Raw genomic sequence first — 144,179 nt, forward strand, 5'->3', positions numbered from 1 at the left:
AATTGGGGGAAATATTCTTATATAAAATATTGCCCCCCCCCCCCCCTTTCAATCATGTCAAATTCTTTCAGGCTGCCTGGATAAATCCCTGTAGCTTTTATTAGTAAAGTTTTTCAGAAGTGATCTGCCATTGCTTCCTTAGGGTGGAGATAAAGATCACCTAGCTGCTTTGTGCCTAAAGCAGACTACAACTTGGTTTCCTCCCAGTACCTTGGAAATTGGATCTCAAAATGTAAATAGATATTGATATGAAGCAGGTTAAGGGAGTTAATTGTAGTTAACCATTAGAACTTAAATACTGAAATTAAATGCTTAATTTTAAGTAAAATAAAATGATCATCCCAGATAATTATTTAAATCTTATTTGTTTGTTGCTGAAAATGATTTCTGCATATTTCATACCACAAATCCTATGAAATAAAATAGGGACATCATGGTGGTGGTGAATTTTGGCAAAGCTCAGTGTTAACAGCAGGAATTACTTAAATTTAAGTACATAGTTACAGCACAATAAGTGCTAATGGCATCAGTGTTGAATACATTTCCTGTACAAATAACAGAGTTGGTGAAGTTGTTACTAGAAATACAAGTTAAATAATCACATTATCTGAGATATTTCTCTTTGTAGTTTCAAATTACATAACAGGAAAGATCCGTTTACTGTCATAATGAACTAGCTTTCAGAAATGGCTTTATTGCTAAACTTTAAATATACAATATATATACTGCTGGTGTTTTTAGTCATTGTACACCATGAGAACAAAGCTTAAAGTAAAATTTCCTATATTGTATTTTCAGTTAAATCAATTTAAAGAAGCAGTCAATATCCACGAAAAGCAGCCAGTAATAATAGAACAGGAGCTGAAGAGAAGACAACTATTATTTTGAGGCTTCCCCATTAATCTTCATTCAGGATCATTATCATTATGTAACAAATATCAAATTTGGTATATGTATTCTTCAAGACTTCAAAAATTGCACAATAGAATATTTACAGAGGCTTCGCCTATTTTAATCCATAGATTTAGTACACCAAATGCCTAATCTAGTATGGAAGCCAAGTTAACTTTTTCCTATGCTTAAGTTTCCACTGAATCTTCATATAAACAGAGTTTGTTTTGGTCTTATAATTACACTATTCTACAAGGTGGAATTGGTAATTCCCCAAACATTGTTAATGCTATGGCAGCAAAATAATACTAGAGGTGAGGTTTTATAAAAGGAAGGGTTCTCTTGACATTTAAAACTTCTCTAGAGAACAGCTTTCCAGTGTCAGCTCATTTGTACCCTTCTGAATGCAGACTCTGTGAACATGAATGCAATTCACAATAAATGCAATGAACATGCTAATATGTGGAATCTTACTTTGCCAACCTTTATTTTCACATCCTGAAATACTGCTGTATTATCCTCAAATTAATGAGGTAGTCTTATCTAGGACTATTATATTAGATTTCTTTAATCCTATCTTCATTACTTTACAAATAACTTAAAGCCACAACATACTGTTGGAAGAAATATCCTTCTGGGTTCAGTTCCAAGTGGGGAAAAAGACACTGGAAACATGGAGGCTGTTTGGAAGGTTTAATGGTGGACAGGACCACATGGCCTGGAGCCTAGAGTGAAAAGGAAGGATGATCACATGCTTCAAGGTGAAGGAAGAGAAGGGGAGTGGGCTGAGGTACTGAGAGTGCCTGGGTTTTATAACCTTTTTTGGGATTTGAATCGGAGCTTGTTTCTAATTGGTTGTCAGACTCCCACGGGGCCATGCAGGGACAACTCTGTAGGTTGTCCTGAGTTCCAGGTTTGGTTGAGCCTTGCTGGATGATGATGCACTGAAAAGGGCTTTTGGCAATTGCTATAGCTTTACCTGGATATCTTTGTTATGTAAAGTATTCTGGCCCAGACCTTAATGGCCCACCCATTAACAAAGATGGGGGAGAGTTTCTACTTCTGAGGTGAGTTTTTGCTTCTGAGTTTCTACTCTTTTTAGAAGAAATTGTCTTTTAAATATTTCAATTTTCTAGGATATTTCAATTTTCTAGGAGAGGGGTGGGTACTAACTTCCTATAATACCTAACACTTTCTCCTCCTATTTTCCTCACAAAAATCACCCTGTGTATTGGGCTGAGATTGAGTGACTGGTGCAGTCACACAACTAACTTTCAGGGTTAAGACAGGAGTAGAAGACTTCTGGTTTCTAGCCTGGTTAACTATATACAATCAACATTTCATATGATACCATGGATACATAAAACCAGCATGTAAGTATGACCTCTTCAGCTTTCCATTCATTTATCCTATTAAAAGGGTTCCTTTGTTTTAAGGTGTTTCAAAGGGTCAAAAACAGGAATAAATGTCACTGGCTGCTTTGGAAGCTGAAGTAAGTCTGAATTAGGGACACATAAACTTCTGCAGTATTGTTTGAGGTAGTAGATACATGTTGGAATGTATGCTTGCAGACTTCTTTCCTATTTTTGTTTTTTCCTTTGTTTTCAGTAGCAGCCTCAGGATGTTAGAGTTGCTTTTTGATTATGTGACTATTAATATAGATTGCCTCTCTCAGAACATTTTATAATCTGATCATACCTGAAGTACATTTTACATTTTAGCAATTTTTCTTTGCACTTTTTAAAACTATAATAGAATTCTCCATTGGCCAAGTGTGATTGGACACACAAGGAATTTGTCTTTGGTGCATATTCTCTCAGGTGTTCATAAAAGGAAAAAATACATTCATCAAGAATCATAAGATACAAAAATTAGTGATAAGTTACTAATAAGCAATAAAATCATACTAGGAAACAAATAAAATATAAATTGTAAAGATACAAGCAACAGAGTTATAGTCATGTGGGAAGAGATAGGTAATAGGAAGGATGAGAAGAATAGCAATACAGTCTTAATAAGTAGTTTGACAGTGTTGTGGGAATTAGTTGTTTAGCAGAATAATGGCATTCAGGAAAAAACTATCCTTGTGTCTAGTTGTTCTGGTGTGCAGTGCCCTATAGCGTCGTTTTGAGGGTAGAAGTTGAAACAATTTATGTCCAGGATGTGAGGGGTCTTGTAGATATTTTCAAAGCCCTTTTTGACTCATGCAGTATACAGGTCCTCAATAGAACGCAGGTTTGTAGCAATTGTTTTTTCTGCAGTTCTAATTATCCCTTGAAGTCTGTGTCTGTCTTGATTGGTTGCAGAGCTAAACCAGACAATTATAGAGATGCAGATGACAGACTCAATAATTCCTCTGTAGAACTGAATCAGTAGCTCTTTGGGCAATTTGAGCTTTCTAAGTTGGTGCAGAAAAAACATTATTTGTTGTGCTTTTTTGATGAAATTTTTGATGTTAGATGTCCATTTTAAATCTTGAGATATGATAGAAACTAGAAACTTGAACATCTCTACTACTGATCTGTGTTGTCTACTATTGTAAGAGGTGGTAGTTGGCAGGGTTTTCCCTAAAATGTACTATCACTTCTACAGTTTTGAGTGTATTTAGTTCAAGATTGTTCTGGTTGCATAAGGCTAGTTGTTCAACCTCCTGTCTGTATGCAGATTCATCATTGTCTCGAATGAAACCAATCACTGTTGTATCATCTGCAAACTTCAGTACTATAACAGAGGGATCTTTTGAGATGCAGTCATTGGTATAGAGAAGTGGAAAGAGCACACAGCCCTGAGGAGTCCTGTGCGAATTGTATAGATATCCGATGTGATTTTGCCTAGCTTCACCTGCTGCTTCCTGTCTGTTAGGAAGCTTATGATCCATTTACAAGTGTCAAGCTAGCTGATTTAGTTTACTTAGAAGAATATCTGAAATGATGGTATTGAATGCTGAACTAAAGTCAACAAAGAGGACCCTTGCATACGTCTTTGGAGATTCAAGAAGTTATAGGATGTAGTGCAGAGTCATATTAACATCTGTCAATCTATTGCTCGGTAGGCAAATTGCAAGGATCCATGATGGTTTTCAGGTGGGCCAGCACTAGCCTTTCAAAGGTTTTCATAACTACAGATGTTAGAGCAACCGGTCTGAAGTCATTCATTTCCTTGATCAAAGATTTCTTTGGCACTGGGACAATAGAAGAGCATTTGAAGCAAGAAGGAACATATCACATCTCTAGTGATTTATTAAAGATGCAGGTAAAGATGGGGGGCCAGTTGATCAGCACACAAGCTTTTAAGCAAGGAATTATCTTGTCTGGGCCTGGTGCTTTTCCTGGCTTTTTTCTGTGAAATAGACCTTGTACCTCATTCTCTGTAATCCCCAGAGGTGGTGGACCCAATGGGATGGGGTAGGTTGTAGGAGGCTTGGTTGTTGTTGTTGTGTCTGAGATGGGCATTGTGGAGATGGGTACAATCTTGACAAAGATTGTAAAACAGAGGAATTTTATAATGAACTTACAGAACTGGATGAAATTTTAACAGGTACTGATGAGAAAATGATTAAAAAAAATTATGGTTACTTACTTGGAATTAAATTGGAGGAAGAACAAGTTAAAGAAACAATGATTGCCTGGGGGAGGAATTTTGGACATGGGATAGATTTAGATAAATGGCAAAAACTATGGTCTTGAAATTATAAATTGACAATTTCAGTAGGGTATAAAGAGAATTTGTATAAGATGTTTTACAGATGGCATTTACCCCGAGCACGAATAGCAAGGATGTTCAAGAACAAATCGGAGAGATGTTGGAAGTGTCATCAGATACCTGGATCATATTATCATATGTGGTGGACGTGTGTGAAAGCTAAGAGATACTGGACTAAGATTCATACATGGCTTTAAAAAAAATGATAAAACAGTATATAGACTTGAAACCAGAGATATTTTTATTGGGTATCTTGCCTGAAGCATACAGTAGAGAATTGACGTATTTGATTATAAATGTGTTAACGGCAGCTAGAATTGTATTTGCTAGAAATTGGAAGAGTGAAAAAAATCCAATAGAGGAAGAGGTGATTAAGAAAATGATGGAATGTGCAGAAATGAGTAAATTGACATTAGCAATCAGAGAGCAAGAAGATAAAGAATATTATAAAATTTGGGATTTATTTTATCAATGGAAAATAAGAAAATAGAGAAGTAAACTTATGGAAAGGAATAGTATAATATGTAAGATAATATGATGTAATTATGTTATATAATTGAATATAAGGAAATGAATCGTATGATCCCAGGTTTGTTAAAAGAGAGATTTGTTCGATAAGAAATATAAACATTTTTAGTTGGGTTTAACGACGATACAATAACAACACAATATAACATATGTATAGTTGACTTATGTAATATGAATGCATGTTTGGAAGGGAAGACTGTTGATATTGTGACATTGCACGAAAGAAATGTACCAACCAACACACTTTTTTTTATAAAAAAAAGTTTAGCTGTAAACCAAGGTTCATTGTTACTGTATATTCTCAGGTTTCTGGTTGGCACACATAGGTCTTCACAAAAACTGACATATGATGTTACAATATCTGTGAGTTCATCCAAGTCTGCAGAGATGCCTTCGAACACATTCCAATCAGTGCAGTCAAGGCAAGCCTGTAGCTTTAGCTTTGCCACCTCAGTCCAAGTTTTTACTGATTTGTTGCTTTCTTGGTTTTCAGTCTTTGTCTGTAAGCAGGTACAAGGTGAATCATACAATGATCAGAGTGTCCCACAGCTGCTCGTGGTAAGACCGATAAGCATCTTTTAATGTTGTGTAGCGATGGTCTAAAGTATTCTTGCCTCTAGTGAGACAATTGACATGCTGAAAATAGTTCAGTAGCTCTTAAAGTTTGCTTTATTAAAATCTCCTAAAATAATTTGAAATGAATCTGGGTATTTAACTTCAGCCCACATAATCTGATCAGCTAGAGTTCGTAATGCATTGTTTACACAAACTTGTGGAGGAACATACACAGCAATTAGGAGAAATGAGAACTCTTGTGGAGAATAGAATGGCTTGCAGTTTATAATTAATGTCTCTAAATCCACATCACAGAATTTCTTTAGTTATATCTCTGGACCAGCGGCTGTTAATATAAAAACATAAGCCTCCTCCCTTCTTTTTACCAGATGTTTCTGCAATTCTGTCTGCTCTATATATCTGAAATCTTTGGATATGCAAGGTACTATCATCAATTCACTCATTTAGCTAAGTTTCAGTGAAGCAGAGAGCTGCTGAGTTGTAAAAATCAAAATTGCATTTATTTAAAAGAAGTATTTCATCCAACTTATTAGTGAGTGAACGTAAATTAGTCAGAAAAAGTGAAGGGATAGGGGTCATTTTTCCTTAGTCTATTCAAAATTCCCGCTTGCTTACTCCTTCGCCTCCGGCTTCTTCTTCGCTTTCATCTCCATTTGTTTTTGTTTATCCATTGTTCAGAGGAAGTTGCTTCTTCCTGTTAGAAACTCTTCTGCATTTGTAAAGACAGTGTGTGGGGGGAGTGAAGTCACATAAAGTTGCCCATCAAAGAAACATTGCTTGATACTTAGTAGTTGGTCTCTTGAATATGAAATCCATAGAGAATCATAGAATTATAAAAAACAGAAAAACTATCAGAGAACATTTCACCAAGGCTGCTGTTGGTGGCACCATCTTGGCTAAAAGATAATCAACGTTTCAAATTTCAGCTATTTGCGATAATAATAACTGCATTGTCAAATGTATTTCATCCTAAACTTTGGTTTATGTGCACTCCTTCCTCCTACATATTTGTGGCTATTGCAAAATGATGGGCTTTGGATATGGTTTGTTAATAAACTGAACAAAGGTGCATCACAAAAGGAATAGTCTTTTGAGCAGTTTTAAACTTGCTATTTTGTACTGTTAAAGATATGCAGCAGTTGAAGAGATAAAACAAACTTCACAAGAGGAACATTTTGCTTTGTATTTTCAGTTCTACTAAGATATGAATAAATCTCAAAATACAACGTAATTTAAAGAGTGTAGGACTCCTAAATATTTTTACCTTCATAGTGGATAACTGTACTGAGATGACAAGCAACAGAGGGAAGAAGGAAAGCTTAATGCTGCACATGCCTGCATAATAGGCAGAAAGGAAATGTAGACAATCACTCATAAAGTAATAGTTACAGACAAATATTATCATAGTTTACCTATTACAGCAGGGCCAATATGTCAGCTTTTCAGTGCTGAAACAGAAATCATACTAGTGAATATATATAAAGTTGTCATGGAAGTCTTTTTTGCACTGATCAAGAGATCATTTTTATTAATTGGATTTTTGTCACACACCATGAATAGTTACATAGTGAAAAAAGCCAAACATTGCTGGAAGCAACTGACAAAGATCAACTGATATTTCTGTATCCTCTCTTAAAACACTTAAGTTTTCTGCATTCAATTCTGCTTAATTTAATTGCTACTTGCAAAATTAATTCTTCTGTCAAGATTGTCACATCTTAAATACAGATAAATTGCTAGAGGTACATTATATATTCATACAGAAAAATACAAGACTAGTTGTTTTCACAATATTTATATGCTACAGTAACTATAAGCAATTTGTCAAGATAAAATTGAGGAGTACAGAAAACTGTTACTTGTTCTATATAGTTTGGTCCAATATATTTTCATGTAGTGGTTATTCTCTCCCTCCTTTAACAGAACATAATACAACATATAATACATGCACAGTCATTCACTTGTGAGCAGATGAATAAAAGACAACATTCAGGCTAACATTTGTACACCCAAGTAGTTCACCCAACCATACATAACTAAAGGCTATTTTACAGCTACGCAGCATAATGGTCAACACCGCTGATCTAAAGTGAGCACCATATATATATTTACACATGTACATATATACAATTGTATATAAAATGGAAGAAACAAAAATTCCTGGGGTTGGTCAAAAAGATGCCATTCCTAGGCTGTACATAATGTGTGATATTTACAGCAACTTGAAAATAAAAGCTGCAACAAAATTTATTGCCAATGCCCTTTATAAATTTCTCCTACTTTTTGTATAGATGCCCTATTTAATGATACCTATGAACTGTCCATATTTCTGGCCCTTTATAAGATCCCTGCCCGAGGAAATTTCAAGCAAATATTTTCTATGGCTTCACTCATATATCAGTTCTTTCAGCTTTGTGCATATATATACACACATTCTTGCACAGAGTACTTATGTCAGACTGGTAAAGCATTCAAGCATTTAAAACTAGATTGCAACAAGAGCCTGAAAAACAAAAGGGAAATTTATACCTTGCTACAAGTGGGAAATAAAAATTATAAATCCCAAAATAGGCTAGATATTAAAATACACTTGTATGATTCAGAATTATAGATTCCATATTTACTTGGAAGGAAGCCACAATGAATTCAAATGGCTTTCTAATAAAAATGTTTTAGATTGTACCTTCAGACAGATTTACCATACTAAAAAGGAAGCATAAAATCATAATCCAATGTAACAATTCTTTGGTGCTCTACAATCCATAATATAAATGAAATGCATTTTACTTGACTATTTTGCTAGCATTACAATACTGAACTACAGAGTATTCAGACACCTTCACTTTTGTCAATTTTGTTATGCTGCAGCCTGATTCTAGTTATTGAAATTCATTTTTTTTTCCTCATTAATCTACACTCAATATCCCATAATGACAAAAACAGAATGTTAGAAATATCTGTAAATTTATTAAAAAGAAAAAACTGAAATATCACATTGGTTTAATTATTCAGACCCTTTGCAACGATACTTGAAATTTAGTTCAGGTGCCTCCCTTGATTGCTGCTAACATGTTTCTACACCTTGGAGTCTACCTGTGGTAAATTTAATTGGTTGGACATGATTTGGAAAGGAGCACACCTCACAGCTAACAATACATACTGTAGCAGAGCAAAAGCCATGAGGTCAAAGGAACTGCCTGAAGAGGGAAGAGCCTTAGTAACAGAGGTGACCAAGAACCTCTGAGCTTGATCTTGTGTGGAGATGGGAGAGTTCCCAAAAGACAACCATCACTGCAACCCTCCATCAATCTGGCCTTTATAGCAGAATTGCTAGACGGAAGCCTTTCTTTAGTGCAAAACACATGAAAGCCTGCTTGGAGTTTGCAAAAAAGCACCTTAAGGAGTCTCAGACAATGAGGAACAAAATTCTCTGGTCTGATGAAACCAAGATTGAACTGTTTGGCCTCAATTTTAAACGTTATGTTTGGAGGAAATCAGCCACCTGCTCAATATCATCCCAGCAGTAAAGCATGGTAGTGGCAGCATCATGCAGTGAGGGTGTTTTTCAGCAGCAAGGACTAGGAGACTGGTCTAGGTTGAGGGAAAGCTGAATGGAACAAAGTACTCAATAAATCTGTATAACAGCACCCAGGATCTCATACTGGGCTGAAGATCATTTTCCAATATGACAATGATCCTAAGCACACAGGAATGGCTTAGAGACAACTCTGTAAATATCCTAGAGTGGCCCTGCCAGAGCCCCGACTTGAACCCTATTGAACATCTCTGGAAGGACCTGAAAATGGATGTCCACCAACAGTTGCCATCTAGCTGACAGCTTGAAAGGATTTGCAAGGCAGAATGGTAGAAAATCACCCAATCCAGATGTGCAAAGCTTGATGCTTCATACTCCAAAAGATTTGAGGCTGTAATTGATGCCAAAGATGCTTCAATAAATACTGACTGAAGGGTCTGAATACTTATGCCAATGTGATATTTGAGTTTTTTCTTTTTAATAAATTTACAGAGATTTGTAAACTTTTGTTTTCACTTTATGGGATATTGAGTGTAGATTGAGAAAAAATGAATTTCAACAACTGTAGAATCAGGCTGCAGCATAACAAAATTGACAAAAGATAGTGTGAATACTTTCTGAACACATCTTATGTAAACTCTCTCAGACAACTGTCTGGGTTGCTGCTACAAAATACCATCAGTTTTTTTTTTACCAGCATTGCTTTGAAGACTCAAGTGCACAGAGCAAGAAAATAACACTCTTATATTTCCCCAAATTGGGGATATTTTATTCTAGATACATATTCAGAAAAGTTAATTCATCTAGTCAAAAGTATTTTAACAGGAAAAAGTGCCAAAACATTCATTTGCTGGCATTTCAGTAGCAAGGGATTTTAAAAAAGCAAATACTCAAGAATGAAAGAAAATGCTCCATACCAACTTGTGTTATTGATTTGGAAAATTATCAAAGCAAATTATATATCACATTCCAAACTAAATGTCTAATTAAAATAATTTGTTTTCCAGTAAGATAATCCATGCTGCATTTTGAATCCATGGAGAGAACTTGGGATATGTTATTATCAAATTTATTTGCCACCTATCTTGCCATGGGGCATATTAAAGTATTCCAATTAGGCTCTGATAATCTGAACAGACTCTTCTTTTGTTCAGATTCCAGCAATTATTCCTACTCTCTCTCCTTTACTAGAAATGTCTAGCTGAATTTTCTGTATGCATTTCGGTATTCTGAAGCATTTAACTTCAGAATATAATTAACACTATACAAAAGTGACAATTACCCATCTTGTCTCATTTATCTGCATGCTCAAATTACTTTATTATATCTTTAATCAACTCTCTATGACAATTCCATTAATAATGAAAATATTAAATGGCATAGTGGAAAGTAAATTTGGAAAAAATGTTTTTTCAATATCTTTATCAACAGTTACTATATATGAAATGATTTATTGGAATAGATATCAACTAGAGATCTATTTGAATAAACCACAAATTGGTCCATTTTACATATTTTGCACAATACTTACAACCAATTATATTTAATAGTAATGAATGCTTTCCCTTGGATGGGGAATTTTTTTTAAATTACACTATTCCTTTGTTAGATTACTCTTTTTTAAAAAGATTATTTGCATTTAATTATGGGGAAAGCTGCCTTGGAGATTTTTTTTTATCTTGTCTGTATCAAATCAAAATCTTCATTTTAGCCATCACTCATGCATTTAAGACAAAGATGTCGGATTAAAAATCAAGAGTTGAAGATAACTTTTCAGTGCACTTTTGCTTTGTACAAGGCTTGAAATTCTAAAACCTCCAGAAGAGATTTCAGTATCAACATTTTATTGCTTTGGTTCTGTTGCAAACACAGATAATTATGCCACATCTCATATATTTTAACACAGAAGATCTGAACATAATTTGACGTCTTACAAAGAAACAAAAATGATGTTTCTAATTTAAGTGCAGAATGTGAAACTACTAAGTGCTTACTTTATACTGGATTTGGACACAAGTCTTACTATAATCCAGATTTTCTACAGTAAAATTAGAAAGATAGAAAAATAACAACAGCACTTAGACTTATATACCACTTCACAGTGCTTTACAGCTTTGTCTAAGCAGTTTACCAAATCAGAGCAGACCCCAACTATCTGGGCCCTCATTTTACCGACCTCAGAAGGATGGAAAGCTGAGTCAACCTTGAGCCGGTGACTCAAACTGCCAAACTGCAGGCAGCTGGGAGTCAGCAGAAGTAGCCTGCAGTACTGCATTCTAACCACTATTATCACCGCGGCTCTTGGGTTTGTTTGGAACAAAAGAAATTACTGGCTAGCAACATGCACAGTATCATGCTTTGTCATAACAAGCAAAACTAAATTAAACTCTAATAAATTACTGCTTAAAGCCTATGTTAACATAGTAAGACAAAGTAACAAAAGTTCAGTGAAATAAAGTATTCACAGCTCTGAACAGGAAGATTGGTGATGTCAAGTAGAATGGGTTAAATATGATTATTGTCAAACAACATGACAACAAGTTGTCTGACTTGATGTACATAACAGTCCCTCCTTCGGGTTTCGCTGAATGTTCACAGATATTGTTTTTTCACACAGAGGTAGTTGTAGCACATTATTTTTCAAGTTCTTGTTCTTTATTTGTTCTAACTCATTTGCCGCACCTGACATTTGGTCAGAAAACAATTTTATGCTGCTCAAAGATGAAACTGGATTTACATTCCCAGAACTTATGCACATTTTCCATGTTGATTTCTCCTGCACCTTCACACTGGAAAACGAAATATTTTGGGGATCAATTATGTATTTAGTGCTACTGTGAATCTGAGAACCTAAACAAATGCTCATCAACTTGAGACTTTCAACCAGATCACCCGCACTTCTTGATGACAACTGCATGGCATTACCAGATCCTGCACATCTGCGAGTAGAACCTGAATTATTATTCGTGCTTCCGTTAGAGCTACTGGAAGGACTTCCACCCTCTTTATGATTATCACCAGGACTTGTTTTGTCAATCCCTCCATTTCCATTGCTTGGTTTTCCTTGTCCACTTCCATCTCCTTGATTTCCTGGAGGACCTTCACTACTATCTCTTCTATGCCAGGAATAAGTAAATCCACTGTCTTTATCTAAACGCCGCCTACTTTCTGAGTCATCATCACTTGTTTCTGAGCTACTGCAACTAGATCCACGACCCTGACTTTTCCTTCTGTGGTAACGTTTATGCACAGTGCTGGGTGAAGCAATATTCATTTTTAGGCGACTTAATTTAGGGGGCAAATTCTCATCCATATCAAATTCATCATCAGATTCCCCTTCCTCAAAAATCTGATTTAGAACGGGGGCACTTTTTCGAGAAGTAAGACGATTTGTAACAGAAGGCTTACGACGCAGAACAACTTGATTTGACAGAGAAACAATTTTTTTATCTTCTTCATCCTCCTCTTCATCTTCTTCTACTCTAAACAAGCACTTCCGACTACTAGTTGTAGGTTTTAAATTCACTGAGGGAACAACTGAAAGTGCTGGTCCAGCTAATTCAGGAACATCCTCTTTCTTGACCGACTCAAGTGCCTTACTTCTATGTCCATTAAGAACATTTTCAGCATTACGAGCAGGAGATTGGGGAACAGCTGCATGGGATAATGGAGAAGCTGTAAGGTCATCATCTAAATCTTGGGGAACATCTATTTTTGTTGGCCATGATTGCCTAAAATAAACAAAACGGAGGAATCAAGAAAATGCAAATTTGGTTAAAAATAAAAAGGAAAAATACTCCAAAGCAAGAGATTCCATGTTGTTTCTCATTTTAATACAATATATTATTGCTGCAAATATTAAAAATAAATAATATGTATTTTAAAATTAATAACATTTTTATCCATTAAATTGAGTTCAAACATTTGAATAATTAATTCTGTGTGGCTACACCTTAAACTTTAATTTCTTAAATCATTCCAGGCTGTCTTTTGAAAACAAAGAGACAAATTAAGGCATATCAACATATAAACAAAATGGAAATTTCACTATGTCTCAAATATTTGGATCAATTTTTTCTCTTAATGGAATTAATTATTTAATTTTTTTTTAAATAACTAAAGTGATACTAACGTACTGATATGTAGTGCAACTTATTAGCAATTTAAAAATGCCACAGTAATAGTAATAATGGAAGAGGCAAGTCCAATAGATATTATGGTCCTCCAGAACAATCTTTTATAATCTAGCCAACATTGATTCCCATTTCTGTGTATTCCTGTGGCTCTCAAAAGAACTGCTGGAACCTTCCCATATGTAAGTGGGACAGGTAACTGATATCCCAGCTTGGAGGCATGCAAATAAAAGAGAAAAAATTTAGACTCAGAGAGCCAACTGTTCACTTTCTCAAAGAAAAAGTAGTGTGGACCATTTTAAAACAAATAGGTGAAAGAAAAACAATTGTATTGGTTTTCATGGAACCAGTGGGTAACCCACAGTGCCTTCTGAAAAAAAATTTCATCAATGAGGAATCAGACCAATTTGGACTTGATTGAGAATGAGACTTCAGATATCAACTAATTTTTATTAGTAGATTTCTAGCCCAAATTTCAGGTATGGATTTTTTTTTTTAAATGTTAATATTTTTACTTCTTTTGTCCTCATGTTTGATATCTATTACAACTCTGACAGATTTTAACTGCTTCAGAGCTACTTAAAAAACTAAATGTAGATAGTTTAGGCCTGTTTCTATTGATTGCCTTGGTGCTAATCTTAAATTTGAGCTTTTAAGAAATCCATTCAACCAGTCTTATGCCAATATTTCAGAAGTTCAATCCTGCTTAGATTAAACAAATTTCCAAGTGTATGCAGATTTTCACTCTTAAAATACTCATAACTTTAAGCTGTAATCCTATTCTCATTCTGGGCACCACCCCATTCCTAATTTTCCCTGTAAAAATCACACTCTCCAAAACCACTAAACCTTTTTCTTTAAAAAAAATCTTACAAACAAACAAGAACAGTGACACTGTAAGAAAATATAAGTATTGGAAATGTTATCCTTCTCCCACCTTTATTTCAACTGCAGTCAAACCAGTCACCCAGTTGCTACTTTGAAAATATAAACTGAAACTAACATCAAGTATTGGATTCAATCATATAAAACAAGAAGTATTTAACTTATGCTTTTTTTTTCATTTACTAAAATAAGATTTCTTGATTCATATAGTCTGTTTGGTGGAACTTTTTAAATACAGTGCCATTTTCCTGAACTTGTTTGGGCTCTTTCTATATTATAATATATAATTTATTTTAGCTTCTATTTATAGTGATTTTAAATAGTCTTCCTGAAGAAACCCTCCTAATTATATATTCAAGTTGTTTATTCCATTTCTACATTTAAATTAGTTTGATATTTTTAGAGAGTTTATTTTTCTATCTTTGGCTTTTTCATGCAACTATTCTTTAGAAAAGGTTGCAATAAGATTTAAGCATTATCATTTTTAATTGCTTTGTCTTTCTGTATCTCAAAATTAACACCACAATTGGGTTTTTTTTAATATTAGAGAATACAAATACTCTCTTATTATTATGCATATATCTTAGACTTAAAGCCTCTATCAATAAATTTGAGCACCGATTATTTCTTAGCCTTGAAATTCATGTAATATCCTGCAATTTATTCAGATGCAGACTGAAAGAGAGACCTTTGTCCAGGCTTCAAAAAAATTTAGCAACCAGTTCTCTGCTCAGTTGCTGGTTGGGCGTGGCCATGGTGGGTGTGGCCTAATCAGCCTGCCGCACGTGGGTGGGGGGCGTTTTCGCCCTCCTTGGACTCCGGAGGCTTTCCTCAAGCCTCTGGGAGGGCGAAAACAGCCTCCCTGGGCTCTGGAGGCTCTCCAGAGGCTGGAAATTGACCTGTTTCCAGACTTCCGGAGTCTCTGGGAGGCCCATTTTTTGCCTCCCTGAGCTTCCCACACGAGCCCTGCACTTACCTGGGATCAACTGACCGTGTGGAGACTCCTGGGAGGAGTGGAGCAGGCGGGCAGTGCCAGCCAGTTGTTATAACTACCGGTTTGGTGAACAGATGTAAAATTAACCGGCAGCAGCCCACCCCTGCCTTTGTCTAAAAATCTACACATCATCATATTTACTATGAGAAAGAAATGTATTATTGCTGAATGAGAACACACAATACTAAAGCAATTTACCATTTTCTATAGCTAACACTCTTACAAATATGTACTTCTCATATTTCAGAAGGGTTATACTTGTTATACAGATAACTGCATTCATTCTACAATATTTTCAAAATATACATTTAAAATAAAGTTGTGAGCCCCCTTAAAGGATTTAGATACAAATAATAAAAGTTGGGAGGGATGGATGGATGGATAGATGTGCACACACATACATAATAGGTAGAATCTAAAATCTTACCTAAATTGTGCTTTTATATTGCTTGGACTTGCTGATCTGGTTTGTATTTCTTTTTCTTGTTTCTCTCTTAAAATCCGCTCTGCTAGTAAAAAGTAGGTAGCAGTGATGTGATTGTATTTGTTAGTTTCCAGAGCCCTGAAGAAATGAAATATGTATTAATGGGTTTCCTCAAACTGGACATATTGCCAACAAGTTGAAGAGTATCTCATTACAGAAATTTATACTTTAGACATCTTTATAAATGACCACTGCATTACTAAAAACTGGGAAATTAATGCAGCAAGTTCAGTAATTAGACAGCAATACCTGTAGTAGTACAGTGGTTAGAATGCATTATTGCAGGTTGACTACTAATTGTGAGGAGTTTCAATCTTGATTGGCTCAAGGTTGACTCAGCCTTCCATCCTTCCAAAGTTGTTAAAATAAGGACCCAGATTGTTGGAGACAATATACATACTCTGGAAAACGTTTACAGAGTGCTTTAAAGCAGTGGTCCCCAACCTTTTTTGTACCAGGGACCGGTTTCAAGCAGAAAATTTTTGCAAGGACCGGGGGGAGGGGAGAGAAGGAGGCTTTTCCTGTCGCGCAGCTATTCCGAAGCGCCCGTTCACCCCCACCCCCACCCCGCCCGCCAGCCTTCAATCCACAGTGTCCCGTTCTGCCTGCCTGCCTGCCTGCCTTAGTTTCTGGTTGTTTGGGAGCAGCTTCGGCTGAGAATAATAACTATTCGCCTCTTTTACTCAGCCGAAGCTGTTCCGATTCAACCATTAACGAAGGCAGGCAGGCAGGCAGAATGGAGCACTGGGTTGAACTCCGCGTGCGCGCGGGCGGACGGGTGGGGAGAAACGGGCGCTTCGGCGACAGGAAAAGCCCCCCACTTCTTTGAAGCAGTTTCTTCCTGGGCTGGTGGAGGAGCGAGAGAGCGACTGAGAGAGCTGACCCAGAGAGAAGGACAGGCTTCAGTTGCTTCCTCCCTCCCCTTCTTTCATTTGTGTCCTTGATCCCTGATCCCAGCAGCATTCACCGAAGGTGAAGAAAGCCATTTTTTTTTAAAAAAAATTCTTTGCGGCCCGGTAGAGAGTGCTCCGCGGCCCGGTACCGGTCCACAGCCCGGTGGTTGGGGACCCCTGCTGTAAAGCACTATGAAGCAGTATATAAGTCTAAGTGGTATTGCTAGTCCTTGACTTATGACCTATTGCTTATCAACCGTTTGAAGTTACACTGTTCCCTCCTCCCAGGGTACTTACTTACAACTCGGTTATGAAGTTCAGAAGGGCGTCTTCCCCCCTCCCCCCACAATCACTTGACTGTATGTCGGGTGTTCAGCAACCAGCTTGCATTTAGGGCTGTTTGCAGAAGGTGACCACATTTATTGACATTTTTGCCTAAAACCAGCATTTACTTTTTTTTTCTTTTTGGCAAACTAGCCATTAGCAAACTGATTCACTTAATATCTGTGGCATTTGCTTAACAACCTCCAGAACAAAGATTGGTTTGGTCAAGTGGATGACAGCTGCCATAATGGACGACCAGTACAGTCATAGGTTGAGGAGTACCTGTATATGAAAAAAAAATCTTAGTAGCTGAAAAAATGTTCTGGATTACAATAATTTATTGAATGTGAGTCCCACAGTATTTGCAATTGCCAGATATAGCATACAATCACTTTCTTATATTTCACCATGCAGCTCTACAACAGAATTACTGCCATATATGGCTAGACTACTGTCACAAATCTAGTTGTAACTGAGATTACTGAGAACTAGTTTATTTTCAATGACTTTTAGCCTAAAAGAAGCAACCTCAGGAACACATTCCCTCTTTGGAGAAGTGACACTTCAAGTGCCATGGATGGCTTTTTCTTCCACATTCCTTCAGAGTTTGGGTGATTATCACTACTTAGTGGATACCAGGAAGCAAATTAAAGGAAGAAGTCAGTCAAGAAATATACTTTATATTATCTTTAAACATTCAATACTAAGACCTCTTGTTCACTTGGCAGGAACAAAAACAGAATTGATAGTCGGAAAAGCGGAGTTATTCTATTTAGAATTTTTTAGAGGAAAGGAGGAAGAAGAAAGAAAAGAAGAGTCACATTGAACTTCAAGAGGAGTGTATAGCAGTAATTGAAAAGGAAAAAGAAGAAGGTGCAGTAGGTGGTGGTGTACCCATACAGCAACGAGAATTAAGATCTATTAGAGCAATAAAACCCTCTGATAAAGCTTAACATGGATGAAAGGAAATTATGATTAACATAAACGGACTTAATTTGGCTACTAAAAGAAGGAAAGTATTTCACAAATTAGAGAAATTAAAATTTGATATAATTTGTTTACAAGTACATAGTAAAAAATAACATGAATATATATTGAAGCAAAAAAAAAATAGGGAAATTATTCATGTCACTGACACAATCAAAGAAAAGAGGCGTGGTCTTATATATCAGAGATACAATTGTGGCAGAATTAATTTATACAGATGATGACGGAAGGATTTTGATGGTGGAAATAATGGACAATAATGTTAAAACACTTTTAATTGCAATTTATGCTCCAAATGATAATCAAGAAGAATTCTACAGGAAATCACATATGAAAATAATTGAATTGGACTATGTTAATATTTGTATGATGGGAGACCTTAATGGAATAATTAATGATCGGTTGGACTATAAAACACAGAAATCAACAAAGAAAGCTAGAAAGATATTACCAAAACCTTTATTTTGAATGATAGAAGAATTAAACTTAAAAGATGCATGGAGAGAGAGAAATGTAGAAAGTAAGCAATATACTTTTTACTAGACATGCATCATGGCCTAGAATAAATATGATATGGATGTCAGCAGAACTACTTACTAAGATACGAGAAATTGAAATAGAACCAAGCACTTGGGCAGACCACAATCCAATGACAGTTATTTGGAAAGGATATGAGATCTAGATGGACTTTAAATAATACGATATTAAAGGAAAAAGATTTTAAACAGAAAATAGAGAAAGAATTGGCTTTCTTTTTTAAAGAGAAAAGAGGATACTTCTTTACAGAATCTCTTGGACACGATGAAGGCCTGCACAAGAAGTTTGATAATTGACTATACAAGGAAAAGAAATATAAAACAGAAAAAGACTTTTAGGTCTTTGGAGGATGACTATGAAAGACTGGAAAAAGAGTTACAGAAGTTCCCGCAAAAAAAGACATTAAGAATAAAATGGATATAATTAAACATAAAATGGGACTAATGGAAAAAGAGGAACTAGCACAAAAAATTTAAAATGCTAAACAGAATTACTTTGAAGATGCAAACAAACCAGGCAGATGGCTAGCCTATAAACTGAGAAAGGAAAGAGAATCAAGAAGGATTAATCAATTAATAAACAAAGGACATGCTTGCTATGGAAATGAGTAGAAGAAAAAAATATACTATGGAAAACTGTATTTTCAAGAGAATATTCAAGAAGAAAAAGTTAAGCAATACTTACAGAAAGCAAATTTACCTCAGATACCTAAAGACATTGAAATAATGCTAGAAGGGAACATAATGATGATGGAACTAACAGAAGCTTTAAAAAAACAGAATGTTGGAAAAGCACCAGGTCCAGATGGATTGCCAGCAGAATTTTACAAGACTTTCCAGGAAATACTGAATTTCCATCTGTTAGAAGTTATGAATGAAGTTATGTTAAAGAAAAGAATACCCAAAACATGGTCAGAAGCATATATTACACTTATACTGAAGGAGGATACAGACCTGCAACAAGTTATAGACCTATATCCCTATTAAATTCATATTATAAAATCCTCGCTTCAATTTTGGCAGAAAGACTGAAAAGATACTTAATGATCAACATGTATAAAGTTATACATGTTGATCAAAATGAATTCCTGCCAAAGAGACAAATTAAAAACAACGTGAGAATAATCCTGGACACTTTGGAATATTATGAGGCACATCCAGAAAAGCAAAGGCTTTCATGTTTCTGGATGCACAAAAAGCCTTTGACCAACGTGAGTTGGCGATTTGTTATTGCAATTGGAACAAATGGGCTTTGGTAAAAAAATTATTCAAGCCATTGAAATGATATGTCATAAACAAACTGCAAAGGATAAATTTAAATAAATAAATAAATAAAGGATAAATGGAGAATTAACAGAATCTATAGATATAAGAAAAGGGACAAGACAAGGTTGTCCACTGTCGCTTCTGCTGTTTGTGTTAACTTTGGAAGTGTTGAATAAGAATATTAGAGAAGATAAAGAAATAAAAGGAATGAAAATTAAAAAGGAAGAGTATAAATTGCAAGCTTTTGTAGATGATCTGGCATTCCATACTAGAGGATCCATTGGAAACAGCACCTAAAAGATAGGAGAATATGGAAAAGTAGCAGGTTTGAAAATAAATAAAGATAAAACAAAAGTATTAACAAAAAATATGTTAGCAAGACAAAAGAAAGTTGGAAGCAGTTTTAGAAATACAGATCACAAATAAGGTTAAGTATTTAGGGATACACATTACACCAAGATGTAGCACACTGAAGGAGGACAATTATATTGTTTAATTATATTAAACTCAAACAGCAGATTGCAACAGATTTGGCAAAATGGGAAAATTTACAAATATCATTGATTGGGAGAATATCTACAATTAAGATGAATGTATTGCCTAGAATTCTGTATTTATTCCAGACAATTCTAGTCCGACTAGGTAAAGAGTTTTTTGAAGACTTAAACAGAACTGTGTTGAAATATATTTGGCAGGGAAAGAAAGGAAGAATAAAACTTAAACTGCTACAAGATGCAAGATACAAGATTGCCTAACTGGGAGCTATATTACCAGGTGACAAGTTTGATGTGGGTAAAGGAATGGATAACATTAAGAAACACTAGACTATTGACTTTAGAAGGACATGACTTGCTGCTAGGATGGCATGCTTTCCTTTGATATAAGGGAACTAAAACACGGGGTACTTTAGAACAGGGGTCCCCAACCGCCGGTCCGCGGACCGGTACCGGGCCGCGGAACAAGCCTTACCGGGCCGCTGGTTGCTGGGCGCCGCTATCATTTTTTGGTAAAAAAGTGCTTCTGGTGAGCTTTTCCGGGTAGAAAGCTCACCGAAGCGCCGTCAAAAAAGATGGCGGGCGCTTAGCGCTCGGTGAGCTTTTCCAGGTAGAAAGCTCACCGGAAGCGCTTTCGTCAAAAAGATGGCGGCGCCCAGTTGACGCCGGGTACAGCGGGCGCCCAGCTGATGCCGGAACCGGGCCGCGGCGTCGAAAAGGTTGGGGATCCCTGCTTTAGAAGACATCAAGAGGCACTGTTTTTGAACTGGAAGAAGACAAAAAGACAATATTATTTAAAAATTCCATTATGGATATCTAGTTTAATGTGTGGCTAAAGGAGTGGTGTAAAAGGGAAGGCTTTGGTTTTATTAGTCATGATGTCTGCAGCTGGTCCAATGAAAAAATGTACAAAAGAGATGGTTTGCATCCATCAAAGAAAGGGACTGAGTTACTTGGCATTACATTCACAGATTTCCTGGATAAACATTTAAACTGAACAGCGGGGACAGAGAATTAATGGATTCAGAACATTTCTGTCCCCAGCAACCTAAAACTAATAAGGATACCAGTGCACGCAAAATAGATGTCCGTGCAGGTAAGATTATCAACCTTGATGCCAACCAAAACCAAGCATTTAATAGTGAGTACCATACCATGTGCACTAATCAAACAGGTAGCAAGAAAGTAGGGGCAGGCAGGCACAACACAGGTTATGTAGACAGTAAACACAGGGTAAGACATAAAGATCTCAAGTGCCCAAATGCACAAAGTCTGAGTAACAAACAGGGTGAACTCGAACTACAAATACATGAAGGTAAATATGATATAGTTGGAATAACAGAAATTTGGTGGGATAAAACCCATGACTGGAACATACTGATAGAAGGATACAAATTATTCAAAAAACCCAGGCCCCATAAAAGAGGAGGTGGAGTTGCACTGTATGTAAAGGACTACTATATTGCTACAGAAATGCATGAAACCAAAGATGAAAACCTCCTAGAATGCATATGGGTCAATATAAAAGACAAAAAAAATGACATGGCCATAGGTGTATATTATAGGCCACCCAATCAAGCAGAAAAAATAGATGTCCTTTTTGCCAGCCAACTAACAAACACACATCAATAGTAATGGGAGACTTCAATTATCCTGATATCAATTGGAAAACAAATTCTGCACCAAGTGAGAAATCAAACAAGTTCCTAACCAACCTAGCTGACAACTTTGTTGTCCAAAAGGTAGAGGGTAAAACTAGAAGCCATACTGGACTTAATTCTTACAAACAGAAAAAGTGATAGAGGGAGTTGAAACTGCAGGAACCTTGGGTGAGAGTGACTATGTCATACTAGAATTCAACATAACACAAACACAAGCAATAGAACATAATAACACCAGAATCTTGGATTTTAAAAGAGCTGATTTTAATAAACTCAGAATTTGGGAAAGATTCCGTGGATGAAAACCTTAAAGGGGAAAACAACTCAAGAATCTTGGGAAACTGAAAAGTAAGATCATAGAAGCCCAGACCAGCACAATGCCACTGAGAAAGAAAAACAAGAAATCCAAGAAGAAACCAGCATGGCTGCATAGAGATCTCTCTGGCAAATTGAAAGAAAAAAAGGACAAGTACAAAAAATGGAAAGAAGGACATACAACTAAGGCAGAATATCAGCAGATAGCCAGAATCTGCAAAGACGAAGTCACGAAAGCAAAGGCTCAGAGCAAACAAAGACTTGCAACAAAAGTCAAAGATAATTAAAAACATTATTTCCAATATATAAATAACAAAAAAAAAATCAAGGAAACAGTCGGTCCGCTAAAGAAAGAAGACAGCAAGGAAGTAACAGGCAATAGAGAGAAAGCAGAACTGCTTAACTCATTCTTTGCAACCGTCTTCACGCAAAAAGAAACTATAGCTCAACCCACCAAAAACATAACTATAAAAGACATACCAGAAATAAAAGTTAAAATAAGCAAAAAAAATAGTAAGAGAAAACCTGTCTGATCTTGATAAAAACAAATCATCGGGGCCTGATGGATTACATCCCAGAGTTTTAAAAGAGCTGGCAGAAGTCATCTCAGAACCACTGCACCATATCTTTCAAAAATCCTGGAGCACCAGGGAACTACCAGAGGACTGGAAAAGAGCTGATGTGGTTCCCATCTTCAAAAAAGGAAAAAAACAGACCCAGGAAACTATAGACCAATCAGCCTTAACATCAATACCTGGGAAGATACTGGAAAAGATAATAAAAAACAGATCTGCCAACATCTAGAAACAAGTAAAGTAATAACTAGCAGTCAGCACGGGTTTGTTAAAAACAGATCATGCCAAACCAATCTTAGTTCATTCTTCAACACAGTAACTAAATTAGTTGACCAGCAAAATACTGTGGACATATTTAGATTTCACCAAGGCATTTGACAAAGTAGACTACCACCTACTTCTTAGTAAGCGAGAAAAAAGTGGAATAGATAGCACCACTACTAGATGGACTCGCAACTGGCTGGCAAACCGTACTCAACAAGTAGTCCTTAATTGGGTCTAAGTCTACATAGAAGGAAGTAAGCAGTGGGGTGCCACAAGGTTCCATCTCAGGCTCAGTACTCTTCAATATTTTCATTAACGACTTAGATGAGGGAATAGAAGGGGAACTTACTAAATTTGCAGATGATACTAAGCTGGCAGGAATAGCTAACACCCAAGAAGATAGGCTCAAGATTCAGATAGATCTTGACAGACTAGAACACTGGGCTGTATCTAACAAAATGAAATTCAATGTAGAGAAAAGTAAAGTCCTACACTTAGGCAAGAAAAACCAAAAGTACACATATAGACTGGGTGAAACCAGGCAAAGTAGCAGTAACTGTGAGAGAGATCTTGGAGTCTTCGTGGACAACCAGCTAAATATGAGCCAGCAGTGTGCAGCAGCAGCCAAAAAGCTAATGCAATCCTAAATTGTATTAACAGAGGGATACAATCAAGATCAAGGGAAGTACTAATACCACTCTATAAAGCCTTAGTAAGACTACACCTAGAGTACTGCATCCAGTTTTGGTCACCACATTATAAAAAAGATGTTGAGACTCTTGAAAAAGTACAGAGAAGAGCAACCAGGATGATTAGGGGACTGGAGGCTAAAACATACAACGAATGGTTGCAGGAACCGGGCTTGGCTAGTCTAGTAAAGAGAAGGACCAGGGGAGACATGATAGCGGTCTTCCAATATTAGAGGGGCTGCCACAGGGAGGAAAGGGTCAAGCTATTTTCTAAAGCGCCTGTAGGCCAGACAAGGAATAATGGATGGAAACTGAACAAGGAGAGATTTAACCTGGAAATAAGGAGAAACTTTCTGACAGTGAGAACAATCAACCAATGGAACAGCTTGCGAAAGTTGTGGGAGCGCCATCACTTGAGACTTTCAAAAAGAGATTGGACTGCCATTTGTCAGAAATAGTGTAGGGTCTTCCGCTTGGGCAGGGGGTTGGACTAGATGACCTACAAGGTCCCTTCCAACTCTGATTATCTGTTAAATGGAAACTTTTTCCTATCCGGTAATATATAAAAAGGAACAAACAGTTAGATATGGTGAAAAGGGTGAACTGAATGAAAAGGGTGAACTTAAATCTATGCAAGCACTGGAAGAACAAGGTGTAAAAATGAATTGGTTTTCATATTTGCAAGTACAATCTAGATTTAATAAAGATTTTAAAACAGAAAGTATTTATGATAAGTTGACTGATTTAGATAAAATTTTGATGGGTACTGATGAAAAAGTAATTAAAAAACTTTATGGACATTTATTTATTAGAATTTAAACTGGAAGAAGAACAAGTTAAAGAAACGATGATTGCTTGGGGGAAAAATTTTGGATATGGGATTGATTTAGAGAAGTGGCAAAAATTGTGGTCTCAAAATTATAAAATGACATTGTCAACTGCATATAAAGAAAATTTGTGTAAGATGTTTTAGAGGTGGCATCTACCCCCCGACAAGACTTGTGAGAATGTTTAAGAATAAATCAGATAAATGTTGGAAATGTCATCAGACACCTGGTTCATATTACCATATGTGGTGGACGTGCTTGGATGCAAAAAAATATTGAACTAAAATCCATACATGGTTGGAAAAAATGATAAAACAACACAAAGACTTTAAACAGATTTTTTAATTGGGAATTATACTGGAAATAAACAATAAAGAATTGAGGTATTTGACTGTAAATCTTTTAACAGCAGCTAGAATTGTGTTTGCTAAGAATTGGAAAAATAATAAAATACCTATGCAGGAGGAAGTTATTAAGAAAATCATGGACTGTGCTGAAATGAGTAGATTGACTTTTGAAATTAGAGAACAAGAAGATAAACAATTTTATATGATATGTGATTTGTTTTATCAATGGACAAAAAGACATGGTAATGTAATAGATTTGATGACTTTGTAATAGGTTTAATAGAGAGATATAAAATATAATATAGACATTTATAACCATTGGATGAAAGTATAATATACATTTTGGAATAAAATTTGAAGTATCTCATATAAAGTGATAGAATAAATAATTTGGTCATGGATGATTAATAATTGATAAATATATAAGCATGTGTTTGCTTGATAATGTGGAAATTTATATATATTAAGAAATGATTACAAAAGGATAGCACAAAAGATTTGTAACAAACTGACACACTGTTTGTATATAAGATGGAAGATGGTTTTTATGTTTTGTTTGTATGTTTGTCTTAAAAAATAAAAACTTAAAAAAAAACATTCAATACTAATGACCTCTGCCATCAAATAAAATCAAGATAATTTAAAACAAATAAGTACAGGTAGTTCTTGAATTACGACCACAACTGAGCCCAACATTTATGTTGCTAAGTGAAACATTTGTTAAGCAAGTTTGCCCCATTTTATGACTTTTCTTGCCACAATTGTTAAGGGAATCCTTGCATTAGTAACATGTTAAATAAATATGGATTCCCCATTGACTTTGTTGGTCAGAAGGTCGCAAAAGGGGATTCACATGACCATAGGACACTGCAATAGTCATAAAAGCCAAACTGCCAAGCTGAATTTTGGTCATGTGGCCATGCAGCAACTGTTGTGTGAAAGAAAATCACACTTTTCAGTGCCGTTGTAACTTTGAATGGGCACTAAATGGACTGTTGTAAGTTGAGGACTACCTGTAATACTTTACCTCATATTGCTTCAACCAACTTAAAGCGAATGTTCTCACTTTACAGCCTTCTTTGTAATTTTTCATACAAATATAAAAGTCACACTAGCAGCAAATCACTGTCAATACCTGATAGATTACTATTAGACATCAAATTCAAGCAACTTACTGTTCAAATGCTCAAAGGGATTTAGCACAGATTCACAACACTTATTATATCAAATGAGAAATCAGATGTTTGTTTCATTTGCTCATTTCAACTGATATTTTTAATCAAAATAAATGTGCATTTATTAAACTTAACAGATTTTATATAGAAAGTGAGTTAATTCAGTACTGGTCTTTCATTATTTGAAGATCTAAATATGCTGAAAAGCTTTTAAATAGATTAGAAGCAGATACATAATATACATGCAGGTATTATTTACATATGGGAAAGAATTAGGAAGTCAAATGATAGAACTACCTGCCTTCATAACCAACCCACAAACACACATGCACAGAATGGGAGTGAAGAAGGTGTACTACAATATCAGGATATTTTACATGTCTTATAGTAATTTCGGCTACAGCATCTTGCTTTTGCCATCTATCTAATTACAGTTAGAAGAGAATATTAATATAATCACTATCCCATAGAGTACAGAAACATTTTTTAAAAATAAGAAAACTGAACGGAAAAGATTACAATTGGTTATATAGTTGTGTTTTCTGTTTAGAACAAAAGTAATTGTCAATATTTTCCTTAAATTGTAGAAGTCTTACTATGGAATTGTTTTAAGGACAAAATAAAAATAAAAATTATTGTTCTAAACAACTTCAAATTAAAGTAGAAAAGTGTGAAACAAACATCTAACATTTCTCTAGATACTAAGGACATACTGAGGAGACATTATATAACCCAATTATGATGCCACAGAAGTTCTTGTGCTTTTGCATATTCCTTTCCAATTTCATATTCTGGACTAAATATTTATAATGATCACATGAAATGGCTGTTGACCATGATAGCTGTTAATTCTGGACTGAAATCTAAATACCTATGGAGGGCACCAGATTGAGAAAGAATGTTCTATTATACTCGTGTAACAGAATAAGAACAGCTACATACTGAATTATAAAAGTGTATAAAATGTTACTTACTCAACAATAGTATCTCGATCTGCAATATCTCCAAGAACCATGCGTTGTATGATGCTATTGTGCTCTTCCTCTGAAAGATTTTTATATGAAACCAAAGGAATATTATATTTTGTCGCAGGTGAAGGATCAACTCCTTGTAGCCAAGGGTGATTTTCAATTTCTTCCAAAGATGCCCTTCGTTTGGGATCTCTTTGCAACATTCGTGTAATTAAACTAGCAAGAAAAATACAAGCATATATTAGCATGATTACATAAGAGCATATTTCACAAAGCTGTTTTTCTTTTATAATACAACTTGTTCTTACTCAACATATAATTGGTTATTTGATTTGTACAATTCTTCCTATTAAGCATTATTTTACTGAGATACTAGATCTCCATATTTTTTTCAGAATTAGAATTGGAACACAGGCCTATATGAGATACTTCCTAAATCTATCAGCATATAAATTCATTTGAGATTAAAATCTAGTCTTTTTTTTTATCTTGATAGGTAAGATAGCTCTGACTTGGTAAGGGTTTCTAAAAACAACCAGGAAAACCTCACCGTAACTAAACTAGGAAGTACATAAACAAATTTTGTTTAATGCTGTGTTTTGATTTGCTTTCCACTATGTTTTAGAAAGTTTTACACATATATAACACTAGCAGGGTATCCGTGCTTCCCTATGAACCTATGTGATCGGGCAAGTTTTTTGGGAGGAAAATAAGAGGAGAAAATTGTGCCTCTACATACCAGCATGCTTCGGTATTCATCTGGTTAGTGTCCTGTCAGTGTGAGAGTGTTCAGGGCTGTATTTGCTGTGTGAGCAAGGAGACAGCAAGGAGCCTGGGCATGGATTAGCTCAACTGCAGTTGGAACAAATTTTTCAGGTGGGGAGAGAGTTGAGGGCAGTTTGGAAACTTAAACAGTATTTGCTGTGTGAGCAAGGAGACAGCAAGGAGCCTGGGTGTGGCTTAGCTGAACTGCAGTTGTAAGATATTTCTTTTCAGGTGGGGAGGGGGAGTAGAAGTCCTTTGCATCAGTGTTAATAATAATATAGGAAATACTAATGGTCTGATAGTCATTTCAAAAAAATCCTTTGTTAGCGAGCATGTAGAAGTCAAGAGGAACATACATGCCAAATTTCAAGTTTGTAGGCTTTATGGTTCTGGAGATTTTGTGATGACGTATGAGTGCTTTTTCGCTTTTATATATATAGATAAGTATAAAAGTAGCTTGAAAACTGAAAATCACAGCATTAAGCTCACTCTATAGCATTATCTGGGCAAATTACAATGTTAGCATATTTCCCAACAATCTGGGTCATTTTACCAAGCTCAGATGAATGGAAGACTCAGTCAACCTTGAGTCCCATAAGGATTGAACTTGAGACTGTGGGCAAAGTTTGCCTGCAATATTGCATTCAAATCACTGTGCAACCAAGGCTCCCTTTATATAAATGGAAGGTTTGCAATATACAAGTTCTGATCATATTTGTGTTTATAATATATATATGGGCAGTATCAGTTCTGGTTAGCTTCTGGGTTTAATTCAAGGTGTTGGTTATCAACTTTAAAACCCTTCATGGCATGGGACCAGATTCTCTGAGGAACTGTCTCATTTCAATGATTCACCAGCCGGCCCGGGGTTGCCATTCGGGCAGGGGACTGGGATGTGCCTACCGACAATACCAGCTGAACACTGGCCTAGCTCACAGCTGCAGAAAAGACTGGCACATCATGGGGACTCTGCAGAATGCCTGCCGCATCTACGGTACCATCGGACAGCCAGCTGAGCTGCAGGCTTCGCCAACAGCTGATTCACGGCAGAACAGCTGAGTGGCAAAGCGCGAGCAGATGCAGGGAGCATGGCATGCTGGGTGAGGAAGAGAAACTGGTACGCTGCAAGAACGCGGCAGGCATATTGGCAGCACGTGTTAGGTAGGAGGTAGAGCCGTGGGGTGGGGTGGGGTAGAGCACATTTAAGAGGTGGAGGAGTAAACCACAGTAGTACTGACTTTGATTACTTTGTTGTTTGTCACTCTGTGCCGGGTTTCACGTTTGCAAGATAAAAAGTATCGCACTGAACTGTGTTGTCTCCATTTCTAGATGCTGGACACTGGAACATGACAATTGGCTTGTTTCACTCAATCCAACAAAATGGGCACCCTTTCTATCTACGCTGCAAGAGAGTCCGGGAATGGGTTAAGCTCCTCCTTCTGACATCATAGAGCTGAGTCTGCCACTATAAAAAAGCCAGCAACTGGCTGGTCCGCCCATCTTTTAGGCAGGATACTTGACAGACGTAATGTGTCTCTGGAAGATAAGCAAGAAATTAATTTCACTCCTTCCAACCATCAAATCCAGACGTATAGGGTGGGGCTGGACTCTCTTGCAATGTAGATAGAAAGGGTGTTCTCAGGCAATTATACCAACACCCATTCTCATCCACGCTGCCTCGAGAATCCAGGAATGGGACATACCAAAGCCTGCATGTCCACAGGAGGGCCAACATTTAGGCCAATCACTCCAACTGAGGAGCCACATTTTGAAGCACCCTCCAACCAAACGATGCCTGGGTTGAGGCAAATGAATCCAGGAGATAATGTTGTATAAATGGCAAAGGCGAAGCTCAGGTAGCCGCTCTGCAGATCTCCTCCAGCGACGTTTGAGTAGACCAGGAGGCTGATGTAGCCACACTCCTACTGGAGTGGGCCGTGACGTGTCTGGAGACTGGCATGGACAAAGTTTGGTACACCTTGGATATACAAGCTCTAATCCACCTACCAATTGTCGATGAAGTTACCTTGTTCCCCAGGGTAGAGTGATGAAATGACACAAACATGGCTTCAGATTTTCAAAAGGCCGCCATCTGTTCGATGTAAATTCGGAGGGCCCGCCTCACACCCAGTGTATGCTACCTGTGTTCCAATTTGTGTTGTGGTCTGGGGCAAAAGTCTGGTAACAGAACATCTTGCACCCGGTGAAACCAAGTGTTTATCTTAGGGACAAACGTGGCGTCTAACCGAAGAACTACCCTGTTCTGATGGAAAAGACACAGGTCCTGTTGTAGTGAAAGTGCCGCTAATTCAGACACTCTCCTGGCCTAGGTAATGGCCACTAAAAATACTACCTTGAGGGACAGCATTTGTAGAGATACAGATCTGAGGGGCTCAAAAGGGTTCCTCGTTAGAGCTTGTAAAATTTTAGGTAAATCCCAAGTGGGAAACCTATGTACAATAGGAGATTGAAGGTTAGATGCCCCCCTTAGGAACCTGTGCACCGAAGGGTGATGGGACAGAGAAGCATATTCCTCCCAGGATAGAACAGAAGAGAGAGCCACTACCTGGTGGCGAAGCATGTTAGGGGCCAGTCCCTTGTCTAAGCCATCTTGTAGGAACATTGGCATCTCTGCCACAGAAGCAGAAGTGGGGTCTCTGGCCAAAGGAATGCATCAGGAGCAGAAGGCCCTCCAAGTCTCATCGTAGATTGTATGGTGTCAATCACCCTGCCAGGAAAGTTGGAAGCCCTCATAGATTGCTGCTCAAGTGCCAAACGGTTAAGCTGAACCACTGGGGGTTTGGGTGAAGGAAGTAATGCCCCCTGATGCAGGGAGATCCTGGAAGCTGGGATCTTTCATGATTGGGCCACAGACAGGTTCACTAGGTCTCTGAACCAGGGTCTCCTGGGCCAATGAGGCACCAGGAGAATTAGCTCCGCCTTTTCCTCCAACAACTTCTGAATTACAGCCGGAATAATGGGAAGAGGGGAAAAGGAGTAGAGGAGACCCGGAGGCCAGGCGCTCCGAAGCGCATTGGTCCCCTCCACTCCCTGGGTTGGAAACCTGGTGAGGAACCTGTCCACCTGGGCATTCGGAGGGGTGGCAAAGAGGTCTACGGTCAGAGGACCAAATCGGCGTGACAAGTCCCAAAACAGAGAGGGGTGGAGACTCCACTCTGCCTGGTCTCCTGTGGACCGACTCAACCAGTCAGCCAGGACATTGTCGACCCCCGATATATGGTCCACCCTGATGGAAAGCAGATGTCTCTCCGCCCATCTCCCCAAGCTCTCTGCCTCTCTCATCAAGGCCCTGGACCTGGTCCCCACTTGCCTGTTGACATGGGCCTTTGCAGCCACATTGTCTGTCATGACTAACACATGGTGACTAGTCACCCTGTTCCAGAAGTGTTTCAGGGCTAGGGAAATAGCCCTGAGCTCCAGCCAATTTATGGGACACGTGCTTTCTGCCTGTGACCAACACCCCTGGGCTATTTCTCCCTCCAGATGGGATCCCCAACCATGGAGACTGGCATCTGTGGTGAGCCAGATTCTGTCTGGTTCCTTGAATGGAAGACCCCTCTCTAGGGCCTGGGATTTCCACCATGCGAAGGACCAAAGGACCTGTACCCTTACAGTAGAATGGCTGGTTCCTGCCCGTTGAAAGGGAAAGAAGAACCATTGGAGTTCCTGGGCATGGAGACAGGCCCACGGGACAATTTCAATGCTGGAGATCATCTTTCCCAGGATCTGGGACAGTAGAGACAACGGCACAGTGCTCTGACTCCGAATCTGAAGGATGCAACTGTGGAGCTTATCCCCTCTATCTGGGGAGAGAAACACCTTGCAGAGTGATGTATCTATAATCACTCCGAGGTAAAGCAACCTGGTCGTCGGGGAAAGGTGACTTTTCCTTAGTTGATCGAGAACCCATGGTCTCGTAGGCTCTGCAATGTGGTGTGAAGGTCGCAATGAGCTGACTGGGTCAACTGCCAAGACTTTCGTGAAGACCCTTGGGGCTGACGAGAGACCGAAGGGTAATGCCCGGTACTGGAAATGGTTGTTCTGGTAACAAAAACGGAGAAACTGACGATGATGAGGCCAGATAGGAATATGGAAGTAAGCCTCCGTGAGATCTATGGAGGAGAGGAGGTTGCCCTCTCGAATGCTCTTAAGGATAGAATGCAAGGTCTGCATCTTAAAACACCTGTATGGGATAAATTTGTTTAAGAATTTAAGATCCAAATGGCTCGCCACCCCCCAGAGGCCTTTGGGATCACGAAGAGGCAAGAATAGAAGCCTTGCCCTCGTTGATCCTCAGGAACCAGTTGAATGGCTCGTATGTCGACGAGATGTTGGATTGCCGATTCCACAAGGGCCCGTTTACAGCGGTCCATGGAGGTGGGGCAGTGAACAAACCATCATGGAGGTGGGAAGAGAAACTCCAGTTGGAGGCCTGACCTCACTGTCTCAAGAACCCAGGCGTCCAATGTAGACTCCTCCCCTCTGGAGGAGAAGAAAGTCAAACAGCCTCCAATGGGGAGGGGAGATGGGGCATTCATTTCGAGCGTCTGAATGAGCGACCTCCTCCCCCTCGAAAGGGCCGTTTACCGGGGGCCTGTTGCTGTCTGCTGGAAGCTTCAGGATGCTGTTCTTGGTGAGCAAGAAAGTAGCTCTGACCTCTTAGAGAACTGAGAGCTGGTTTCGGGTCTGAAAGACGAGGGGTGAAAATATGGCCCGGGGGGATACTCGGACCTCTTCCCTGCTGAAGAGAGGACCTTCCCTCTTGTCCTTGGTCTCCATCAAGTATGGTTCAAGGACATCGCCAAATAGCTTATCGCCCGTGCACAGAGCTGATGCCAACTTCCATTTACAGTGGGAGTTGATTGTCAGTTTGCAGCCAAAATAGCGACTTGGCTGCCACTGAAGAAGCCATGGTCCTGGAAGAGAACTTGGCCAAGTTCAGAGTGGTGTCTGCTGTAAACTCCGCCACCGTAATTATCTTGAGATCTTGGTGTGCTCTGAATTCAGTGGCCAGGAGCCTCTCCTGAAGCTGGTGAAGCCAGCGCAGTGAAGATCTCATAAAAAATGAGGCTGTCGTTGATGCTCTAATCGCCCGAGGAAGAAAACAATGCCACCACCGAGCATCCACCGAAGGCACTAGCAGGGCATTGGCCAGGGATGGGCCCACATTATAGAATCGTCTGTCGTGAGCAGACGGGAGAGACCTTTCCCCTGGAGAGGTGCACTGTTCCTTCACTAAATCAAGGAAAATTAGTGGGGGAGAACCTCCACATGCACCACTGGCTTGGAGAGCAACAAATCGGTGGCCAGATGTGGTTGCCTGTGGTTCTGAGGCCACTTCTCAGGGCTTAGCTATGCTTGTGTAACAACGGCTTGAATAAGGAAACTCTAAAAACCCTGCTAATGGAGGTTGATCAACTCTGAAGTCCTCTTCCTCAGACATATTGGGGTCTATGAGTTCCCCTTCCTCTTCCTCAGAATGACTACAGCCACTATGGTCAGAGGCCTGGAATAGTCTTCCTCTTTTTCCTCCCCCCCCACTCCAAATGGGAGGGCTGGAAACAGAACTGCTGTCTGGAAACACCCTTTTGAGAGAGGGGGACCCCTTGGGAGAGAGGGGGACCCCTTTGAGAGAGGGGGACCCCTGTTGTAACAAGGGCCAGCCTTGTTTAAATCCTTCTGCTAGGCCCTGCCTTATGGCTACAGAGACCATTTCCCTAAGGTTCTTGGGCCTATTCTCCTCAGGATGTAGGCCCGCAGCTGTGGGGGTGTAGGTTGCTTCAGGCCTAGTCCTATGCCCCCCTTGGGCTCCCTGACCACCGGGGAAGGGCCAGGCCCCCTGGTAGCCTGTCTAGAGGAAGGCCCTGATCTCCTTAGGTCCTGGGGAAACTGTTCTTCCTCCACTCTCTCTGGGGACCAAGCTAACAGGTGACTAGGAGCAGATTCACCCCCCTTGGAAGAAACTTCAGTGCTAATGTGAACCTCCCCAGAGTGAGAAACCTGTTGAATCTGGGCCTGCATCTGTGCCAAAGTCTCTGCAAACTGCTTCTCAAGTGCACCATGCCTTCTCTTCTCAGCCCTAAGCTCCAATTTTGAAGTTTTTCTGGGAGCTAGGGTCTTGGCTCTGATTTTTGCAGTAGCCTGTTAGCAGAAAGGCCTCTTTGTCTTTTCTTCTTCCTCAAAGGGGCTTGGGAGTCTTGGGTGTCTTCCAAACCTTTGGGGCCAGCTTAGGGGGCTTCCCTCTCCATCTTGCTAACAGAGCAGAATCAAGGGTGCTATGAGCTTCCCCCACATTGGTGCTACTTGTTGCTAAGGCCAGGTGAGTGAGGAGACTGTGAGGCCTTGGGGAAGCACATTCCCCCGAAACAAAATGGCCACCCGCCACTTTCAAAATGGTTACCTGTCACGTGGAGTGCCCCTGGGATGGCCTCACCACCTTCTTTGCTCTTTAGGCTCTTACCAGGCACCAAGAGATTGAATTAAGGTGGAACAGCTGAGAAGCGGCAGGAACAGGGCTCCAGAGTCAGCTGTGAAGTGGCTTTGCAACAACCAGGTTTGCGATTGGTGGAGCTGTGTGGGAGGTTCTTCTGAACATTCCCTGGGTCCACAGCCCGTGTACGGCAATGCCGAAGCCTCGCCGCTGCAGTAGAGCAGATTCCCGCTTTCCTGGAGACAGAGCTCTACCGGAGCCCTGGGAGCTGGATTTTAAAGTTATTTGCTGTCTCCTTAGTTCGAACTTTCTTTTAGCTGGCTTAAAGCACTTCTTCCAGAGACTATGCTCTCAGACAAAAAGCTGAGCCAAAAGATGGGCGGGCCAGCCAGGGGCTGACTTTTTTACAGTGGCAGACTCAGCTCTATGACATCAGGAGGAGGAGATTAACCCATTCCTGGACTCTTGAGGCAGCGTGGATGAGAAAGAATATGCTATGGGCCCCATTGATCAAAGAATTGTAGATGTCTAAGGAGAGCCTGCCCCTCCTCTTTGGAATATCTTGGCACCTGGAGTAAGGTCTGCCTCCATTCTTTTTGCCTTCCCAAAAAGCTGGCTGTACTGATTGGTTTGGGATCCTGATAAGGGAACTCCACAATGAAAGTGGCTGATGGAGGGAGAAGATGCCACCACTGTACAGATTATTCCTTTTATTTCTTATCTTTGTATCTAATATTTTAAATATTTTGATATTTATAGTTTTAATTGTAAAGCCACTTTCAAAAGTGAGGTGGGCAGCATATAAATATAATAAATAAATAGTATTTTTGAAAAATTCTCATTCGTTAATTTTTCAAAGCATTCTTAAAAAGATAGGCATGGAAATGTAATATATCATACTATGTCATTAAAATCACCCTCTTGTACAAAAGAATAGTTATAATTTTAAAGCTTAGTATTTTATCCTATGACAAAATTTTAATCTGTAATGTCTAGTAAAACCAATCATAGAATAGCGAATGCAAATTAAGGAGGGAAAACAATAAAGGACTTGTGCACAATTATTAACTAGAAAAAAAGGATGTTCAAAAATAAATATGTGGATATCTTGAAGAATGAAGATAAATTACTTCATTCTTCAACATGTGTTTCATTTATATCCTGCCTCTCCTCTATGGAATTCAATATAGCATACATGATTCTTCCATTTGATCCTTGAAGAAATCTTAAGGATATAGATTAGATTGAAAAAAAATGAGGTGGGGATTTGTGACCTTTTCATTGTGATGAAATGAAAATATGAACTGGGTTCCCTCAATCTTCACCACTACCTATACTGCCCATATATTAAATTACTGCCATAATGCATTTTATAAAATCATTTACTTACTCTTTACATTCTTTGGACACCCGGGATGGTACTGTGTATTTGCAATCCATTATCATGGTCAAAGTTTCACTATCATTTGCTTCTTGAAAAGGTGGTTGTCCACATACCAACATGTAAAGAATAACTCCCAGACTCCATATATCTGAGAAAACATAGACTTTTAAATTTCAACGCAGTAAATATTTATTTACCATTTGAACAAACGTATTAATTAGTCATAATTTACAAGATAACTAGATAAGGAATGTTTTCTATACATTTCAATGAAATATCATTTTAATTTTTGTTTCATACTTTTTTTATAATTTTCAACACCTAACATCAAAAACTTCATCAAAAAAGCACAACAAAGAATGTTCTTTCTGTGCCAACTCAGAAAACTCAAACTGCCCAAGGAGCTGCTGATCCAGTTCTACAGAGAAATTATTGAGTCTGTCATCTGCACCTCTATAACTGTCTGGTTTGGTTCTGCAACCCAACAAGACAGACACAGACTTCAGAGAGTAATTAGGACTGCAGAAAAAACAATTACTACCAACCTGCCTTCAATCGAGGACCTGTATACTGCACGAATCAAAAAGAGGGCTGTGAAAATATTTACAGACCCCTCACATCCCAGACATAAACTGTTTCAACTCCTACCCTCAAAATGATGCTATAGAGCAGCGGTCGCCAACTGGTGGGCTGCAAGCCCACTGGTGGTCCACGAGAAAATTTTGGTGGTCCACAGAGAAATGTCACCCCCAGAGTACCCCCTAAAGCAATAAATCCAGGCTGCACAGGAACACAAGGCTGCATTGCCCACATGGCCCACCCTCCCCGCCCACTCACTTCTTACCTGGCAAACTTGCCTGCTAAATTGCCATTTTTCCTTTTTCCCACCATCAGCTGTTCTGCTGTGCTGGGAAATTTAGATTAGCTAGAAAGCAGGAAATCGTTGGATTTCTTGCTTTCTAGCTAATCTTTAGATCTTCGGCTCTGCTTTTAAGACGAACCTTCCTTGGACTGAAGCAGTGCAGACTCAGCTAGCCGATGGCAGAAACACAGATCTCTAAGTGATTCTGTGAGCAACTCAATCTGCCTGTCTGCTTTGCCTGATTTTGGGTAAAAGTTGCTCTTTTTATACAAAAATTCAATATTTATATAAATATTTATAATATTTATATCGAAGCCATGCCCAGTCACATGACCACCAAGCCACACCCACAAATTAGGCCACGCCCACAGAACCAGTTGAATCCCACCCCTGCCTGTGTGTTTGTATGTATGTGTGTGTGTGTGTGTGAGAGAGAGAGAGAGAGAGAGAGAGAGAAAGGGGGGGCTCTCTCTCTTTCCCTCCCACCAACGTCAGCACGCCACCATCAGTCAAAATTTATTTTAGTGGTCTCCGGGATTTAAAATTATGAATTTGGTGGTCCCTGAGGTCCAAAAGGTTGGCGACCCCTGCTATAGAGCACTGCACACCAGAACTAGACACAAGGACAGTTTTTTCCCCGAACGCCATCACTCTGCTAAACAAATAGTTCCCTCAACTCTGTCCAACTATTTACAAAGTCAGAATTACTATTATTATTAATCTTCTGATCACTCCTTATCACCCATCCCCTCCCACTTATGGGAGTTACTGTATGACTGACTGTAACTTGTCGCTTGTATCCTTGCAATTTATATTGTTTCCTAGTATGATTCAATTGCTTATTGTACCCTATGACTATTATTAAGTGTTGTACCTTACAATTCTTGACTCTTGACGAATGTATCTTTTCTTTTATGTACACTGGGAGCATTTGCACCAAGACAAATTCCTTGTATGTCCAATCACAGTTGGCCAATAAAGAATTCTATTCTATTCTATTCTATTCTATTCTATTCTATTCTATTCTATTCTATATCACAGCATCTTTCAAATTTGGTGATCCTATCAGTCAAAAGAAACAATTGTTCTGATTGCCAGCAGTTATGAAGCCAAATTCAAGTTTGCTTATGATGTTTCAGTTCCTAAACATTGAGGAACAAAGAAGTCTAAATGAGGACAGGAGTTGCAGTGACATGATCCCTAAGTAAACCATATGACAGAGAGGGAGAGGAGGGTGAGGGAATGAATGAGGGCTGGTAGCAGTGAACAATGCCAGAGTTATTCTCATTCCAGCATGTGTTTTCATGTGCAGAAATTTGAGCATTACTCAATAAATTATTTTTCTTATTGTTTACTACTGTTGATTACCATATCTGTGAATGATTGCTTACTGAGACAATTGCTAAATGAGAAGTACCTGTTCACTATATTATTTAGTTAAGCATTGACAACTGGGACAGTCTTACTGCATATGCAGACCTAGAGATCCTGGAATTGCTTGTGTAGGAGCTTTTCCTATGGGAGTCTACATTCAGAAATGTTCTTTTTCAAAATTTTTGTAGATACCTACTGTTAAATTTTACAACATTGAAAAAAAGCTATCAAGCTTTTTTGTATGAATGCTGAATAAACCTTTATGTTTGTTTTCTTTCCTGTTTTTCTGTATTTTCTGATTTGAGTATTTTATATTTTGTAGGCTATATATGGTGCATTTGAACAGAATTAAAATGCCAATTAAAAATTGACTTCCTGTCATAAAGCACAACTAGAAGAACCCACCTCTGAATAGAGAAGTCTATTCAGATGAATTAGCAATCTAACCTATTAACAGGCAGATCCATTTATTCATTAAAATACAGGATAAAACATCTTAAATATCTAAAGTCTTTCCTATTAATTGGATGGTGTTATCTCCTATGAATTTTTTTTCAGATTATGATTTAAAAGAAAAAGGATAAGAGCTTTACTACAAGGCTTTAACTAAAACAATTGTGACCATTTGGAAATACTTACAATATCACATTAATCAAATCAAAAATTATACAGAAAAATGTGTATGTGTGTGTGTATTTGTTACTAAACAGGAAACAAAACATTACCTTTTTAACCCAGAAACTTTCTCAATATTTCTCTACCTTATTTAGTGTTCATTTAAAGAATTTTCACTGTTACATTATTTTAGGTTTTTTTAGATCAATTAGCAAACAATCAGTCAACATGAAAAGTCTGGAGCAGTATCGGGAATCCAAGTATTAAAAATTCTGTTAAATACCCTTATAAACAATGGATCTGATTGAGACTATAAAGATACTAAGAATATCAGAGATTTTTAAAACATAACACTTCATTTAAAAAAAGTGTTAACTCTTAAATATGTAATTACACAGTACGTACTTTGAAATTGTAATTTATGAAGATTTATAGCTTCTGGTTAGCATTTGTTATTTTCAAATGCTTCTGAAACATCCCAGTTGTAAAAGTTGTTCCAGCCAGATTCTCAGAGCCATGACAACCAGGCAAATACATGCAACTTCCTTATTCCTTACATAACATAAGTCATTACTATGGAAACCAAACCTAGTCACTGATTGCCTCTTTAATATTTGTCACAAATCCCCAAAATTTACTGTGGATTTTGTTGTGCAGATTATTAAAAATGCTATTCTTTAAAAGAATGCCAAACAAAACTGCCAATCAATGTACTTCACATTGAATCCTTAAAAAATTAAATTGTTTTTTAATGAAAGACATGTTAGTTTAGAAAGACAGTTAATCAATAAAAAGCTATGTCTTTTTTAACATAGTTGCATAGGAGATAACAAAGGAGATTACAAAGGAGATATTACTTTCTCAGTTACTATTTCTAAACACAGAAGTTAAAATGATTAATTATACATATTTCTTCATATTAATGCCCACGAGCAGAATCTTTTATTAGTGTTAGAAATTAATTACCTGTGACATTTATCAGATATATCTGCTGACTAGCTACAAAGATATTTTTGTCAGCATATACGGAGGAAGCATTACTATAATATGGGAACTCCAGGTGCTGGGAGTGGTACCGGTGTTATAGAAAAGTTATGTTAATAAAATATTCATGGGATTCTCATATGAATCTGGATCTCTTCTTTAAAATATCACAGAAAAATTCTTTGCAGAATAATTTACCATAATATAATATAATCTCCAGGTGGCAAGGAGTAGTATTGCATGAAAGATCTATGAATCATGGGACTCTCCTATAAATCCATCTGATTTTTTAAAAAATATAACATGGAAAAATTATCTACATAATAAAATTAATTATATAAGACAGCAGTCGCCAATCGATGGGCTGCAGCCCACTCGTGGTCCACGAGAAAATTTTGGTGGTCCACAGAGAAATGTCACCCCCAGAGTACCCCCCAAAGCAATTAATCCAGGCTGCACAGGAACACAAGGCTGCATTGCCCACATGGCCCACCCTCCCTGCCCACTCACTCCTTACCTGGCAAACTTGCCTGCTAAATTGCTATTTTTCCTTTTTCCGACCATCAGCTGTTCTGCTGTGCTGGGAGATTTAGATTAGCTAAGAAGCAGGAAATTATTGGATTTCCTGCTTTCTAGCTAATCTTTAGATCTTCGGCTCTGCTTTTTAAGACGAATCTTCCTTAGGACTGAAGCAGTGCAGACTCAGCTAGCCAATGGCAGAAACACAGATCTCTAAGTGAATCTGTGATTCTGTGAGCAACTCAATCTGCCTGCCTGTGCTTTGCCTGATTTTGGGTAGAAGTTGCTCTTTTTAATAAAAAATTCAATATTTATATAAATATTATAATATTTACATACAAGCCATGCCCAGCCAGTCACATGACCACCAAGCCACATCCACAAATTAGGCCATGCCCACAGAACTGGTTAAGAAATTTGAATCCCACCCCTGCCTCTGTGTGTGTGAGGTGGGGGGGAGAGAGAGGTTAGATCAGATCTCTCTCTCTCTTTCCCCCATATCCCTGAGGTCTGGAAAGTTGGCAACCCCGATATAAGATACTAGTTATATTAGGAAGCTTGAAACAATTAGTGCAGGCCAAACACATCCCTAATTATTTATCATCAGATCATTACTTCCTAATGATCTTCCAGAAAAAGTTAGAATTTTGATAGTAACATATGCCATCTCCATTTAGATGACATATACTAAAAAGGAAATTCACATGAAACATTTCAAACTAGCATTTTTATCACTGTCAGATATGCACATCACACAATCTTGCCAACTGTACATAATTTACTTAGTAATTTATTATTCAAAATGCCTACTTCATTTTTCAATGGGACTTCCTAATGTATTACAAAAACTTTAGGCAGATAATTAAAAGATTATATAATTAGTATTATCTGCCCATGTTCTAACAAAATTATAGAAAAATTTTAACATTCTTTTTTACATTGCCTTATTCCTGCTTTTAATCATGAAAAAATTTGGAACTCTTGTGTCCATGGAGATTCTCAATCATCCAGATCAAAGCTGTTTTTTCTCCCAAAAGGCAACTGGCTTTTTTCATTTTTTTTCCTTTGAAACATTTTTTTTCTTATCCAAGAAACTACTTCAATTCAGTTTTGGAACTGTTCTTCAAAAAGGAGCTATTTTGCCTTGATTCATACAATATTTAATAGACTTGGACAGTATTTGATTATGGAAGCTAGCCAGCTTTACTGAATTGCTAAACAGATACATTATTTCATTAAATGTTCTTAACCTTTTATTTTTGTCAAATTCAAACAAATTTTGTTCTTTCCTTTTATTTGATTTTAATGTATTCAAATATATTTTAGTTATGGTTGATTATGTTTCATGGTTGACTATTATTTTTCTTAACTGCTGCATTGTTATGATTTACAGTAAAAATGCAGAGCAAACTGAAATGGATAGATTAAGGTGGCTGTATGAAACTGTGTGGGTATCTTAATAGCCACGGTCAAAACATCTCAAGAACATACCAATTTCTTCACTTCCAAACAATATTGCTAACATTAGGAGTGTCAAACAAATTTTTATTTGTTTTATTCAGTATATTAACTTTTGACGATATAGCATTTTCAGGACAACTTTATCTTTTTAATGTTACCCTTTAGACCCCAATTAGCTTTCTATTTATAATAGGAAAATTTTAAAGTCACATATCCAACCAAAATACTTCTTACACAATGGCCACATGAAAGTAAAAAAGACTTTTAATTGTAAATTATTTTCAGAATTATTACTAAACTTCATGTAACAGTTTCCCAGCAACTATTTCTTCTCTACCTACTTTGATTACATATTCCATGAACTCACTCTTTCCTGCCCATTTCCTTTTCTGTGTAGGGGAATTACTGCTTTAGTAAAGGATTTCCTGTTTAATTGTTGTACAATACTTGGTTTGTAAAATTAAGCCTAATGTTGTTTCACTGATAATACAACATATATAATAAAGGAAATTAGTAACATTAGAAAGAACTACAGAAATCCAAGTTAATTTATATGTGTGGTTGAGAGAAAAACATGCAATAGATTTATAAATTTAGAAATAATTTGTCATACCACAATTATAACAAGTAACCATTTTAGCTGCTCACTGAAGCAAATTATTATATTCATTCTTTTTTCATGTTCAGGAAATCAGATCTATACAATATGGATTTGAGCAATTGTGAACCTCATAGATCTTTGATATAAACTTGGAAGGTAGGTCCTAATGTGTTTTGTTATTTGAAAATGGATCCTACTGGAACTCCTGAATGAAGTTATAATTTCATGAAGCAATTACAATTCACAATGGATAGATTCAAGGGTTGATAAATGAAAAGTTGCATTGCAGCTTTTCTAAATCCTGGGGGGGAACAAAAGCTGGGAACCAACTATTTTAAGGTGAATTATCTCAATAGCATGTGGATTAAAATATTTCTGATTATCAAATAAAAATGGGATAAAACGTTTGTGTATGCATAATAAAATGCACTAGCCCAGGATTTTTAAATTAAATTAGTTTAAAATAAACAAACCCTGATCCATAAAATTGAAGACATTTTTTCATGAGAACAAGCCCTTGCTTTTCCATTTAACCATGGAAAGGTTTCTATAGACACCTCCTTTTTTCACATATTTTTTCACATATTTGGACAACTGCATTGCAAGTGCAAACCTAATAGTTGCTCATAATAGTTAAGATGTTATTAGATAAATGCAGTTTTCTCTACTTTCAATGCAATTCAATCAATTCTTGAATTCAAATGTAAACACTTGTTGAACTATATTATATATGAAGCGGATATTATCTAGCACCCATTGTAAAGAGTATAGTATATTCAAGATAATATAATCAAAGAATGTTCTATGTCAGCTTTTAACCTGGTATTACAGGTAGTTCTCAACTTACAACAGTTTTAGTGACTGTTCAATGTTACAGTGGCACTGAAAAATAACTTATGACCATTTTTCACACTTACAACTATTGCAGCATCCCCATGGTCACAAGGTCAAAATTCAGATGCTTGGCAACTGATTCATATTTATAACGGTTGTAATGCCCTGGGGTCATGTGAAAAGCTTCTAACAAGCAAAGTCAATGGGGAGACCAGATTCATTTAACAACCAGGTTCATTGTAACTAACTTAACAACTGCACTGATTCCCTTAGCAACTATGGCCAGAAAGGTTGTAAAAAGGGCGTTGGTACTTACCTGATATGTCCATTCTCTGTGAGCTGTGAAGAGCATCCAGTGATGGGAAGGTACTTCAGTCCCTTCTAGGAAGGCTGGGCTTAAACTTGAGGACACTCCTCCTCCTCCACGAGACTCCTCCTTAGCGTCCCCAGTTTTGCGAAGCCAAGATATTGATACCCTATATGTTTAAGCCTATGTAATAACCCTGGTCGGAACAGACCCCCTACCAGACAGAATAAAAGGGAGGGGCTGGATGCTCTTCACAGCTCACAGAGAACAGGCGTATCAGGTAAGTACCAATACCTTTTTTCCCATGAGCTGTTCAGAGCATCCAGTGATGGGACATACCAAAGCTTGGCACTGTCCTAAGGGAGGGACTCTGGGTTTCAGACCTAACTGTCTCTGAAATAACTTGCTGCAAAACTCACCAACCAAATGAAGCCTCAGCAGAAGCAAATACGTCAATTTTATAATTTCTAATAAATGTAGATGGAGAAGCCCAGGTTGCAGCTCGGCAAATCTCTTCTATTGTAGCTTGGGTCGCCCATGCTGCTGTGGTGACTGCACTCCTGGTGGAGTGAGCGGTAATGCCTTGGGGCACTGGAATCGAGTGAGAATCATACGACTTAGCGATGGTGGCCCTTAGCCATCTACCTATGGTAGAGGGTGAAACCTTGCCCCCCAGGGTGTTAGGCTGAAAAGGACACGAAGAGGGCTTCTGTCTTTCTGGACGGCGCCGTGCACTCTATGTAGATGCGTAAGGCTCTTCTTATGTCCAAGCGGTGCCATTGGTGTTCGAGCCTGTGTGATGGACGTGAGCAAAAATTTGGGAGCACCAGCTCTTGAGCTCTATGGAATGCCGAATTAACTTTTGGAATGAAGGAAGGATCTGGTCTGAGAACCACTCTATCTGAATGGAAAATCTTTGCGCACTGATAATGCAGCTAGTTTGGAGATTCTTCGGGCAGATGTAATTGCTATCAGGAAAACTACTTTGTAGGCTAGAAATCGAAGCGTCGTGGTCCTTAGTGGCTCAAAGGGACCTGTAGTAAGGGCCAATAGTACCTTATTTAAGTCCCAAGTTGGATATCGGTGCACTATGGGGGGCCTCAAGTTCTTGGCACTGTGCAGAAAACTGCGAATGCGAGGGTGATCAGATATGGAGGTAAGATCTTCCCAAGATATGACCAAAGCCAGGGCCGCCACCTGTCTCTGCAGAGTATTGGGTGATAACCCTTTGTTTAGGCCTTCCTCTAAAAATTCTAATAACTGCGCTACTGATGGGGAAGTGGGGTCGATCTGAAACTTCTGACACCAACGGCAGAAGCTAGAGCAGGTGGCCTCATAGATTCGGTTCATCAAAGGACGTCGAGCTGACTGAATAGTGTGAATAACTTGAGTAGAAAGGTGTTCATCTCTCAGACTTCGCCCTTCAACTTCCATACGGCTAAGTTTAGCCATTGGGGGTCCGGGTGTAGCACTGGGCCCTGAGACAGCAATATGACTGATGATAGGATCCTCCATGGTGGTACCGTCGAGAGGTCCTTCAGTTCCTTGAACCATGCTCGCCTTGGCCAATAAGGACCCACTGATAGCAGGTCTGCTTTTTCTTCCAGCAACTTCTGAATCAATTTGGGGATCACGGTAGGGGAGGAAAGGCGCATAGCAGTCTGGTGGGCTAGTGACATCTGAGGGCATTCACGTCCTCCGCTCCCTGCGATGGGTAACGAGAAATGAATCGGAGAAGCTGTGCTTTGAGTGGGGAGGCAAACAGATTGACTACCGGTTGGCCCAACCTCTGAGTAGCCTCCAGAAAGATCTTGGGGTTCAGACGCCACTCTGATTGGTCCAACGTGGCTCTGTTGAGCCAATCCGCTTATACATTCACTACTCCAGATATGTGCTCGGCCTTTAGAGAGAGAAGATGGATTTTGGCCCACAGGGATAGTCTTTCTGCTTCCCTCATTAGTAGATTGGAATGAGTGCCCCCTTGTTTGTTGTTATGGGCCTTTGTAGTTATGTTGTATGTTAAGACGAGCACGTTTGCAATGGAGATGCGGGAGGAAGTGTCGAAGTGCCAAGTACACCGCTCTTAGTTCTAGTCAGTTGATATTGTGTGCCTTCTCTGAATCCGTCCAAAGGCCTTGCGCTGTATGTGATTGGAAGTGGGGCCCCCATCCCACTAGACTGGCGTCTGTTGTAACGATCGACCTGTGTAGATCCTTGAAAGGGCATCCCTTGTTGATTTTGGATCGTGTCCACCATCGTAGAGACCTGAGAACGGTTGATGGAACTTTTATGCAAGTCCTGGCATTGTCTCTCCCGGCGTGTTGGTATGGCAACAGGAACCATTGCAGGGTTCTTGCATGGAACCGGGCCCCAGGGATAATAGAAATACAAGAAATCATTTTTTCTGAGCAATTTAGAAATGAGACATAGGTGTACTTTCCTAAGAGTTCTGATCTGTTGAACCAAATCACTGATGCTTTCTTGTCTGTCAGGGGAGAGGAAAACTTTGCCTTCCAGGGTGTCAATGATGGCGCCAAGGTGAATGAGTCTAGTAGAGGGTGTTAAATGACTTTTTGATGAATTGATTGAGAACCCATGTTGTTGTAGGGTTACAAGTGTAGTTTGAGTGTTTGAATTTGCTTGATTGATGGAAGATGCCAGAATAAGAATGTCATTCAAGTAGCATTGAAGTTGAATGGACCTATCTCTGAGTGATGCTGCCAAGGCAGCCAAGACCTTTGTAAAAGTTCTGGGAGCTGAAGCTAGGCCAAATGGGAGAGCAATATATTCGTAATGGACGTTGTTGTAACAGAAACGACGGAATTTGAAATGTGAGGGCTTAATTGGGATATGTAAGTAAGCTTCCGTGAGATCTATGGAGGTAAGGACATCGTTTTTGTTTTCTGATGCTGAGTAAGATGGATTGGAGAGTGGTCATTTTAAATTTTCAGTAAACCAATTATTGGTTTAGATGTTTTAAGCCCAGTATTGCCCTCCATCCCTCTGAACTTTTAGGGATCATGAAGAGGTGCGAATAAAAACCGAGACCATTTTGATTAGAAGGGACAGGTTGTATGGCCTGGATCTCTAGTAGATGTGCTATGGCTGTGTCCATGAGAAACCTTTTTTTTTTTTGCGTCCCTAGAAATTGGGAACTTCATAAAAAAATCCGGGAGGGTGGAGCTGAACTCCAGTGCCAGACCAAATCGTACTGTGTTCCTGACCCATGCGTCAGTGGTAGAGGAGTCCCATTGGTCGGCAAACCTTTTTAGGCAACCGCCAATGGGAATCTCGTTGTGGTCGTTACTTGGACCTGCGGAAGGGCCTAGATCCTGTTCCTTGAAATTGTCTCCTAGGATGGAGTCCCCTTCTATATCTGTCCCCAGGTTCAATTCTATCTGTCTGTTGACTGAATCCAGGCTGTCTTTGAAATCTTGGATAGCAGGGTTGGTAGAAGGGGCAAAAGGAACCCCTACGAAAGGGCTGTGGTAATCTGGACTCTGATCGATGAAAAAGAGAGAGAAGAATTCTCTTTTGGGTTCTGGTTTCAATTAGGAGGGGTTCAAGCGCACTGCCAAATAGTTTGTTCTCCGAGATGGGAGCTGAGGCAAGGCTCCACTTGTGCTTGACGTCTGCCTGCCAATGCCTGAGCCAAAGTAACCTTCTAGCTGCAATTTGGGAAGCAATGGCCCTAGAGGAAAATTTAACTACATTGAAGGTAGCGTCTGCCGAAAACTCTGTAGCTGCAATTAATTTAGTCACATCTTGATGTGCCCTAATGTTTGAGGCTGAAATGGTATCCCTCGGGTGGCAGAGGCATCTGAGAAATGATCTGGTGAAAAAGGAGGCGGCTGTGGCCGCTCTGATGGCCCATGCATCCGAGACGTGTGCCCTGCGGAGGGCTAGTTCCGCCCTCTTTTCCTCAGGCTTGAGAGCCTCTTCAGCTTCACTTGGGATGGCTGAGGAAGATGCAAGCGCAATGATAGGCTCATCCACTTCCGGAGTGTTTAGAAATTTAGAGGACTTGGGTGCCCAATTATAGTATTTTTTATCATGTCCTGTGGGAGCGGGATATGAGGCTGCTGCAGCCCATTGTTTTTGTACTAAATTGGAAAACATGTGTGGTACAGAGATAACCTCTGCTTCCCCTGGAGTATTTGGTGGGGGAGGGGTACCCGTATTATCCAGTCGTGCGGTGTTCTTGGCCTTAAACAGTAGGGATTTAAATAATTGTGGGCAGAATAATCCTGTAAATACGGGGAGGTCAGATGAGAGGCCTTCATCGTCAGACATCCCCCTTTCTAGCGGATCCACCTCTGACAATACCTGGTCAACGGTGTGTACCGACCCCTCCTCCATTTGATCCATTGGATCCCCTTGATCTCCCATATCCTGTGTGTACTAAGGGTCTCTGACAATGGGCAATGATAGTTCTGCGGGGGGGTACCTGATGAAGATGTGGATCTGTGATGCCCAGAGATCGTTCAGAAAGAGATCTGCAACCCGAAGCTGAGTGTGTTCATCCTGCCTGAATAGCCTGTTGGACTCCTGCTGCTATGCCCTTCTGGATAGCTAGCTCCAGCCACGCCCTCATGTTGGCAGGGATTTCTTCCGGAAGTTCCTCCTCTTGTCTGAGGCCAGCTGCAGTTGGCGTAAATGTTGCCTCTGGGGCCCTCCTTGGGGAGAGAATGTTAGAAAGAGCCTCCTGGGGAAGTTGTATCAATATGCTGCTCCTTCTGGATAAATCCAGAGTGGCGGTTGGAGGGTTCTGGGCCTGTGAGGTAGAGGGTATGATGAGTGAAGAGGTGGGCTGTGCAGCGACTCGTGTACATTTTTCCACCTGCCTTTCCAATGCCTGATGGCATCTGCGTGCATCTTTCTCTGCTGCCTTAGAGGTCTTTTTCAGTTCTGTGGACTTATCTCTATTTTTAGCAGTTAGTCTAGATCTGGAGTTGTAGTTGCTGGCCATGGTAATGCCTTTGATAGATTAGCAATGGAAAGAGGCTATGAAATTAGGTGGCTGGAACACCTAGGGGCCTGCTCCCTTAAGGGGCAGGGGATCCTGGAATAAATAGTTCCCCGATGCCTTTAACAAATGTGTCTCCTTGTTCTGTTTTGCTTTGTTATCTATTTATCTATATTTTAATAACTTAAAAATTTGTAGAATTTAAGTCAATCAAGTCAATTTTTTGAATAAAGTACTTGTAATATCAAATATGGAGACCAGAACACCCCCCTCCAGACCTGGCACCTATATGAGGGCACAGAGGTCTGTAACTGATAATTAGATCAGTTTAGCTGCACTTATTGCCTGTGGAATCCAGCAGTTCAAGTCCTCTATCATCCAGTGGACTGGTGGTAGGGACTCCTCCTTCCCAGGTCCCCCCAAAAAGGAAACCTTGTTGGGTAACTTACCTCACAGACAGTAACAATTACTCAGCAAATTTAACCACGCGGCCTTTAAAATGCTGGCTGCCTCGTGGCAGAATGAAAATGAAAGCAGCTATCACCGCCAGGCCTGCTGAAAGCAAAACTGCTCAGCGGAAAGGCACAGGGGCGAATTCCCTGCCCTGAGGTGCTCTGTGGGAAAAGCCTCTTAATAAAAAGAAAAAAAGGCTGCACTTTTAAATGGAAACTTCAAACCTAGAAGGGCCACAGCGTTTACTCAGCCGGCTGGGAGATCTGAGAGATAAGCCTCCTTGTTTAGAAGTTTAAGGCAGCATGTCTCTGAAAGAAGAGGCTTTTAGCCTCAGGGAAGATTGGAAAGATAAGCCTCCCTGTTTATGAGGCTTTAGCCTCGGGAGGCTGGAATGTAAAAACAAAACAAAACAAAAAAAACGAGGGAAATGACTTTTGGAGGTTCCCAGGGGGGGTGGTTGGTGACAGAAACTATGATATTACCTGACCTGAGAAATGAATCAGCTAAATCAGCTAAATCGCCAGTGTTCTGTTCCGACCAGGAAAACAATAACACAACCTGTTTGAAGAAAGGCTGAGCTAAAACTGGGGACGCTAAGAAGGAGTCTTGTGGAGGAGGAGGAGTGTCCTCAAGTTTAAGCCCAGCCTTCCTAGAAGGGACTGAAGCATCTTCCCATCACTGGATGCTCTGAACAGCTCATGGGAGAATGAAGCAAAACTCTTAATAAATATGTCACATTTGAGACTCAGTTGTGATAGTAAGTGGAGAACTCTCTGTAGTTAACTTTGGGAGTCATCAAAATAACAGGAATAGTCTGCACTCAGCAACTGTTTGAAATTTGCCAGTCATGCTAGTTGAAGCTTAAGTGAATTTGCAGTTCCAAAATAACTGGAAGATACCTGATTGCTTGCCTCTACTACTAGATTAATACAATGAAAGGATGAACAGACCTTTTAACATGCATGCTTCTAATATTTAAATCCACCCTTTCATAACAAGGTATCATCAAGATCTTAGAATTGCAACTTTCAAAATTCTATTTTTAATCTATTAGCTGTGAATTCTGGAAACTGCAGTTATTAGATAACATAAATTGGGAAACACAGAATAATTTTTCAATAGCTCATTTGAACACAAAAATATAGTAATTGAAGTTTTATTTAATAGTTCATTAACCTACCTACTGCAGGTGCATCATATTCATCGCCAAGTAAAATTTCAGGTGCAGAATATGCAAGAGAGCCACAACTTGTTGTAAGTTTTTTCCCAGGCTGAAATTTGTTGCTAAATCCAAAATCAGTTAATTTCACAAGTCCTTGTTTTTCAAAAAAGACAACATTTTCTGGTTTTAAGTCTCTGTGAACGACATGCAGTTTATGACAGTAGGATATAGCATGAACAATCTGAGCAAAATATTTCTTTGCCAGATCTTCATTAAGACCTTCTTCGTGTTTCATGATGTAATCAAACATATCTCCTCCATCACCAAGTTCTAAGATCAAATAAAGTTTGGTCTGAGTGTCAATAACTTCATACAGACGAACAATATTAGGATGCTGCACTAGTTTCATACATCTGACTTCTTGGAAAAGATGTCCTGTGGCAAGAGTATCTAATTTGGTCTTGTCAATTACTTTTACTGCCACTTTTTCACCTGTAAATACATGTCGGGCAAGCTTCACCACAGCAAAATGCCCTCTGCCTAGGGTTTTATCCAAATCATACAATCCAGCAATTTTTCCATCATATCCTCGTTTAAAACCTGCCATACTCTCCAAGTAGTAATGCTGACACTTTCTAAAATGTGTGTCTTTTCATATAAGCATTTCTGTAATAGATGTACAATTCATCTTCGCTGCCAAATGCACCTTAAAAAATCAGAAATAAAATTATTATAGAATGTACAGTTAGAAAAACATTTCTGCTTTTATAAAAGTTGGACTTTGTCTATGAAAGAACCCACTATAAAAGAATTTTCTTGAAAGAAATGTGAATAATTTAGATTAGTCACTCTAGAAATATCAGATACATAGACAAAGTTTATCTAACACTCCAAGTAGTTGAATCATCGAATTATGTAGCTTAGAATTAAAGAAAATAAGGGGAGGGGGGAAAAACAATTCCACAAAAAAATTTAACAGATGACTCCTATTTCCTGATCTTAAAACATATTAAGCAAGAAACCTAAGGAAGCTGCTGAAAATATTAGTAAATGGTATCACAGAAATTTCAGGATGAATATCTGACCTATTTTCTAACAAAAGCACATGATTTTATACTTATCTGTTTTTATATTATAAAACTCTTTTATAGGAATAGAGTATAGGGAGAGAATAACAAGGCACCTACAGATAGTTCTCAACATACAATCATAATTGAGCCCAAAATTTCTGGGGCTAACAAGACAGTTAAGAGAAATTGCCCCATTTTATGATCATTCTTGACACCATTGTTTAAGTGAATTGCTCCAGTTGTTAAGCAAGTAACACAGTTGTTAAATGATAGTTTCCCAATTGACTTTGCTTGTCAAAAGGTTGCAAGAGATAATCATATGATCCTGGGACACTGCAATAATTATAAATATGAACTAACTGCCAAACATTCAAATTTTGATTATGTGACCATGGGAATGCTGCAAGGATGTTAAGTGTGAAAAATGGGTTTCTTTTAGTGTTGTTGTAACTTCAAACTGTCACTAAATGAATAGCTGTAAGTCAAGGATTATCTGTAATTGTACTTTTTGCTTATTTCCAATTATCCCCTCTTTAGATCCAACCATCTGCATGTGTCTGGTGTGTGTCTTTCTCTCTCTCTCTATATATATATATACAAAGATGATAGAGTTATAATATAAAAACTATGAGATATACACAAATTACTAGGAAACCTGATTTATGAGACAATTGTATTTAGATTTCAATTCTTATATCTAGTAAATTATATATTAACATTATTATTTAAATGGAAAATTGATTATAAGTAATAATAGTCAAAATTGTACAACCAAGGTCTTTCCAAGAAAGATGTGCAGCATATTATCAACCATTATTAAAGTAAAATAAAGTTAACAAAAATAAAACAAAATTGCACTATCCTGCTAATCCAGATTAGAAAAATTCATCTCAACAGCTTGACCTGGCCATCTCTTTTCTCACTTCAATCCTGTCCTTTCTAGAAAAGAACCGGAATAAGTCTTTTGTCGTTGTATAAGGAGAAAATAAATATTTTAATGGTACATTGTCAGTTGAGGATCCATATTAGAATTGTGTACAAAAATTTTATATTGATGTGACAACTAAGACAAATTTCCCAGTGAAATAAAATCTATATTGAATGTTGGGAGTCTACTAACCTTGGCAATGCACTTTTCAAAGGTAACATCTTAGTTATGCTTTGATCATCAAGTTGCAAGTTTTCTTATTTTAGAAGATTCATCTGCTGACATTTCTATATCCAGTACCCAGTTTCACATTCTTTCACTGCTATTTCCTACATAAAAAATATTTATTAGCCACCATAATTGTTTTATGTTTAAATCTCACAGAAAATTAAGAATATATGCATAGACTATGATCCTAAGGTTCATTTGGAAAAATACATAAACTATAAAGAAAATGCATTGCTACTTTTAAAAAATTAAATTATAAATATTACTATAAATATTACTATAAATATTACTAGGTATAGCCTTAAATATACCTATATATTGAATTGAATGTATGAAGGACAATATGGAGGCTTTTAACACTTCATTCTTTTCGGTACCCAAAAAGGAACTTTCCCTTAGATTGACTAAAATATGCTAAAGTTCTAGTAATCATGGCATATGTTGCACGGTCCTAGTAATTACTATATACATTTTATATTCTACTTCTAATGGTTATGTTCTAATTCTACAACAAACTTTCCTTATTTTTAAAAAATATTTGGGAACTGAATATTTAATTCTATTATCCTGTACCTTTGCCTTCTGTATACAATTATCTACAATGGTGAATACACAGGACATGAACATTATGGGAATGTATTCCTGAATAAGTAGGTCTGGCTTTATCTTTGATATCTGTTCAATTGTACCTTTTTAGGAAATCCCAGAAGCCAAGGGACACAGATATTTTTGATAATATCTCTGAATGGGACCAATTTCTTTCTTATTCCCAATCTTTTCTTTTGCTGATTTTGTCTTTTATACACTTTTTATCATAAGAAAAAATATAACATATTACAAAAGAACATCTATCTCTACCAAAGAGAAATTTAAGTATTTATCCTCACAGCAAAAATCAGCCTATACAAAATTTGAAGGTTAAGCTCTTCAGAAATTCTCTGTAGTGATAAACTTCCAGGAAAATTCTAAATGGTAAAGCTTTGAAATTTCTTGGAGCATAGTCAATTATTTAATTCAGTGTTAGGTTTGAGACATTCTATAATCATAGAAACAGAGCAAAAGTCCCTAAGCAAACAGTAGTGGTATCTCTCAATGATTATAGATCAGTAGCTTTAACATCTGTTGTCATTAAATGTTTTGAGAGACTGGTGTTGAACTACATTAAGGCTAGTCTTCCATCTACTTTGGACCCATACCAATTTGCATACAAGAGTAACAGATCAACTGATGATGCTAATAGGTGGCCTATTGTTGTCCATACTGTATTGAATCATTTGGAACAACAGGGAATTTATGCAAGGCTGTTATTTGTGGATTATAGTTCTGCCTTTAATACCATTCTAACCAACAGGTTGTTTCTTAAAATGTCCAATTTGGGTATAAATCAGAAGATTTGTTTGTGGATAAAGATGTTCTGACAGATAGGCCACAGTCAGTAAGGATGGGATCTCACCATTCTACTCTGATACTAAGCACAGGAGCCCCTCAGGGTTGTGTGCTAAACCCCCTTTATTCTTTGTACACACATGACTGCACCCCGTTGTATAATACCAACGCAATTACTAAATTTGCAAATGACACAACAGTGGTGGGGCTCATTAATAAGAACAATGAATCTGCCTATAGAAAGAAAGTACAAGGGCTGACACTGTGGTGTAAGGAAAATAATCTTACACTTAACACCAAAAAAAACTAAAGAACTTATAATTGACTTCAAGAGGAAGATGTACATTTACCATTGTACATAAATGGTGAGGAGGTGGAGAGGGTTGGTAGTTTTAAATTTCTGGGCACTATATCTCGGAGGACCTCTCATGGATTATGAATGCTAACATGCTTGTAATGCCATGCCCACCTCAGTTCCGCGAAGGGAAAAAACATTGCAAAACATCACAAGACAGCAATGTGACACAGCAAGTTTGACACCTGTAGACTAGAAGAAGGGAAACTGTTTTACAGAGTTTGTAGGAACCATTAATTAATAAAACATAGATTAATAAAAAATGTGGTCCATTTATAATTGGAATTACTTATGAATCTATAAGCACAGGAGCCCCTCAAGCACAAGACTTCACAATCCCTTTACAAATATATGTATTCTTTTTAATTACTTTGTTCGTTATTTACGTAACTATTCCATGTATTTAATGTATTAATTTTCTAAGCAGTCAAAGATTTAAATATGCTTCTAAGCTAATAAGCTAAAAGAAGCAACCAACAATGCTTTTTCACAGCATATGGTAAGAACTGCATGCCTGATGTCCACAGCACATTCCAGTCCACATTGTTTTACCAGAAATCCATGATGCCAACAATATACACGTATATGTGTGTATACTGAAACAACACATAGATTTGCATACATTGAGAGATAAAATTGAGGTTAAGGGAAGATGTACACTTGGGTCATGATGGTGACATTGGCTAAGGCTTAAGCCCTTCCTGAGCTGGCTTTTTTGCATACATATTCTTCCAAAGCTACTTCCCATAAAGGATGTGCACCCATGGGCCAGGAGATTAATTAGTGCAAAATGATCAATGAAGTTAACCTTTTCAATGCTACAATTTTGAACCTTCTGTTAATGTTTTAAAAATATAAGAATCTAGAGCTGTAGAAACAATGTTCTCTTTAAAAGCAAGATGGAATAGATTACCTATTTACCCAATATTTTGGAATTTTCTAGAAATATTGTGCTATCTCTACAATAATAAAAACCATTATACTTTTCTGTGGCTCTTGACTCAGTTGAAAGTGTTTTTCATCTACACTGAAAGTGATTTTTTCTATATTACATTTTTAAATTTTTATTTCCAGTTGATTAAAACACTGCACAGAACACCATGAAATCATGTTAACCATGTTATTATGCTCTTGTATATGCAAATTGTTTGAAGAACAGGAGGCCACTTCAGTGAAACACTGTGTCTATTAGAAAAAAAATAAAATACTGTATTAATTTACTATTTTACTAAATAGGACTGAGCTTTATGTTAGTGCTCAGGGGAAATCAAGATCTTAGAAAATGTCTCATACTTGTAATAATCTAATAAACCTAAATAAATTCTATTCTAAAACAGCAGGACAATAAAATGGGAAAACAATATTATGAAATAATCTGTCAAGCAAAAACAATTAAACAAATGTTATATCTATTTGGTATCTGTGTAGATATATAAAAAGAGATGTATTAAGAGAAGTAGAAGCATAGCATGCAACTGAAATGGCATCCAGAAAATGTTGCCAGAAATGAAGTTAGACAAACTTGTCATAAAGTGTTCTATGAATAACAGCCTACATAAAAGAGAAATAAATTGTGATCTTTTACACTGAATAATAATTTTAAAATGTTTATCCCATCTAACAAACAAAAAAGTACTTTTATATCATCTGGTCACCTAGGTATTTCAGTTAATGCTCTTGACAATCACCATGTATCAAATTAACTATTTTTCAAAAAAAATCCAAAATATTAGTATTATAGTTACATATAGTAAAGGGCAAATGAATAGAATCTTTTCAGGTTTATAGATTTCATTAGAGCAGTACATACATATGCATACACACATTATACACAAACACATATACATACATACACACATTCATTACATGCTCTAGAAAATTAAACATTGCAAAAAAACACTATGTTCAGTTAGGTTATATACTTCCTAATTATACTATCTAAATAAGCTAAGCCAAATTGTGTATTTTGATGAGAAATTATCAGTGTGAAAGGCCAAACAATATAATCACTACTGCTGGCAGTAAGGGGAAAAAGACAAATTTTGTTTATGTTATGTTACATTTTTTGGTTCTGAGAGTAAACCTTACATTCCTAAAAGAATATCATTTTCCAAGCAGGTTTAACTATTTCAGGGACCATATATACTGTGCCAAATATTTTGTCCCACTTCTCCATATCAAATATTGACTCCTCTGATTTCCCATACATGATACATAGAAATCATCTTATATAGGTAAGTATGACTACACTAGAGGGCAGTTGTGTAATATCATTTGGAAGGATTCATATCTATATTAGCCAACTGTAGGAGAACCATAGTTAATCCAATTACCTTTTGTTAAATAAATGGATTTTAACTTGTAAAAGAGTAAGTAAGCTTTAAAATCTAAGCTACAAGCTATTTTTTATTTCAAGAAATATTTCAATCATATGTTCAAAGAATGAGATGATGGTATATACAGAATTATACATTGCACATTAAAATACTTATATTAATAACATTCCAATTAATATAATTTTCTTTTCAATCAATAATATATACAGTTTAAACTATAAAAAGCTATTTTACATTCTTTCATCTATCTGCTTTAATTAATATTAATAGAATGGAATAAACAAAGACATTCCACAGGTCTGATGCCTGTGTCAAAGATGTCAAATAAAACATAAATTGATGCAGTTTAGAAAAATGGCTGTTTGCCAAAAAGATCATCAAGCCATAATGTGTTTTTGGCATGACAACGCTATGTAAGCACTTCCACAGGAAAGAGCTCTGTGCACAAGAAAAATAAAGACTGCTATGCTCACTCTGAACAAACCTGCTGGCTCTCTATCCAGCTTGCAGAAATAATTTGCACTGTCATCACCCAAATAAATCTGCAGTTCGAATATATGAATTTCTTATCTGCCACCTAAGCCGGACGAAAGCATAGCAGTTGGAGGCAGGGGGTGGGGGGCAAGAATGCTGTACCTAGGATTATAGGGAATTGGAAAATGGAAACAAAAATGCTAGCGAAGGCAAGGGGACAAAAGGTTAAACTCAATTTCACCTTTCCCTCATTCATAAGTCTGCTTTTTGCAATGCTGACAATTACAAACAATAAACGAATTTTAACTCACTATGCATGCTCTCGGGGACACATACAATTACATGCAAATAGCCCCCACTCCATTCCGTCTCTCTCCGCGTCTCGTACACTTACGTATTTCCTCGCCTCGCCCATCTGCTGCAAAAGGGGACCGCGAGAGGAGTGTCCAGAAACACACGAACCCGTACCTACAGTTTTCGGGACTACCCGGAGTTCGGCCTTCGGGAATGACGGCGAGCATCTGAATTACTCACGTTTTCGATCCCCAATAGTTGCTCTTTCTTTACCGGCGCCTGCCCGGTAGGCCTCAGAAAAAGGCGGCCAAGCTGGGTTTGTCTCGTACCCCGCCCTTAGTAACTTACTCTCGGTACTGGTGACGGCGGCAGGCTTTTCTTTTGTCGCGGCCTCGACTTCCCACCCGCCGCTCTCTGCATGGAAAGCGAAGGTTCCACTTGAGTGTTCACTGTCTACAACCACATCGGGTAGAGGACTGCAGATCGTCCTCTTTAGCGAAGAAGCGCCAACCGGCCACTACGATCGCTCTGCGACTCGTGGCCCGCACCCCTTTCTTTTAAGTTCCGAAGACTCTGTGTCCAACGGACTACGCTCGCACTTCCTGCGTTCCACGGCAGGCGACGAAATGTACTGACAACAACAACAGCTCGTAGTCCGAGGACGGCAGCGGGAAAGGAAACGCAGGATAAGGAGGGGCCTCGGCAGAGAAAAAGAAAGAAAAAAAGGAAAGGAAATGCGCCTGCGTCCTAGGAAGGAGGCGCCATCCGAGAGTAGCCAATGGGGGAGTTCGATTTCTGCGGCTTGTCTTCCCGCACCTCCACCGCGTGAGGTAAGCTACTGATCATAAGCGCAGAGGTTAATATGGTGCCGACCTGTGAGTGATTCTTGACTGTTGAAAAATGCTTCATAAGATAACATCTAGGTTAAAAACGAAAACGGGGTGTCCCCCCCATCAGTGAGCTCTTAATTGTTAGATATATAATGTCTCCGCATCTCATCAGCGAACCTCTAGTCTAGATCATAAACGAAGTTTTAAGCTCACGGTCTGCTTAGTGTTGTGTACATACCGAGGAAGTTAAAGATAGACCGGGAACCAGATTGCACGGTTATCAGTGAAATGTTACATTCAGTGTTAGTGAGGGATATAGTGTCACAAATGGCAGTTCATTACGGATTAATTAATTAGATATCGAGTGCCCTAGCGTTTAGTTTTTAATAGAATGTGGCAGGAGGCTAGTTGCTGGTCCATCCCTTTTAAAACTTAATATTTAAAATATTTTTAAACTTGACATAGTTATATAATTAGAATAGTTTTTAGTTAAGCTTTTCTTACAAAGGTATGCTTTTTGTATGTTCCTCTCAATATTTATTTACTTATCTAGATCAGCGGTGGGTGAGATTCAAATTTCTGTGGGGGTGGGATTCAAATTTCTGTGAACGTGGCCTAATTTGAGGGTGTGGCTTGCTGGTCATGTGACTGGGTGGGCGTGGCTTTCTGGTCATGTGGTTGGCGTGGCTTGCTGGTCACATGACTTGGTAGGTGTGGTTTGGTGGTCATATGACTGGGTGGGCGTGGCCAGGTGACTGGCAAACAAGTGGTCCTCACTTAATGGCCGGTTGTTTAGAAAGTGTTCTAATTTATGACTGGCCTCCCCAGAGATACTTGACCTGTTTTTGGAGTTTTGACAGCCCTGCACGCGCACACACACACACACACACACACACACACCTGCCTAATTTTATTCTACTTTCCCAGGTCCTTGGCATCTTTTCCCCATCCCCGTCTTTAATAAATCCTAACCCTAACCCCTCTCGCACTCTTTTACCTACTATTACCCCACCTTGCTTCCCCCTCCCCCTTAAAATGAGGGTAGGGAAGAAAGCGGGGGGGGGAATCTAAGCGGGAGGGAAGAAGAGACCCAGGGAGATCCCTCTCTGAATAGCCTCCTGCCCAGATTTCAACTGATTTCCTCTCCGATCCTCTGACAAACAGACTCCACCCCCATTTTTGAACTCTGGACTGCCCGGCCCTTATTTTCCCCAATTATTGGGGAAACTGGGTTTTTATTGGGTCTTCCCCCTGCCCTAAGCCAAAAGTAAAGCCAGCTGGGCTTCTCCTAGAAGCTTCTTCCCCCTGCTCCCTATCCCCTATTCAATCCCACTTCGGGACAGAGAAGCACGCGCTAGAAACGCATGTTGGGGCAACATCGGAGTGCGCCTTCTGACCCTCTGGCACTTAACCCACAACTCTCTGTGCTTCTCCAGACCCGCTTGCTGAGGAGGGGTGGAGCAGCCCTGACGCTTCCACTGTCCCCTGCCCCATGGCCCCAGCGATCGCTGCCTGGCTTCCTCAAAGGTGTGGCGCATTTAAAACATGGCAGCTCACATCTGGAGGTGCCGAACAGTGTCCCGCTGCGAAAGCCGGACCAGGCTTCTCCATCGTCTGACTCACAATGGGGGTGCTTCTGCTGGGCCAGCCACCCCCTCCCTTGCTGGGCTTTTGTGCTTGGCGTTCGGCAAGGGAGGGGAGCACTTCCCCATACCACCCCTTTTTTCTTTTTTTAGAAAAAAATATTAAGTAATTATTAAAATTTGGACACAGTGTGACTTTCCTGGCATTTGTCTTTGCCATACATACATACTATAACATAAAACTACATAAAACAGATAGTTTCCTACTCATCATACATTACTAAATTGGTGTTGTTAACACATTTATGTTTACATTTACAACATAAACTCCGTTTCTTTTTATACAGTCATTTTGTCAACTATACTTCAATGTCTTTATCTATATATCTTCCACCTTCAATCTTGTAAAACCTCAAAGTTTTCTGTTCTGACTCCCCCCCCCCCACACACACACAAATCCAACCATTGATACGTTTTATTCCAAACTTTATATTATTCTGTCTCGTCCTTATCTTTAATTTCTAATGTCAGTCTGGCCATCTCTGCACAGACCAGTATTTTATTATCTCATTTTCAGAGGGGATATTGCCATTTTTCCAATTTTAGGCATAGACCAATCTTGTAGCAGTTATAACATGCAACATCAAATATACCAACCCTTTACTATATCTTCTATAATTCCCAATAGGAATTGGGAAAGGGGGGCATCCACCCCCTTCTTTCTCTTGGCCCCGCTGACAAGGGAGGAGGAAAGCCAGCCTTGGAGGATGCCCTAACCCCGCAAGATCTTCCCCTGCCATTCTCTCCCAGACCTCTTTGCTGGCAGCAACAGCAAATTCCACAATGAAGGCAGAATCCTGTTGCCGTGCAAAGCAAGTACAGGGGCGCTTTCCTCCTGAACTAAAGCTCTGGCCATCGCCGTGACAGGCCACAGGGAGCTGCAGCAGAGGGGTGAAAGAGCCACATGGGTCGCATTGTGGCTGTGTGTCATAATGGGCTTCAAGAGGAGGACAGGGCCCCTAACCTATTGGGAAGCACGCAAGTGAAAAACTTCACTCAATCAATTTCAACTTGGTGAGATCTTTCTTCCGTGAGAAGTTGGAATGATTGAGTGAAACGTGATGGAGAAATGCGATTGGAGCTGGACTGGGGCGACGATGTGTGTGCCCACAGAGGGGGCTGTGCATGCTACATCTGGCACGTGTGCCATAGGTTCACCATCATGGGAATAGGTAATATGTGAACTTAAGGGTTGACTGATAATAATAGGAATTTGGTGTAGCATACTACTACTGCTTAGTAAAACTTGAAAAAAACGTTCATTGAGTGTTTTGATTTCACTGTCTTTTGATTAGCTTCAAGAATATTTTAGTTCCTTAATTTCCTTCACCTGTAAACAATGCATTATAAATAAAGATAGAATGATATATTGGATGGATTCTTACGAAACTGAATTCAAATTCTCCACATGGCCATGAAGCTCATTAGAGATCCCTTATACGAATAACATCAAGGAAGGGTGGGATTCAAATTTCTTAACAACTGGTTCTGTGAGCGTGGCCTAATTTGTGGAAGTGGCTTAGTGGTCATGTGACTGGGTAGGTGTAGCTTGGTGGTCATGTGACCAGCCAGGTGTGGTTTGGTGATCACGTGACCGGCTGGGCATGGCCAACTCAACATCACTTCTTTGCCCTAGTGACTTTAAGTATAAAAAAAAAAAGATATACCAAGAGAAAAGGTAATTTATTATGCCATGCCTTTAATGCTTAAATAATAAAGGTAAACAAAACTATATTGTTACAACATTTTAAAATATTAATCAAAAACTATTATATAGCAAAACTTTACAAAAACAATAAAACTTATTTAAGATACCACCAAATTGCTTTTTTATTAGCATCCTCAGTTACAGTTTTCTTTTGTTTAACATGAGCATCATCAGCTGTGTGATGTGCCTATAACCATTTCTTTACTATGCTGTATCAAAGTTCAGAATTCACAAATTACTAAAATCTGATAAAACAATTTAAAATGAGTTTGGAATAAAATACAATGTAATATATAGGTAAATAAAATAAAATAAAATCTACCCCAATCAGTCTCACATATGCCAAGCTCAGCCAAACCATTTTGCTCAAGTTCTGTGCCATATTAAATTTTGTCAAATTCTGACCACACATAAAGCATGTTGTTTTATTATGGGATTCCCAATGGGTCATTTGTTTAGTACATGGACCAAGAAACCTGTCTCTCACCCTCTTATACAAGCAACAATCAAATAGGATGGGAGCCAGGTCTTCTACCTCTGCCACTCCACAAATGCAGAGACATCCTTTATAGCAGGGGTGTCAAACTTAATGGGCTGGCCTGGAAATATGAAGGGACTGGCCCGCAGTGCCTCTGGTGGCTAAAACGGGCTGCATGCAACCCTCCTGTGCCTCGTTTTTACCCTACATGCAGCACTCTGCTGGTCAAAAATGACTTGAAAATGGGCCAAAACACGCCAAAAAAATAGCCCGAAAAACAGGCCAAAAATGGGCCCAGAAGAACAGCCCTTTCGGCCAGCAGAGTGCTGCAGGAGGCCATGGAGAGTGAAAATGTCCCTCCGTGCCCCATTTTGGTCAGTAGTTTGCTGCAGGAAGCATCCATCTCACCCCCCCCCCCCACTGCCGCCACCGGCCCACAGAGGGAAACTACAATGCTGATCCAGCCCTCAAAGAAATCCAGTTTGACACCCCTGCATTATAGGGTATAGAATGGAATCTCCCATATATGACCATTGTGTCAAATGCTTGAATCTCACTCACATAAATATCTTCCTCAGATGTTTTGGCAGATGTAACTTCAAATAGCTGTCTATTTGAAAAGTATGTATGTATTTGCTTAGCCATTTCAAGTTACCCACCTACTAAAGATAGCTATATCATTTTGTGCTTCTATATCCTTGCTTCTTTGCTCTTTTTTAAAATTGTTTTCCTGTTACACAAGAGACAGGAAGACCACAGCTTCTTACAAAATTTATTTAGTGATCCAGGAGGTTTGTGGTTGTGATTGTATGTGCTCTAATAAACATAACTTGGGGAGTCTATCAGTCTCCATTTCGTTGATTATGTGCCAGTATTTATATGTTCTGATTTTAGGTAGTGCATTAATTGTATAAATTCCCAATTCAGCTCTTAATTGCTGCAGCAAATGTTCTTAGATCTACACCCAAAATACATCTCAAGTAGTGGGACTGTGTTTGTTCTAATACTATAGTAGAATATAGACCCCAAACTTCTGCTCCATACAAGAGCATAGCTTTACATACTTCATTAATGGGGTTAGGGACCCTGGGTAACTATGATTCTCCGTAGAGCTGCTGCGAGCATCCAGAGTGGGAGATGCTCCCACTCTGAGAAATCAAACCTGAATTAATTGTAATGTTTTTTCCTGAATCGGCCAAGGAAGAGCTGCTAAATGCTGCCTGTCTCTTACAGGCTGAGCTATAATTGAGGAATGCTCCTCCTCCACGTGACACCTCCGTAGCGTTCCCCAGTTTTAGCTCAGCCTCGCAAGAGACAGGCAGCATTTAGCAGCTCTTCCTTGGCCGATTCAGGAAAAAACATTACAATTAATTCAGGTTTGATTTCTATTCCTTCTCCTTGGTCCCTGCGCTACTGGTTGGTCTTAACAGTCTAAGAGGAGCGTTTTTTCGCCCCTCGGGGAGGAAAAAGGGGGTTTTAACAGCCTTTCGGGCCCCCCCTTCCTGCTCCCTGCCGCCGTTTTAAGCCGTCCCTGCTCTTATGCAGCGGCTTCTTATAGTGCTATTCGTGGCGCTTTTGTTGATCCTTCCCCCCAAGAACGCCTTGTCTAGAAGGTGAGCTTGCCTCCCTTCTGCCCCTCGCCTTTTTCCTTTTTGGTTCCTTTAAGCCGTTTTTTTCCTTACACGAGGGGTTGTTTCTGCTTCTGAGCTTCGCGCCGGTCCTGGCCGCCATTTTGGGTGCGCCTCGTGGCCGCCCGCCATTTTGGTTCATTATTGTTGTTGCTGCGGTGACTTTAGAGGCCCATAGCAGGACCGGGAGGCCTGCTTAGAGCCTGGTTATTAAGAAGGTATTGTGGCTCCGAGCCCTGTTACCTTTTTGTTAGTGTTGTTGGCTATTCCCGCAGCCTGCTCAGAGGCAGGGTTGTAAGGCACAAGTAGTTCCTCCCATTGGATTGGGAGGCTGCCTCAGGAGGCCCATTTTTTTCTGTTTCTTTTCTGTTCTTTTCCGGCCTCAGCGTTCATTTGGCTCATTGGTTATCTTGATTTACCCTTTTTCCTATTTTTGTTTCAATTCGGCATAACCCCACAGTGCTACGGTTTTGCTAGACCTTAATTGGTCTCATCCCTATCAAAAATAAATAAATAATATTTTTAATATAATTAAAATATAATATAATAATAATAATAAAAAAAAATTCCAAAAGGGGGACAAGGTTCAACTATAGGTTATCCGGCCTTTGTTGTAGGTCGAACTCCTAGGCGCGCCAACCGCCTCATTGAGCATTATCAGCCTGTGTTTGTTTGCTGTTATTATGGCAGAGGACAATCCCAGAGGACCTTCCTTGAAGGCCAAGTCAAAGACACACCATTTGCGCAGACAGACCAGGGAGGCATCCAAGGCTTCTCAAAGGCGCCATAAAGCCTTGGAGAAGGAATTTGACAAACGTTCAAGGGACTCACAATCTGTGCCCCCGGCACCCCCTGTTCCCACCCCTTCTGCCTCTACTCATCCTCCTTCTCTGCCAGACCAGTTTTCTCTTTCCAGGCGCAGTTCACCCGCTCGGAGCCTCCAAGCCATCCGAACACCTGAGGCTACTTTCACACCGACCGCGGCTGGTCTGCGACCAGAGGAACCATCCGCAGACCCTATTCCGGACAGGGTTAGAGAATGGATGCAGCTAGCCATCCGCCAGGGGATCGCCGAGGGTCTCCAACAAATGGCCAGGCCAGGCCTTCCAGCGATGGTTCCCAATGTCGAATCAGCTTCTGGCAGATCCCTTCCCAGACCGGAACCTCACCATGGTCAGGTACTTCCCCAGAGGGAGATCCCCTTTCCAGAAGGAGAGGAGGAGGAGGAAGAGGAAATGGGTCTAGAACCCTTCAGGGAAGAGGAAGAATCGGATAGGGGGTCCCTACACTATTCTGAACCCCTCTTAGAGATGGAACCTATGGAAGAAGAGATGTCAGAGGACGAGGGTATTGCGTCTGACCAGCCCGCCTTTGTAGGCCTGTTTAAACCCCATCTGTTCAAGTCCTTGTTGTTCAAGGCGAAAAATATTTTGGGTCTGATATCTCAGTTACCCTCCGATACCTCCCCAGTCGCCTCTGGAGATCCAGAGGATTCTATTTTCAAACAACCGGTCGTGGAAGTGGAAGTTATTTCCACTCCACCCATTTTCTCCGACTTGGTAGCAAAGCAGTTGGGTTCAACACCCCCCCCCCCGCTCCCTCCAGTCAGGACAGGAGATTTTTTAATCTCGATGCGGAGTTCTCCTCCTTATTAGACATTCCCGAGGTTGATGATCCCATAGTGGGGTTAGCGTCATCCTCCACTCCAACCGACGCTTTGGAAGCACTGAAGCCAGAGGACAAGCGGGCCGAGATGGCGCTACGCCGGGCACATCTATCCGATGCTTGGGCCATTCGATCAGCCACGGCCGCATCCTTTTTTACTCGATCCTCTATTAGATGGCTCTGTCAGTTGAAACAGCATGTCCCCCCATCTAACACCAGGGCACACCAGGATATTGCCAAACTTACGGCTGCAGCAGAATTAGCATCCGATGCCACCTTCCATTCCGTTAAGTTTTCCTCCCAGGCTAACTCTTCACACGTTACAGCCGTCGTCTGCTCTGGCTTAAACACTGGCAAGCAGACATCAAGAACAAATCTAAATTGGCTTCGGCTCCCCTTTCGGGAGGCAAACTATTTGGTCCGGCCCTGGAACCCTTGCTGATGGAAAGCCGAAATAAAAAGAAATATCTTCCATCTGTTTTTCGCAGGCCAGAGCCCAGAGTGTCCCAGCCCTTTCGAAGGGGTTCCTTTCGTATCCCCTATCAGATACCCTTCCCCCCCAGGTTCCAGAGAACCCCGTCCTTTCAACCGGCCTACCAGGACCGCTCCGACACCGGGGACAGGAATAGGAGAGGGGCCAACTACAGGAGACCTTTCCGGGGCACAGGAGGTAAGCCGTCCCGGCGCCCCAGATAAGTCCCTAACCCCCTATCCCATTGGCGGGCACATTAAATATTTTGCTGATGGGAATCATCCACTTCTGATGTTTGGGTTAGGGACACCATCAGATTCGGTCTATCCCTTGAGTTCCAATCCTCCCCCCCAGAGCATTCCATGTTTTCCCCTCTTTCCAAGGACCGCACCAAGCAGGCTCTAATAGAAGCCGCTATCAAGCACCTCACCGAAATCAGGGCCATTCAGCCCGTCCCATCTTCCCAGCGGGGAAGGGGGTTTTACTCTCACCTCTTCATAGTTCCAAAGCACTCCGGAGGTTGGAGACCCATTCTAGACTTGAAGAGGCTTAATCGCTACATTGTCCGGCATAAGTTTAAGATGCATACCCTTCAGTCTATTCTTCAGGGCATCAGAAAGGGAGATTGGCTCACTTCCATTGACCTCTCAGAAGCATATCTCCACATCCCCATTCACCCCTCCTTTGTCAAATTTCTTCGGTCATCATTTCCAGTATGTGGCTCTTCCCTTTGGCCTAGCCTCAGCCCCGAGGACCTTTACCAAGGTCCTGGCAGCCCTAGCGGCCCACCTTAGAAATTTCCCCATCCGTATTCACTGTTACCTGGATGACATTCTCATCCTCTCTCCTTCCAAAGGCCAAGCCGTAAGGGACACCAGAACTACTCTCTCAGTTCTTCAGGCCCATGGCCTTCTAGTAAATTGGGAGAAGAGTCAGCTTTCTCCTTCCACCCGAATTGCACACTTAGGAACAGTGATTGACTCAGTTAAAGAAAGGGTCTTCCTTTCCCCTGAAAGATTCCTCAGCATTCAAAAATTGGTCAGGGTGATCAGACGAGCGAGAAAGGCATCATTACTGGACTTATCTAAATTACTTGGCAAATTGGTCTCATGCATATCCATTATTCCCTGGGCCCGTTTGCATACCAGATCTCTGCAGTGGTTCCTCCTGCCATATCAGCGTTCCGGAAGGGGCAATTCAAGAGCCGTGGTGAAGGTTCCCCCAAGAGTTCTCGCATCGCTTCTTTGGTGGACCAGACCCGCTATCAACAAGGGACATCTCTTCAAGGAACCCCAAAGGGTCACCCTCACAACAGACGCCAGCCTATCCGGATGGGGAGCCCACATCCATTCTCTCTCAGCTCAGGGCACCCGGTCAGCAGCCGAGCAACGGTGCAGTATAAACTGGCTGGAGCTTCACACGGTATACCTGGCCCTACGCACCTTCCTTCCTCAAGTGCACGGCCGCCACGTACTGGTCCTGATGGACAACATTACGACCAAGGCTCATATCAACTGGCAGGGGGGCACACATTCCATCCATCTCATGAGGGAGGCCGAGCATCTCTGTCGCTGGGCGGAGACCAACCTTTTATCCATCAGGGCAGATTACATCTCGGGGGCCTCAAATGTTCGGGCAGACTGGTTGAGCAGGGCCACCTTAGACCAGGCAGAATGGCACCTACATCCCTCCCTGTTCAGGGAGGCCTCAGTGATATTCGGCCACCCGCTAGTGGACCTATTCGCGTCACTGCTCAACGCCCAGATACCGAGATTCTTCTCGAGGTACCCCACCAAGGGGGCTGAGAAACACGACGCCCTACGCTGCCCCTGGCCCACAGGGCTCTTATACGCATTTCCCCCACTGCCGTTAATCCCCAAAGTGATCCAAAGGCTGATTCACGAGAGGGCGGAACTTCTTCTGGTTGCCCTGTACTGGCCCAGGAGACCGTGGTTTGCCGACCTTCGCAACCTGTCAGTGTCCCCTCCCTGGCGGATCCCACTGGACAGGATCTCGCTATCCCAGGGACCTCTTCAGCATCCAAATCCTCAGTGGCTGCAGTTAGCCGTCTGGAGTTTGAGCGGGAGCGCTTAAGAAAGGAGGGTCTCTCCAATCAGGTCATTGGAACCATCCTGGCAGCGAGACGGCCTTCAACCATCAGGATATATAATGCTACCTGGAGCATTTTCTGCAAATGGTGCCACAAATCACACATTAATCCGCTCTCCCCATCAATGGCTCAAATTTTGGCCTTCTTGCAAGAAGGACTGGACAGGGGCCTATCCCCCAATACTTTGAGAAGGCAAGTGGCAGCCTTATCAACTGTTATTTCTGGCAACTCCTCTGACCCACTTTCACACCACTCTCATATTCGAGCATTCCTTAGAGGGGCCACCAATTTACATCCTCCAGTAATACACAGATACCCAACCTGGGACCTTAACAAGGGTACTCACGGCACTGACTAAACCTCCTTTCGAACCTTTAAGGGAAGCATCACTCCAATTCCTTACATTCAAGGTGGTGTTTCTCGTAGCAATTACATCTGCACGACGGATATCTGAAATAGCAGCTCTGTCCGTTAGAAAGGATCTTTGCGTTTTCCACGCTGATCGAGTGGTCCTGCGACCAGATCCTTCCTTCCTACCCAAGGTTAACTCAGCCTTTCACAGATCACAGGAACTCATTCTTCCTAACTTTTGCCCCAAGCCTTCTTGAGAAAGGGAAAGGCAGTGGCATACCCTCGATGTCAGACGGGTGCTTCGTATTTACATCAGTCGCACCCATCCTTTCAGGAAGTCAGAATCACTGTTCCTGTCATTCCAACCAAAGACGCTGGGTTTCAAAGTATCCCTGTCTACTGTAGGCCGTTGGATCAGAGCTACAATCTCCAAGGCCTATTTAACTCAGGCGCTTCCTGTTCCCAGTGGGATAACCGCACATTCTACAAGGAGTGCGGCTACCTCGGCAGCCTGGGCTACCCAGGCTTCGATAAATGATATCTGTCGAGCGGCTACCTGGGCGTCTCTGTCACCTTTTATTCGTCATTATAAAATCGATGTATTCGCTTCAGCAGAAGCGTCCTTTGGCAGGCGAGTCCTTCAACAAGTGGCAAGAGAACCAGAGGATATTCCGACCCAGACGGAGTCCCTCCCGTAGGACAGGCCATGCTTTGGTATGTCCCACTCTGGATGCTCGCAGCAGCTCTATGGAGAATGGGCGTTGGTGCTTACCTGACACGCCCTTTCTCGTTGAGCTGCATAGAGCATCCAGCCCCACCCTAAATTGTCCGTCTGGTGGGGAATCCTGTTTCGGCCAATGATTTAAACAGTTAAGTAGTTGTGAGTTGCTACAATAGTTAAGAGGAGAGGATAGTCGCTTGTCTTCTCATCCGTAAAACTGGGGAACGCTACGGAGGTGTCACGTGGAGGAGGAGGAGCGTTCCTCAATTATAGCTCAGCCTGTAAGAGCGGAGTCTGGAGCACCTCCCACTCTGGATGCTCTACGCAGCTCGACGAGAAAGGGCGTGTCAGGTAAGCACCAATGCCCATTTAATTTAAGCAATAAATTCAAATGAGCTTTTACTTTAATTGTACTCCATTGATGATGGCAAACCCAAGATCCAGTCTTGAAAAAAGTTATGCCTAAATTCAATTGGTTATATTATTTAAATAAATGTTGATATCAATCAATGTTTTTTTCCACCAGAATCTTACTGCCAGAATATTCAAGTTAAGTATTAGAGACAATAACAGATTGTAAACAGAATAAATATAAACATATGAAATAAGCAATTGTCAATGCCATTTTTTTTAAAAAAATACAGGATTTGGGGAAACTGATATATTGACTATTTTCATATAATATGTTAAACAATCATTTTGTTAACCATGATACAATTAAACCAGTGTTCTGGATCCACACAGTATATTAGCCACAATTCATTATTCAAGTTGTACTTATGTTACAACTTGGTAACATGATCAATGCTAGTAAGTCGGATTTGTTCTCAGTTTATATTCTAGTGGCTTGCCCCTCTCTAGTAGCTTGCCACTGTTGGTGAGAGTCATCTTAGATGTTCTTTGATTGGGCTGTTTTCTGTTGCCTTCCTTGGCAGTTCCTTGATTGGGATATCGTTTACATAATTGTTGGTCTGATGTTAATCTTGGAATTAATCTATGCTCATATGCATATTGATTGCTGTGAGGAGATATTTTGATATTTTTGTTCCCTTTTGGCTTTTTGATTGTCTCTTTTGCATGGTATGTAGATGTTGTTTATGTCCACATGTCTGTTAATGACTAATTTGTCAGAGTACCATGCTTCTAGAAATTCCTTAGTTTTTGGACTTAGCTTGGTCTAGGATGGTCACAGTTTTGCAAATGAAACTATGGTTAAGTCTCCCCATATATTGTGAAATTAAAGAGGTTTCATTATCTCTTCTGATTGCTAGTGAACCTTTTTTCTCCATCTTCTGCCTGTTTTTCTTACATAGTGGCTAATGCAGTCATTACACTGTATGATTTAGATGACTCCTTTTTTTTCTTCTGGGGTTGCTAGGTCTTTTGGTTTACTTAGGATATTTTGAAGAGCTTTAGTTGGCTTTGTGCATTGTAGTAGGTCAGAATATTCATGAACTGGCAGAGGCATGGTAACAAGGTCAGCCAATGAATAGGCATAGCAACTAAGTCAGCCAATGAGGACTGTTTGGAAACTAAAACTGGAAAGTGCCTGGGTGTGGCTCTGTATTAAGCTTTGAGCTCTGAAGCTGCAAACTACTCTGCAACTCTGAATCAAAACTGAAACTGTTCTCTGCTGTTCTCTCCTCTGCTTGTGTTTTGCCTATAACTGCTACCACGTTGGAAGAATCTGCTGTTGATATTGTAAATTTACTTCATTTATAGAAAGAAATTAATGGGACTTCCGGTTTGCAGGGCTTGGGACTTCCAGTTTGCAGGGCTTCGGCGGCAGGCAGGAATCCGCGATCGTGCGCGGTTTCTGCCTGGGCTCGCTGCTAGAACGCCCCAAGCCAGCTGGCTTCGGGGCTAAGCCACCCCGTAGAGGTGGTGAAGAGGGGGGAGATTGCCAGCAGGGTCGAGGAGAGCCGCATCTCTCCTCCTCAGCTGGTCAAACTCCCTTTCCTGAAGGCGGTAGGAGCGGTGGTCAGAAATGGCCACCTCAAAGAAGCACTCAACCGGAAAAGAAAGTGCAGGAGGAAGATAAGAAGTGAAAGTTTTGGCTGACCCAGTTAAAAAGCAACAACTAAGGTACCCTGGAATTTAAATTTTATAAAAGATAACATCGCTCCCAAAAGAAGAGTCAGAAGCAGCAAAAGAAAGTGAAAAGGAAAAGTTTTTTTCTCTTCTCTCTCCTTCCTCACATTGACAACGAAGAGAGCTGAATAAGAAATCAGAAAAATCCACTTTGGCACCAATAATTAAGTTGAAAATATAATTAAATGCCAAAGGGACAATGAAGATTTCTGGACACTAAAAAATCCTTTTTGTCTATAAGTAGGAAGGGAGAGGAAAAGAATAAGGGCAGGATCTGGAAGTAGGAGACTGCCTGGATTTCAAAAGAATTTAATGTAAAATCTCAATAAGACTTCTAAAAGATACATTTTAACTGGAACTTGGTAATCAAATAGTAACCCCAGGAAGAGAAAGTGAAAAAAGAAGAAAGTGTAAAAAGAAACAGCTTGTGTGTATTTGGATTGCTTGGTGACTTGGGGACTTTTGGATATCATATTTGAATGACTAAAAACAATTGGGTGGTTGTTTAAAATTTTTTACAATGGCACTATCTCTGGATGAACTGAAAATGGAATTTTAAAACTATAAAGAAGAGATATAAGAAGGGAGGGGCTCCTTTGGCTCCGTTTTTCAATTCTTAGAAATGGCGATTTGTAGCTACGAGAAACAACAAGAAAAGACTGCGCAACAAGAAGATTGGGACAAAGAAGAAGCCATCTTTAATGAACAAGTAACTCTATCTGGGGAAGAAAGGGGAAAGGGGGGAAAGAGAATGGAGAATTTAAGACTTAAAGAAACAACCAAAAAGGAAGCAACAGAAAAGGGGAATACAGAAGAGGGAAATGAAGGTGGAGAGACGGGGAGGGGGGTAAAAGGGGAGAGAGAAGAAGAAAGGGAAGAAGGAAAGGAAGAGAAGTTACAAAGGTTTGGAGCAAGATGTAAAGAAACAGGACCTATTCAGAGATAATGGGTGAAAATCTAATTGTAAAAGGGATTCTGTGAAGGTACATAAGATGGTATTGTTATATTTGTAATAGAAATAATGTTAGAAAATTAGAAACAACATATGATTAAAAAGAGGGATAAAATAGTGTAATTTAGTGAAACTTTTGTGAACAAAATAAATGAAACAAAATAAATGAGAGAATTGAATTAGGAAGGAACGGGAACATTTTAATTACTCAATGTTTTATAAAATATAAGTGAAGTGGGGGGGGAATTAACTATGGAAAGTTTATAAGTGTTCCCATAGAAGTATGATATTTATCTGAAAAGTAATGTGTAAAATGTTAAGATTTAAATGAATATTAATATTAATGATAGAATTGAATTGGTATGGATTGTTGTTCTAATTATATTATACATTTATAATTTTTTCTTTTTTTAAAATACAGTGTGTAGTTTTAGAAAGTACCAAGCAGAATCCGAATGGAAGTTATGTATTATATTAAGTGTTATAATTTTAGGGGAAAGATATAAAGGCGTCATACTCCAATCAGTGATTACAGGAGAAATTTTGTTTAATGAGAAAAGATAGTAGACAGTTGAAACAGGACAGACAAAGAATAAGTACAATGATTTGAATTGAGATGAAATAAATAAAATAAAATTAAGAAAGTTAAAAGAGGGGAGAAGCTATATTGAAAATGTAGAATAGTAATAAGATATGGAATGGAATATAAAAATGAGCATGAATTTGAATTTGTGTCTGTACGCAGATATGTAACCCGGGACTATGCTGCTTTCAAAAAAGATGTTTTATGTTTTTATGTTTCATGTTTTGTTTGTTTATGTTTGTTTTCAAAAATCAATAAAATTTTCAAAAAAAAAAAAAGAAATTAATGAATCCTGATGAATCAGTTATCTGTGTGTGCTTTCTGGATTTGATTTTTGCAACAAACTCTGATATAGTAGTCTTGCTGGTTTCTGAGATGTTCTTGATGTATGGCAGTGTTATTGTTTTTAGGGCTTGTGTTGGTTGTGCCGTATTGGGTTGAGTAGTCAGGCACTTTTTATTAAGGTGGCATGGATATCCATTTTGTTGGATAACAAGCAAGTCCTGCTTCTTTCTAGCACTAGTGATTGTTACCTAGTTTGGATAATGAAATGACTGCAAGAAAACATCCAAGCTCAGAGAGCACCAAGGACCTCATAATTTCAACCCTGAGCTGCAAATATTCTCCATTATTGGTCCTTTTTAGTTTGGCAGGTTGTGTCCATTCATCCAGTCTTGTGCAAGGTTTGAATATGTCACTTAGAAGGCCACCATCTGCTATATACTACATAAATAAGACTATAGCTTGGTATGAAGCAACAACAGCAATTTCAATCCTAAATGTAGTTGAGAAACCAGAAATTAAAATCAGAGCAGACAACTATGTTACTTTTGCAAACTAAATTTCATTGTGGTAATTTGTTTACAATTGTGTAAATTGGGCAATGGCCAGAAATGGATGAGACCAGAGGGCCTGTCTGTTTCCTCCACTTGCATCCACTCACTTCCCCTGCTCTGCTGTGCACGTATATTAGGTGGACAGGGAGAAAAGGAAGGGATGATTTCATCTTTCTTTTTCCTGGTACAAAAGAACTGGAACAAAGCCAGTTGGAAAGGGAAATTTGTGGAATTTTTTAAACATCTCAATTCCTGCCTTCTGGAATAATAGTTTTGCTTTTATTAATGTTTATTAATGTTTTTATTAATGTTTTTGGAAAACAGGATTATTAGAATACAAAATTCATTTTGCTTTCCTGGGTTAGGGTTAGGGCTAGGTAGATTTGAATTTTAAACACAGTCCAAATCATATGACTAGCTGATATGGGCTCAATTTTTGCTGAGCTGCCAGAAAAAAAGGTGACATTCCTTTCTATAAATATTCATGTTAGTCTAGTGTTAGATAATAATTAATGCTTCTTCTCTATTATATCTATTTGTAGATAAACTGTATGAATTTTTACATAAATAATGAAAGACATTTACAAAGCATAAAAAACATTTACAAAGGAACAGAAATATGTTGTTTAATTCTTCATAACTATATTATACTCAAACTCTGATTCCTGAAATCTTTAATTGTGTAAAACAGTACAGATAATCCCTGGGTTATGGGCATTCCCTTAGCGAAGTTATGTGATAAGCACCCTCTAGCATTTACGAACAAGTCCTGAAATTATGAATGTTGCAGCATCATGGCAGTTGCTCGCCCTTACTAATGACTGCAGAGGCTCTGCAACGTTCATCCTGCCTATTCACACACACACCTCGTCAGGTCTTCACAGGTACTCCGCCTGTGGAGACACACTTACCTTGCGAAGATCTCCTCTCTGTCAGTTTCTTTACCTAGTTCATTGCTTCAGGCTTTCGGTACATTTGTAGAGAACTAACATACCGTGAGATCAGTAGTGCAAGATCTTGTGCTATTGATCTCACATGATCACACACTTTAGACCTCTATACTCTGAGAATTGAGGCCTGGACATTTACAAATGGAGGAAAGGCTTCGATCCTTCAGGCCTTCCCTGTGTTTGCTGTTTCCTTGCCAAAGCCTGCATGGAGATTGCATCCCTGTAGGCTTCAGCAGCCCTTTGCAAAAAGTGAAGCTTGGGAGGGGCGGACGCCTTCCTCCAGAGCTCTATTCCTACCAGCAAAGCCTTTTTGCAAAGGGCTGCCAAAGTCTACAGGGTCACAATTCTCCGTTAGACTGCTGTGAGAGTCTAATGTGGGTTGTCCCTGCCTCCTCGTCATGTGACTGAGTCTGCCAAATCGTTAACCTTGCCACTGTTGCTATGGTTACCCCAGCTTTTGACTCAGTCTGCTCAGTCTGCAGTTGTGTTCTGAGAGCTCTCTCAGAGCCGAAAGCTTTTAAAATCAGTAAAAATAGTAAATTGGAAGGGAAAAAAAGCAGCAATTCGCTTTAAAGCTAACAGCTGATCGGCGCGAAGACATCATCAGCTCCCGGGGACCTGGGAACCACCAAGAGAACACATGGGATGGGAAGGGCTTTCCCTCTCCCAGGGTGATTCCAGGACCAGAAATTGTTCCTTGGCGCTGAGGACACCAGCGGACAAACCTACAAGACTGTAAGTTGTTGCGGGGAGCAAGTGGAGCAGTGATAGGGGTTACATTGCTCCCCTCAGTGGATCCTCCAGTTTTGCATCTTCCTCAGGGCTCCCAATTCCCCTCTTAAACGCCGCCTGGAGTTCCCCCTGCGCTATCTGCCACAGTTGACTGGCACTAATTGCGGGCTGGGAGAGATTGATCCCCCACTTGATTCTGCGGCCTCATGTCTCACTATAACTTGTGTGGCAGAAGCATAAAATGACTGGCTTGGCAGCAACTTAATTAGTGAAATAGAAGGATAATCAGGCAGAGAAGAACCCCTGTCCCCTGCAATGGTGCAAGCCTCTTCAAGACACAGAAAAAAAAATCTAAGAGACATTCCTCAGCTCAAGGGGCAGCAGCAAGTATTAAGGGCAAGGCTGTTGCCATAAAGAAAAAACTAAAGCAGAGGAACGAGTAGAAAGAAGACATGAGGCCCTTGAACGGCAGTTTGCAAAGGGCTGGGAGCAAAGCGAGAGGAGGGGCCAACTGTTGCTGGGGCAGATTTGGAGACTATTAACATTCAGATCCCACAGTCTTGATCACCAGAGGGAGCTGCTGAGTTTAATCCTGCTCTGCCTCAGGATTTAGGTAGAAAAGGTCCCAGCAATAGGCCTATGGCTTGGTCTGACCCTGCTCTTTCTGCTTTTAGTCAGCCTCTTAGGTGGTCCTTGTCCCAAGCAGAGTCCACTTTTACTCCCACAGCTGCAGGCCTTCGCCCAGGGGGCTCTTCAGGAACTGAAATGTCAGATTCTATGAGGGAGGTTGTTTCAGCAGCCATCAGACAGGGTATTGCAGATGGGAAGCCGGTTTACAAAGTTCCATTTTAAAACTTTTTAGTAATTGGTTAATTTTATCTGCCTGTGATATCTTGTATCCTCCCCTAGTTCTATCTATGTTTAAACCAAGATATTGTTTAATTTCTCCTAATTGTTTTATTTTAAATTTTTTCTCTAACAGTGAAATTATTTTAGTAACTTCTTGTTCAGTTTTGGTGATTAATGCTATGTCATCAGTAAACAATAGCAATAATGAAACTACACCATTACTTTCCTTTTTAAAGAAACATGGATCAGCCATGCCAGCTACAAAACCTATCTTAGTTAATTCCTTAACTATACACTGGTTCCACTCATATCCTGATTGCTTCAAGCCATAAAGACTCTTTTTCAATCTCCAGCAATCAGTTGTATTATCATTTTTGATACCTAAAGGTTTCTTTAAATATATATTGTGTTGCAACGGTGCATGCAGATATGCCGTCTCTACATCTAAATGATTTATAACGTATTTGTCCTTAGCTGCCCATACTAATGCTACTCGTAATGTAGTAGCCTTCAGACTAGGTGCAAACACCTCATCGTAGTCGTTTGCTGTCTGATTGAACCCTTGTCTACTAACCTGGCTTTATGGGTAACAGTCCCATCTACACTAGTCTTAAGTTTATAAACCCATTTATATCCTATGGCATGTTTACCAGATGGTAACTTAACATTTTCGTATACTTCCAACTTTTTAAATGATTCCAGTTCCTTATCTATTGCTTCCTGCCAAGCAGCCTGATCCTTAGCAGGATACAGTTTTAGTTCATTATAGTTATTTGGAACTGTATTCACTTGGCATACAACACTAGTTTGATATCTATCTGGTGGTCGTGTTACTCAGGTTGAACGTCTAGGTATTACAGGGCTTACTGGTGGACTCACCTGTGCCACCTGCTCCTGTTCTTCTACTTCCTCCTGTGCCTGTTCTCCTACTTCCTCCTGTGCTTCCTCTTTAATGGCTATTCGTGGTTTACTTATTTTATCTTTAGAGACTATTTGGGTGTCAATAATAATATCATTGCTGGATTCCTGTTCCAGTTTATTCCACCCAACGTGCTCAAGAAATTTAGCACTAGCGCTACAGTAAACATGAGCTGTGCCTGGATCCTAGAATTTAAACGAACTATGGTTGACTTCATAACCTACGAAAAATAACTTCCTAGCTCTATGTTGCCCTTTCAGTCTTACTTGTGAGGGAATATGCACTCATGCTGGAGCTCCAAATGTGTGTAGGTAACTTAAATTTGGTTTTCTGCCATGCCAACGAGTGAATGGCAATTCACCAGTTGTTGTGTTAACTACATTGTTTAACACATGATTGCTACACGTTATGGCCTCACCCCACAGTGTTTCAGGTAAACCTGAGTCAGATAACATAGTATGAGCCATGGCTTGTAACGTTTGCTCTCTTCGTTCTACAAATTAATTATGTTGCGGTCTGTAAGGTGCAGAATATTTATGCTCGACACCAGCCAATTTCAACATAGTTTGGAATCTCTTGTTAATAAACTCAGTCCCGTTATCAGTAACTAAAGTAATTACTTTACTCCTCATTTTTCTCTTAGCAAATCTTACCCAGTTAAAGAAATGTTGGAATGTTTCTGTTTTGTTTTTCATGAGATAGCAGAAACCGTACCTTGAGTAATGGTCCGTAATACTCAAAATATAGCAGGCAGGGTTTCTTAGGACCAATTATGTCAGCAAACAAAACCTCTAAAGGTTCTTTGGCCTTAAACCCATAAAGTCTGTTTGCTGGAATAACCTTGCTTTTCTCTTGGCTACAAGCATTACAGTTTAAATACTCGCTACAGGGTTTTAATTATCCCATGAGCTGTTCAGAGCATCCAGAAGTGGGAGGTGCTTCAGTCTCTTCTGGAAAGGCTGGGCTTAAAACTCCGGGACGCTCCTCCTCCTCCACGGAACACCTCCTCAGCATCCCCCAGTTTTTAGCTCAGCCTTCGTGGTAAGAGATTGTGCACTCCCTGACTGGAACGGGTTTTCTCTGATTCAGGTTTGCTCTTTACATTCCACATGAATCTGAGGAATTGACCATGAAAATCACATATACAAAGTGATGGCAACGTTCCCACCCACAATAGTTCAAATTGTCCACCCAATTAAAAGTTGTATGTAATGTCATGTGAGCATCTTCAGGTGGTGATGAGGCATCTGTCCATTGACCTTGGCCTATTTTGATAAAGAGGTGCGCTTATGCATAGCATAGGAAAGAAGCATAAACAAGAAACTTTCCCCCCCAACTTATACAATTTATTATCTCAAAACCTCCAGCTCACTTCCCATAACTATTTCACCCCTCCTCTCCCCATTATTTATGATATCCGAAAGATGCAAAGCAAAGAAATCCTGAAGGCTGCCATTCAGTCCTCCTGCAAAAGAGATGTTAGCCCTATAAAAGAAAGAGAATACAAGATAAAAGGATAATATTCATGTTACACAATGCTACAATATTTTCAGATCTGTCAGGATATTTAGCATGAAATGCCTGTACAAGCCTAGAGGCTTGAACATCCTTCTCATTCACCCATTCCGACTGGGAAGGAAGAAAGTGTTTCGAGATGACTAAATACTAGAGTCGACCTCTTTGTCTCTTAGAATCCAATATTTCTTTAATTTCAAAATGTTGTTCACCCTAAATCAGAAGAAAAATGGGGGGATCAACCTGAGCTGGTCTCAGGTCAGAGGTATGTTCAGGTTTGAACAAACTAACATGAAAGACAGGATGAATCCTTCTAAGGGTTTTAGGTAATTGCAGTTGGACTGCCACGGGATTCACAATTCGTTCCATTGGAAAAGGTCCAACATATTTAGGCCCCAGCTTTTTAGACTTTGAGTGGTTTGCAAATATCTAGTGGACAAGAAAACCTTGTCCCCTACTTGATAATGTTTTTGTGGAGCTCTCTTTTTATCTGCAAATTTCTTATGAGCTTGATGAGCATCATCCAATGCTTTACGGGTAACCAGCCAGGTAAGCTGGAGTTGGGTTATCCATTCACTCAAGGACTGAACATTGAGTTTCTCCTTCACTCAAGGACTGAACATTGTGGAAGCTCGGGTATGGATACAAAGTCTTGACCTGAAGCAACTTTAAATGGAGTAAAACCAGTGCTACTATGAACCAAATATGCCACCTCAGCAAATGGCAATAGGTGAGACCAATCATCTTGTTGATAATTAATATAGCATCTAAGATATTGTTCCAATACCAAGTTAGTTCTCTCACAAGCCCCATTGGTTTGTGGGTGGTGGGTGGAGCTTAAGCCCTGGGCAGAGCCCAACAACTTCAGGAACTCCTTCCAAAAGTTTGAGGTGAATTGGACACCCTATCTGAAATTATCTGTTCAGGAACACCATGCAACCTATAGACATGTAAAATAAGCAGTTTAGCTAAAGATTTTGCAGATGGGATTTTTGCACAAGGTATGAAATGTACCTGTTGGAAAACAAATCCATTACCACTCAAATAGCTGTATTTCCCCCGCTTCAGGTAATTCCACTATAAAATCCATAGAAATTTCTTTCCATGGAGCAGTCGGTCTGGCTACATTTTTAATAGGCCAGCTGGCTTACCAGGCGGTTGTTTGGCTGAAGCACAGATAGGACAACTAGCCACATAAGTTTCAATGTCCTTTTTTAAAGTAGGCCACCAAAATTGCCTTTTAACCAAATGTAGGGTTTTTACGCACCCAAAATGTCCAGCAGTTTTGGAATCGTGAGCTTGTTGTAATACTGGGTTTCTCAACTTTGCTGGCATGTATAATTTAGCCCCCACCCATGCCAATCCATCTCTAACCGTACAGTTATTTGAGTGAGCCAGGAACCAATCATCAAGTTTCAGAGCTTCTTTTAACTGTGCAGATAAATCACTTGTTAAATCAACTTCCCCTTTTTTCTGGGCTCTAGTAACCATTGGAGCTGCCAACTGTCTAGTTGCGGCAATAGGGCGGATCATTTCTGGACGGACACTATTATATTGAGGCAGCCTACCATGAAGTTCTTCCCCCCTGGAATGTACTTCAGTGAAAAATTAAACTTGAAGTATTGTGCCCAGTGAACTTGTTTAGGCGACAGTTTTCAAGGTGTTTTTAGAGCCTCTAAATTCTTATGATCCATCCACACCTCAAAGGGGTGTTTTGCCCCCTCTAGAAAATGCCTCCAGGTTAATAGAGCACAATGAACTGCAAAAGCTTCTTTTTCCCAAATGGCCCATCTTCTTTCTGTCTCAGTTAGTTTACGGGAGGTGTATGCACACGGTTGCAAAATCCCCGTCTTGTTTGCTTGTAGTAACACAGCCCCCACCACTACATCACTTGCATTGGCTTGGATTACAAAAGGGACATTCATGTCTGGGTGCTTTAGCATTGGCTTAGCTGCAAAAAGTCATTTCAGCTTCTCAAAAACAGCTTGACACTTCATGGATCACTCTAGCAGTCAACTGGGCATCAGTTTCACCTCCCCCTTGGTTTTTAGGAGATTTGTAATAGGCAGTGCAATCTTCGCGAAAGCTGGGATAAACTGATGGTAAAAATTAGCAAATTCCAGGAAACTGCAATTGCTTTCTGGTGTGGGGAGGGGCCCATTCCAAAACTGCATGAACTTTTCCCGGATCCATTTCTATGCAGTCATGTGATATGTGATAGCCTAAATAGTCAATTTTCTCTTGGTGGAACTCACACTTGGATAACTTTGCATATAGTTCAGCAGCTCGAAGTTTTTTCAAAACTGACTGCACTAGTTTCACATGTTCGTCACGAGTCTCAGTGTAGATAAGAATATCATCAAGATAAACCACTACCCCTTTGTATAAATGTTCATGCAAAACTGCATTTATCGTTTGCATGAATACAGCAGGGCCCCCCTGTAGACCAAATGGGAGAATGTTGAATTGGAAACATTCCATTGGGCAGTTAAAAGCAATTTTCCATTCATCTCCCTCCTTGATTCGAACTCGGTAGTAAGCTTCTCTCAAATCGAGTTTTGTAAAAATGTTTTCTTTGGGTAGGTGGGCCAACATCAAGGGGAGGGGGTACACGTTCTCCACCAAAATAGCATTTAAATTTCTATAGTCAACACACAAATGAAGCGAGCCATCTTTCTTCTTGTGGAACAATACCGGGGCCACTACCTGAGGCCTAACAGGTTGGATGAAACCTCGTTCAAGATTTTTATCGATAAACGACCACAGGTCCTCTAGCTCCTGCAGTGTCATCGAGTACAGTTTAGGTTTTGGGAGTTTCACTCCTAGTAGAATTTCAATACTGCAATCTGTTGGACGATGGGGGGAGGGGCGGGGAGCTCGTCCGATGCCTTTTCACTGAACATCTCCTTTAAATCCCAATATTCTTCAGGGATTTTCTCCTCCTGCCTCAGGTTCTCACTGCCCATGGATGCCAACTCTGTGGAATTCTGGGAGTTCAGCTGAGATTGCCCTTTCCCTTCTGGGAGTTGGTAAGTGCATATGCGTAGTGATCCCTTCCTCCAATCCACTTGGGTGTTCCACTTCCAAGCCAGGGCAAGCCTAGTAGTAGGGGGCGCTCAATCCCAGGGGTTACAATAAAACACAAAGTCTCTCTATGCCTCTCATCATCATCATTTCCACTGGTTCTGTTATGAAATGTGCAGGGCCACCCCCAGCTACCAATCCATCCAGTTGGCAAAATGCTATGGGATTTTTAAAAGATCTTAGCCTTAACCCCAATTTCTCCACAACTTCTGAGCTGATTATGCACCTTGTGCACCCAGAGTCTAACAACACCAACATTTCCCCTTGGGTTCCTGACTTGGGTACCCTTAATCTCACTCAGATGGTCATTGGGTCCTTGTTTGGACTTACCAGAAGGTCGTCTTCCAATTCAGATTCACTTTCACCAGAAGAGGTCGGAGTTCCCAGCTCCATTCCTTTCGGAGGGGCAATCTCTACAACCTCCTCCACTTTAAGAGCTGTTTCGTGTGGCTTGACTGGAGTTTTTTCAGGTTTTCTTCTTCCCACTGGCATCCCCTTTGGCTCTAGCTTGGGGTGGCAGTCTTCAGCCTGGTGACCCTCCTTCCCACATCGGAAGCATGCGGTGGTCTTGGGTTTTGCTGCTGATCCTCCCTTTTGAGGTTTTGAGGCTGCTCAAGGGCTGGTGGGGGATAGCTTGCTCCAACCAAGGCCACCCCTGAGTCTGTTTCAGGTCAGATCAATTTCCACTTCTGCTGCCAACACATACTAAAGTTGCACATCACTGGGGTCTTTTCTGGCAATGCAGATAAACATCTTCATTCAGCCCATCTTTAAAAGCTTCTATCAGGGCTCCCTGGGACCAGCCTCGAATATGGCATGCCAGCTCTCTAAATTTCTGGGTGTATTCGGCCACTGATCTCGACACCTGATTTATGGTTTTTATCCTAATCCTAGCCTTACGTTCAATTAGTGGGTCTTCAAATCTGCCATGAACAGGTCGTAATTCATCAACTGGGGGCATTATCATTATGCAAAGTCACCATCCATTTTGCAGCAGTCCTCTCTAAAGCCCTGGTAACACATCTGACTTTAGCTGCCTCTGAGAAAAAGTCCTCCCCATACTCTTCCATGTGATTCCACACACGAGCCAGGAAAAACCCTAATTCCTTGGGATCCCCTCCATATTTTACTTCCAGTGGAGGCACCTTTGGAGCTTGATGCCTTCTGGCAATTGATCCCCCACCAGGGGTCCATGGGCTGCTGCCGCCTGTTGCACTAGCCCAGGTTGATTTATGGAGATGGCTGTTTGGGCTCTCATAGCTGGGGCTGCCTCCCCCTTTTCCCTCTCATACCTTTGATCAGCCTGGATTCCTCCAACAGCTTCATTCAGAAGATTTATGGCTTGAGCTAATTAAAAATTCTTTCTTTCTTCCTCTTGCCACAGTTCTTCTCTCCTACACCACCAAGTAGTGGTCACCCCTGGAGAGGTTCTTCTTCCAATTTCTTCCAGCCAACTCCCAGGGACATTTAGGTTTTATGTCTGGCTTCTCATCAAGATATAGCCCACCAGCAGATTGGTCTTCCCTGCAGCATCAAAAACAGGGAAATTGGTCTTTCAGTAGCTCCCAATTCTTCATGGTCACTGGCTGGATTGGACATTGTTTTCAGACCCCCTTGGAAGAAAAAGTATTAATTCTCTGGGTGGGCTGGTAAACTGATATTCAGAATAATGTCAGCTGGTGCTCCATTCAAAATCCAAGAAAGAAACACTTAGACTCCATTAATTAGAGAAAAGATATCTTTTCCTGGAAATCAAATGAAATCAAAGGAAGTCTGAACCTGAGAAACTGAGCGCAAAAATCACATATACAAAGTGATGGCAAAGTTCCCACCTACAATAGTTCAAATTGTCCATCCAATTAAAAGTTGTATGTAATGTCATGTGGGCATCTTCAGGTGGTGATGAGGCATCTGTCCGTTGACCTTGGCCTATTTTGATAAAGAGGTGCACTTTCGCATAGCACAAGAAAGAAGCATGAACAAGAAACTTCCTCCCCAACTTATCCAGTTTATTCTCTCAAAACCTCCAGCTCACTTCCCATAACTATTTCACCCCTCCTCCCCCGTTACTTATGACAGCCGAAAGATGCAAAGCAAAGGAAAGAAATCTTGAAGGTTGACATTGGGGTCCCCTTATACTTGCCTAGACTCCCATCAAAGATGTCCTGGAACTCCTGCAGCAGTTTCTCCTCAATGTCATCTTCTTGGATGATATTGATGCCAGTCACTTCCAGCCCCAGGGCATGAAACCACTCCATCCCGAGCAGGCTAGGCAAATCCTTGTCCACAATGGTCAATTTAAGATGACCCACAAAGTCCTTGAATGCAATGTTGAAAAGTCCACTTCCCAGCACTGGAATGTGGTTTCCTTGGTAGTCTTTTAAAAAGTATCTTTTGAGGTTTTAGTTGCTGTCTGGTTATTTCCGGGACCGCTTTTACTATGTTCTTCCAGGACATCACAGATAAATAAGGTCCTAGGTCCACCTCCATATTGTATGGAGTGCCCTCAATCTAGACTGATACATGGATCTTTTTTGAGAAATAAGCATCCAAATGTCCAACAATTGTCTGGTGTGTTTCTCCCATTTCAGCAACTTGGTCATCCCCTCATTTGTTCTTAAAAATGGGGACTTGCGAATTCCTGGTTGAGAGACATATGGTCGCATAGGGGAATTAGATTGTCTCTACTGATGTGAAGCCAGTTGTGATGCCCAGAAGGCCCTTGGTATGTGCCCTTTTCATTCACATCTTTGGCATATAGTGTCTTTGAATCTGCACTCTGATCTAGGGTGATTTCCCTTGCACACTGCACACCAGAAGGTTTTTTTCCCTTTAACTGAGGGTCTTATCTTGCTGTCAGAGTGGATGTTGTGGATTATGTCATCCTCTTCAGAGGATCCTCCCAGCTCTGTGCTCTCTTAGTGCACTGTAGTTGCTTCCTTTGATGTAGTTGTGTTGTTTACTTTTTTTCATAGCTACAGCTGACTGTTGGGAAGCTTCTGTGGCAGTGGCTTCTACTAAAGCGACTTTAAATGTGATTTTCAGCTTAGCTAATAGCCGGCTCTGCAGAGTTAAGTCTCTCATGCCCAACACAAGCGTATCCCTCATTGCTTCATCTACGTTGAGGAATCCACACCTGGTTGCAATTTCTCTGAATTTTGCAACAAATTCACCAATCATTTCTCCTTCCTACTAGTGCCTTGGTAAAATTCATGACACTTTATTAATGAAGAAAGTAATGATCTCATAGTGTTTTCTCTAATGTCGTCCATGTTAATGCCTTCAATTCAGCAGGCGCTGATAGGACTTTAGCCATCTTAAAAATGGAGGGTATGCAATGGGGCAGGAAAGCAGCTCTCTCACTATTCTCCATCAAATCCAGAAGGTCATTAGCTTCCAAGAACATATGGAACCACTCCATGTATAAGCTCCAGTCTTCAGCAACTGGGTTAAATGGAGCCGGTGGGCTGGATGGCGCAAACTTCTTGATTTGGCTGTTTGTCTGTGATGGCTGACGATGCCATGAGGATGCCTACCCGGTTTAGTTATTGTGTCCTTTGTTCTCTTCAGATCCCATTCTTGTCACCAGTGTTAAATAGTGGGTGGAGTGAAGATGCAGGACAGCAGTAACAAGGAAATAGTTCTTTATTAAAGCTCCGGTAAAAAACTCTTGGCAAGCATGCATTGGCAGCTCCCTTTAACAGGGAGCTGTCCGATACTTCAGCCACTGACGGCTGTTCATTTTCCTGCTTTTAGAATGTCCCAATGAACGAAGTCCTATGTCAGACTTCATTGCATATTCAACAACATATGACTCACCATGAATGTTTTTTAGAATTCAACATAAACTTTTGTTGTCATTACCTCAGTGTTTCCAGATAGGTGACTCCTAGTATTACTGATCAAAAGGAATTAAGCAATGTTTGCTGCCTTTATGCTATAACAATTTTATTAAATAAGGGGGAAAGGGGAAGAAGTTATGGGGAAATTGTAGGAGTTTTTTAAATAGAAGTACGGGGACAGACAATTAATTAATAGAACATTTCTATCCCCGGCATTCTAAAATTAATAGGGTTATCAATGCATGTAACATAGATGTTTGTGTGGATAAGAATATCAACCTTGCTGTCAAGCAAAAACAAGCATTTAATAGTGACTGCCATACCATGTGCACTAATCAAACAGGTGGTAAGGCAGCAGGGGACAACACAGGTTATGTAACACAGGGTCAGTCAAAATGGACTCAAATGTCTGTACATCAATGGAGAGAGTATGAGGAATAAACAGGATGAATTAGAAATTTAAGTAAATGCAGATATGATATCGTTGCCATTACAGAAACGGTGGGATGTAACCCACAAATGGAATGTATAGCTAGAGGGATTGCACTATATATAAGAAATAACTACATCTCTACAGAAATAGAGCACAACAATGATGAAAACTGCCTTAAATGCATTTGGTCAATGTAAAAGGGGAAAAAATAACATTGCCATAGGTGTATATTATAGGCCACCCAACCAAACAGAAGAAATAGGTGAACTTTTTGCTAGTTAGTTAACTAAGATATATAGAAAGCACATCACAATAGTAATGGATTTTAACTACTCTGACATCAACATCCATCTGCATCAAGTGGAAGATCAAACAGGTTCCTGACAAACCTAGCAGACAACTTTGTTTCCTGAAAAGTAGAGAAGAGAACAAGGGGGTTAGCCATATTGAACTTAATTGGACTTAATTTTCACTAACAGATAGAAGGTGTTGAAGCTACAAGAACCTTGGGGGGAAGTGATCATGCAATATTGGAATTCAACATTATGTAAGCACAAGCAATAGAACAAAGTCAAACTAGACTCTTGGACTTTAAGAAAGCTAATTTTAATAAACTTAGAGAGAGCTTGGGAAGGATTCCTTGGATGACAATCCTCAAGGAAAAAACAACTCAAGAAGCTTGGGAAATTTTAAGTGACATTATAAAAGCCCAATCTACCACAATACCAATGAAGAAGAAAAATAACAGCTCTCAAAAGAAACCAGCATGGCTGCATAAAAAATTCTCTGATAAATTGAAAGACAAAAAGGGCAAGTATAAAAAGTGGAAAGAGGAGCACTGAGGCAGAATATTAGCAAATAGCCTGAGCCTGCAATGATGAAGTGAGGAAAGGTAAGGCTCATAATGAACAGAGGCTTGTGACAAAAGTAAGAATAAAAAAAGTAAAAAAAATAACCAAAAAAACTTCTTCCAACATGTTAAAAACAAGAAAAAAGTCAAGGAAACAATTAGTCTATTGATGAGAGAAAGTGGCAAGATGGTGACAAACAACAGGGAGAAAGCAGAACTACTTAACTATTTTTTTGCATCTGGAAAAAAACAGTCCAACCTATCAAAAACAGCATCACAAAAAAACAGATTAGGGTCAGAGGTAGTATTCAGCAGGTCCTGACCAGTTCTGGAGAATCGGTAATGGAAATTTTGAGTAGTTCGGAGAACCGGCAAATACCACCTCTGACTGGCCCTGCCTCCCGAGTCCCAGCTGACTGGCTGGGTCTTCTTTTGTTGCCCTGCACAGGAGAACGGTGCTGGAAGGCAGGTTAGTAAGGAGGAAATCGGATTTTGCAGGAACCTTGCCCCAGGATGGGGAGATAATGAGGAGTTTACAGTATCCTTCCCCTGCCACTCCCACCAAGCCACATTCACCAAGCCATGCCATGCCCACCAAGCCATGTCCACAGAACCAGTAGTAGAAAAAATTGAATCCCACCACTGATTAGGGCCACAGTCAACAAATCATTGTGAAAGTATACATTAAAAGACTGAAGAGGAGCAGAGATAAAGACGTAATGCTTTAATAGAAAAGCCACTGATAAAAGTATAGCACAGTTTTAAAAAATCCAAGATGAACTTTAAAAGCCAGTTTGGCACGATTTTGGCAAATTCATCTTCAGTCAGAGAAAAGATAACTGTGGAAAACACCAATCAGCAGATGTTTGGGATATCTTCAGCACACCTTTTCCCCATTTCATCTTCTGCTTTTTGAATACATTTTGTAAAGTGTTGAACAAAATGTAATTTAATTTCATATTCATCTCATAATTGAAACAACTGTTCTGTTTCTGGGATCTCAATATTGTCTTTGATTTTAAATGGAAATTGGTTCAATTCAAAAAGGTAAAGACTGAATCTGAACATTGAAGCAGGAAGAATCTTGGTCCAGCTGACAAAATAAGGGGGGGGAGGGACTTTATTAGGCCTGTTCACACCAACATTTATATTTAAGAAATTATCTACATGATAGTTTGTTTAGATCATGTTATTTATTTCTGATAAATCTCTCTGGTATTTCGTTTTGTTTTCCTGTATATTGGGCAATACCTTGTTTTTTTTTTTGCCACTGATATAACACATGAGAGAATATTTCCCAAGACATTTCTGGTGCCTATTAATAAAGATGTGTAAGAGAGAGACAGAGGAAGGGAGGGAGAGACAGACAGAAAGACAGACAGACAGACAGACACATGGGGGAGAATTTAGGAAAGTATCAATTCCACAGATACTATAAATTTATACTAATAAAGCTTAAATTGTACTTGCAAACATTTACTAATGTTAACTCTTTTTGGTAATGATTTTTGTCTTTATTTGAATTCAAATGTTTAGAATGGTTTAATTTTAAACTGTTGCTCGATACCCTGAATGATGGGAATGTACTAGGAGGGTCAGATAAAATCTTTATGTAAATAAAATTTATTTTATACAACATAACTTATTTTATATAGCCAAATATAAATATTCTGAGCTAATTTAAAATTCAGTTTTCCATTCATCAGACAGACTTCTGACAGACGTTTTTCCTTGATTGATTTCATTGAGGTAACTTCTTCCTTGAGATAGAGAGGAAAACAAAAAATATTCAACTGGTTTGTAAAAACAAACTATTCCTCTGAAGTATGCAATCCATATGAATGAAAGATCCTAAAAACATTTCAAAATCAGGTTAGAAAGAATATAAATACTTGAATATGACATTCCCCTAGTTGGGAAATAAAATTTAATTTTCAATGCATTTTGCAAGAAATCAATTTCAAAATGCTATTTGCTTGTAAGTTGTCAACATCCTTTCCCTGTCTGAAATTATGGCAGGATTCTCTTCTATCTCCACTCATTAAAGCATTTCAAAGCAAAATAAAATGTATAAATAAATCCTACACACTTTTCAATACACTTTGTATTCATTTTTATCAAAATAGCCAGCTAACTAGATCACTATGATTTATTTAGCATGTTCTGACTGTTTTGAAGCTGCAAAAATGGTTCTGAAAACCATCTAAAAATCAAGGATTAATCACTTTGGCTATTTGGCTAGAGACTTAACGCAGCTTCACCAACCTAGTATGCAACCAAGCTGCAGAAAATTGGGTTTCTCTTCAGTTGTCAGAGTTCCAAGTAATGCACCCATAGAAAACAGGCAGGTTCTCCAAAGAACAGTTCTGAGGCAGGCAGGTTCTTCAAAGAACAGTTTATTGGATACTTCAATTGGCACAACTGGTGAAAGCCAACTCTGAAAACTCCTGTGGCTTTCACCTAAAGTGAAAGGTTAAAAAAAAGTTTTCCCCTTCCTCACAAATCACTGGTCTCCCTGTCCAATCCCAGAGCTGGCAGGTTGCTTGGTTACTTGCTCCTCCTCTGGCCAGCCACCTGTGAGAATGTCCTTGGTTCCCACAGGAACACTTTATTGTTTTGGCTACAAAACCCCATCTAACTATTTCCTCCCTCCTGTCATGATGTGGCAACCTGAAGCCTCCAAGATGGCCTCAGCCCGGTTCACCTCAGGGTTGATAATCGGACCACCTTAGTTGATGAAAAGCTCCTAGAAGAGAAAAGAGACCAAATGAGGTTAATCAGCATTTGATTAACCACCTCTTCCCCCTCCCAGTGGTCCCTTTGGCTTCTGAGGGTGCTGCTCATGAAACTGTTTAACTAATCTGTCTGCCTTTACATCCCAGCTCTTTATCCATATAGCTTTGGAGATAGGGCATCCCTTCCACTGCACTAAGTACTGCAATCTCCCCTTGTATAACTTAGATTCTAGGATTTTCTTTACTTCGTAGTGAGTCTTCCCTTGTACTACAATTGGCTTGGGGACTGGCCAGTCTATTGGTCTCAGCTAGGATCCTACCACCGGTTTTAGCAAGCTGCTGTGAAAGACTGGATGCACTTTTTCTAACAGGTGGGGGAGTTCCAGCTGCACTGTGACCAGGTTGATTACATTCACTATCAAGAAAGACCCTATGAATTTTGGTTCTAATTTCTTGCATGAGAGTTTCAGCCTTAAGTACTTTGCTCCCAATGTGCTCGGGATTTATCAGCTTGTGCCTTATGGGTTTTGCTGCTTCCTGAAGGGCGTTCTTTGTGTTTTCCCAGGATTTCTTTAAGGACTCCATCCTTTCAGCTAGGGATATGGAGGAGGATGACTCCCTAGGGAGCTCAGGCATGGGAACAAATTCCATGCCACTGGTGATTTGGAAAGGGGTTAAGCCAGTGCTGCTATGCACCACATTATTGTATGCCACCTCAGCAAAAGCCAGTAGTTCTGCCCAGTTGGTTTGTTGATAGTTTACATAGCATGTCAAATATTGTTCCACCATTGTGTTTGTATGTTCATGGCCCCATTAGTACTTGGATGGAACATCAAACTGAGCCCTTGTGAGAACTCAATGGATCTTATGAATTCCCTCCAGAATTTAGCTGTGAACTGGATTCCCCGGTCAGATATAATCCTGTGGGGGACCCTATGCAGCCTATAGATATGTTTTACAAACAACTTGCCCAGCTTGTGGGCTGATGGGAGAACTGAGCAAGCTATGAAATGGGTTTGTTAGGAGAACAGGTCTATTACAGTTCAAATGACCATGTTCCCCCCACTATCTGGGAGTTCTACAATGAAGTCTATGGTGATTTCCTCCCATGGCCGAGAGGGATCTGCCACTTGGAGCAGCCTTGGGGGGATCTCCCTGATCTCTTCTTCATGGCTGCACAAGTGGCACAACTTTTGACATAGCCCTTAATGTCTTTCTTCATTTTTGGCCACCAAAATTGCCTTCTGGCCAGGTGTAGGCTCTTTAAATAGCTGAAGTGCCCTGCCTGCATGGAATCATGGCTCCTTTGGAGTACTTGGATGCGCAGGCTATTAGGGACATATAGTTTAGAGGCTTTCAATGCCAGTCCATCTCTGAAGGTCAGCAGCCCTGCGTTGCCTTTGTACCAGGGGTTGTTAGGAAGTTCACTTTTTAACTTCTGAGTTAGAACTTTGCCATCTCCAGTTTTTTGCCATTGTACTTGCCTTCAGGTGGTGGCTTGACAGGCTGGCTGGTTTTTTTTTTTTTGAAGGACTGTGGCACTGCCATGTTGTTGGCATCTGCTTGGACAATGAATGGATGCTCTCGGTTTGACTGTTTTAAGATTGGCTCCACTGCCAACAATCTTTTGAGCATTTCAAATCCTTTTTGACACTCTATAGGATCTAGTTCAGTGGCTGACTTGGTTGCCCCTCCTGTTTTTAACAATTTGGTGATGGAGAGAGCAATCGCAATGAATGAGGGTATGAACTGCCAGTAGATGTTCGCAAATCCTAAGAAACTTCAAAACAGTTTGTGGGTATGAGGGGCTTGCCAGTCTAAAACAGCTTTGACTTTGCCAGGGTCCATTTTCACTGCTTCATTAGTTACCCAATAGCCCAGGTAATCTAAGTGGGACTGGTGAAATTCACATTTTGACAGCTTGGCATATAGCCACCAAGAGCTTTTTTAGCACCTGTCATACTAGTTTAATGTGCTCTCCTAGGGCCTTGGTAAAAATGAGAATGTCACTCATATACACGGGGACCCCTTGTAGAGGTACTCATGCAGTACCTCATTGATTAGTTGCATAAACACTGCTGAGGCTCCTTGGAGGCCAAAAGGTATTACTTTTAATTGAAAGCTTCCTAAGGGGTAATTGAATGAGGTTTTCTACTAGTCCCATTCCCTAATCCATACTAGGAAGTATGCCTATCACAGGTCTAGCTTGATAAACACCTTTCCTTTCGCTAGGTGGGATAACAGATCCTTCATGTGAGGGAGTGGGTACATATTTTCTATGTATACAGTGTTAATTCCCCTAAAATCCACATATAGCCTCATCGACCAGTCCTTTTTCTCTTTGAATAGGACCGGAATGGCTACCCTTGATTTTGTGGGCTGTATGAATCCCCTCACTAGGTTTGTGTCGGTGTATTCTCTTACCTCTTTCATTTCTTTTGGGGTCATGGAGTACATTGTTGGCTTAGGTAATTTTGCCCTGGGCACAAATTCAATGACACAGTCGGTGGGACAATGGGGGTGGCAAGATGTTGCATTTTTCTTTGCTGAAGGCTTCTTTTAGGTCCTGGTATTCTTTATGGATCTAGAGTGTCCCTGGGCTTTGCTCCGACATAGGGGTTGGAGCCAGGCATTCGGCCATTTAGTGGCCTTGATGGCCACAGTGGAAGCATTTGATGAGTTGGCCTGGGGGTCCCCTTGGTTGTCCCTTCACTTGACAGGAGCTAGACCAATGACCCAACTGGTGCTTTTCAGTCTGGCCCTTTGGGGTTTTTTAAAAATATTTTTTATTTTTATAACAACAACAAAAACAAACAAATAAAACCTTCTTTCTGTTCATCAGTGTGTCAGTTGGGTACACATTTCTTTGTGCACATGATACCATTATCATACATATTTTACTCATTTATGTGTCAGATCCGCGTATCTGCCATTCTTCAATGGAAGAAGGGGGGGAGTTAGTATAAGCTATCCTTTTTGGTGTAACCTGAATATATTAAATTTTATATTGAATCTGTACAACTTGCACATGATATACAACTGGAGGACTGGAGCCAGATGGCTAGAAACTTGTCACCTCTTGGAGAGATAGCAAGAGGAGAAGGGACCATAAAAGCTCTGGAAAATAATCCCTGGGAAACTCTTCTAAGATACGTTCCCAGAAAAGGGGAGGAATTAACATATTAGTTCTTTGTTTGACAAAATCCGCATCTAAATAAGAAGAGGGGTTCTAACTCCCTTTATCTGTTACCATATGCCTGGAAGCATCTTAGATTCTGCTTTGACTAGTAGTGGAATCATTTCCTTTCAATAAAGAATTCCTTTTGAAGTGCCTAGCTTTCAGAAGTTCATTCTTTTTTCAGTTGAAGGAGAAAAAGTCCATTGCTTACAATATGTTTATAATCCTTCTAATCAGTATTTTATATCACACATATCATTTATTATATTAGACTTAACATTTTATTTACTGATTTTCAATAATGTATTTCACATTCATTTTCTTACTCTGTCTAACTCATTCATTTATCAGTAATAAAAAAAAGTAATAATAAAAAAAGCTGTTCAATACCACAGACAATACTGCTACCCTACAAAAAGATCTTGACTATGTATCAGAATGGTCAAACAAATGGCAACTTCAAATCTCAACAAATAAATGCTCTGTCTTACATATTGGCAAAAAAAATCAGAAAATAAAATACAAGCTGAATAGTCAAGATCTTGTTGATGACCCATGCTCTGTAAAGGACCTTGGAATACTCACCTCTAATGATCTAAGTGCTAGAGCCCACTGCAACTACATAGCCAAAAAGGCATTAAGAGTTGTAAACCTAATCCTACGTAGCTTTTTCTCTGGTAATATCACACTACTAACCAGAGCATACAAAACATTTGCTAGACCAATACTCGAATACAGTTCATCAGTCTGGAACCCACATTACGTATCTGATATTAGCACAATTGAGAAAGTCCAGAAATATTTCACAAGAAGAGTTCTCCACTCCTCTACTCGTAGAATACCTTATGCCACCAGACTTGAAATTCTAGAACTAGAAAACCTTGAATTACGCCGTCTTCGGTCTGACTTAAGCATGGTATATAAAATCATACATTGCAATGTCCTACCTGTCAATGAATACTTCAGCTTCAACCATAACAACACAAGAGCACACAATAGATACAAACTCAAAGTAAACCGCACCAAACTTGATTGCAGGAAATACGACTTCAGCAATAGAGTGGTCAATGTCTGGAATACTCTACCCGACTCTGTAGTTTCTTCCCCAAACCCCAAAAACTTTAACCTTAGACTGTCTACTATTGACCTCACCCCTTTCCTAAGAGGCCTGTAGGGGGCGTGCATAAGCGCACCAACGTGCCTACCGTCCCTGTCCTATTGTTTCTCTTATTCTTTTATTTTTCTTATATGTACCCATTTCATGTATTCACAACTATGTATACATTTATACTTATTATCTTGTAAACAATTGGCAAATCAAATAAAAATAATAATAATAATAAATATTATACTGTACTTACATATTTCAATTTCTTACTCTTCTATCTAGCCATTCATAAAATAAATTCCAAATTTTATAATAACCTTTATCCTCTTGTTCTATAATTGCCATTGTCAATCTATTCATTTCAGCACATTCCATTATTTTCTTAATTATTTCCTCATCCATCGGAATTTTCTCATTTTTTCCAATTTTGTGCAAATACTAGCTGCTGTTAATACATTGATAATCAAGTAGGTTAACTCTTTGTTGCAACCCTCAGGCAAAATTCCCAATAAAAATGTCTCTGGTTTTAAATCTATAGATTGTTTTATCATTTTCTCCAGCCACATGTGCATTCTAGTCCAATACTTTTTAGCTTCTGTGCATGTCCACCACATATGGTAGTATGATCCTGGTAACTTCTGACATTTCTAGCACTTCACTGACTTATCTTGGCAATTCTTGTTGGGAGTAAATGCCACCTGTAAAACATCTTATACAAATTCTCTTTATAGGATGTTGACATATTTAATTTATAGTTTCTAGACCATAGTATCTGCCATTTATCCAAGTCTATTCCATATCCAAAGATTTTCTCCCACGCAATCATTGATTCTTTAACTTGTTCTTCCTCTAATTTCACTTCTAGTAAATAACCATACAATTTTTTAATCAACTTCTCTTCAGTGCCTGTTAGGATTTTATCCAATTATGTCAATTCCTTATAAAACCCAGCCATCTTAATGTCTTTCTCATATCTTGTATGTATTTGCAAATACTAATACCAATTCATTTTTATTCCTTGTAGTCTGGCCCTTTGATTTTTTCTTGGCAGGGCTACACTTTTTGTGCCAGTTGAGTTCAAGGTCCGTGGCCATTGCCATTCGATACCACTAATAGATGTGCTCAGGGACTCCCTGGCAGATGCATGTGTGTAGCAACTCTGGGCCTATCTGCTCCTTGAAGAAGTAGACCAGGAGTTGTTCTGGCCATCATTGTAGCTTCCCCGCAATTCTCCTGAACTCCCTGACATGCTCTTTGGCATAAAGACCCTTCTGCTTAATGTCTCTAATTTCAGCTTCCTGTAGGAAGGTATCCAATGTTTCACAGTTTAGGTGTGTCTTCATCATGATTCACCCATTTGGCCACTTCCCCCTCAAGGCATGTGTTTATCGCTCGCACCATAGCCTGATCGGTGATGTAATCAGGGCCATAGCATCGATGTGAGCCCACACTTTGTTTAGGAAGAAGGCCAACTTGTCTGGGTCACCAAAAGCAGCTCTGATACAAGGTGGATAAGTTTGGCAAGGGAGATAGGGGCAGGCACTGGAGCCAGTGGCAGTTGGGGTGCCCATTGCATCCACACCCAGCCATGTCCGGGGTAGTAGCAGGGGTGGGATTCTACCAGTTCGCACCGATTCACTAGAACTGGTTGTTAACATTCTAAGCAGTTCGGAGAACCGGTTGTTAGAAGAAATTACTGGCCTAATCCTGTAAGGAAGGCAGGAAGGAAACATTCTGGTGTTGCTTACAGAAACTGCCTCTCCGTTAACCCTTATTACATTCTTGGCAGGACTAGACTTCCTGTCTCTGGAACTTCTCTGGAGTTTTTTTCCCCTCTTTTGCTGGTACTTTGCTTGTGTGGAGTGACCATTCAAAGTTACAATGGCACTGAAAAAAGTGACTTATGACCATTTTTCACACTTATGACTGTTGTAGCATCCCCACAGTCATGAGAAGCTAGGCGAGGAGATGCATGCCTCAATGTGAGTGATACTGAGTTGGCCACACCCAGCCAATAACATGACCACCAAGCCATGTCCACCAACTAAGCCACGCCCACATTGGATTTCTTGCTTTCTAGCTAATCTAAATCATATGGCACAGCTTATCCCCCCCTTGCTTCAAAATGCTTTTTCCAGTGGTTTCCTGAGGCCCACTAGGATAAAAATCGGGTATGAAAGAAAAAAAGAAAGAGAAAGAAAGAGAGAGGGATGGGAGAAAGAAAGAGAAAGAAAGAAGAAAAAGAAAGAAAGGGAGGGAGGGAGGGAAGGAGGGAAAAAGGAGAGGAAGGCAGAACCACAAACCTTGCCACTAGACCAAGGGTCTTCAAACTTGGCAAGTTTAAGACTTATGGACTTCAACTTCCATAATTCCTGAGCTAACATGACTGGAGGAGGAATTCTGGGAGTTGAAGTCCACAAGTCTTAAAGCTGTCAAGTTTGAACACATCTGCACTAGATGCAGCTTCAGAGGATGCTTTGTAACAGCAAAGCAATCCAGGGCTGGAAGATACCTGGAGGTCATCTAGTCCAACCCCCGGTTCCAGAAAGTGAGTTTCTGTCTTTGACCCCCAGTCACATGACCACATAGTTATTCCCACCCAGTCACATGACTCTATAGCTACGCCCACCAAGCCATGCCCACAGAACTGGTAGTAAAAAATTTTGAATCCCATCACTGTAAAGGTCCTCCGTGTTCAGCCATTCGGCATGGACTTTCAGCTGGGTCACCATCTGGAAAGCAATTTCTGTCACTGCCTCTGCCACCCACTGGCTTTCAGTGGGGGTCTGCACGGCCTCCAAGGAGGCAGCAGAGGAGGTGCCTGCAATTTCCTCCTCTAGTTTCTCCAACTTCGTAATCTTCTGAGTCTTTGCTGCTCTCACGAAAGGTTGGGTGAGCAGTTGGAGCTCAGGAGCCCAGAGAGCGGCTATATTGGAGGATTAGGAATTTGGAGAGTCAGTTTGATGTCAGTGTTCCAAGTAATGCACCCATACAAAACAGAACTCCGAGGCAGGCAAGTTCCTCAAAGAACAGTTTATTGGATACTTCAATTGGCACAACTGCAATTGCCACAAAGCCGACTCTGAAAGTTCCTGTGGCTTTCACCTAATTAAAAGTAAACGTTTCCCCTTCCCCTCAAATCACTGGTCCCACTGTCCAATCCCAGTGCTGGCCATTGTTTGGTTACTTGCTCCTCCTCGGCCAGCCACCTATGAGAATGTCCTTGGTTCCCACAGGAACACTTTATTGTTTTTATTTATTTTTTATTTATTTATTTTGATTTGTCAATTGCTTACAAGATAATAGGTATAAGTATAAACATAGTTAAGAATACATGTATACATATAAGAAAAATAAAAGAAACAATAAGACAGGGACGGTAGGCACGTTTGTGAGCTTATGCAAGCCCCCTACAGACCTCTTAGGAAAGGGGTGAGGTCAATAGTAGACAGTCTAAGGTTAAAGTTTTTGGGGTTTAGGGTAGAGTATTCCAGACATTGGCCACTCTGTTGCTGAAGTCGTATTTCCTGCAATCAAGTTTCGTAAGGTTAACCATGAGTTTGTATATATTGTGTGCTCTTGTATTGTAATGGTTGAAGCTGAAGTATTCATTGACAGGTAGGATATTGCAATGTATGATTTTATATACTATACTTAGATTGGACCGAAGGTGGCATAGTTCTAGGTTTTCTAGGTCTAGAATTTTGAGTCTGGTGGCATAAGGTATTCTACAATAAGTAGAGGAGTGGAGAATCCTCCTTGTGAAATATTTCTGGACTTTCTCAATTGTGTTAATATCAGATACGTAATGTGGGTTCCAGACTGATGAGTTGTATTCAAGTATTGGTCTAGCAAATCTTTTGTATGCTCTAGTTAGCAGTGTGATATTATCAGAGAAAAAGCTATGTAGGATTAGGTTAACAACTCTTAATGCCTTTTTGGTTATATAGTTACAGTGGGCTCTAGCACTTAGATCATTTGAGATGAGTACTCCAAGGCCCTTGACAGAGTTTGGATCATCAACAAGGTCTTGACTATTCAACTTGTATTTTATTTTCTGATATTTTTGCCAATATGTAAGACAGAGCATTTATTTGTTGAGATTTGAAGTTGCCATTTGTTTGACCATTCTAATACATAGTTGAGGTCTTTTTGAAGGATAGCAATATTGTCGGTGGTGTTGAATAGCTTTACATCATCAGGGAAGAGAATGCAATTGCTCTTAATATGATCACAGAGGTCATTTATGTAGAGTATGAAGAGAGTTGGTCCTAGAACACTGCCTTGAGGGACACCACTGTTGATAGGAACAGAATTTGATAGGACGTTTCCAATTTTGTTGTCTGTTTGACAGGAATGCTTCTATCCAGTTATGCAGGTGTCCAGAGATACCATAAGATTTTAGTTTTAGTAGTAGTAGTTTGTCGTGTACCACTGAATTGAAGGCTTTACAGAAGTCTATGTAGATTGCATCTATTGTTTTGCCCTGATCGAGTTGCGTAGCCCATATGGTTTTGCAGTGTAAGAGTTGCAGATTACAGGATAGTTTTTTTCTGAAATCAAATTGTTTATTAGAGAGTAGGTTGTTTGCCTCTAAGTGGAGGATGATGGATTGGTTAATAATTGATTCCATGACTTTACAGATGACACAGCATAAGGAGATTAGTCTGTAATTTTCAACTAGGCTGGGGTCTCCCTTTTTGAAAATGGGGATGACCGTGGCTAGTGACCATAGTTTTGGCAAGGAGCTGGTCCTGAAAGATTTTTCAAAGATTATGCTCAGAGGTTCAGCTATGGCAGTGGATAGCTTTTTTAAGAAGTAGGCACATATTCTGTCCGGTCCACTAGATAGAGACGGTTTTAGATTGCGTAGTGCTTTTTCAACATTGTTTTCTGTAAAATCGATATTTATTAGATCATTGTAGTTGTCTGTGGCTCAACTAGGAAATACTGGGCATGATCCATTGCTGTTTACAAATACTGAGCCAAAGAATGTGTTAAAGAGGTTTGCTTTAATGGTGTCATCATTATAGTCTTTACCATTAGGTCCTTTCAGGGGTGGGATGGACCTTGAGTCTTTTAGTTTGTTGTTTACAAAATTGTAGAAAGCATGGGTGGAATTTGTATAGAAGGTTTTCCTCTTGTTTAATGTGATAATTGGTGCATTCAGTCTTTATCTAGTGGCATAAATTTTGTATCGGCTTTTGATGTTGGCATCATGACCATCATGACCAATATTGTTTTTCCGCCAAAGTGATCTCTTTTTGGACTGAAGCTTCCTTATTGTTATGGGTAATCTGTTTTTTTTTCTGGTTTTGGGAGTTGTTATTGGTACATATAACTATATACTGTATATATAACTATATATATATAAAACTATATATATATAAAACTATATATATAAAACTATATATATAAAACTATATATAAAACTATATATATAACTATATATATAACTATATATATAACTATATATAACTATATATAACTATAACTATAACTATATAAAACTATATATAACTATATAAAACTATATATAACTGTGTGTGTGTGTGTTTTCTTCAGTTTTCGCGGGTATTTATATGTATGGTATTCAGCTCTGTTTGGGTATTTTCCCACATCATTATAGTTGTGCTTTTAAAATTGTAGCAATATTTCGGCAGAATCTCATCAGGCTTGTGTATTGTGTTCGTCTGTGAGTCAGGCTTTCACAACCATTTCTGTTTTAAATTTGGTGCTAGCCTACTGCTGTGTTAGAATGTTTTTTTCTTCATCCTGATTGGTTGGGAGTCTTGGTTTGTGTTTATTGGTCTTGAAGTTTGCTGAGTTCTGCTTGACTGGTGTTTCTAACATCTTCTGTCTGGAATTATCTGGAAGCCTGCACTCACAAACAAAAAAATCTCCACACCACAAACCAAGCAAACACCTGGGCACAAACAGACCCCCGATACCTCCAGCTCAGACACACCCCAACCAGGCACCCAGATGAAACGTAGCTTCCTAATAAATGATAGCCATCCGTTTACTTGAAGCCAAGCCGCACTAAAAGCCTCCAATACAGGAAACACAATGTTGCCAGCCAATCAAGACAAAAAAAAAACCCACTACAAAACAGACAGAAATTAGAAACACCAATCAAGCAGAACACAGCACACTCCAAGACCAATAAGACTCCCAACCATTCAGAATGAAGAAAAAACCATTCTAACACAGCAGTAGGCTAGCACCAAATTTAAAACAGAAACGGCTGTGAAAGCCTGACTCACAGACGAACACAATACACAAGCCTGATGATGGCAGATGAGATTCTGCCGAAATGTTGCTACAACTTTTAAAGCACAACTATAATGATGTGGGAAAATACCCAAACAGAGCTGAATACCATACATACATACATGCATACATTTTATCATATATCCCTCTATTATGTCTCACCTGTACAAACAAAGTAATAAGTCCAAATTTCCAACTGAAATACAAATAAGCAGGCAAGTCCGGTAATTACTGGGTTAAATTCCTTAAGCCGACAACATTCTTGGCAGTCACACGCAAGCTGTCTGCCAAGTCCGATAAGGAAGCAGGAACATAAATCACAAGCTGTCGCCACACACAGGATAATTCTGAAGCTTCTCTCACTAAATAACACGTTGTCCTGAACAAGAACCCAGAGCTAACACAACCCACTTTTATTCCCTGTGGGGCGTGTCAGTCCCTCATCTCATTCTCTGATTTGTCCTTTCTTTCTGCGTTGCATCTCACGCTTTTGCCTGCATCTTTGCCTCGCATCAAACCAACATTCCTCAGTCAGAGGCTCTGATACACCCTCCTGGTTATCTGCTGACACCTGAGGTACAACCAGGGAGGAAGGTCTTGCCAAAGAGGAAAGTCCTGGGGAGGAAGGCAATTCCAAATCCTCTAACAAAGCAGGCTCAAATCTCAGAGCCAAATCCTCCTCTTCCTCATTATCCAAGTCTGTGTCCTCTAACAGAGCAGGCTCAAACCTCCAAGTCACAACACTATCCCTCACCGCAGGGCCCTTCCCCCAAGTCTGATGATCAGGACGTGGTTTCAATGGAAACTGTTCATGGAATCTCCGGATAAGGTCCAGGGCGCGAACCGTGGAAGCATCCACCCAGGAAAGAGCCTCCAGTCCATCCCCTAGCCTCTTGACGAAGTATTGAAATTGTCCTTTCAGCCAGTGAGAATCCCGAATGCTGACCACCGTGCCGTCAGCAGCGGGATCATCGCCGGGTACAGGTGGAGGAACCGTAGCAGCGGGAGAACGGAGAGCACACAAAGGGGCATCAGGAACCAGAAGGGAACTGTGAAAGACAGGATGAATGCGCATGGAGTGCGGTAGGGTGAACCGATAAGCAACGGGATTGATGACCGCCTCGATAGGGAAGGGACCGATGAAGCGATGGTCCAACTTCTTAATCGGACGATTGACCCGTAGATGCTTCGTGGATAACCACACCCTGTCTCCCATGGCCAGCGGGGGCATCGCCCGGCGCGAATGATCCGTGAACCTTTTATAGACTTCCTTAGCCCATTCTAATTGCTGTGAAATCAATTGGTGAACCGAATACAGTTCCGACAAAAAGTCCCGCGTCTTGGGAACCAGGGAATCCAAGATCGACAATGGGAAAAACCTCGGATGGAAACCCACATTCGCGTAAAAAGGTGTCATGTGAGTGGAGGTGTGCTGGGAGTTGTTGAAGGCAAACTCCGCCAGAGAGAAATAAGTCACCCAATCGTTCTGTCGGTGGTTGACAAAACACCTTAAATATTGTGCGAGGATGCCAATCACTTTCTCCATCCCACCATCAGTCTCCGGGTGGTGCGCCAACGACAAGCACACCTGTACCTGTAATGCGGTCATTAGGCTTTTCCAAAATTGAGCAGTAAACTGGACACAAGGTGAAGGGTCTTAAAAAATCCAAAATGGCCGGCAGCAGGGTTGTCATGACATTGAGTCATAATAAGGGCTCTAAGTGTCCTCGTGGACACGTACAACCGGCCCCGATGTCGTAGTAAGCCCTCCTCCAAAGTCCATGGGGAGTCAGGTCCTATTTCCCCCATTCTCTTCTGCGACCAAGCGTCTAAGCGCTGCGCCTCTCATACCCGAGTCCGCAAATCCACTGGTTCCTGGATAATGGCCAAAGATTCCGGTGGCAGCACCGTACGTGGAGGAAGGGGGTTCTCGGGGCAAAGGTACTCAGGTTTACGGGACAGGGCATCTGCTCCGATTTTGACCACTGGGGATATAGGTTACAGAAAAGTTGAACCTGGCAAAGAATAACAACCACCGGATCTGTCGCTGGTTCAACTTCCTCGCAGTGGACAAGTGCTCCAAATTACGATGATCCGTCCGAACTTCCACCTTGTGCCGAGCCCCCTCAAGATGATGTCGCCAGGTCTCAAACACAGCCTTGATAGCCAGCAACTCTTTTTCCCAGATAGTATAGTTGCGCTCGGAAGTAGTGAGTTTCCAGGAATAGTACGCGCAAGGAAAAAGAGGTGCGCCATCTGCTGGGGCTTGCAACAACACAGCCCCAATAGCCACGTTGGATGCATCCATCTCCAACACAAACGGACGATGTGGATCAGGATGCCTCAGGATAGGTTCTGCGATGAAGGCCTTTTTGAGAGCCTCAAAGGCCTGTTGCTGCGGCGGGCCCCACTGGAACCGGACCTTCTTTCTAAGGAGCTGGGTGATGGGATCCGTCAGCTTGGCAAAACCTGGGATGAAGGTCTGGTAATAATTAGCGAACCCCAAGAGACGTTGAATGTCTTTCACTCGACAAGGGGGTTCCCAACTACACAAAGCCTCCACTTTATGCGGGTCCATGGCAATGCCTTCGGGAGAGATGATGTGCCCCAAGAACTCTATGGAAGTCTGGAAGAAGAGGCATTTCTCCAGCTTCGCATAGAGTTGATGCTCCCGAAGACGTTGCAATACCTGACAAACTTGTTGAATACGGTTGTCCCTGGACCTGGAATAAATCAAAATGTCGTCCAGATACACCACCACGAACCGATCGAGCATGTCCCGGAACACATCGTTCATCAGATGCTGGAAGACCGCGGAAGTGTTGGTCAACCCAAACGGCATCACGGTGTATTCAAAATGGCCGTATCGGGTCCCAAACGCCATCTTCCATTTGTCCCCCTCTCGCATCCGCACCAGGTTGTAGGCCCCTCGAAGATCGAGCTTGGTGAAGACAGTAGCCTCCCGTAACCGCTCCATCAACTCTGGAATGAGCAGCAAGGGATAACTATTCCGCACCGTATTAGCGTTCAACCAGCGGTAATCGCAGCACAAGCGCAAGTCTCCGCCTTCTTTTAACAAAAAGAACGGGAGCAGAAAGAGGGGACAACGACGGCCAGATAAACCCCTGGGCCAAATTCTTTTCCAATAAATCACGAAGGGCAGCCAATTCGGGCTCAGACATAGAATACAGGCGTCCCTTGGGTAGTGGGGCATCGGGCAGAAAGTCCACGGGACAGTCATAGGGTCAATGCGGGGGTAACCAATCCGCCTTCTTCTCACTAAATACATCGGAGAAATCGGAGAGTTCAGGAGGTATGGAGATGGCGGGGGCAGCGATGTCCTGGCCAGCACAGGTGTGTTGTAAATGGTCCACACACTGGAGACTCGGGAACGAAATGGAGTTCTGCGCCCATGCCACCCGAGGATCGTGTAACCGTAGCCAGGCCATTCCGAGGACCAAGGGCAGATGGAGGTCCGCTGTGATATAAAAACTAATCGCCTCCTCATGGTCCCTAATAACCAGGCACAACGGCTGGGTAGCAAAACGAATGGGCCCAGCACGAAGTTCCCACCCATCAATCATTTCCACCTTGATTGGAGTCTCCACCGCAACCAAAGGGACATCAAAATGAGTTGCAAAGGCCCGGTCCATAAAATTGGCCGTAGCCCCCGAGTCCACCAACGCAATTGCAGGAATCCCCTCCGACTGGGACGGCAAGAAAACCCAAGTGTCTAGAAGTAAATGTCTAGGGGGCCAAGAATCCACCTCCGCTACTTCAGGTGGGTGGTTGATACGTGCCCGACCTAGGGTTTCCCCGAGGTCAGGCCTGCCCCATTTCCCGACTGATCAAGTCTAGATTCGTGCACAGGCCTGCGTACCCCCCGTCGTTTAACAGAACAGGAATTTGCAAAATGTCCAGGCCCCCCACAAAACAGGCATAAGCCTCCCTGGAGTCTCCGTGTGCGTTCTTGGGCTGTCAAACAAGGTCGGACCGCACCCAACTCCATCGGCTCTCGGCCATGGCCACGGCACTGTGGGAGACCCGAGCCGCTGGTTGTACAGGACGCTGTGGCCTTGGGGTGGATGGCTGCTCCGGAACAGGCCGTCGAGTCTGGCGCCATTGTAGTCGGGCGTCAATGCGTAAGCATTGCACCACCAGAGCGTCGAGGGTCGGGGCTGGCTCCATGTGAACCAATTCGTCCTGTATGTCCTCCGACAGGCCACCTTGAAAAGCGTCCACTAAAGCCGCATCGTTCCACGCACAGTCCAAACAGAGCAGTCGAAACTCTGAAATGAACTCCTGCAAAGGGTGTTTCCTCTGGCGAAGTTCCTTCAGGCGTCTGGCTGCTGTCTGAGCCCGTATGGGGTCCTCATACATTAGTCTCAGGTGACGGCAAAACCCCTGATAGTCTGTTAGTAATGGACTGTCCTGCACCAACAAAGGAGTGGCCCAGCTGGCAGCCGAGCCCGAAAGAAGGCTTATTACAAACCCCACCCATCAGGAAAATTCTCCGGCCTCAGAGCCATAAACAATTGGCACTGCCCCATGAAAGCCGGAAACTTTTCAGGCTGCCCAAAGAACTTATCCGGCACAGCTACCAGGCATTTCCTACGGGGAGGGGCAGGAGGAGCAGCACGAGCCTGCAGCAGAGTGAGTTGATTAATCAGCTGAGTAACTTGCTGCTGCAAAACTTGGTTATCGTTCTGCAGCTGATTAAACTGCTGCTGCTGCTGTTGATCCATCTTGGTCAAAAGATGGCTTTTGTTATGGTTCGGGACAAAAATGTTATGTCTCACCTGTACAAACAAAGTAATAAGTCCAAATTTCCAACTGAAACACAAATAAGCAGGTAAGTCCGGTAATTACTGGGTTAAATTCCTTAAGCCGATAACATCCTTGGCAGTCACACGCAAGCTGTCTGCCAAGTCCGATAAGGAAGCAGAAACATAAATCACAAGCTGTCGCCACACACAGGATAATTCTGAAGCTTCTCTCACTAAATAACACGTTGTCCCGAACAAGAACCCAGAGCTAACACATCCACTTTTATTCCCTGTGGGGCGTGTCAGTCCCTCATCTCATTCTCTGATTTGTCCTTTCTTTCTGCATTGCATCTCACGCTTTTGCCTGCGTCTTTGCCTCGCATCAAACCAACATTCCTCAGTCAGAGGCTCTGATCCCTCCTAGTTATCTGCCAACACCTGAGGTACAACCAGGGAGGAAGGTCTTGCCGAAGAGGAAAGTCCTGGGGAGGAAGGCAATTCCAAATCCTCTAACAAAGCAGGCTCAAACCTCAGAGCCAAATCCTCCTCTTCCTCATTGTCCAAGTCTGTGTCCTCTAACAAAGCAGGCTCAAACCTCAGAGCCAAATCCTCCTCTTCCTCATTATCCAAGTCTGTGTCCTCTAACAGAGCAGGCTCAAACCTCCGAGTCACAACATCCCTCAGTCTTCATGTTCCATTTCTTCAATCTCTGATTGTAAGGATTCAATTTCTAGATCCTGATCATCTTTGTTGTCCTTCTCTAAACCTGTTTAAAATTGTCTAAATCCTTCTTCAAGTTTGGTACGAAGAACTAAACTCAGTATCCCGAATAGAGTCTGATCAAAGTAGCCAGTTTTTTTCTTTTAAGAACCATATTTCAATAGAATCAGCTTCAGATTACATCAACTGCTACCTAAACAAAGTAACACCCATTACTGGTTCCTCCTTCCTTAAAAGACCATTGAGCTTGTGGATAATGGTATAAAACCAAACTAAATTAGCTTGATTAAAAAAAAAACATTAGCAATCCTTTTCTAGGACCTAAGTAAGAATAGTTTATCTATTTTCTTTTATTTATGGTTGCAATCTAAGAAATATCTGGTTTATGTTATCCTGAAAGCCATGATCAGCTCTGAAATTAGGAGGACTGTAAGTGGTGATGTAGACTCTATTCCTCTGCAGGTCTATATAGAATTAGGTTCTGTGAGGTCCAGTGGAATTGGACTTTCAAAAATAATGTCTAAGGAGCCTAGTACTGATTCCTGGAATACCAGGTGTCCATACCAATCATGATGGGAAGGTTGTCAAAATAGAGGAGGACCTAAAGTGGAATGTGTCATAGCTTGTTTGTTTAATTTCCACTGTTGCTACAACAGCTGTAAATGAAGAACTATCTGAGAAAGTAACATGACTGGATCCAATTGTGCCGCATAAAACTTCTTGCATTGTATAGTTATATACAGTGCAAGTATAAATATTTAATATGTGCACAAAGAGCATTCATATGTTTTCTTAAATTAATGGAAATCATGGCCATTTTTTTGGCCAAGGCAGCCAATAGTATAAGATTATGTTTCAGCTCCAGCGGAAGGCCTATTTCTGCTCCTGCAGAGTGAAACTCTGTAAGAACAAAGCCGCAGGATTTATTCTATGCCCTTTTAGGGCCAAACCTCATTGACTAAATTGTACCAGGGTCAATCAAGTTCTTAGATGCTACACTTTAACTGAAATGAAAATGTTTCAGCTGAGTAATGAGTTCTTAGATATATTCAAAGCTTTCTTCCAAATTAACTCCTGTGTTTTAAATCTGGAAGCGTGGTTTTTCTACTGCTTTAAATATAAATGATATTCAAAGGGACACAGTGACTAATGATTTAATTAATGATTTACATTAAAACAAAGGTGATCTCCCCTCTGTGTGTATTTTTATTTTTTTCGAGCAGCACTTTATTAAAGAGCCTGAATATTTTTGCTGTGAAAATAAACTAAATACTGCCCTCTGTCAGAAACTGAATAAAACTGTTCTGAATTTTTTTCTCTGCCTGCTATCCCGCTGTTGATATCCCCCTCATCATTTACTTCTTAGACTGACCTCAGTGGGCTAGCCCCAGACTTAGCTATATTGGGGTAGACTCATGAAAATCTGTTAATTATAATTAATTTATATGGTATTGATTTCAGGGAAAAAGTCAAACATTTCAGTGAATTCACTTCATCTTGAACGCAGGTAAGTGTATACTGGATATCGGAAGTACAAAATAGTTATATTTAAAATAATAACACTTCCCCTCCCCCAATAAGATTTTGGGGGTGATATGATTGTGGGGCTTGAATGCTATTAGAGCTATTCCAGAGTATGGATGGATAAGGTCTCATTAGAAGGTTCAACTATGAGAGGAGGGCAGGGCTGACACCACAGCGTTAGGACCTGCTAGAGGGGTCCTAATGGGCCATAAATCACCTTGGAGGAGCAATGATTGTAGATGGCACACTCTGTTGATTGCAGGGAACCCACAAATTCCTTGATCGGTCCAAAGAAAGTTCTCCAATCTGACAGTAGAGAAGATGGCCATTGTGAGCCATTCCGAAGCTGGGGGCAGCCAACGAGAAGAAAGTGAAACTGGAAGATTATGTGAACAGTCTGAGTGAGATACCTTTGAATTGAACATTTAAGAACAGATAGAAGAAAGAGCCCCCTGAAATGCAATTAAGGGGAAGTGAGACCTAAAAGAGGAGGTGGAACAGGTTTTTCCCCCACCTCCAAAAGAAAAGCTGTGAGGGAAGCATTAAGAGCCATTTTGAAAGTGAAACTAATTAAATGGACTTTCTGAAGGAGTATATATACAGAAAGCCCGACTGTGTATGTTGAAATACTTTTTTTTAGTTAAAAATATATTGGACAGTATAAAAATTAACAAATAGACTCCCTTTTCTCTCTTTTTTTCTATTTGTTAAGGATCCTGTTTTATAAATCACATTGGGACAGTTTAAGGAGAAAAGAGAAAAGTAGAGCATCAGTGCCATCTACAGGTTAAAGCAAAAAACTACAATGCAGAACAGAAAAAGAGGGATTATATGATCTTGGTTGCCATGATTGCTTTGGAAGGAAATGATAAGAAGGTTATTTTGACTGAAGAACCAAGATAGAGGGTGGAACACTGAACACTTTTTATTTTAAACAGTGTAGCTCTCAGAATTTAAATGGAAATAAACTAGACAAGGCAACTAAAAACTGAATAGTGAAAGATTTCCTTTTCTCTTGGATTACTTCTCCTCCTCCTCCTCCTCCTCCTCCTCCTCCTCTCCCTCCCTCCCTCCCTCCCTCCCTCTCTCTCTCTCTCTCTCTCTCTCTCTCTCTCTCTCTCTCTCTCTCTCTCTCTCTCGTGTTATTCAGCCTGCTCTGTGAACTCTCTATCATAATCGAAGGTTGAACTTGTAGGTTTGATGGACTGATTTGGATTATAATTTGCTATTTGGTAAATTCTTCACCTACTGATAATTTTGATTAAGGTTAGAAGAAAACCCAAGTTTGAATTACAAATTGATATTTTTATTGTTCCCTTGGACTAAAATTTATTTTAAAAAATTCTCCTTGGTGGTTTGTAGAAATTAAAATATTTTAAAATGAAGAAATCAACATCTGCACCATCCTCAGCATCATCCTCTACTACTTCCAACCCTGCTGGGCAGAGATCTTTGGGTGTTCTATTGCAATGGGAGATGGCTGATTTGCAGCTGAAAAGAAAATATGATACAAGCTCTCCATGAGGACTTGAAGGAATGAATAGGGGGAGTAAATGAGAAGGTGAGAAAAGGGAAGACAAAGTAGGGAAACTAGAAGAAAAAATAGAGAATTTCCAACAAATTTGGCAAAAAATGAAGAGCGTATACAAAAAGTAGAAAAGAAAGCAGACCTAACAGAAAAAAAGAGTGGGATAGCTTGACCATAGACTTACACTGGCAGTTCAAAATAAAGAAAGAACAATTTTGTTAGAAATGGACCAGGCAGACTTTTACTTGAGATTTCAGAATATGGAAGAAGAAAAGGGAAAAAACTTAGCAGAAATAATGGCAGAAATGTTGGCAGGAGCATTGGAGGTGCCCAAAGAAAAAAATATGCTGAAATTGACAAAATACTCAGTGCATCCTAGATATGGGATGAGAAATAGATTGCCCAGGGAGGTCCATTTACTAAGAAAGCAACAAAAACAGAGATCCTGCAGAGATGAGCTCTTGAAAAATAAAGGAAAAGAAATAACAGTTCTAAAACAAATTCCAAGAAGAATGAGAGATTTAAGGAAAGAATATCAGTTTTTGGCAAAGTGTTTAATGAAAAAGAGAGTGAATTTCAGATGGCTGATAGCAGAGGGAATATTGGTGACCTGGCAGGAGCAAAGACATAGACTAGATTCAATAGAGAAGGTGGAATAATTCTATGATCATTATTTCAGATTGCAGGAGGAAGAGAAAACGAGAGAGGAAGAAGAAATTAGATGTCATGAAGAATATATAGGAGAGAGAGAGACAAACAACAAAGAGGAGGAAAGAGACCAGGAGGCAATAGCAATAAGAGAAGGAGAAAAAGCAAAAGAAGCAAGAGAGATAAGAATGACCAGAGCAACAAAACCTATTTATAAATAAAGTCATGGAAGAGAATTGTTAGGAATCTGTCCACCAATTAGTTGGGTTGGCAATATATAAACCAACAATGTATGTTTGTAGCTTTTTTTTAAATAAAAAATTTATTTGGGTTTTCACAAAACATAATACAAGTAAAATTTCTTTTTTTGAGAATAGCATGGTCCCGGGTTATCACTTCTCCATACAGACACAAATTCAATTTCATATTCATCTTTGTGTTCTATTCTGTTCTATATTAACATTCTCCAAATCCTGAGTTCTGATTGGTCCACGCGGACCGCAACCCGATTGGCTAACTCAACGACTGTGATTGGCGCGCTAAGAATCTACGATTGGCCGAGCCGATCGCGGGAAATTCGAAGCGCTGCCATTGGCCACCGAGCCGCCGACTGGCTGAATAAAACCAAGCGGCTCGCAGGTCCTGGACAGAATTGTATATTCTCCAATAAAGAGCTGAATGTGCACTTTGAGTCTCACATCTCCATGCGACCCGATCTACCCGGGACTGATCTACCCGGGTCCGATCGCCCAGACGTAACATATTCCATATCTTATTGCTATTTTAACATTTTCTCAGTAATTTTTCCCTTTCTTTAGTTTTCTCAATCTTACTTTTAATTATCTCATTCCTTTCTAAATTCAATTATATATATCTTTTTCTAAGTTTCAATATCTTTCTAGTCATTATATTTATACTTTTGTCTGTCCTGTTTCAATTTCATATTTTCTTTTCTCATTAAACAAAAGTTTTCCCTGAAGTTACTAATTGGAGTATGACACCTTTATATCTTTTAATTTTTATCCATTCAACTCTTATTTAAACTTCAATTTATGCCTTTACAATTATAACATTCAATATAACACATAACTTCCAGTCGAATTCTGCTTGGTACATTCTTAAAATACGCACTAAGTTCTTTAAGAGAAAATACACTGCTCAAAAAAATAAAGGGAACACAAAAATAAGACATCCTAGATCTGAATGAATGAAATATTCTCATTAAATACTTTGTTCATTACATAGTTGAATGTGCTGACAACAAAATCACACAAAAATTATCAATGGAAATCAAATTTAGCAACCCATGGAGGTCTGGATTTGGAGTTACACTCAAAATTAAAGTGGAAAAAAACACTACAGGCTGATCCAACTTTGATATAATGTCCTTAAAACAAGTCAAAATGAGGCTCAGTAGTGTGTGTGACCTCCCTACAACTCCTAGGCATGCTCCTGATGAGGTGGCAGATGGTCTCCTGAGGGATCTCCTCCCACACCTGGACTAAAGCATCCCACAACTCCTGGACAGTCTGTGGTGCAACGTGGCATTGGTGGATGGAACGAGACATGATGTCCCAGATGTGCTCAATTGGATTCAGGTCTGGGGAACGGGCGGGCCAGTCCATAGCACCAATGCCTTCGTCTTGCAGGAACTGCTGACACACTCCAGCCACATGAGGTCTAGCATTGTCTTGCATTAGGAGGAACCCAGGGCCAACCGCACCAGCATATGGTCTCACAAGGGGTCTGAGGATCTCATCTCGGTACCTAATGGCAGTCAGGCTACCTCTGGCGAGCACATGGAGGGCTGTGTGGCCCCCTAAAGAAATGCCACCCCACACCATTACTGACCCACTGCCAAACTGGTCATGCTGGAGGATGTTGCAGGCAGCAGAACATTCTCCATGGCATCTCCAGACCCTGTCACGTTTGTCACATGTGCTCAGTGTGAACCTGCTTTCATCTGTGAAGAGCACAGGGCGCCAGTGGCAAATTTGCCAATCTTGGTGTTCTCTGGCAAATGCCAAGCAACCTGCACGGTGTTGGGCTGTAAGCACAACCCCCACCTGTAGACATCGGGCCCTCATACCACCCTCATGGAGTCTGTTTCTGACCGTTTGAGCAGCCACGTGCACATTTGTGGCCTGCTGGAGGTCATTTTGCAGGGCTCTGGCAGTGCTCCTCCTGTCCCTCCTTGCACAAAGGCGGAGGTAGCGGTCCTGAAGCTGGGTTGTTGCCCTCCTACAGCCTCCTCCACATCTCCTGATTTACTGGCCTGTCTCCTGGTAATGCCTCCATGCTCTAGACACTACGCTGACAGACACAGCAAACCTTCTTGCCACAGCTTGCATTGATGTGCCATCCTGGATGAGCTGTACTACCTGAGCCAGTTGTGTGGGTTGTAGACTCCGTCTCATGCTACCACTAGAGTGAAAGCACCGCCAGCATTCAAAAGTGACCAAACCATCAGCCAGAAAGCATAGGAACTGAGAAGTGGTCTGCAGTCACCACCTGCAGAACCACTCCTTTATTGGGGATGTCTTGCTAACTGCCTATGCTTTCCACCTGCTGTCTATTCCATTTGCACAACAGCATGTGAAATTGATTGTCAATCAGTGTTGCTACCTAAGTGGACAGTTTGATTTCACAGAAGTGTGATTGACTTGGAGTTACATTGTGTTGTTTAAGTGTTCCCTTTATTTTTTTGAGCAGTGTATATATATATAACAATAATAAATAAAATACTTATTCTATTCCAATTCAGTTCTATCATTAATATTAGTTATAATCTTTGACATCTTTAACATTTCTTTTCAATAGGGTATCATACTTCTAAGAACACTTATAATATTTCCATAATTTTTTCATGTTTCTTTCATATTCCTTAAATTACTTACACTTAAATTTTTATAATACATTTATAATAATTAAAATGTTCCCCTCCTTTCCTAATTTCATTCTCTCATTCTTTTTATTTCATTTATTTATTAAACATTCCATTACATTACAATGAGTATTTTATCTATCATTTTAATCACACTTGTTTCATATTTTCAAAGTTCATTTCTATTTCTAATATAACAATACTATCGTATGTACCCTTGCAGAATCTCCTTTTCAATTAAGTTTTCACCCATTATCTCTGTGTCTTCTAAATAGGCTTATACCCTTAATCCTTGTACATTTTCCCTGTTTCTCTATGTCCTGTTTCTGTCCTTTATAATTCCTTTTCCTTTCCCTCTTCCCCCTCTTCTTCTCCCTTCCCTTTTTGACCCCTTCTCTCTCTAATTCTGATTCTCTCTTCTGTAATCCTCTCTTCTGTTTCTTCCTAATGTTGTAATTATTTTTCAAACTATTCTTTTTTGGGGTTGTTTTTTCAAATCTTACATTTTTCACTCTCTTTCCCCCCTTTCCTTTCTTTTCCCCACATAGAAATACTTGGTCATTGAAGATGGCTTCTTCTTTGTCCCGCCCTTCTTGTTCTACAGGCATTTCTTGTTGTTTCTCATAGTTCCGGATCTCCATTTCTAAAAATTGAAACACGAAGCCAAAAGAACCTCTTCCTTCTTGTGCATCTTCTTTCTGTTTTTTAAATTCCATTCTCAATTCTTCCAAGAGTGATACCATTTTAAAAACTTTTAAACAACCACCCGATTAATTTTAGTCCTTTAGATCTGATACCCAAAAATCCAAAAATCACCAAGTAATCCAAATAATCTAAATCTGTTTCTTCTTGCTTCTTTTTTCCACTTTCTCTTCCTGGGGTTCTCTTATCTTGTTACAAAGTTTCAGTTAAAATGTATCTTTTAGGAATCTTGTTAAAGTTTCACTGTTAATTCCTTTCACTTCCAGGTGGTCTCCTCCATTTTTCCAGATTCCACCCTTTTGTTTTTTTCCTTCTTTTAAAAGTTTTTGAGAATCCAGAAATCTTTATTATCCCTTTGACATTTTATTTTCAGCTTAAATACCTGTTAATGTCAAAGTGGATTTTTGCTGGTTTCTTGCTTAAATCTCTTAGTTGTCAATATAGGGAAGAAAAAAAAAACAAATCCTTTCCCTTCCCTCTCTCATTAGCCGCTTCAAAACCTTCTTTGGGAACAATGTTGTTCTTTATAATTCAAATTCCAGGGTACCTTACATTGTTGCTTTTTCAGTGTGACCCAGTCAGCCAAAACTTTCTCTTCTTATCTTCCTCCTGCACATTCTTTTCCGGTCGAGTTCTTCTTTGAGGTGGCCATTTCTGACCACCGCTGCAACTGCCTTTGGGCAAGGGAGTAATGGCCAGCTGGGGAGGAGAGATGCGACTCTCATTGACCCTGCTGGCAGTCTCCCCCCTCTTCACCACCTCTATGGGGTGGCTTAGCCCCAAAACCAGCCAGCTTGGGGTGCTCCAGTGGCGAGCACAGATTGAAACTGCGCACGATCGCAGATTTCAGTCTGTCGCCAAAGAAGCTCAAACCAGAAGCCTTTTGTTTGTAGCTTTAAGACAAAGTTACTGTATTGATTTGTACTATGTTCTGATTGGTTGATTGTATTGTGAATTGCCATAAGAGGGAGCTAGAGATCATGGCTTGCTCTCTCTGACATTCCGTTGCTATCTGAGGTTCTCTGTTGTGTTTATACTTTGATATTTTTGTTTACTGTAAATGACAACGGCAACCAGTAAGAAGACTTTGTAATTGGATATTATTTGGACTGTCAAACATATATGACCTGGACTGTTTTTTGGACTGTGCTATTTCTTAAAGTAAACTTTAAGAATTATTCATAACTATTCTCATAAATGTTTCCATGTGCATATCCTTATTACTCAAGGGTTATTCTGTACATATCATAACATTGGTTATGGGCCCAGAGACATATTGAGAATCAGTGTGAATATACAGTTTCATATTCAGCCAGCTGATTGCAGTTTATTGTTAAACTACCAATGGCACAAGAACAGTCAACCAGTATATCCCAGATAACCCAGTTGGATGGAACAAACTATGTTTCCTGGTCTATCAAGTGCAGCCTACTTCTGCATAAAGAGGGATTGTGGACTGTAGTTAATAATCCACCGGATGTAACAGCTTGGGACCCATTGAATGATGAAGATAAAAAGAAAATAGCTGACCTTAACCAGGATAATGAAAAGGCTCTTGGTATAATTGGACTGACACTGAGTGATCAGCAGTTAGTCTATATTCGTGGTGAAGAATCTGTTGCTAGGTGTTGGGACATTTTGAAGAGGATTTATGTTCGAGATAGTGTGGGTGCATGCATACACCTTATATGTAAACTGTTTAGAGCCCGTCTTATAAAAGGTGGTGATATGTTAGCTCATTTGGAGTTTATGAAAAGAATTTTACAAGAGCTACAAGAAAAGGAACTGATTTTCTCAGAGTTGCATCACATTTACATCATTCTTTCTTCTTTGGATGAAACTTATGATGATTATGTGTTATGGCTCCCCCTTCAAAGTTCAAACAACACAAAACCAAAAGCAGCTGTTCCAAAACTTAAGTCCAAAAGAAAGGAGTTTAACAAGATAATGACTGTCATCAATTATATACACGCCCTGTTCAGCAAAAACAGTTCTGGCATAAATCCTCAAAGCTCCGAGTCTCTGCTGTAAACCTCGTCACTCAAACAGACATTTTGTTCCTGACAAATCTTTCCCCACACAGCTGTGTCCTTTTATAGTCCTTGAGGCAACGTACTAATTATTGACTCGCCCTTCTCCTAACTAAGTTTGCCTCCATAAAACACCTAGATGGGCGTGTCAATCTCCCTAAATCAACGTCTGGCTTGATGCCTCCCCACAGCTTGATGTTTTAGCCTCCTTCTAGTTCTGAGGAGACACTTGGCTTCAGGCGCTCCCGTCTTCCCTTTGCTTTCGAAGGTAAAGCGAATTATTTTACAAAGCCTCCCCTGCCTGAGAGGGCAGCCCAACCCCACGTGAGGAGGCTAATCTCCCGGGGCCTCTTCGGTTCCTCCCCGACCTCCCTACACTGCGCGCCTCTGACGTGCCGGTCCCTTCAGCCCAGCAAGCTCTTCCACCTCAAAGAAAGCAGCGGGTCCGAGCTGCTCGCAGCGGAAACAGCCACCACCCTTAACCCGATGTGGGGAGAACGACCGAGGTTAGCGCCCGCCAGCCCGTCCTTCCTGCCTTTGGAGGCACCTGCACCGAGCACCTCCGTGGCCAGGCTAGCCACGCCGCTTCCGACCGACTCCTCCGGGTGAGATTTGGGAACGAGGGGCAGGAGGAGGCACGCACGCACCCGTGGCTCGCTTTCCCGGCTCTGGCATGGCACCTCCCTGCCAGACCCTCCGCTCATCCCACCAGGGCCGCGCCAGAGCCATGCGTGTGTGCCTCCTGCCCCTCGTTCCCAAATCTCGCCCGGAGGAGTCGGTCGGAAGCGGCGTGGCTAGGCTGGCCACGGAGGCGCTCGGTGCAGGTGCCTCCAAAGGCAGGAAGGACGGGCTGGCGGGCGCTAACCTCAGTCGTTCTCCTCGCATCGGGCTACGGGTGGTGGCTGTTTCCGCTGCGAGCGGCTCGGACCCGCTACTGCTGCTCCGCAGCCACCCGCCTGGCCTTTCTTTTGAGGTGGAAGAGCTCGCTGGGCTGAAGGGACCGGCGCGTCAGAGGCACGCAGTGTAGGGAGGTCGGGGAGGAACCAAAGAGGCCCCGGGAGATTAGCCTCCCACGTGGGGTTGGGCTGCCCTCTCAGGCAGGGAGGCTTTGTAAAATAATTCGCTTTACCTTCTAAAGCAAAGGAAGACGGGAGCGCCTGAAGCTGGGCGTGTCTCCTCAGGGCTCCGGTTGCAGGGAGGAGCCCTGACTGGCCGCACATGGTTGCGCCAAAGCCGCGGCGTTGCTCTAACGCCGCGGCAGCAAGGGAGAAGGGGCAGCAAGGGAGAAGGGAAAGCAACAGTGGCCCGAACCCGAAGGTCTCCTGAACATCCACGCTGTCACAGCCCGCCCACCCACCCACCCACCCGAGGATGGAAGGGGGGAATTAAGTCACCCTCAAAAAAGACGGCCTAGCCGTTTTTTCGGGGGTAAAAAAAAAAAAGGCCCGGCCTTATTATGTGAGAAACACGGTAGGTATTTAAAACACACAATCAATTATTCATTATATTTAGAACCAAGTAATGAATTTGTATTAACTACATATGCTGATGCAAGTTTTGCTACTGATATAATGACTCGTAAGTCAACATCAGGTAAAATGATAATGTTGGGTAATGCTTTAATAGGATGGAAGTCTATTAGGCAACAACATATTAGTTTATACACTATGGAAGCGGAATTCTCTTGTTTATCTTTAATATGTACAGAATTGATATATTATAAACAATTGTTGAAGGATATTGGAATTACTGTATGTGATCCGTTTATTGTTTATGAAGAAAATCAATCTGCAATTAATATGGCTACTAATTTAGCTGTTAAAACAAGGTCTAAAAATACTGATTTGAGATATTTGAACGTTAGACAGTGTGTTCAAAATAAATTAATTCAGTTAGAATACTGCATGACTGAACATAATGTTGTAGATCATTTTACGAAAGCTCAAGGTGCAATTAAGCATAAAGAGTGTTGTGAGAATTATGGTTTAAAGATGTAATGTATTATATATTGACCAACCCAAAGGGGAGAATGTTAGGAATCTGTCCACCAATTAGTTGGTTTGGCGATATATAAACCAACAATGTATGTTTGTAGCTTTAAGACAAAGTTACTGTATTGATTTGTACTATGTTCCGATTGGTTGATTGTATTGTGAATTGCCATAAAAGGGAGCTAGAGACCATGGCTTGCTCTCTCTGACATTCTGTTTCTCTGACATTCTGTTGCTATCTGAGGTTCTTTGTTGTGTTTATACTTTGATATTTTTGTTTACTGTAAATGACAAAGGCAACTGGTAAGAAGACTTTGTAATTGGATATTATTTGGACTGTTAAACGTATATGACCTGGACTGTTTATTGGACTGTGCTATTTCTTAAAGTAAACTTTAACTCAATTTAGTGTATCTGAGTGTGACTGAATAATTATTCATAACTATTCTCATAAATGTTTCCATGTGCATATCCTTGTTACTCAAGGGTTATGCTGTACATATCATAACAAGAATATAAAGTTAATATCAATTAATATAAATGGACTTGAATTCAGCAATAAAAAGGAAAAGAATTTTTAATAAACTAGAGAAATTAAAATTAGATATAATTTGTTTACAAGAAGTCCACATCAAAAAGCAATATAGATACTGGAATACTCTAAAATTGGAAAGCTATATACCTCCCTCTCACAACAAAGTAAAAAGAGGGTAGCACATTATATTAAAGAGACAATAAAGGCAAAATTATTTTATACAGATGAGAAGGGGAGGGTTTTGATGGTGGAAATAACAATGAATTATAAACAAACACTTGTAGTTGCAATATACGCACCAAATAATAACCAAGAGGACTTTTATGATAAACTTCATAAGAAAATAATAGAACTAGAATATGAAAACATATGTATAGTGGGAGATTTTAATACAATAGTGGATGCAGAACTGGATTACAAAACTAGAAAGACAAATAAAAAAGCTAGGAAAACACTCCCAAAGACCTTTTTTTAAATGGCAGAAGAACTAGGTGAGAAGATGCTTGGTGAGAAAGATGCTTGGTGAGAAACACACACTGAGAAGAATCAATATACATTCTACACAAATAGACATATGTCTTGGTCCAGAATAGACATGATGTGAACATCACCAGAATTAATATCTAATATAGAAGAAATAAACATCAAAACAAGTACCTGGGCAGGCCACAATTCAATAAAAATTATATGGAGGGGACAAAAAAAAAGCCAAGATGGACAACAAAGGCATTAATACTGAAAGAAAAGGAATTTATTCAATTTATTCAAAAAGAGATGGATTCTTTTCTTTAAAGAGAATAGAAAAGAAGAAACTTCATTACAAAATGTTTGGGACACTGCAAAGGCATATATCAGAGGACTAATTATAACATATGTGGGAAAGAGAAATAAAAAGAAGCCAAAAGAATCTTTTTTTTTCAATAATATTTTTATATTTAAAAAAAACATCTCTTTTGGTGAACAATGTGGTTCCAGATTTTAACATTTCAATACAAACATGACCATAATTACATATTCATCTTTTGTATTCAATTTCGTATCATATTATTACTTATTCCATTTTCCTTTAAATATTCTCAAATATTCTTATATTTATTACACTTATTTTATCCAATTCCAATTCATATCATAACTTATTTCATTTTTCTTTAAATATTCTTGTATCTTGTTTAACAATATTATCTAAGATTCTTATTTCATTTCTATATTCATTACACGTATTTACTTTTATCTGTCACATTTGCAATTTTATCACATACTATTATTCCATTCATTATTCAATAGGTTCCATCCTAATTCTAATAATCCAAAATTTGTCCCCTTTAATTGTCAATTTGAGTTTGCCACCCCTTTGCCTTATACATTCCCCCAATTTATTCTCTTTAATTCCTTATAAAGATTTACCATAATATAGTCATTTTTAATTATCACATTCTACATTAATAACAATAATCTCCTAACTACTAAATATCACATATACACACACACATATATATTTGAGTCATATTCTGCATGGTATTCTTTTTCTTAAATCATCTATTTATTTCAAAAATATTACTCTATTCAATTAATTTTAGAAATTGATAATAGTCTTTTCATTACAGTTCTCATAGTGTCAGGCTACAGAACTTTTTCCCACTCAATTAGCAAGAATGAATTTCTGAGAACCAAACGTATCAAAAGGAATCCTTTATTGAGATGAGACAATTCATGTGGGAGTTCAAAGCAGCGTCTGAGGTCTCTCAGGCATACAGGGATACATAAGGGAGTTTAGAACCCCTCCCCTTATCTCGATGTGTATTTAGAGAAACAAAAGCCAGTATGTTAATTCCCCTCCCACCCTTCTGTAGAAACAATCTTCTTCACAGTTTCCCAGGACATACCTAATTTCCCCCCACCCCCTTTTTAGAATGAACTTTTTCCAGAGATTCCCTGGATACATCTCACTGTGGAATTTTTATGATCTTCTCATCTCCTGGCTGTGCCTCTCGGAGGTGATTGTTCTGGCCATCTGGCTTTTCTCCCTCCATTGTATCATGTGTGGGTTATACAAAGTCGATATAAGGTTAAATATATTCGGGTTACATCAAGAAAGAATTTTCTGACCTGGGGGGTCCAAGTGTGAGTCATCATCCTGGCCCTAGAAGGGGCAGCCACCAGAGGGATGGTAACCCTCCACAAGGTTAATGCCCCAGAGCTGAGGAACTTCGATCGATTCATGATAGCTCTATGTCACCACTTCGAAGACCCCCTCGCCGACCAAAAAGCCTGTGACCGCACTAGGGTTGTAAAGCAAGGACATTGCCCAGTAGCCGAGTACATCGAGGAATTTCATGACCTGGCTGGCTGAGTCGACTGGCCAGAAGATATCCTAGTCTGTTGGTTCAAAGATGGACTCAATGACAACTTGTACACTACCTGCCTGGCCCGTGGGGCCCCAAACCTCCTGCATGGATGGTACCTGATGGCAGAGGAGGCAGAGATAGACATGGCCAGATAGACATGGCAAATGATCAATACCACAGTGGCAGAGTTTGGAGAAGATCCCCACCCCAGGGAAAGTGGGAGTTTTTCAAACCCCAAACCACCATGACTCCAAAACCATTTGGCTGTTTTAAGAGTGGAAAAGAGGGGCACTGTCCAGCAGAATGCTGTTCAAAAACTCCTGCCAGAAAGCCAGATCACCCATTGGGGTGAAACCTGGAAAATCCAACCCCTGAGGAAAAGAAACTGCCTTGAGAAGCCGAGAAGCTGTGAAGTTCCAGTCCTCCCAAACTCCAAAACCCAATGCCCCGAGGAGACCTGAGCCAATCTGATCCAGAAGACGACCCGCTCAAACCACTCACTCTACCTCTAAGACTGTTTATCCCCAGCCGAGGGAAGGGGGAGTGTTACTGGATTCGGGTTGCACCCAGTGCCTAATCAACCCCACCTTAGTAGGGAAATTGGGAATCCACCTAAGAAAAATGGAAAATCCCATCACTTTCTGCCAATTAGATGGGACTATAGCAAAGGAGGGGAGCCAGCCAGTTTTGCTACAGAACCATTGAAAATAGAACTGGGGAACCAAAATGAGATACTTATGTTCATTGTAGCCCCAGGAATGGAAGGGCCACTAGTCCTAGGACTCACATGGCTTCAGAAATGGAATCCAAAAGGGGTCGGGTATGGCTGCTGGTTCTTTGGCTTGTCCCTCTGCCCACTCAATCTCTGCTGGATCCGGAATGGCGGCTCGGGTTCTCTCATTTGCTGGTTCCCTCGCTTTCCTGCGTTGTCGTCCTGGTGCATCCCTCATGAGGTTCTCCAGGGCTTCCCTCATGAGGCGATTTATGTACCGTCTCATTCAGTCGTCAGCCGGTGGCTCCTCATCCCATTCTTCCTAATTTGATAGGGCCTCCAGCTCCAATTTCCACCCAGGTTTACGATTGCCCCAGGTGAAGGATACTCCTCTGGTTCTTCTGTCCCAGCTGTCTCTTTTTCCTACACCTATAGACCACCGGGGCGTGGTGGAAGTTTCGTAGGCAGCCTCGCTGTCTTCGATGGGGTGCACTGAGTCAGTATCTGGCTGGGTAACTATCGACGTTTCTCCCCAGCATTCGGCTTCCCCTTGGTTCTTGCTGTCCTCAGACATTTTCTTTTCTTTTCATTTTCCTCTCCAGGCTGACCTCTATTGCAGACACTGTTTATGTCAGGGTACAGAACTTTTCCCATTCACTCAACTAGAATGAACTTCTGAAAACATATCAAAATGTATCAAAAAGGAATCCTTTATTGAGATGAGACAATTCATGTAGGAGTTCAAAGCAGCGTCTGAGGTTCCTCAGGCATACAGGGATACATAAGGGAGTTTAGAACCCCTCCCCTTATCTCGATGTGTATTTAGTGAAACAAAAGCCAGTTTGCCCACCCCTTTTGTAAGGAATGATCTTTTTCACAGTTTCCCAGGGCATACCTAATTTCCCCCCACCCCCTTTTTAGAACGAACTTTTCCAGAGATCCCCAGGACACATCTCACTGTGGAATTTTTATGATCTTCTCATCTCCTGGCTGTGCCTCTCAGAGGTGATAGTTCTGGCCATCTGGCTTTTCTCCCTCCATTGTATCATGTGTGGGTTATACAAATTCGATATAAGATTAAATATATTCAGGTTACATCAAGAAAGGATTTCTTTATCAGCTTTCCCCCCTTTTCTTCTTCCACTGAAGTAATGACAGATACACGGATCTGACACATATATTATTCTCATACCGAAAGAAGAGACAGACCTACAATGGATAAAAAACTCTAGACCGATATCTTTATTGAATGCGGATTATAAAGTATTTGCTTCAATAATTGCAGAAAGGCTAAAGAGATTTCTAAATTAATTCATACATTCAGATCAAAATAGCTTTTTACCTAAAAGACAAATAAAAGACAATATGAAAACAATCTTGAACACCTTGGAATACTATGAAGCACATCCAGGGGAACAAATGATGCTGATCTTTTTAGATGCACAGAAGGTGTTTGACAATGTGAACTGGCAATTTATGTTAGCACAATTGAAGGGAATGAATTTTGGGGAGAGATTTATTAAGATGATTAAGGCAATATATTATAAACAAACTACAAAGGTGATGGTTAATGGGGACATGACTGAAAAGGTTAATATTGAGAAGGGAACAAGACAAGGATGCCCGTTATGGCCATTACTATTTGTATTGACATTAGAAGTACTAAATAGAAATGTTAGACAAGATAAAGAGATAAAAGGTGTGGGAATAAAACAGGAAAAATATAAATTACAGGCATTTGCTGATGATTTAGTTTTTATCTTAGAAGATCCATTAGAAACAGGACCTAAGTTAATTTTAAAAATAGAAGAGTATGGCAAAGTGCCAGGATTAAAAATAAACAGAGAAAAAACTAAGATTTTAATGAAAAATGTTACAGAGAAGCAAACAAAAAAAAAGAATTAATGATGAGATTAGATATTCAGATTACCTAGAAAGTGAAATATTTTGGGATTCAGTTAACAGCAAGATGTGTGATGCTTAAGGAAGATAATTATTATAAATTGAAACAACAAATTAAGATGGATCTGGAAAAATTGAAAAATTTGCAGTTATCATTAATAGGGAGAATAGCATCAAATAAAATGAATATATTGCTGAGATTGTTATATTTGTTTCAAACAATAAAATTGGAGAAAAATACTTTGAAGATCTTAACACAATGGCACTAAAATACATTTGGCAAGGGAAAAGAGCAAGATCAATTTAAGAATGTTACAGGATGATAGAATCAGAGGAGGGTTTGGATGACCTAACTTGGAATTATATTATCAGGCCACAGCAGGGGTGGGATTCAAATTTTTTAACAACCGGTTCTGTGGGCGTGGCTTAGTTGGTGGGCAGGGCTTGGTGGTCATGTTATTGGCTGGGTGTGGCCAACTCAATATCACTCACATTGAGGCATGCATCTCCTCGCCTAGCTTCTCATGACTGTGGGGATGCTACAACAGTCATAAGTGTGAAAAATGGTCATAAGTCACTTTTTTCAGTGCCATTGTAACTTTGAATGGTCACTCCACACAAGCAAAGTACCAGCAAAGGAGGAAAAAAAACTCCAGAGAAGTTCCAGAGACAGGAAGTCTAGTCCTGCCAAGAATGTAATAAGAGTTAATGGAGAGGCAGTTTCTGTAAGCAACACCAGAATGTTTTCTTCCTGCCTTTTTTACAGGATTAGGCCAGTAATTTCTTCTAACAACCGGTTCTCCAAACTGCTTAGAATGTTAACAACTGGTTCTAGAGAATAGGTGCGAACCTGTAGAATCCGACCCCTGGGCCGCAGTCTTAACATGGATGAATGAATGGACTGTACTGAGGAATGCAAGGCTATTGACCTTGGAGGGGCATGATTTACAATTGGGTTGGCATGCTTTTTTATGGAATGGAAAAAATAAGATACATGGTTACTTTCAGAGGCATTATATAAGGAATGCATTATTGTTAGCAGGGGAGAAAACTAGAGAGCAACACTACTTGAAGATATCAGTCTGGCTTTTGATAATGGAAGCACTTATACATCCAAAAAATTATTAATATGGGAAATATTCTTAGATACAAAGATTTTTTGAATGAAAAGGGTGATCACAAAGCTAAATAAGAATTAAAAGAGCTGTTGTTGGGCTGGCATGCTTTTTTATGGTATAAGGGTATAAGGGAACTAAAACACAGGGCTATTTTAGAAGACATCATATACGGGAGTCTTTGTGGTTAAATTGGGAGAAGATTAAAAGACAATGTTATTTGAAAATTCCAGTTTGGTTATCGACTATTGAAGCATTTTCCTATCCTATAATATATAAGAAGGAACAAACAGTTAGATATGGGGATTTTATTGGATGAAAAGGGTGAACTTAAATCGATGCAAAATTTAGAGGAACAAGGTATAAAGATGAATTTGTTTTCATATGCGCAAATACACTCAAGGTATGATGAGGATTTTAAAACAGAAGGATTTTATGATAAATTGACTGATTTAGATAAGATTTTGACAGGTACTGATGAAAAGGTGATTAAAAAATTATATGGTTATTTATTGGAAATTAAACTAGAGGAAGAACAGGTTAAAGAAACTATGATTGCTTGGGGGAAGAATTTTGGATATGGGATTGATTTATAGAATTGGCAAAAATTGTGGTCTCAAAATTACAAAATGACAATGTCAACAGCATATAAAGAAAATTTGTATAAGATGTTTTACAGGTGGCATTTCCCCCCGACAAGAATAGCAAGAATGTTCAAGAATAAATCCGAAAAATGTTGGAAATGTCATCAGATACCTGGTTCATATTACCATATGTGGTGGACTTGCGAAGACGCTAGACAATATTGGACTAAAATTCGCATGTGGTTGGAAAAAATGACAAAGAAACACATAGACTTGAAACCAAAGATTTTTTTATTGGGAATTTTACCTGACACATATAGTAAAGATTTGAAATACCTGATTGTAAATGTATTAACAGCGGCTAGGATTGTATTTGCTAAAAATTGGAAAAATGAGAAAATACCATCGCAGGAGGAAATTATTAAGAAAATATTGGAATGTGCTGAAATGAGCAGATTGACATTTGAAATTAGAGAACAAGAGGATAAACAATTTTATAAAATTTGGGACCTTTTCTATCAATGGTTGAATGATAAAATACAATAATAGAATATCTAGAATTTTAGAAAATAATGAATATATAAAGATATACTTCTTTTTTTTCTTTTTTCATATCATATCTATAAAATGTTTTTAGAATAGATTTGGTAGGATTATATGAATTGTTATAAAATAAACTAAGTAAATTATAGTTATCTCGCAAAGTATGAATGAATAAAATTATAGTCAAATGATTGTTTAATAGTGATACTAGGGTATTTAATCTCTGATTGATAATATGAGTTATCATGCAGTGTAACTGTAATTGAGACTACGAAATGGATGCACAAAAAATTGGTAAACCAACCGACACACTGCTTGTATATTTATGAAGGATGTTTTTTATGTTTTGTTTGTTTTTGTTTGTCTTTAAAAACCAATAAAATTATTTCCAAAAAAAAAAAAAAGAATTAAAAGAGCAAGGGATTGATATAGTTTGGTATTCATACGTGCAAATAGTCTAGATATGAAAAAGATGTTAAACTAGATCAGTGGTTCTCAACTTTTTCAGTCCACTGCCCCCTTGGTGCTACAAACTCATCCTCAGTGCCCTCCCCACCCAGGGGTGGGATTCAAATTTCTTAACAACCAGTTCTTTGGGCGTGGCCTAATTTGTGGGTGTGGCTCAGTGATCATATGACTGGGTGGGTGTGGCTTGCTGGGTGGGTGTGGCTTGGTGGTCACGTGACTGGGTGGGCATGGTTTGGTGTCATGTGACTGGGTGAGTGTGGCCATGTGGCCATATGACTGGCAAACCAAATACAAGTGGTCCTCACTTAATGGCCAGTTGCTTAGCAAATGTTCTAATTTATGACTGACCTCCCCAGAGCTACTTGACCTGTATTTGGAGTTTTGACAGCCATGCATGCGCATGCGCACACACACACACACACACACTTCTAACCCTGCTGGAGCAGGTAGTTGGACTAGATATCTCATTCATTTTCTTCTCCCTCCCTTTCTTTCTTTCTTTCTTTCTTTCTTTCTTTCTTTCTTTCTTTCTTTCTTTCTTTCTTTCTTTCTTTCTGTCCCTTTGTTCCATCCCCCTTTCTTTGTCTATCCCTTTTCTTCCTTTGTCTTCCTTTCTCTCTCCCTTTTTCTTTCTTTCCCTTTACTCTTTTTCTTTCTTGTCTATTCCTTCTCTCTCTCTCTCTCTTTCCTCTCTTTCTCTTTCTCTCTCTCCCTCCCTCCCTTCATATCCCATTCACTTTCTCCTCCCTCCCTCCCTCCCTCTCTCTCCCTCTCTCTCCCCCTCTCTCTTTTCTCTCTTTCTCTGTTTCTCTCTCTCTTCCCCCCTCTCTCTAACTTTTTGTTCCTACCTTCCACCCCCTCTTTCTTTGTCTATCCCTTTTCTTCCTTTCTCTTCCTTTCTCTCTCCCTTTTTCTTTCTTTTCCTTTTCTTTCTTTACTTTCTTGTCTGTTCCTTCTCTCGCTCTTTTTCCCTCTCTCTTTCCCCCATCTTTTCTCTCTCTTTCCCTCTCTCTCTATCCTTTCCCTAACCTATCTACCTATTTTCTGCCCAGGCAGGCCTGGTCTAATCCTGCATCACCCCATTTCCCTTTTCAGAGGCCCCAGCCCTTAATTTCCTATTTCCTCCCCACGACCACGTCTTTTGTCGTCCCATGGCTGCGACTTTACCTTCCTCCCATAGCTGGCTACCAAGATAGGAAAGCCAGGGCTGAGCCATTGTTGTCGCTGGGCTCCACACCAACCCATGTCACCCTTGTCACCAATGACACCCTTGTCACCAATGACAAGCCACCATGTGTTTTTTTTGGTGCAGCTGGACTGCAGCCACACTAAAAAAAGATGTGGCATCTGGAAGCTTTTTGCAGTGAAAATTACCAACCTCCGGCTTTACTCTGCTTCTCCAACACACCACCACCGCTGCATTCTAGGCACCAGCCTTGCAGGTCCACCCCATTGAGCCCACTGCACTGGAGGGACTTGCCCAAGCAAGTCCAAGCAGAGTGGTGCAGCAGTCAATGGGGTGAGCCTGCATGGCCTGTACCTAGAACAAGGTGGTGGTGGTGCACAGGAGAAGCAGAACAAATTTTCTCTGCAAAATTTTCTCTGCAAAAAGCCTCCGGATGCTGCGTCTTTTTACCACTTCTTTGCTGGCCAGAACCGAGCCGGGAGCAGAGGTGGAGGATTCTCCTTCCAGCAAAGAGGTGGAGGTTGGAGGCTTTTTGGCAGGGAGACAGGGACATGGCGAAACTTGGCCAGGAGGTAGCTCCTGCACCCTTCCTGTCCCTTTTTGGTCTCTCCCTCTGCATCAAAGTACCTTAAAGGCACAGTCTGGGGAGGCTGCCTTCTGAGCAGCAGTGGAACAGAGGGAAAGGAGGCAGAAAAGTTCACCCAAGTCTTCTCCTTCTCGGGCATACACAGAGCTCGAGGGGCACCGAAGGGACTCGCCTATGTGCCTTCTCCTTGCAGAAAGTCCTGGCCTCACGTGTGCACATGTGAGGTCCCAGGACCTTCTGCAAGGAGATGGCACATGGACTACCATCTAGGGTTCTGGCTGGCAAAGCAGCAGCAGCTGGGACTCACTGCCCTGTTCTTTGCACTGGGGTGCACCCCATTGCCTGCTGTGCTAGAGAGGAGGTGCAGGCTGGCTCTCAGCACTGGTTTGCCTTCCCTGGTAGTCAAAGGGGCGATGCGGGCCTGGGCAGCATAGCATGCTCCCTGGACACCCACCCCACCCCCGGTCCTAGCAAGCAAGGCCCAGCAGCTGCAGAGAAACCAGGCCGGAACCAAGTGGTGACAGGTCAGCCCTGGCTCACCTTCCTCTCAGCCACCAGCAAGCCAGGCAAGTGGTGTGGGGGGGAAGCTTGTCAGGCCATGAGTACCGCATGGAGCCACGGCGTTGGTGGCTAAGCAAGCCAGGCAAGTGGGGGGAGGGAAGCATGCTAGGATGTGAGCGCTGATGGTGATGGTGGCCTAGGGCAGCCTGGGAGTCATGATTCAACTGGGGCTTGTGGCAGCGGTGGTGGCAAGGGTGAGGGTGGCAGTGGTGGTGGCCTAGGCAGGCCCAGGAGTTGGAACTCAACTGGGGCTGACAGCAGCAGCACCATGTAGATGTCCAGGGCTTGCAGAGCCTCACTCACCTAGGGAGATCAGATGATGAAAGGCAGGCACTAATGGCTGGCTGGCTGGCTGGCTGGTGCTGCTGGGACCAATGGTAGCAGATGAGAAAAGGTGGGAGGTGAGCACACATGCGCTATAAGGAGTGACTGGGCAGGGCAGGTGGGGGGAGAATGCCATCAGTGATTGTCGCGCGTGCATGGGATGTCGCACATGCACGATAAGGACTGACTAGGCAGGGAATGGAGGAGCGGGCAGAGAGGGGTGGGGCCAACCAGGGGCCCATTTTACTGCTTCTCCAAACTACTGGGAACGCTAACAACCGGTTCTTGCGAACCGGTAAAATCCCACCCCTGAATTGTGCCCTGAGAGGGGCCCACCCCCAGCACTCCTCTGCCACCCTCCCTTGATTCTTAGCACCCCCCCTAAGTCATCTCATCGCCCCCAGGGGGCGATACTACCCACTTTGGGAACAACTGAAGTAGGTGGTTTTTATAAATAATTGACAGAACTGGACAAGATATTAACAGGAACAGAAGAAAAACTGATAAAGAAATTATATAATTACTTATTGGGAATTAAAATGGAAGAAGAACAGGTGAAAGAGACAATGATAGCATTGGCGAAAATTTTTGGTTATACCATAGAATTAGACAAATGGCAGAAACTCTGGTAGAGAAATTATAAATTAACAATATCAACTGCTTATAAAGAAAATCTGTATAATATGTTCTATAGATGGCACCTTGTACTGGCAAGCCTGGAAAGGATGTTTAAAGATAAATCAGCTAAATGCTGGAAATGTCATCAGACACCTGGATCATATTACCATATGTGATAGTCATGCATAGAAACTAAAAGATATTGGACAAAAATATACACATAGTTGGAAAAGATGATACAACAACATATTGATTTAGAACTGGAAATATTTCTGTTGGGGATTATACCTGAAATACATCGTAAGGAAAACCTATACTTCATCATTCATGTATTGACTGCATCTAAAATTGTATTTGCACAAAAGTGGAAAAATGAAAAGATCCCGACAGATGAGAATCTGATCAGGAAAATATTAGAATGTGCAGAAATGAACAGATTAACCCTTGCAATTAAAGAAAAGGAACAAACTGAATATTATATGGTATGGGAATCATTTTATCAATGGCTGGAGAATAAAAATGGAAATTAGAAAATCTAAGAAGACTAGTGAAAAATTGTAAACATGAGAATAAGAAATTAAATATGCTAAGAATTGTTATTATAATTAGATATATCATGTGTAGTAGTATGAAGAATAGAGTAATGATATGATAGTAATGAATATGTACTAATTGTAATGGTTATTGCACAAGATATTTGTACGCAGACATTTAAATGAAAGATAGATTGTTAATATAAAATTTAAAAAAATTATATATATATAAAAGAAGGTTCAGTTATGAATGGATAGGTCTCATCAGAAGATACCTAGCAAAGATTGTTTCTCCTATAAATAATATAGTAAAATGTAACAACTGTCAATAAGTACAAAAATGTTTAGATAATAGATATAGCAGTAATAGGAGACAGCAGAAGAGAAAGAACTGGAGAAAATAACAAAATAACAAAATACAAAAAGCTGCTAATAGAGATAGAATTTCTGTAGCAAAAGAAAGCTAAATAGTACCAGTTTGGTTTAATTCCAAAATAACTAGTGCACCAGTTGAAGAACATCAGCATTGACAAAATCACTATCAATCAATTTCAAAGGGAGTTCTACCTGGAACAGCTTACATCCTGTGATGATACTTGTAACACTATCAAAATGAGCAACATCTGCCTATCTCAGATTCTTGGAAGGTCTCAATAGGTGGACAAACTTGTCAAATCCAATCTAAATCACTGACTGAATGCAACCAATCATAATCCACTAAATGTTGGTTAATTGTGCTTCAGTCAATCAAGAGACAATTTCCAGCACTCTTATCACCCCATTCCCCCAAATAATGCAAACAAATCAATTTACATGATGACTGTAGAAGAACACAGGCCTAAAAATCAAGGAAATAGGTATGGTCTGCAAATTTCAACGAATGAAAGAGATTAGAGTTGCAAAGGAGAAGCACATTTTGTATGATGACGGTTTCAGATTTAATTTCTCTTCAATCCAGGGGTGGGATTCTACCGGTTTATACCGGTTCAGTAGAACCGGTTGTTTTGGTTCCCGGTAGTTCAGAGAACTGGTAAAATGGGCATCTGGCTGGCCCTGCCCCTCTCCGCCCGCTTCTCCGCTCCCTGTCCAGTCAGTCCCTATCGCACATGCGCAACATCTGCGTATACGTGACATGCCTGCAGCCTGGTTTTACCCGCCCGCCAGGTCAGCCATTGCTGCCTGCCTTTTGCTTGCAAAAAGCTTGCAAGCCCCCCTCCTTTTGGGAAATGGCTCCTGGGCAGCAGAGAAGCAGCCCGGTTGAATCCTGTTTCTCTCTGCTGCCCAGGAGCCATTTCCCAAAGGAACGGGGGCTTGCAAGCTTTTTGCTCTGCTGGGAGAGGCTCTCCCAGCAAGAGCACGTGAGAGAAGCAGCCCAGAGTTGACACGAGCCTCTCCACTGATCTGCCTGCTCACAGGTAAGCCTGTGAGTCATGCTAGCCCTTCCCCCACTGTCCCCAGGCCTCCCCAAGCATCACCCAGTCATCTCCAGGGCTCCCTGGACCTCAGCCTACCTACTTGCCCCTCCATCCCCAGGCTCAGCTGACTGGCTTCCCCATTGGCGCGGACCCATCCCACTGGCAGCACTAGCTGGGCCCTCCCTACCTGCCCCCCATCCCCAGGCTCAGCTGACTGGCTTCTCCACCGGTGCAACCTCATCCCCGGGCTTGGCTGGCTGGCTAAGCCACCATGCAGTGCTCTCCCAGCTCTCCTTACCACATGGCGCCTATGGCACAGTGAGCTGCGGTGTTTTGACCAGTAGGGCAATGGACCCAGCTGCCTCCCATAAGCAGGGCAGTCGCCACCGCTTACACGAGGCCGCCAGAGCTCTGCCTCTGCCACCCGTGGATGTGTTTTATGAGGTCCGGGGGTGGGTGCACAAAGTGCCACTGCAGCCGTTTACGGGAGGCTGACAGAGCCAGGACCATCGCCACTGCAGCCACTTACGGGAGACCGCCAGAGCCAGGACCACCACCTCTGCCACTTGCAGAGGTGTTTTGCGAGGTCTGGGGATGGTGTGCAAAGCGCTGCTGCAGCCGCCACTGCCACCATGCATGGAGGTACTTTTTTCCTTTTTCCACCGCCCAGGGCTGACTTGAGCTCACCGGATCATTCAGTTCATTCCAGACCAGGTGTGTATGTGTGTGTGTGTGTGTGTGTGAGAGAGAGAGATGGGGAGGCAGGAAAAGAAAGAAAGAAAGAAAGAAAGAAAGAAAGAAAGAAAGAAAGAAAGAAAGAAAGAAAGAAAGAAAGAAAGAAAGAAAGAAAGAAAGAAAGAAAGAAAGAAAGAGGAAGGGAGACAAAGAAAGAGAGAGAGAAAGAAAGAAAGAGGGAGAGAAAGAGGGAAAGCAAGCAAGCAAGCAAGCAAGCAAGAAAGAAAGAAAGAAAGGGAGAGAGAGAAAGAGAAAGAGAAAGAAAGAATGAAAGAAAGAAAGAAAGAAAGAAAGAAAGAAAGAGCAAGAGAGAAAGAGGAAGGGAGAGAAAGAAAGAAAGAGAGAGAGAGAAAAAGCGAAAGAAAGAGAGGGAGAATGGAGAAAGTTAATGAGATATATGGATTGATAGATAAATACATGGAAGGAGGGAGGGAGAGAGAGAGAGAGGGAAAAAAAGGAGAGGAAGGAAGGACACAAACCCTGGCTTCAGAAGACTCTTTGAAGCAGCACGGCAATCTAGGGCTGGCCTGCAAGGGATCTTGGAGGTCATCTAGTCCAACCCCTGCTCCAGCAGGAGATCCGTACAGAATCAAAGAATAGCAGGGTTTGAAGGGTTTGTGTGTGTGTGTGTGTGTGTGTGTGTGTGTGCATGGCTGTCAAAATTCCAGAAACAGGTCAAGTAGCTTTGGGGAGATCAGTCATAAATTAAAACACTTGCTAAGCAACCGGCCATTAAGCGAGGACAACTTGTATTTGGTTTGCCAGTCACATGGCCACCAAGCCATGGCCACCCAGCCATGTGATCACCAAACCACACCACACCCTGTCACATGACCAAAACACCATGCCCATAAATTAAGCCATTCCCACAGAAACGGTTGTTACAAAATTTGAATCCCACCCCTGCTTCAATCCCCAGCTGGAAAAGTTCTGCCTAAAATCTTGGCAAGTGACTTGACAATTCAGAGTTTGATGGGAAAAGGCTGTATGTCTGGATTGGGCAGTTTCCCCTGCTCCTCTGTTTCTTTCCCCTGAATATGTGAAATGTATTACTGTAAGTAATTTTTGAAAAAGTAAATGTAGCTTAGGATGGGAAGCAGAAAATTACCTATTTATTGTGTGAATTTATGATGTGGATGTTCCTAATAGATTCAAAACCATGCTCTTATCCCAAGTAGCACAAAGGGATTCAAGGATTTTAAAAAAATGTTTTGGTGGAGTCCATGTTTGTTTTTTCCTCTTTTGACCCAGCTAATATTCTGTCAGCAATTCCAGGAATCATTTACTTCCCTTTTATTTTTATTGCAGATCACTAAATATTCCTCAGCTATCTCGCATTGAGCATCATTATTATCATGATTCATCATGTATGTATATTAATGATTTCTTCTGCTCTAGTTTCTTGCTTCTTCCTGCCAGTTAAACAACATGGATTCATGACTGCTTATTCCCTCACCTTCCTTTCAGTATCAGCTTTCTGCAAGTTGAGATTTTTGATGTATGGCTAACTGAGGAGCTGGGCTGCATGATAAACTAAGCAACAGAAATGGTTTTGAATCCTTTTTTATCATCTCAGGAAGATTAAATAATTAGTGCTGAACTAAACACTCCACTGCATAAAATCAGGAAAACAGTTCAGCTAATAATGCTAAAGAGCCCATTTGGTGTAGTGCATAAAGCACAAAGCTGGAAACTGAATAACTGAATGCTAATCTCCCTTAGGCACAAATCATCTGAGTGACTTGCAATCACTCTTTCCCAATTCTAGGAGGGAGGCAATGGCAAACATAGGAGGGACAGGCAGTAGCAAGGAGCCAATACTGACTTGAAGATCAATCAATCAATATAGTAAAAGTCAAATAGCCCAGCTGTGTCCCAATGTTGGGCATGTGAGATGAAAGCTAATCTATGTAATAATGCTTCCAAGCAAATGCTAGTACAGATAATTCTTCACTTAAAATCATGGGACCAGACTTTTTGTTGCTAAGCAAGGTGATTGTTAAATGAGTCATGTCCAATGTTCTGACTTTGTTGCCATAGTTGTTAAGCAAATCACTGCAGTTGTTCAGAGTACAGTAGAACCTCTGGTCACAACCATAATTTGTTCCATAACTTTGGTGCTTTCTTCATCTTCAGGAATTTCTGGGTCAGGGGTCATGTTTGATCGCCACCCGAGTATGTGTTCGGGACCAGATTCCAAAATATTGTGATTTTTTTGGTCAGAACCCAATTTGGTCATAGTCAGAAGCATTCGTGACCAGAGGTTCTATTGTATCATGCAGTCATTAAATGAATTCTGCTCCCCCCCATTGACTTTGCTTGTTGGAAGCCATCTGGGAAGGAAGCAAATGAAAATTACGTGACCCTGATTACAAATTAACAGAGTTGGAAGGGACCTTGTAGGTCATCTAGTCCAACCCCCCTGCCCAGGGGTGGGATTCAAATTTTTTAACAATCAGTTCTGTGGCCGTGGCTTAGTTGGTTGGCTGTGCTTAAAAGCAGAGCTGAAGATCTAAAGACTAGCTAGAAAGCGAGAAATCTAACCATTTCCTGCTTCCGAGCTAATCTAAATCTCTTGGCACAGCAGAACAGATGGTGGTCGGAAAAAGGAAAAATAGCAATTTAGCAGGGAAGTTTGCCGGGTAAGGAGTGAGTTCCTGCGGGCCATGTGCACGGTGCAGCCTTGTGTTTCTGTGCAGCCTGGATTAATTGCTTTGGGAGAGTGCTCTGGGGGTGTGATTTCTCTGCGGCCCACCAAAATTTTCTTTTTTTTTGAAACAAATTTTATTAATTTTAAAGACAAACAAAGCATCATTAGACATTAAAGACATTAAACCTCTTTCCATTATAAATTTTTACAAGGCAGATAAAACATTGTTTTATACAATATAATTCTGATATATCCCATTTCCACTTAAATATTTTTTAGCAGATTTCTCATTATTTCTCTTTGCTCTTATTCAATTACATTTCTTCTATATTTATCCATTTTATACTCATCATATTCATATTTCCCTCTGTCTTGTTTACAATTATTCTCCTCTCGCTTTCCTCCAAGGTTTTATTAACTCTCAAACGGACATACACACACAAAACACAAAAACATAAAACTTCTTTTTTTTAAAAGTAGCTTGGCCCCGGATTACCTCTCTTTGTATGGACTTCAATTAAATTCATGTTCAACTTATATGCCATTACCTATCTTATTTACCCTTCTATATCTTCATTATAACTTCTCCCCGCTTTCCACTCTTCTTAATTCTATTTTATTTATTTCATCTTAATTTAAATCATTATATTTGTATCTTTTGTCCATTTTTTTCCAATTATCCATTTATCTCATTCTCTATAGTAGAAAAAAAAAAGATTTCTCCTGAAATCATTAATCGAAGTATGATGCCTTTCCATCGCTCCCCTAAATTAACATTTAAGGTAATACCTAGTTCCCTATCTGATTCTGCTTAGTACATTCTACCTACTAAATTTTCTTAAAAAAGAAAAAAAATAAAGTAATTAAATATATAATTAAACATTAAATCTCCAATTATCTATTTCAAAAACAAATACCACAATAATAAGTTCATACTAACATCCACACAATAGTCAATTAAACTCTATACTTAAACTAAATATTTTAAACATTCCTTTTAATATTTTATTAAATCTTAAAATCTATCATTATTAAACCTTTAATGTTTTAATCTTACTTAAGTCTTATAAAATTCTAATTTTGTATTTCTAATACATATACTACAATACTATCTTATGTACCTTGCAGAATCCTTTTGAAACAAAATTATGCACTACCCTTTATCCCTAAAAAAAATTTCTTTTTTCTCATCTTGTTTCATACCTTTGTGGCTTTTTCCCCCCTTCTTCCTTCCTATCTTATCCCATCTGGTCTTTTTACCCCGCTTAGCTTCCCCTCTCTGTTGTATTTCTCTTTTCTTTTGCTTTCTAACATTGTATTGATTTTGCATCATTTTTCTCTTTCTTGGGTGTTTTTTTAAGTCTTATGTCCTTTTTCCTTCCTCTCTTTCTCCTTCCTTTCTTAATCAACTTTGTAGATTCGTTAAAGATGGCTTCTTCTTCTTCTTCTGCTTCCTCCATCAATTGTTGTGTTTGCTGATAAGTGGCAAGCGCCATTTCTTTTTTTTTCTTTTTTTTTAAGCAAGTTTTATTAATTTCAAAAAATAAACAAATCATCATCAACCATTACATATTTGAACCTTTTTCCATTATAGATTTAACAAGTCAGATAAAACCTTATCTTATACAATACATTTCTATATTATTTCATCTATTTCTTTCTGACTTGATTATCGTCACTCTCTTTCTATGTTTCTACAAGGTTTCACCAATACTCTCAAAGACATAAACAGACACAAACATACATATAAAAATCTTTTAGTAAAGTAACTTGGCCCCAGGTACCTCTCTTTATATGGGCTTTAATTATATTCATGCTCATCTTACAGATCATTACTTATTTTATTTACCATTCTGTATCTTCTATATAAACTTCTCCACACATTTCACTCTTCATAATTCTATCTTATTCAATCCATCTTAATTTAAATCATTATATTTGTATCTTTTGCCCATCCTTTATTATCCCTCTATCTCATTCCTTATAATGAAAAAAAAAAGGAATTTCTCCTGAAATCACTAATCAGAGTATGATGCCTTTCTATCCTCTCCCTAAATTAATTAGATTAACATTTAAAATAACACCTAATACCCAATTTGATTCTGCTTGGTACATTCTATCTACTAATTTTTACTTTTAGTAATAATAAAAACAGAGTAAAAAATCAAAAATGTTTAAATACATAATATCCTCCTAAATACGTAGTTAAATAATAAATCTAAATAATAAATCTTATAGCATTCTCATTGCCTTTCCTTCAATATTTTATTACATTTTAAAATCAATCATTATTAAACATTTTAACATTTTAATTTCTTATTAACTCTTAAGCCATTCTAATTTTCTATTTCTAATACAAATGTTACAATACCATCTTGTGTACCTTGCAGAATCTTTTTAAAAAAATTTATGCTTTACCCATTATCCCTAAAAAGATTCCTCTTTTCCCATCTAATTTTAAAACTTTGTGGCTTTTCTCCGCCTTTCCCCTTTCTTTCTTCCCCCACCAAATCTTCCTACCCCCTTCTTCTAACCTCTGTCTTGCCGGCATCCCTTCTCTGTTGTATTCCTTTTTCTCTTGTTTGCTATCATTGTATTTATTTTGCATCATATTTTTCTCTTTCTTAAATGTTTTTTAGATCTTAAATCCTTCATTTTCCTCACTTTCTTCCTTCCTTCTTTCTTAGATGAACTTTGGGATTCATTGAAGATGGCGTCTTCATCTTCTTCTTCTTGTTCTTCAGCTTCCATCTGTATTGTCTGTTCATAGTTAACCAACGCCATTTCTAAAAAAAGAAAAGCTTTTTCCATACCATCTTTACAGGCTGCTTTTGTTTGCTCATATTCATCCCTCAGTTCCTCAAAAGAAAAAGCCATTATAGATCTTTTCTTTTCTTTTTTCCCTCTTTCTTCTCACCAACCAAAATATTCCAAAAGAAAAATAAGACAATCCCAAAGTCCACAATCCTCAATCAATCCAAGCCAAGCCAAAATTCCCCTTTCTCTTCCAGGGTAGTATCAGACAAAGGAAAAAGAAAATTCAAATCTGTGTTTTGAAGCCTTATTAAGATTTTATTTCTGTTTTCAAATCCTTAAGGCATCTCCTCCAACAAAATCCAACCGGATAAATATATTTTTTGTCCTCTCCCTTCCGACTTATCCCAAAAAGCTAGTTTTACCTGAAAAAAAAACAGGTTTCTCAATATCCATTTATTAATTCCGTCGGGGGGGAGAGTAAACTTTCCTTTCAGCACCTCAGAATTGCCGCTTATTTTCTCTTGTGGAAAGAATCATCCAAAAAGCCTTCAGGAATTAAATTAAATATATCTTAGAGTCCTGGGTTGACCAAGAAGACTTTCACTTTTAAAACTTTCTCCTCTTCCTCCAGCGCATACTTGCCCAGCTGCCGGCTTCTTTGTGGCGGCCATTACAGACCGCCGCTGCACCGTCTTGGTAAAAGGAGGTTCTGCCGGCTAGGGAGGGGGTCTGCAGCACCCCAAACCCTTTCCCGGATCCCCTTACCTTCAGCTGCCCCTGCAGGGCAGCCTTGCTCCGCACCCTTTAGGATCGGAGCCCCAAAAACGGCTAGCGCGGCAGGGATCGCACAGCTTCGCGAATCCCTACCGCTCGCAAAGCCGACAAACCGGAAATCCAAGCGCCATTTCTAAAAAGCGAAAAATTTCTCTCACACCGTCTTCACCTTCTTTCTTTATTTTACCATATTCCTCTCTCAGTTCATCAACAGATAAAGCCATTATAAACCTTTTCTTCTTCTTTTTTCTCTTCTTCTTCTTCTTAAAACAACCAAGATAATTCAAAACTTGGAACAATTCCCCAAAATCCCAAAGTCATCAAACAATCCAAACAGAGCATAAAGTTCTTCACACTTTTTCTTCCTGGGGTAATATCAATTGGCAAGGGAAAAAAAAGCCCAATCTGTATTTTAAAGTCTTATTGCGATTAACTTCCAATCTCAAAATCTTCCAGGCATCTCCTCCAACAAAATCTTAATATAAATTATTCTTTTGTCCTCTCCGTTCCCACTTGTAACAAAAAGCTTTAAATTTTTACCTTCTATAAAACAGCAGAATTTTCAATGTCCATTTATTAATTCCGTATGGAAGGAGAGTAAACTTTCTCTTTCAGCACTTTCACTCGCCGCTTATAAATCTCTTCTGGAAACAAAGTATCTTTCAAAAAGTCAGGATTTTCAGGATATTTAATGTATCTTATAGTCCCAGTTCAGCCAAAAATCTTTCGCTTCAAAACTTTCTTTTCTTCCTCCAGCACAATCTTGTCCAGCTGCCGGCTTCTTTGTGGCGGCCATTGCTGACCGCCGCTCCACTGCCTTGAGAAAAGGGGGTTATGCCGGGTGGGTAAGGGGTCTGCGAAAACCCCAAACCCCTGTCCGGGTCCCCCCTATCTTCGGCTGCCTCTACGGGGCAGCCTTATCCTCCAGACCCATCGGGATCGGAGGCACCAAGACGGCTAGCGCAACAGGGATCGCGGAGATCGTGAAACCCCGCCACCACCGAAGCCTGGCAAAACCGAAAGTCCGGCCCACCAAAATTTTCTTGCGGCCCACCAGTGGGTCACTGCCCACCAGTTGGCGAACTCTGTCATATAAGGCAGGCTCTGAATCCCTCTAACCAAAAAGTGTTTATTGATAGAAGAAAATTGTGGGAATTATTCTTTGTTCTTTGTGTACGTGCTAGGACAACGGAGCCTTTTGGTGGTTGACTGCAACACGAAGCAAGGACAAACTGTTGCCATTTCTTACCCAGAATTGTAGCAAACTTAAACTTTGCAGCTTTGTGTGCTTATGTGAAAGATCAGTGCATTTTGTGTGATGTAATGCGTTTGTGATAGGACGCTAACAAAAATTGCTATGTTAACAAAGATTGCTTCTAATAAAAGAGGGTGTCGGAGTTTGCTCTGTGGTCTCATCCCGAGACAACCCTGCGTTGTGTCGTCTTTTCATTTTGTATAATTTCCTGAAGTATTTAAAAGTGATCTCTTTTTTCTTCTCTATCTCCTCTTGCAAATTGCCCCTCTCGTCCATTAATTGGTGTATCAATCTTTTTCTTTCATTTTCTTAAGTTTGTGGGCTAACCATCTCCCTGGCTTGTTTGCGTGCTCAAAATAAATTTGTTTAGTCATTTTCAGACTACTCTCCAATTTTTCTTGTTCCAATAAATTTAGATTGTGTTTAGTTGTTATTAACTGATTCTGTATTCTTTGATTTTTGGGGTTCTTTTGTAGTTGGGTTTCTAAATCCTTAATTTCTTGTTGTAAGTTACTTTGTTGGGCATACTTTCTTTTATTTCTCATAGCATTGTAAGAGATAGTTGTTCCTCTTATAAATGCCTTCATTGTGTCCCATATATTTTGTTTCGAAGTTAGTTCATTATTATTTTCTTTTAAGAAGAAGTTCATTTCTTCTTTCAATTTATTAGTGTATTCTTCTTCTTTTATTAAGTGAGTGTTAAGAGTCCATCTTCTTTTTGGTTTTCTTCTACCTCTCCAGGTTATTTGAATTGGGTTGTGATCAGCCCAGTCGTTTGGTAAGATTTCGCTATCTTTGATTTCATTAATTAATTCACCATTTATCCAAGCCATATCTATTCTTGTCCAAATTTTGTGTGGGTTAGAGTAAAAGGTAAACTGTTCTTTTTTGGGGTTTAGTTTTCTTCAAATATCTACCAGATTCAGTTCGTACATCATATCCTTACATGGCTTCGAAAATTCTCTTTTTCCTTTTTTATTCTTACTCATGTTACTATGATCCTTCCGGTAGTCAGCAGTAGAGTTAAAATCGCCAATCAGAAAAATATTGCCTTTTCCGAAATCTATTATTTTTTGGTGAAGATGTTTGAAAAATTTACCTTGATCATCATTTGGGGCATAGATTACTACCAGTAAAAATGTAATGCCATTAATCGAAGTTTGTACCACCAGGGTTCTTCCTTCAGGATCCACCCAGATTAACTCCGCTTTTAAATCATCTCTCACATATATTGCAATACCTTTCTTTTTGTGCTCATCTGCTGGTGCTGTGAATAATTTTCCCAGTTTCGGACAATCTAGAAATTTCTCCTCACTTTTCCTAATGTGTGTTTCTTGTATGCAAATTATATCAACGTTTTGTTTTATTAGTTTAGTTAGAATCCTCTTCCTTTTAGCTCTTGAATTTAGGCCGTTTATGTTGATGGAAAGGATTTTACTTCCTTCCTCCATTTACTTAAGTCTGCCTCGCTTTTTGTCTCGTAATTATACAGCTCTCTTCTTGTAGAAGGTATGGGGATGTTTCTACTCTTTCTTGTTGTAAGTTGTCTTTTCCTTGAGTTTGGACGGGTCTTTCTTCCCTGTTCCTATGGCGGTTCCGATCTTCCTGCATGTTCCTTTGGGTTTCCTCCTTAGTGTGTTGATCCTCCGTGGTTGTTAGCTGTTCTAGAAAGTCTTGTGCTTGTTCTATTGAATCTATTTTAATTTTTCTTCCCTTCCACCATATTAGCATCCCTTCTGGAATTTGCCATTTGAATAAAATTTCTTTTTTATTTAAGTGGTTAGCTAAAAATTTATATTTTTGCCTTAAGGCCCTCACTTTTCTTGGAATCTGCTTGAGAACTATGATCTCTTTGCCCTTATATAATACTCTCTCATTTCTGGCCATTCTAAGTATTAGATCTCTCACGCATCTTCTTGAAAAGCGGATATGGATCTCCCTTGGGCACTTGTGACGCCTTGCGTAACTGGTATTCACCCTATAGACTTCGTCCGAATTCTTTGAGTAAGTCATCTTTCTCTTTTCCAATTAGATCAGCCAACAAACCTGCCATTAATTGCGCTAGTTCTTCATTTTTGGATTCCTCCACGTTTTGGAACCTTAGGTATGCCGCTGCTCTGTCCATCTCAAGTTGGACCAAGGAATCTTCCATTTCTCTATTAACATTTTTAAAGCCTTCTTCAGTCCTTTCTAGGTTCCTCTCCACTCGTTCTGTCCTCCTCTCTATTTCTTTTATTTTTATTTCAGTTCTTTCCATAGCCAATTGCATTGTCCCAACCTTATCTTCGACTTTCTGTATATCTGCTCTCATCTCCTCTTTTAATTTCCCCATTTCTTCCTTCAGTTCGCTAATATCGGCTCTGGTCTCATTGTGATTCCTAATCATAATCTCCTGCATTCTAGACATTGATTCTTGCAGGGATAATAGTGTCGCTTGCAGATTGGCATTAGTTACGGTCGGTTGTTTTTCTCCTGTCAAGGTCTCTTCTATAGTTTTCTGCGTTGTTGGGGAGGCAGTTGCCAAAGTTGTCGTCAAGGTCTGGGTGTTCTTCCTTCCCGTTTTCAGGGCCATGGTTGTTGTGGAAGTCATCTCTGATAAGATTTGTTTTTGCAATTGGATAATGTTAAGAATATTTTCCCAAATCACCATTCGATGTAATAGCCCTTTAAATGTGATTGCAAGTCTATTTACTAAGCTTACACACCAAGTTATTTTAGATCTCTTTCTTCAACCCAATTTGTCGCTTAGGCACTTTAAATTCCAATTCAATAGTGTTATCACATACTATAAATAGAATATTATCAAATATTATATATATATATATATATTTGTGTCTTCTTTTCATGAGAGACCACCACAACTGGTGACCCCGACATGATCATCTGCGTGGTGGTACGTCTTTGGACCATCCATACTCATCGGCTGGCATAGCCTAGGTGCACCTCATCCCTGATTCGGTCGCAGGCGATCGCCGTGGATCCCTCGTGAGTATGGGTGGAGGATTCTCTCAGGACCAGAAATTGCACATTGAGGAACTAAGAGAATTAACCAAACGAAATTTTTTTTACCTTTAAAAAGGGGGGGCTCCCTTCATGCCCCCCTCACAAAAACCTCTATTGAGGAACTCCTAGAATACATTTGGCAACACTGCCCTTCTTATCCGGCTAAAGGCAGTATCAAAACTACAGCATGGAAGGAGATTGGAAAATACCTTCACGCAAGTCCTAGAGCCCCTTCATCTATATTAATTGCTTGGAGGGTGGTTTTTGAGGCTCTCTCCTTTCTAGAGCAACCCCTACTTGCCCCCCTTTCTGGACCCCCTCCCTATGTGAATCCTGCTGTACAACTCTTGCCCCCCGCTGTGACGCCTGTGTCTTTTAAACCGACTGCCCCCCGGAGGCAAATGAGGTCAGTAAATCTCCCCCGACAGCTCCTAAAAATCCATCAGGAGATGTCAAGGTGGGAAATCCTAAAATAAATACACCCCATGCTGGGAGAGTTCAAACAGCTATGCAAGCAGCTTTTCAAGCAGGACAGCTGGAGGGGGGGGGAGATTGACTCCATGCAATTGTTTCCCGTTCAGAGGCAAGTTGATAATGCAGGAAATTTACAGGCTTTCTGGAATCCACTGCCTTTATCTCTTTTACGGGAAGTAAAGAAATCTGTGAGGGAGTTTGGCATATATGTCCAGGGCTTACTTCACAGTCGGGGCAAGCTCAAAAGATGATTCCACAAGATTGGAAAGATTTAATGAGAATGATTTTGAACGGGACACAATACGTGGTATTTGATGCAGAATATCAAAGAGAAGCAATTAACAGAGGAGATAATTTAGGGGGTTTGTATATACCTGATCAAATCTATGGGGCAGGGCTGTTTGCAACTGTGGAGCAGCAGGCAATAAATTTGCAGCCTTTGGTCGCGCGGGGGGAGGCAACCTTGGCAGATTTGATTAAAGCTTGTGCTGTAGTAAGTTTGCAATTTTATAACATGGAGACCTTGGCTGTAGCTTTGCAAAAGGGTCTTAAACCTACTGGGAATTGCTTCAATTGTGGGAAGCCTGGGCATTTCAAAGCCCAATGCCGGGCCCCAGAGGGAGGTGCTGCTCTTTTTTGGAAGAGTTGGCCTTGCCTCATTCCTCAGCTTCTATGAAAGGTTTTTTGTGATTCCAGGGATTATTGATCAGGATTATACAAATATTATAAAAATTCAATTTTATTCAGATGTACCTGCTAATCTTGCAGCTAGAATGACTCACCCTCATGCCCTCCTCAAAGGAATCTCTGTGGTTCCCGATCTGCTTTATCCTTCCTCAAAACTCTCAGCCATTAACCTTTCTTTTTTTTTTAACAAATTTTATTAATTTTTAAAGACATACAAAACATAAATACACAGAAACACAAAACATAAAAGCATAAAAATCTCTTTTCTGAAAGTTGCTTAGTCCCGGTCAAAACTCTTGGTACAGACACAAATTCAAATTCATATTCATTTTACATACCATTCCATATCTTATTAGCATTTTCAATTTTCTACATAACTTCTCCTCTCTTTTAAATTTTCTCAATTTTATTTTATTTATCTCCTCTCAATTCAAATCATAATATTTATTATTCTTTGTCTGTTCTATTTCCAGCTATCCATTTATCTTTCTTCTTTGAAGAAAAACTTTCCAAAATTGTCCCCCCCGCCCCACATCCCATGTCTTAAATCATTGTTTCATTACAGTACTCCCCTTTTCTTGGCAGGGGTTTCACTAGATTATACTGAGTGTTTTGTCACATTTTGAATTACATATTGTTTCCAATTTTCTATAGTTATTTCTGGATGCAGGTGTAGAAGTGCGGTCTTGTGTGCCTTTCTGGAATCCCTTTTTCAGTGGAATTTGTCCATTATCTCTGGAGAACTTTTGCTTCTTTGCATCTTGCTCCCCACCATTAAGGCTTCTCATCTCTTCCTTTCTCCCTTGCTTCTTCTTCTCCTTGTCCTCTTTGCCCCCTTGTCTCTCCACCTCCCTTTTATTCTGCTTTCCCCCTTTCACCTTATTCTTCTCTTTTTGGGTTGTTTTTCCAGGTCTTAAAGTCTTCTTCTCCCTTTTCTCTTTCTTTTTTCCTTCCCCAACCAAAGTCACTTGTTCATCAAAGATGGCTTCTTCTTTGTCCCAGTCATCCTGTTGCTCATTCAGCTTTACATAAGTACAAACCGCCATTTCTAAAAATTGGAAAAGAGTGCCAAGGACATCTTTCCCTTCTTGCTTTTCTTTTTCATATTTTTGATATACAAGTTTCAGTCCATCCACAAGTGATGCCATTGTGTAGACATCCCTCGTAAAATTACAACAATATTTAGGGGCTATTAATTGGACCCGTCCCTATTTTGGCATCACTACACACATGCTCAGCCCCCTGTTTGATGCATTAAAGGGAGGAACCACTCCAGGGGATAAAATTACCCTTACAGATCATCAATTAAAAATCACCCAGGACATACAGCACATTATGCAGAAAAGGTGGGTCGACCGCTGTCACAACAATGCTCCTATTTCCTTAATCTTGCTCAATACACCTCAGCTACCTACTGCAATTCTTGCTCAAAGTCTCTCTAAACTTCTCATCCTAGAATGGATACATCTGCCTCATACCCCTTGTAAATCCATTAACCCCAAACCTTTGCTCTTCTCTATACTTATTCACAAAGGGCGTCAACGTTGTAAAGCCCTAATGGCTATTGAACCCTCTGTACTATATGTCCCCATGTCATTGTCCGATTGGGAGGTAATGTTATTGAATTCAGAATCATTCCAAATTGTAATGGGAGAATGGCCGGTGACTATTTCCTGCCATCTCCCTGCAGATGACTGGCTTAATTTAATTAAGCTGGTTCCTTTTAATTGGCAATCAATAGAATCCACAGCCCCCATTCCTTCTGCGATCACTATATATGCAGATGGAGGGAAGCAATATGGTGCCTGTGCCTGGTTTTCAGAAGGGCAATGGCGCACCAAAATTACTCAGCCACAATCGTCTGCCCAAAGGGCAGAACTTGCTGCTGCTATATTGGCCTTTCAACATTTTCCCGATCAACCTTTCAATTTAATCTTGGACAGTCTTTATGTCACTTTTATAGTAAAGAATATCTCCAATGCATATCTCTCCCCCACTCTGGACAATGACCTTCTTACCTTTTGTAAACAATGGGGCATTTTGCACAAATTTGGCATTCCATACAATTCTCAAGGGCAGGCCATAGTAGAAAGAGCCAATCTGACCCTAAAGAATGCTCTTGACAAAGTTCAAAACTCGATGGGAAAACTCACCCCAGGGCTACCCACGCTGCAAAACAAGCTTAACTTGTGCTTATTTACACTGAATTTCCTGAATGAATTTCCTG

The 144,179-nt window shown here is 40.3% G+C and overlaps 1 protein-coding gene across 4 annotated transcripts; it reads right to left on the reverse strand.

Moving 5' to 3' along the window:
* Positions 1–6,999: 6,999 nt before the first annotated feature.
* SNRK (SNF related kinase) lies at positions 7,000–57,584 on the reverse strand. Of its 4 annotated transcripts, XM_087946933.1 has the most exons (8): positions 57,210–57,575; positions 52,706–52,821; positions 51,981–52,117; positions 49,809–50,496; positions 35,659–35,800; positions 27,056–27,268; positions 15,672–15,806; positions 7,000–12,963 (listed from the first exon to the last, which is right to left on the reverse strand). In XM_087946933.1, exons 4-8 carry the CDS (start codon positions 50,395–50,397, stop codon positions 11,754–11,756), a joined length of 2,289 nt encoding a protein of 762 aa, XP_087803059.1. In that variant the 5' UTR covers positions 50,398–50,496; positions 51,981–52,117; positions 52,706–52,821; positions 57,210–57,575; the 3' UTR covers positions 7,000–11,753. The 4 variants fall into 4 exon arrangements, with proteins under 4 accessions (XP_087803059.1, XP_026540280.1, XP_087803058.1 ...); XM_026684495.2 differs by lacking the exon at positions 52,706–52,821 and having other exon boundaries at positions 57,210–57,584; XM_087946932.1 differs by lacking the exon at positions 52,706–52,821 and having other exon boundaries at positions 56,962–57,575.
* Between the last annotated feature and the right edge of the window lie 86,595 nt (positions 57,585–144,179).

Source organism: Notechis scutatus, chromosome Z, assembly GCF_049901735.1.
Source record: "Notechis scutatus isolate UNSWTSFEM ecotype Mainland chromosome Z, rNotScu1.2, whole genome shotgun sequence".
NCBI classification, from domain to species: Eukaryota; Metazoa; Chordata; class Lepidosauria; order Squamata; family Elapidae; genus Notechis; species Notechis scutatus.

What these genes read in the sequence shown, in the direction of transcription:
- SNRK (XM_026684495.2), bottom strand. Translation starts at nt 50,397, where the DNA reads ATGGCAGGTTTTAAACGAGGATATGATGGAAAAATTGCTGGATTGTAT. An exon ending in GTGTCCAAAGAATGTAAAGA is followed by an intron (nt 27,269 to 35,658) that starts GTAAGTAAATGA and finishes TTTTCTTGCTAG; the next exon opens with TTTAATTACACGAATGTTGC. An exon ending in AATATAAAAGCACAATTTAG is followed by an intron (nt 12,964 to 15,671) that starts GTAAGATTTTAG and finishes TGTTTATTTTAG; the next exon opens with GCAATCATGGCCAACAAAAA.